Here is a 121,896-nt window from a genome sequence, read left to right as displayed (position 1 = left end):
AGAGTGTAGTGAAACACCGCCTCAACAGAAGAAGAACAACGCCTGATTCTGTAGCCCCGCCCACCGACTCGTGCCACTAACATGACTTAGGCTTACAGAGAGAGCTAAACCGCATCGAATTTCTAAACATACCACATAAGCTCCACTCAGATTCAAATATTATGAATGCATGGATGAACTTTATTTTTAATGAATATCCAGCTCGCGTGGGGAAGACTTTGCGCGTTTGTTCCTTCATTTCTGATCACGGATTCGTTTGTAAACAAGAGAATGGATTTGCAGACAGGATGAGATTACATGAATGAATGAAGCAACACACTAATGTGAGTAAAACATGTTTTTTAAATGTGATAGTATTGCATTGCTACAGATCGTTTGATATCTATTGATTATGTGTACGTGTCTAACTTAACATACCTTAGCATGCTATCACAGGCTGTAGAATCCTTTATTTGTGGTTCTTGATGTGCGTTGTTCACTCTCTTGACTTGATATTTGAAGGAAAAATACAATCGCGGAAGTTTTGATCAAGCAGTCGGCAACATACTTTTTCCCGCGGGCTGTTTTTCTGTGTCCGCGGGTTGAAGCGACCCCAATTATGTGATATTTAGACCCAGGAATGCAAATTTTAGCAGACAACCCTGCCAAAAAAACACATTTTACCCCCCAAACGCTTTTTTTTTCCAGAGAACCCAGGAAGCTATTGGGCTTGTTTTGGGCGGGTTTTGTTGTGAAAAATTGCCAACCTTGTCTACACGCACGCTGGAAGTAGAAGAATCTTTCCGGTGTTGTAAAAAAGAATTTAAGGATACACAGAGTACTTAGCAACACGATCATAATTTCTGAGAGAAATAGTGAAGGTGAATGTATACGAACAAGTACTCTGTTTAGGATTAGAACAAATTCAACCCAAGCGCTCTTTGGTGACATGGATGATTACGTTACTGTTTATCATCTGTCCATCATCGTCTAAAGCCTGCCCTGACAATTTCATTGGTCCGAACAGCTCTGGTTCGAGCATAGTTGCTCCACAACGGATCAAGTCCAGACCGAACTTCCAGACGTCAAATGTTGTGGGCGGGGCTAAGTTCAGCTGACATCCAGGCTACGTTTTCCTACATGCTTCAAAACAATCCCTCACGGTGTACTCGCGGGGAGCCGAAGCTCATTAAAAATGCAAATCTTATCCAATCCTAGCCGTGGGCGTTTACTTCCAAGTCTTCAGTGCGGCACGCCCATAAAATCCGAGCGTGCAGGAGAGAGCCTCAAAACCAGGGTAGAAAATAGCCTATTACTTATTCATTATGATGTTTTTTAATGTAAAAACCACGCAAACGTCATAAGTTGACCTCAGACAACAGTATAAACATAAAAAAAAGCCAGTTTATGACTCCTTTAATATAAGCAATCTTAAAGGGTTAGTTCACCCAAAAAAGAAAATTCTGTCATTAATTACTCACCCTCATGTCGTTCGACACCCGTAAGACCTCCGTTCATATTCGGAACACAAATGAAGATATTTTTGTTGAAAACTGATGGCTGGGAAAGGCTTCAGATAGGCCTCCATTGGCATTCAGTACATTTACACTCCCAAGACCCATAAAAGGCACTTAAAACGTCGTTACAAAGTCCATCTCACCACAGTGACTCTACAATAATTTTACGATGCGACGACAATAGTTTTTGTGTGCAAAAAAAAATCAAAATAACGACTTTATTCAACCTCTTCTTGTCTTCCGTGTGTGCCTCCACGACGCATGCGAGAGAATATGACGTAGCGCCGGGGTTCGGGAATCCATGAAATGCACACTTTAACCCCATTTTGAGAACTACGTCGAGACCTAAAGCACAATCAATGTAGAATTCAACAGCTTAGATACGCGCGTCTTCCTCTGCTTGTAAACAAATCGCTTCTGGGTCATGTGTCCGAACGCCGGAGTCTGCGTAATATTCTCGCGCATGCGTCGTGGAGGCACACACGGAAGACAAGTACAAGTTAAGTACAAGTTGGATAAAGGTGTTATTTCGACTTTTTTTTTTGCACACAAAAACTATTGTCGTCGCATCCTAAAATTATTGTAGAGCCACTGTGGTGAGATGGACTTTGTAACAACGTTTTAAGTGCCTTTTATGGGTCTTGGGAGTGTAAATGGAGTGAATGCCAATGGAGCCTATCTGAAGCCTTTCTCAGCCATCAGTTTTCAACAAAAATATCTTAAATTTAGTTCCGAAGATGAACGGAGGTCTTACGGGTGTCGAACGACATGAGGGTGAGTAATAATTAATGACAGAATTTTCATTTTTGGGTGAACTAACCCTTTAATCTTAATAAGTAATCTTAATCAGCTTTATAACCACTGCGGTTATTCTAATCACTATAGTGTTGATGGCTATCAGGTATGTTATTCTGAAGTGGCTACCAAGCAGGAAAGAGGGAGACCAAGGACTGCTATGCCCCCAAACAATGGCTTAAGAGCAACAACAACAACAAGGCCTTAAAAGGCTTAAAGTTCAACCACATGATTGAGAGCCTCAATGATAGTCCTTGGATTTCCCTGCTGTTTGACTACCTCCCTGGGACCCCAGACCTGGGGCAACATTATCGGTGTAATTCTCCTCTGCCACCCATTCAGCTCCAACCTCAGTCGCTTTCTGTCTTTAAGATATACCAGACTGTGCTGGACCTGCCAACCACCAACACCTTTGTAAAAACTAGCGACAACAAATCAGACCAGCCCTCTAAAATGCAGCACCAAACAGGTAGGAGGCAACTTCCAAAGAATGGCAGGGTACCACAAAAATAGTGTGGACCAAGGTGATGTATTAGGGGCTGGAACTGAATAAATGTCAAACCAAAACTGCACTAATCACAAAGCAAACTTCTTTCATTCAAGTTTGTTTGTTTGTTTGTTTGTTTGTTTATTTAACAGGGACCATGCACAACACAAATGTTGTGCCAGAGTTAGCTAAATAGCTAATTTGCATCTGTGGTCCCTGGGCAGGATGATGTTGCATGCATGCAGTGACATATTAGTGCCTTATTTTCAGCCTTTTTCTATTCCCTTTTTTTGTTCAGTTCTACAGGAACCATTTGACTCATTATTATAATGATATCTCATGTAAATGAAGACAAGACAATATTACATTATTACAAATATAGAGCTACTTATGGAGTAACCGGAGAGATTTTTTAGAGTTGAATAGCAAACCAAAGCTGCACTGATCACAAAGGATTCACATCACTTGATTGAAATAAGTTTGTTTTATTTGTCAGTCATTTTTACAGTTTCATTTATGCTCTGAAGGAACAACATCACTTATTTAAATTATGTAAACGGAGACAATGTTACTGTTACATTGTCTTATTTGACATTTTATTTTCTTTAGAGGGCATTTTTCAGTATATTGTTAATTGCTGCCCCTCAAAATGCTACTTTCAATAGGAATATATTTTTAATGACATTGGCCTTGCTATACCACATTTTACCAATAGATATTAAAAAAATTAAAGCCTGAAATGGATATAATACACACTACGAAGCTAAGATTGTCATCATAATGTTTTACCTTTCTTTGTGTTTTCAGTTAGCCTTTAACAGCATTGTGCCAAATTGTTAATTAAAGCTCTTTTCCTTCGTATAACAATCACGATACGTTTTTGATCGGGCATTGAGGAAGGGATATTTTGCCTGACACCAGAACTGACTGCCCATGAGCAAGGACGGTTAGGCCTACCTCAGGTTGTGTAGACTAGCCTACTTCTGCGAGGTCCTGAGCCAGCTGAATGATTAAAGTCGGCATGGAACAGAAGTTGCGATAGTCTTTCTTTCCTGTTGTGATACATCCGAGTGAAACGGCTTCTCGAACAAGGAACAAATGTACGGCGGGACTTCGTCGGAAATTGATTGGATCGTGGTTTGGTGAGTGTGATCTCATATGAGTGACATGTTGTCCCGCCCTTGCGCCGGTAAACGAGGGCACATTAATTTATTATTGCCACCCGTCGCGTGAAATATGGAATCGTCCCGTATTTACAAGCAAAATGGCGCGATTTGTCCCGTATTTTACATAGGTCCACACATAGTTCATTTAAACACATTACATAGTTCAATAAACACGCCGCTCCTTTTTGCAGTGTGGAGAATACTAGCAAATATAAAGAAATTTCACACTAAGTAGAACAGAAGCTCATTTTCGCGTGATTGTGTTTAGCCTACTCGGCTTTGTTGCCAGCATAGCGCCGGAGTCTCGAGAATTTGCGCTGTACACTTGCGCGGTTTTTTAAAAACATGTGGAGCACGCGTCCACCGTTTGAGGTTGGTTTGAACGCAGGATCTCCAGATATAGGACTGAATAGAAAAAAGGTATCAATGGGTCTGTCCAACTCATGATGAACCTCAGGCGAACTGCATGCACTTTGCAGAAAAGCATTTCAGTTGCTCTGACGTGCTTCTAAAGGTATAACTGTTAGGCCTATTGTTTTTTTTAATGGATTATATATTAATATAATATTCCATACATTATCAGAGTTTGGCAGACAGAATTATCGTAATTTTAGACAGGTTAATTAATAGATTATAGCCTAATTAATGTTTTTATTCATATAATTTAGCTGGGCTATAGGCTATAATAGCCTAAATAATCCTGTCATATGTTTATGACATTTAAAAGAAAATATTTGGATACAAATGGGAAAAATAATTACACAATAATATAGTCATCATTTAAGTAAATTCATAAAATAATAAACATTTTTGAATTTCAGATTTTGTCAAAAAAGTGATTACTGGTTAAGAATGAAAAATGCTGTCATTTTATTTACTCACCCTCAAGTTGTATACATTTCTTTGTTATGTTGAACACATATGAAGATTCATTCCTACTGTGGAAGTCAATGGTGCCCCAAAATATCTTCTTTTGTGTTCAGCAGAACATAGAAACTCATACAGGTTTGGAACATCATGAGGGCGAGTAAATGATGACAGAATTTTCATTTTTGGGTGAACTGTCCCTTTAAAGTGCACCAAAAAGGCTACTAAAGAGTTCTTTAGAAATAAATAAAACAATCAAATGTAAAATAATATAAAATGTGTTCTGTTGCAAGTTCACATACTTGATCTCATGTTTTCTTACGGTTTATTGAGCTGTCAAGTTGTCATTATTGAAATAGTTCATGACTTTCTTTATTTGCGTCCTTGATGATTTTTTGTTGGGGGGGGGGGCTGAAGGTGGATAAAGTAGGTAAACGGCAATATTCCATTAAAAATATTACTACATGCACAAATAATCACCACATGGTGTTTAATCTACGCCATTAGTCTAGTAGTCTACATGGGAAAGTCTTACTCATCATAGCTCTATCATTTGATTTAATGAGGCATCTTTGTCCTTTTCCCACAGCAGATGAAGTCAGTGTCTGCTCGGTGTGACCGGTAGCAGAAAGCAGCGTGTGTCTGGGGGGATCAATCGCCGTTATTGTTGCAGTGTGTTCAGACGGTTTACTCACGCGCCAAGCCACAGAGAGTAATTAACGGAACGTCAGTCATGTAGCCTACGAGTTTTTGTCTCAACACGTCGCGCTGAATCAAGCGCCACTCTAATAAGATGAGAAAAATCAAATGATTAGTTGAATTCAGCCACATCTATTCTGCTTTGTTCTCCTCAGTAATATCAGGCTTATTAAAGTTAAAGGTATAGTTCACCCAAAAAAATGAAAATTACCCCATGATTTACTCGCCCTCAAGCCATCAAGTGTATATGGCATTCTTCTTTCAGACTAATACAATCAGAGTTATATAAAGAATGTCCTGGCTAATCCAAGCATTGAAGCCCAAAATAGTGTATTATAAAAGGAATTCACATGGCTCTGAGTTGTTGGGGGTAACCTAATAAAGGCCTTCTGAAGCGAAGCAATACGTTTGTGTAAAAATATATATACGTATTAAACATGTAATAAAGTAAAATATCTAGATTCCACCAGACTGCCTTCCGTATTCATCGGGGACACACTGAACGACTAGCTGAAAAATTCTAAGACTGAACTGAACACACTAAAAGACTGTTCCCTTCGACTGGAGCAGATTTGAATCTTTGCCAGTCAGAGAAGAGCACAAACGTGTATGACTGAGTCAGTCCACACAATACACTTAACGATAAGTGTGTCACAACGTGACATTCTGCTGAACTCAACTGTGTGAGATCGTGTACCGAAACAAACACGGATATCAACAGACAGCCGCCACTACTTATTTGCAGTGCAGTTTGTGCAAAAAAAGGGAAAAACCCTGCCAACAACCCCGGTTTTTATTATTATTATTAAATGAAACATAAAACCATAAAGGCCTGTTTTTTTGTCTTTCAAGTTTTCTTTTTGCCGTTATTAGGCAGACACATTTCATTATGCATTTCCTGATCCATTAATGAATATGAGAGGCGGTCTGGCGGAAGCTAGATATTTGACTTTATAAAGTTTTAAATAAGCCCTATGGATATTTTTATTACACAAACGCATCGCTTCGCTTCAGAAGACCTACCCCCCGGAATCATGTGGATTACTTTTATAGGATGGATGCACTTTTTTGGGCTGCCATTATAATGCTTGGATTAGCCAGGACATTTTTTTATATAACCCCGATTGCATTAATCTGAAAGAAGAAAGTCATATACACCTAGGATGGCTTGAGGGTGAGTATTTCATGGGGTAATTTTCATTTTTGGGTAAACTAACCCTTTAAGGCCCTTCACACCAAGATCGATAACAATATAGAGTGCTATGACGTCACTTTGTAGGCTAACCGGCAGTTAGCATCACACTGGTTCCCTCGATAAAAACCCAATGGGATTTTCCCAAAGTTTATGATACTTGCACATTTTGTCCATCAAGATAATTATTACAGATGAACACAACTTGTATGAATTTTGAAGCCTAAATGCAGTTGCCAGAAGTAAAAAGCTAAAGGTAGGCTATAAACGAACAACACCACAGTCCCGCGATTTCAACCCCATCACTATAAGCTTCCGAAAACTCTTCCAGTTTTTATCTAAAAACATTTCCCCAGAAAATTTGAGTTAGACTAGTTTATAAGAGCACAATTATGGGGATAACGAGGCTGTAAAAGCGGTCTGTGTTTACCTTTTCGCCGTGGTGACATTTTATCTCCTTGACAGCCTCTGTAGTTCCATTTAGCCACATGTTAGCAACCGCCTTTTTCAAGACACGCAAGTTAACAGCTTCAAAAAAATCACGAGTGGGGTAATACTGATATATTTTATGTTGTAGACTAAAACGTGAAAGTGTCTTGAGGTTGTGTGCACCACAGACCTTATTTCAGCCAATTAAACAAAACCCCATAAAAAAAAACATTGACTTCGGTAAGAGGGAAGCGGAAGATGCTAAAATGCTAACCATTGCTTCCACGTTTTGGCCTACAAAGTGATGTCATACCTGCACCACACTAGCGTCCACACATCAAGGGCCAATAATGTTGTTTTTTGAGCCGTAAGTTATATAGACAAAACACGCTGCAGCATGTCGTCCACCATTTTACATTATGCTCTTAATTACATTCTGGTGGATTTTGATTGGCTGATTTTATCGTTCACTAGAAGTGACTTCTGTCAGCATCAGTTCTTAATTTTTAATTAATTTGGGGTTGGGGGGGGGGGTTACATGTCAAAATATAGGCTACATATAACATATTAAGTAGATATTCTATTTAAAATGATTTTACAGACCCATATTGCAATTAGCTACACCACAGAGCACTATATTGTCCATGGACACTATTCAGAAACTCAACTCAGCAGATGTTCTCGGAATTCCAGGGGCCCAACTGTGCTATGGCTCCTTTAAAAACCTGAGAGAAAGGATTTTATTAAAAAAAAAAAAAAAAAAAAATTATTAAATAAAAATTATTGATACTATACGGTTACATTTTCATTCTGCTTTCAAAAGGCTGGTTGGAATTTATGAGATTAAATGCAATTACTTAATTTTTATTGTATTGTTCTAAAAATTTAAAAAGCAAAAATGCACATGATTTTGTATAAATAAAAAAAAGAATAAACAACAGGTATAGTAATCTTGCACACAGACAATTACATATTTATCTGTGTGAGTTGGCCCGAGAAAGATTGCTCAGAATGTAAAAATGGTTTGAATGTGTATTTTTAAAAAGTGGCATCCCAAGCTCGGCAATGTCGATTGATATGTAGAAATATCTCCATTGAGAAGTGATTAGATAAGAGGGTCCCAGCATCAGGTCGGCCTCTGATAGTAATCCTTTCATCTTCGGGCTGCTTGCTTCACACACACTGCGCAGAGATAACCAACACTATGATAATAGATTTGAAAGAGATGATGGAGTGAACAAAATACAAGAGATTGTGAGATTGGAAAAGTATGGCTTGTGTTTGATGACAGCAGTGGGAAACCCAAAACTACATTTTATGTGCAGATGGGAAGTCAGAGTGAGGGGGAGATGATGTTTGTGTACTCTTATTAGATTTAGTCCATTGGTTTCATCTGACAGTGATCAAATTCAAAAGGACATTTCAATACCCAAACATATGAGTTCATAAACTGTGTTGTGTCTGTAAGAAATGTGAATCAAAGGCTTGGTGTTTTTTTTTAGCATGATTATTATTATTATAAGCTTTGTTATGGTTTGTTCAGTTTACAGTTTCTTTTTTCAAGTTCTTTAAATTCATTCCAGTTGAAGGTAAACATGATTGTAATTGGTTGTTTCCAACACTAATAAATGCTTTTGCTGTTTCCTCCAAAACAGTTTCTTTGACTCGCACTCACTCACACACACAGAAAATGCCTAGACTAAACAATGGAAAACAACTTGCATAATCACACACGTTCACACCATCCTCTATCTTTATTACCTTTTGATCTGTCATTCTTTCATGCACACACACACACACACACACACACACACGCACATACACACGACTGAAAGGTTATTTAGGCTAGTTTTAAAACAAACATCAACTTCTAACAATTCCAGTCTAGCACACACACACACACACAATTCTCGTGTCCAAGTTTTTGTAAGTGCAACATTTGAAGAGTGATACTTTGACTGATCCACTCTTCTGAAATATTACATTATTCCATCAGAAAAAAAAAACAAATCCCCCAAAAACCCAAATGCACAAAAAACGACTTATCCTCAACCCAACGTCTTTGAAAGACAACATAGACAACAAATTAAATGTAGATTCAAGTCTGTAAAGTATCATTCCGAGCTTTCAAATTAGTGTTCAGTTTGTTCTGAAGTAGACGTAATATAAAGCAGACGTAATGTTCCACATGAATTGAAATGAGTTTTCAGAGCAAAAGCGGAATGATACGGCTTTATCAATTGGTTAAAGACAGCCTGTAGGTGTGAGAGAAGGTGTCCATTATGAATCGAAGTTAGAAAACCTCTACCACACATCATTTCTCCTAAACCACATGCCGTTGCTAGTTTAAGCAGTATTTGCATGTCTCTAGAGCGAGAAGCGGCGCTGGTTGCTATTATCATGAGCCATGATATGATGTCGTTACCATCGTGACAAGGTCCTAGTCTATGTAAAAAAGAGTTAGAACCTTAATTTTGAATCTTGTTGTAAAATGATTGATGCATACACTGCTGTTTGTCCCTTGAAAAGCTCATAAGAACGCAATAACTACCTGCCCCGAAGCATTTGTTTGCTTGTATTAGGCTACTCTTGGCAAAAGTGCCAGCAGAATCGTTGCCAGTAATTGCTGTTATTTCTTTTCATGTGTTGTTCTGATTTCCTGCTGGACTCTAGTGCCTTTAGGTGTGTGTATAGCTGAATAACTGTTGCCGTAGAAACGGATTATAACCACCAGACCCCTCAATTTCCATTTGGTCTTGCTGATCACCACCGAAAGAAGTCAAGTAGCAAGCAGCGACAACCAGTTCAATCTGGAACAAACCCGCTGAAGATGGTTTGGAGTTCTTCCGAATCCAGCGGGAATCGGTGTGGTCCGAACGAATGAGCGGAGATCGTCCACAATGTCCACACATAAATAAATGCATGTGTTTTATGTACAGTGTCCGTGTAGGTGTCTATCTCCATTCAAGTCCATAAAGTCTAGAGATTATTCCAGCATCACTGAGCTAATGCACACACGCGCACACACACACACACACACGCACTCACTCACTCACTCAAGCACCTTTTATCAAATAGAAAGAAGGAAAGAAAACAACAACAAAAAGCTATTTGGCTTCTGTTTGTCTCGATGTGTTTAATGCGTTTGTGCTGGCGCTCGTGCGAAATCACTTCTTTCTCAATTTTCTGCATCACAGAACAACCATATCGGCCCCTGCTTTCATGTGCGACCATGATACGTTCAAATAAGAATCAGATGTAATTGGATTTTTTAAAACGCTTTATAAATTGTCGCCTCGTCAATAGAAAAGTAAAAAACGAGCTGATTTCGAGTCTGTGAGATCGGTTTCTATTATAGACTTGTTTAAACTCATCAAATGAATATTGCTGTTCATCCCTGACGGCAATTACATGATCATCCAGCGGTTTGTACATCTCTCCGGCAACAGAAACACACAGAGAGAAACAAACACTTTTGGAATTGGATTAAACGGTGGTTCAGATATTTTGCCCAGTTTGTGCGAAGAGCAACCTGAGCTCCTCGACGGTTTCATTTCAGATCTCATCAAACAGAATCTGAGACGCTTTTAAACTCTTAACCTGCCAATTCACAGATAATGGAGCCATCAAACCTTCAGAGTGAAGGAAAGATCCGCTCCGCCCCCAAGGCGCCACACAAACGCATAAACACTCAAAACACACACACATACAATCTGCACTATTGAAACTGAAATGGCATAGTTCTCATTATAGTGTATATTAGTATCGTCTGCGCGACATGCAAAGTGTGTCGCTGTTTTAAGACATGAAAACAACTGTTGATTTGTGGGCTGGTGCTTGACACTTTCGGAAGCTGAAGTGTTCCATTTGTTTCCTGTTCCTTTCCGAGTTTTTTATCTGCAAATTTATGGGCCCTGGATCCTTCCTCTTCCCCCCCAAGGCCTCGTTGGTGTGGTGACGGATAGGAGGTGGATGCTAGGAGACAGAGAGTGCGATGAAGAAAAGTGATGCCACGGTTAGGAGAAGACGATCTCTGGACGGACTGCTACCGCTGATGCTCTTCTCCAATTTAGGGACCTCGGGATTATCATAGTCATCTAGAGAGAGACAGACAGATCAAAATTACCAGCTGAGGTCTAGACACCATTGTTGCGTGACTCACTAAGGTATAGAAAACTCTCTGACCAACTGAGGCCTAAGGGAAGGAGTTAAAAATAAAATGTGTTGACTCAGGTATGTACTGAAGATGCCTGCGTTTGTGTGGAGTGGTAGACAAGCTTCATTGTGAACACTAAAATGTAACCATTATCATTTACAAGAGGAGTGTCCCAAATAATCTATGGAATTCTGCTACATCATCACAGAAGACGACCGTCTAACATAACCGGTTTGTCGGTGTCTGCGACTGCGAGCGGGTGTCTTCCAGCTCAGGGACTCTGTGATAGACAAGTTTATAAACACGCGTCTTCACTTACAGGTCAAAAGGAACAGTGTATGACGCAAATTGGCTGTCAAAAAAAAACATCTCCAGACACGCACACATTACGCAAGTGTGTTTTTGACAGCATAATATAATACCACTCAGACAAAAGATGTGACATTTTTCCAGACACTTCTGGGGTGCTAATTTTCCTTTTATCACCTTTTTACGGGGATAGCATTAAAGGAACATTTTAATTACAACAGTCTTTAACAATGAGACTTAATATTACTATCATTTAATAAAGTTTTGTGCTAGATAATATCTGCCAGATTAAAAGTGTATAAGTCCCTGTGCGTTATAACCACTATTGCAGGACGATGTTTGATTGACAGGAGTCCTTGGGTGCCAGGCAGGATAAAGAAGAGCTGTGTGGGATTGTTCTGGAACATGTTTACCAGCTGGAATTCAACACTCTGTGTCTACATCCATAACTCAGGCCAGATACAATCACATGATCTGGTAGAACAGACGTCGACTTAATCGGCTGATCAGATGTAAGTCTGAAGTTGTTTTTCGTTTGGAGAATGGATTGCAGAGATATTTGATGAGCTTGTCCTATCAGTGACCTGACCGGGAAGTCGAATCTTACATTACGGAACACAAGGAAACTTTGCATCAGATATAATACTGTTGTAACGCTTTACAATGTCATTAAAGGTTCAACTGGTTAAAATAAGTAAGTGCATTAAGTATCAAGAAATCATGAACAGCATTTTTTATAACATTAATGTCAATAAATAAACTGTTGTTCATTGTTAATTCATGTTTGTTTATAATACATTACCCAATGTTTATTTCTGCAACATAGAATGTGAAAAACGTAGACACTACCATTAACCCTCTGGTGCTCTTCGGTCATTTTGAAATTTTCTGTTTTGAAATTTTAAAAATCACTGCTTCATCGGAATTATATGAAACTTGGTGACTTTTCTAGCATTAGGTATGTTAACACACCAAAAAATTGGGGTCATGATTCAAGCATGCTAAATGGTCCTAAAAAAAAAGTAGCGTTCATTGTCTTCGGTCATAAATGACCGACCATAGGAAATGAAGGGGAAATCGGCAAAAACACAAAAATTCTCTGAATATTTGTGTGTACAATCTACAAATTGGCCACAATGCTGAAAAAATGTACACAGCAGTAAAGGGGTGACACTCTAAAACATCAAGAGTGTGATATTGACACATCCACTCACACACACACGCACACCTATGAAAAACTGAACCTATGAACCACATTTTGAATTTTTAAAAATCACAGCTTCCTCAGAATGATATGAAACTTGGTGACTTTTCTAGCATTAGGTATGTAAACACACACAAAAAAAGAGGGCATGATTCGAGCTCTTCGGTCAAAAATGACCACCATAGGAAATTAATGGGAAATCTGCAAAAACACAAATTCACAGAAAAAAATCTATATTTAAAAAAAAATAAGATAAAAAAAAAAATAATAATTTATATATATATATATATATTTATATATATATATATATATATATATATATATATATATATATATATTTTATATATATTTTATATATATATATAAAACTTTATAATAAATAGCCTTTGAGATTTTTTTATATATATATTCAAATCCATCAAAAAAAAAAAAAATTCATTAAATGTGTTCAAAAGAGAACTAGGGAATTCTCAAGCCTCTCCATGGAGACCTCTAGTGATTACACCCATGGTTGCATGATTTCTTAAATAATTACAAAAGAGGGCACTAATCTGCCTTCAAAATTATTTTGAAGGCCTAGTCTGATTTTAACCTGAAATACTGCAAAAAACAAAAACAAATTGTGTATAATTTTCAATGGCAAAAATAGACCATAATTATTGCATAAATATGAAAAAATACCATCAAATCATCTCAAAATACAAAATTAAAAAGAAAAAATATTATTGAAGAAAAATAAATTGCATTGGTTTTACTGGGATGGAGGCAGTTTAATTTTTAGGTGTCCGGTCACTTATGACCGGGAAGACAACCAATGCAACCCCTAAACGAAGAGCACCAGAGGGTTAAAATGTTTGGGGTTAGTAAGATTTTATATATATTTTTTTAAATAAATGAATACTTTTATTCAGCAAAGACGCATTAAATTGATCAAAAGTGACAGTAAAGATTTTTATATCGTTACAAAAAAATTATATTTCACATAAAATGCTGTTCTTTTTAATGTTCTATTCATCAAAGAATCCTGACAAAAATGTTTCGTAGTTTCCACAAAAAAATATCAAGCAGAACAACTGTTTTCAAATTTTATAATTAATAAATAAACAAACAAACAAATAAAGAATAAACGTTTCTTGAGCACCAAATCAGCATATTTATTAGCTTTGCCAAAACATGATTAAAATCTATATTAAAATACATATTAAAGTAGTTTTTCAACAGCTATTTTAAATTGGAATTATTTCACGCCATTACTGTTTTTATTGTATTTTGGTAAGCATAGGATACTTAAAAACAAAAAAAAAACCTTAAATAAAAATGTTTTAACAGACACCAAACGTTTGAACTGTACTACTTAAGATTAATAAATGCTGTAAAAGTATTGTTAGTCACTGTTAGTGTAGGATGTCTAATGCATTAACCAATATTCCTTAATAAAAGCAGGAAATGGTTTGTTTTTATTGTTAAGAAAAGCATATAAAGAGAAGAGCATGAGCCCAATGACACACACACATCTTCTTCTTGTTCTGTATTATTCCCCAAAGGCCAAATAAAAGTTGCCTTTGTGTTTCTTGCATCTGTATTTGTGATTGCCTGCGTGTTTGTGCAAGTCGCTCTGTACTAATATGAATTCCTTTCGTACCGTGAAACGTACTGCCATTGCCATTAATGGGACTAACTGCTCCAGCAGATTTACAGAACTGACATTAAGAATCCTGCAAATGAGAATTTATGTTTCTAATGACTTCCGAACCCAATTTTATTTAAATTAGTAAGTGCGTATGTATTTTTTTCTTTTAATTTAAAAGCACTCGCAGCATTCTAGAGTTTCATATGGCAGTTTTGTGAGTAACTTTTGATTTGTTTCTAAAGTACACTTTAGAAATGTATAATTTAAGTTGGTCAATACTAATGGGACAGCAGTGAGCAAGGACGAGAGGGATTTGTCTATTGGACACAGATGTATGGAGCAGCACTGAGATGTGTGGCTTCCTGAGACCCGGCTGGCCTCTTGCGGTTGTTCTCTTCCCCTCTCTGGCCTGTTTGAAAACTGAACCCCCGAGCGGAGCAAGCGGGAGAGAGCCGGTACTCAGATTCCAGTTATTGGAAATCGTTGGGTGGCTCCGACCCAGAGACGACCCAAAACACATCCACATCCATCTGTCTCAAAACACACGCTCGGAGGGAAAAAAAAACAAAACACGAACAGATCGATGTCTCTTTATTCCTTAAAAACACTTGAAGTCAAATCAATTTCTTTTCTCTCATTTAAATTGTGCGGTCGTTGCTGTCCTTGAGTCAGGTTACCGCGATGGTGAGGAAGTGCAGGATGTGACTGTGAGGCTGGGAACCGGAGGGCTAGTTCTGCCAATGCTAATCAGCGCTAACACTAGCCTCTGCGCTAATCACACTAACTATAGCCAGGCAGCTCACGCTTCGTTTGTCTTTTAGCTTGTGGCTTCATTAGAGTCAGTCATTGCCCATAAGACATGTGCTAGCAGATACACTGTGTATGTTTGGTATACGCCGTGTGCACAGGAAAAGCAAATTAGAGTTGATCTCATATGCATTTTTATTACACATTCGAATGACATGAAGTGGATTTAGTTTCACACCTAATTTGATTTATAACAATAAATCTGCTCTCACATGCACACGCATGATTTATGAGCTTGCTGTGTAACTACGAAAGAGGCGTGCGGATGCCACAGATCTGGGCATAGAAACCTTGGGTGTAAATGTCAACCCAGTCAGTGATTTATATGCATATGTATAAGTGTCAGTGTGGTCCGTCTGGTGTGTGCGTAACTCACCGAGGTCATCGATTTTGATGTTAGGTCTTAGAGTGTAGTCTGGCTCTGTGGGCTGGGGCTCATCATCTGAATCAGATGCTGGGAAGACATGAAAGGAGAATCAGAACACACACTCTCCACTCTCTCTGAAGGATCTTATACATGCTCTCAAAGGACTTGGGAATTTATTTGTAAGCTCCTCCAGGTCATACAGCCCTGGATGGAGGGGGAGTTAGTGTCCCCAGTTCAGGCTACATACATCAAAGGGATGCGTTATGAATCACAAAACAATGGTCTACTAGTCGACAGCTTGTCTAACAGTTATGAACAGTCGAGGGATTTACTGGGTTCCCACCAGTGAGCACTATAGGGGACCAAAGGAAAATTTGATAGGGCTATCAAAATGAATGTCAATTCAATTTGTGTATTAATTTAATTTTCTTTTTATACTTTTATTGAATTTGACCCTTCTTTTTTTTTTTACACTTTTACAGAAAATTATGTTTGTGATTATTTTAGTCTTTTGACCGTTATTCATTTTAACAGTAAACAAATTGCATATAGTTTTGTGAAAAAATAGAACTCTGCTTTAAAACAATATTATTTTAATATTTATTTTAGGCATTTGTTGTATAATGATTAATGGGTAAACAAAAATACATCTGGTCAGCTTGGGGGGTTGGGTAATTTATTGTGGGGAAAAAAAATCATATATTTACCATTTAGTTACTTTACAGAAAGTGAAAAATTGTCATTTATTGTGAATATGAAATATGAAATAAAAATTTGTCAGATACTATTTTAATAATGTGTTTTTACCTTCAGAACAAATGTACTGTGAAAAAATCCAATTCATATTCTGAAATAATATATTATTATTGTTGTTTTAACTTTGGTATTTGGGTAAATGACAAATAAGAAAAATAATATTGTTTTTAAGATAAATAATAAAAAAATAATTTTAAGCAAAAGAGTTTTAAAATGCATTTTTATGTCAAAAAAAATGTATGGTGTTGATTCGTATTGGTTTTACAGCTTTTAAGACAGCATTAATTCATTATTAAACAAGATTTCTGATTTTACCACCCAGAAAATGTCAGGTGGTGCGACCATATATTCATTTAAAATAATATACATATACAATATACATATGAATCATTGTAAAAATGCATATCACATGGTAAATTCCATTTTAGTCCAATTCATATAAACGGACACTTTTCTATGTGTTCAGAACAATTTTCCATAAGGAGTTTTTATTTTTTTTAATTATTTGTATACATTATATAATGGTTTACATTTACATTTCTTACTTAATTTTGCAATTGCAGTGGGAATTGATACTTTTAAATGTAAATTTGCTGGTCGCACCACCTGACATTTTAGGTCTTTGAAACACCACAACTCAAAAAGTCAAAAATTTTTAAAGAGTATCTTATAAAGGAAATATTGTAGATCAATTTGATATGTGACATGTATTTTTTTTTAGGAAAATAATGAATTCTGACACAAAAAATACATGTCATTTCATTGACCCATTTAGCATTGCTTTAAAAATGAAAAACCCTTACAGAAAAGTTGCATGGCTAACTTTTTTGGCCCGGTTTCAAAGACAGGGCATAGATTAAACATTTCATAACTGTATAATACTATACAGTATTATTAAAAATCAATGGTGTAATACTGTGCTTCAACATGGTAAAAAGTTACAGTAAATAATGTTTTTCATTTTACAGTATGCTTAACACTAATATACGTAGTTAGTGTTACGGTAATTTTACTGTTGAATGAAATAAAGCAACTACTGGATAATTGTTGCCAGTAAGTTAATGTTCATGTGAAAATAAATGTTTTGCCTTAATTCAATTAGGGCATTTAATAGCTTTTATAAACATGCCTTAGGGGGGGGGAAAGGCATCTTGAGACAAAACAATGGCACCAACATATTTTAAGATGCCAGTGCAAGTTGCTTTCAGTTAAAACAGCTCAAACATGCATTTTAGTCTGGGACTAGGCCTAAGCCTCGTCTGTGAAACCAGGGGTTTATGAGTCCCATTACAAGTGTCATGTTTTTTTAAGACGGCGCATCGAGTTTGAGTCCAACTTTTAAAAATGCATTGGAAATCTACTGCATTTAGTTTAGTTCTTTTTTGGCTCAGTGGATCCAAATCTTGGTTTCAAAGGCCCCCCATCACTGCACAGTGTATCTCTTTATTCTAACACACCTGACTCAACTCATCAGCTCATTAGTAGTTTTCCACATCCTTATAAATACATCAGCCCTGCTCCAGCCCTTTTGAACTCAAGGCACTGGAGTTCAGACCTGACTGAGCAGGACTAACAGATTCATCTTGACACAAGAACTCAGAGACTCCAAGAGAGAGGGCAGAGGTTAAGACAGCACACAGTATGCTCTCTCTTTCTCTCTCTCTCTCTCTCACATACGTACACTGAGCTGAATATTATTAATGAACATGAGCACTGACAGAAAGAGAGGGTGAGGGTTAAAATAACACTCAGTGCCAGCAAACTGACTGTGAGAGAACATCCTGACAGCACCTGGAAACAAGAGAGAATAGGAAGAGAGAGGGAAGAAATGACAGAGGAGGAGTAATAGAATGGTTTATAGCAGTGTTTCCCAATCGTTTTATTTTGTCGTTTACCCTCCTGGGACCCAAACAAAAAAAGTGTTTTGAATTTAGTATTTTTTCATGTCATTACATTGTTAGTAGAGCATAAGAAACAAATTGAATTATTATTATTTTTTTGTGAAAAATTATATTTTATTCATATGTTATGATGTGTCCTCTGCAGTTGACACCAGGAATAAAATGACATGAAATTGCATGTATAGCCAAAAACAATGGGATTTATTTTTAATGCACCAATTTTTAGGTTTCAGGATTTTTTTTAAACAAACTTTGTTTAAAGATGATTCTGAACTATGTTATGAAAGATATAACGAAATGCATTGATATACCATTTTACTTTATGAAATGTGTGGGTAAAATGGCCATACTTGGATTTTCCCATTCAATGCAATGTATCTATACACTGCATCTAATTTGCAAATTAATGTGTTCTTGGTGCAACATGTAATGAAAAAATAAGTGTAATAGTGGGAGTCATAATTGGCAACATTTTCAAAATAATATCTAATATATCATAGGAATATTGATATGCAATTTCTTTCCCTATTCACTTATGTCTCCAAAATGCCTGATAAACATGATTTAAGTCCTGACGTCCACTAGAGTGGACATTTATGAAATCAATGCCCTGTTTTGTAACTTGAAGTTATATTTTGATTAGAAACCCCATAACATTTTCCTATTTATAATAAAGACCAAGAAGTTGTTGTTGTCCTGGTGAAACCTCCAAACATTTGGTATCTCTGGAAAGCCCCGAATGTGCTCGTTACAGGACATCCAGACTGTGACATGTATGATGTCAGAGAAATTCACTAAAATATAATGTCCACTACAGTGGACAAAAGTCTATTCATGGGTCCTAGGAGGTTAAACTCCAACAGCCTTATATGTATGTTTTTTAACTGCATTCAGCTTGATATTGTTTCAACTGGATAAGACATTTTAAATAAAAACATATATTATAATTTACATGCAAGAGAAAAATATATACCACAATATGCCACGAATTAAGAATTTAAAATCCCCTCATTTGATTTAAATCATGGCTACTATAACTGAATTAAAAGGGGGGATTAATTAGTACAACAAGGCCACGATTGACTAAAACAAGGGAACAAATGAATAACTGTGGAAAAAAAGAAATCTTAATTCATGGCCACGATTTAACTAAAACGATGGTACATTTTGCTGTATTTTATTTATTATATATTTTTCCCACATGTCATGTGCAGGGCTACATAATATTTTTTCTATTTGAATATTTTAATAAGTGGCAATTTCTGTTATATACACTACTGTTCATAAGTTTAGGGTTGGTACTATTTATTAATGCTTATGAAAGAAGTCTCTTATGCTCAGGCTGCATTTACTTACTCAAAAATAGAGTAATATTGCAAAATTATTTTATTATATTTTAAAATAATGTATTCCTGTGATGGCAAAGCTGAATTTTCGTCATCATTATTCCAGTCTTCGGTGTCACATGATCCTTCAGAGAAATCATTTGAATATGCTTAAGAAACATTTCTTATTATTATCAATGTTGAAAACAGTTTGTAGAAACAATAATAAATGTTTTCATAATTATTTGATGAAAAGATCATTAAAAATAACAGCATTTATTTAAAAATGAAATATTTTGTAACATTATAAATGTCATTACTGTCACTTTAATGTATTTAAAGCATACTTGCTGAATAAAAGTAGTTTCTTTAAAACAAATCATCTTACTGACCCAAAACTTTTGAATGGTAGTGTAAGTTTAATGAAGCAAAATCTAAAATCTTTTCAAGTACACCCTGAGGTACGCGTATTCTTGGTTGGGAATCACTGTAGTGCCAAACAACAACATTAAGACATGAAACCTAGTGGGGAAAGAGAGGGAGAGAGTGTGCTCTCTGTGTAAACAGATTGATTTAATCCTCAGAAAGACAGATCGTAGAGTTAAAGAAACCTGGACTGAGTGCACTTCATAAATGGGTGGACAGGTGGATCAATTGACTGAAAAATAGAATTGATGGATGGATGAAATGATGAGTTGATGGATGGATGTATGATGGAATAATGGATGGATAGAGGTCGATACCTGTTGAGCAGCAGACATACACTCTTAATCTCAGGCAGCTCCGCCCATGGTGATGAGTGGGTGTGGCTAAAAACAGGAAAATGTCAATCATTCTGTCAGTCATCAGAAATACTGTAATATTCTGTAATATTGCACACAGCAAAGCTTTAAATAAGTAATGTAAGAATCTAGTATCTAAAAAGAAGCTTGTACTGGTACCTTATATATACAAGGCAAGCATAAGGTCCTACAGATACAGTAGAGTGTATAGTGCTAGCATTGTGTACGTACAGATATAATAGTGTGCATATGTGGATTAATATGCACTTATACATACAGTAATATAAATAAGCACATTTATGAACTTTATAGTTATGAGTATAATACATATAAATACAATGATTTCTTGTATTATTTGAAATCAACATATATTAAAGGCAGGGCAACAAATGTAAATTGATATTCACTTAATATGTACTTAATTGTAAAAAATATAGAGATAATAATTTAGTATCTCTTTCTTTTTGATGGACATGTCCTGGACAGGTTGCCTGACATTCAATAATGTAAATAGCTGTGTTACAAAAGACATGGAATTGTGAACAGCTGAGATAAAGCACACTGGATACTCACAGATATAATAATACTCCTGCCCAACGTGGAACTCATAGCCGAGCGAGAAGGCGCTGTAGCGCTGAAACTTTTCAGAGAATTTGATTGGTGCGTGTGGGGCATGTGGACGGTTACACTCCCAGCGTTTGAAGCCCAGCTGCGGGTCACACGTACGGTAACCACGATAGCTGACCATGTAGAGCACGTACTGCTCGGCGATACCTCTCTGGCTGCTGTTGTAGTGAGGACAGTAGATATCCAGATAGTCATTGACATTCACCTGCACCGTGTAACCCTCCTTACGAAGTCTGATGACACAGAGAAACACACATATTCAATTATAGTCAATTATTGTTCAAAATGATGCTGGACATATTTGGCATCTTTATCCATATACATACACCAAGCTTGCAAAAAAAAAAAAACACTCAGCATACAGTATAAGCAGCTGCAACACAATTACCAACTTTCTATACTTATAGAAAACAAGCAGTTGAAAGTTAAATAAACAAATAATATAATTCAATTAATAAAGGAACGTGTATATGAGTGGTGCTGTGACCAGTCACTAATCTTTCAACAGGGTTCCTGGCTTCTTCCTGCACATTTTCCATTTAAAAATTCTATACTTTTCCAGACTCAAATTTTCAAACAGACCATATTTAACATAAATGGTTTATACATCATTATTTTCAGCATTTTATTTGGTATATAGTAGCCTACAGACATCTGTAAATATTTTTATTTTCTCTGTTTTTTGATGAGAAGAAGCCTTGCATTTTGCGTAATGAAAATGTGCTCCTTGAATTAATTCCGTCGTGTTCGACAATCTCTAAATGATCAAACTTTTGCCATAAAAATTTGGCAATGATAAATAGCCAAGCTGAATGTGAGAACAACTAGAAATGCCCTCGAATTTAGAATCAGTCAAGCACATCCGATTTAAAATAGCGAGAGGTCGGTGCAGCAAATTTCACGTTCCTCCAAAATGAAAAGCAAAAAAATCGTTTTTTCAGCCCCAGTGACCTCTCCTAGAGGAAATGATCCAGTAATCTGAGTGGAGCTCATTCACGTTTTATAGATTATACATCTAGCTACATTTACAATATATCATTACACATCAGGGAAAAGCAGGTAGTTATTTTATAAATCATCATTACACACAAACACACTCTTGAATATATGGTTTACAGGGACTTTTCATAGGCATAATGGTTTTTATACTGTTCAAACTGTATATTCCGTCCCCCTACGCTAACATACCCTAAACCTTCCCATTACACAAAACCTTATGCTAATTTCAAAAACCACTTATAGTATGTTTTTAAGCCGTGTTTACGTTGTAATACCCATTATACAGTTGTCCTCGTGCACATAAGACTATACCTGTACACACACACACACACACACACACACACAAGCGCACACAGAGAGGTCTTTCCTTTTCCTTCAAGGTTAAAGGAGGACAAATAAGTTTTCACATGATGATGGATGCATTTTCTTCGGGTGCAGTTGAGGCAGAATCAGTGCAAGCTTGTATCAGACATTTGCATTTCGGGGGAAGCTCCCTCGGGCCTGAGAGATCGAATGAAGGTGAGCATGAAGAAGGGAGAGACGAGTGATGGCTGTGTTGGGACCCGTAGTAATATATTTTCCTATCGCGCTCCAGTGCGCAGCTGTATTGACAATGAGTCTTACTATTCCAAGACAGAATCTGATGAAAGCGCGCGAAACGCAACGTATATAAACAACGAGTAGCGTGTGCGCTGAGAGAATGCAGCTCTCGCGGGACGAGTCTCGGCCTACTGCAGGTTGGAAAAGTTGCACCGCAAGTGTCAGAATTCAAAACACAAGCGCGGTCCCTTCTTCACGGCACTCGTTTGTCAATGTCACACCAGCAGACGCCGAGAGGACGGAGTGAAACTCAGCGGACTCTCGATGATGGGAGGTTGCCATAATAACGTCTGACCAGCAGGTGTCAGTATTTAGATGCTCAAATATCAATTTCTTTTCCTCGGTTCTAGGTCACTTCTCCTGGGAGATTATTATTCAATTATTAAATGAAGATCAAAAACGCTGCATTAACGCCTCCCCCTCCTTCACACTCGTCTCTGATCCTCACTCACTCACTCATTCCTCCGTCTCACTTTTGACTTTTAAGTGCAAATGATGGTGTGTAAGCGCAATGTTTGTTTTTTGTCTGAAGTAGGCCACACCCCTCTATACACATTTATTCATTCATACACCATGTGCAAAACGGAAAGGAAACCTAAAAGGGGAAAAGTCAAGATTTTATGGTAGTCTTTTCGATAAAATATAGGCACAAATGATTAACCATAATAACCTGTAGCCTACAAAACAACACTGTTTGCATGAGTTCCCATAAAGGCATTCCGGAGGAAATATCTTTTTTATCTTTTTATATTTCTATAGGTTTAATTTTGAAAGAAAATGTCTATATGTGGGCAAAAACTTCATCTTAATGGCCAAATGCAGGTAAGCTACAGTTCACTGAATACATGTTGACCAATAGTAGGCATGTTGTTCATTACAGCATATGCCTAGACCTAGACACCATTCATTTAACAAAGATGAAAACGTATAGCCTACATCAGATGTAGCCTATATGCTACATTCTTTATGGCACGCACTGTATGGCCCAAGATCACGTCATTTTCACAATTCTTAAAACTGTTTGAGTTTTTGTCTACTGAAAGTAAAAAAAGTGAAGAAAACAGTCCATTGAGCGCACTGTAGGCTTTATCTCACAGCCTCGTTTTCATTGCTGTCAAAAATGAAATAGGACTAAGGTCTATTGCATCACAACGAAATCTGCCGTTATTACGGAGCAAAATTCAATAATAAAGTAAAATAAAAATAATTATTAAACAAAACAATTAATTAAATAGCATAAATGTAAAACAGGCATATGATCATAACCATTGTTTTGCCAATAAATATTGTAATCAATTTAAAATATAATTAAATAAATGTAAAAAATAAATAAATAATAATAATAATAATTTTATTCAAAAGACAAGTCAGCTTGCCTTGTCCTCAATTTTTCAAAATAATTTTTTTTCAAAAGGAATATTTTTTTCGTTCAATTAAAATCTACTCTTATAGCATACCTTTGACATTTCTCAGATGTAATGCCAGTTTTTGATTTTAAGAAAAGAAAAGAAAAGAAAAGAAAAGAAAAGAAAAGAAAAGAAAAGAGAAAGAGTGACTGACAGGATGAGCCAAATTTGAATGTGTGTAGGCCTATGTCAGATGTATTATATCTACTTTTGTATTTCAAGGATAAAGCACACAAAAGAAGCCTTTCAAAAAGAGTGCTAAAACAAAAGGCTTTTTTTTTTGTCTTTCATTACAAACCTATTTGCAGTGCAGGAATGATGACAGTAAAGTCAGAGGTGGAAGACTGATGGAAGGCCATCTGCAGGTGTTATTATGTCCACGAGGGGGCGATGAAGAGAAGAAACGTTAACTCCACTGTGGGAGATTTCAAATCATTAAAAAAAATGATCCTGGAGTATTTAAAATAGGCTGGCACACATTTTTGTCCACAGCTCAGTAGAGAACCCCTATGTCTACAAGAGCATTATAGCTAACATTTGAAAGAACATACACACACACAAGATTTACATGGTTGTATATGTGTACACAGGCTGTACGGTTTGTGTGGGTCCAAGATGCAAGATGCTGAGCTGGGCAGCAGGTCAGAGCAAGATCAAGACTCAGTGGATCAATGTCACTATGAGAGAGAGACAAAGACAGAGGCCAAAGCTTCTACAAGAGAACAAAAGCCAAGAAAACCAATAATACCATCTGAAACAACTGCCTATATAAGCGTTTTAGTTCGCTTCATTAATCAAATGTAGCAAGTACACCAAGAAATCCCTTTATTACAGTCCATTTCTTGTTTTTGGACACATTAATTAAAATCCTCGTCCTTTCCATGTAGAACTTGAGTAAGATGCACATTTCTCATAGTTACATATGTGCAGAATGATTGTGCCTACAGAGCATATCTGTAATGAGAGAGAGAGAGAGAGAGAGAGAGAGAGAGAGAGAGAGATGGCAGAGCTGAATCAGCACCACAGGAGAAACAGCAGCTCTCTTCTCTTCCCTCTTGTTCTTTTCTGTTCTTCTAATTAACCCCCTCAAACCGTTTAATTAAAGGAGAGCATCTGTCCTGCGAACAGTTGACAAAACACATGTGAGGTGTGTTAATACACAAACACACAAACGCACATGCTGCGTTTTATAAAGGACACCTGCAGATCCACTGATGACTGTGGACTAAAAGTATGAGTGTTTAGTGAACATACTGACTGAAGCAATAGGGCCTATCACATGAACAAGAGGGCTGGTGTTCCGAATATCATGCGATTCGTCTGCGGGTAATCACAGCCGCGCTGATATTCAGACCAACAATTTGATATTAAACAACGGTTAAATAAACAAAATGTTCATATTAAGTAACATTTAAGACTAAGCCAGTAACCTTGTCTAATTTTGCTCTTTGAATGAAAAGCTCCAAACAAAGCCAAAACATTTTGCATCTCCGGGCAACACGCATGTGTTCATTTACTTGAGTAAATGATTCAATGACTCGCTCTCTTTAGAATCAATTGTTTGTGTAAACGATTCAATGACTCACTTGTTACAATCCTGAATGAATCAGCGTTTTTGAACGAATTGCTTAAAGTCACTGCATCCGAAAGCTTAGACAGCTGATTTGTTGCCTTGTTGCCCTATCAGGCAATAACTTTGAAGGCAGTGTTTGAGGCTCACAAAACTTATTTTTGAGACAGCATACCTGATGATAACTAAGCGAATTTTAGATACTACAAAGCTAATTTCTTGCTAATGACATCAAAAGTGGAAAACGTTGGTCAGAAACGTACATTTACACACAAACTGACCACCAACCACAACTTTCAGATGCCATCTTTAATTTTTAGCTCAACTGTCACGGAATGGAAAGCATAGTATTGTGGGATATCAGAGGCAGTGAAGGATACATCTATGCCGCCATCAAAAATCAATCAGATGAAGGTCTCTCAGGAGACAGGAAAGAGGAAGTGAAGCTAACATTGGATTCTGATGTGCCATGATGCCTTCCTACCTTGGAATGCATCCTCCGAAGGCAGCATTTGTAAGCTTTCGCATGCAGTCAACGGCTCATTCACTTGTTACGTTCCTGAATGAGTCAGTGTTTTTGAACAAATCTCTTGAGTAAATCATTCAATGAGCCCTATTTTAATGATCTGAGCGCATGGTCTGAAGCACAGGTGCACTTAGGGCATGTCCGAATCCACTTTTGCTAGTTTAACGAAGGCGCATATTTAAAACGCACCCTTTAAATAACACAACAAATACTGCGGCAATGGCCGGAACACACCTCGTTTTCAGACCAGCACGCCCATGCACGAATAGATGGGTGCGAGTGCATTTGCTATTTAAACAACTTGGTGCTGGACGTGAAAATGATAACTGAATCAGGCTGAAACTAGCAAAAAACACTGGCGTCACATTACGCCGGCTGTATGATAGGGCCCATAGACTCAATCACTTGTTTAATTTCTTGAAAGAATCAGTGTTTCGAAATGAATCTTGAGTAATTAGGTGTGTTCGACTTGAAGTGGCGTTGCACAGATCGATCGGCGTATGTATGACATCAAAGCACCGTGAAAAAGCATTTGAAAGCATATGGAGCCGTCTGCTCTCTAATCTCTCTTGTTGCACTTTGATGTCATACACTGATTGGTCAGTGCAGCGCCACTTCAAGTCGAACACACCTAATGATTCAGCAACCTAAATGAATCAGGGTTTTTGAACAAATCCCCTAAGAAAATTATTTAATGATTCACTCAAAGACTTTTCACCTTTTGTCACTAGTACCTACTGGTGTAACAAAGAGACTCTTTCACTGAAAAAAGGCTCTCTGACAGTGCATGGATTTTGAGTGCATTTTTACAGGAGTTTTAAATTATTATTTAAATGGTTTTAATTGAAGAGTTCAGATGCAAAAGCCACCAAACGCCTCCTCCATCAAAAACGAGATAATGATATTGAGCAAATGCTCTCCGCACACAGTATACGTTCATCAAATACTTTCGCTTCAAATCCACTAAATCCCAGTGTCAGGCCATTCTAAAATACCGGTTTGTCGGCAGAAACCGCTAAACAGCATTTGCCTTTGTCAGCAAAATCCTCTAAGACCTCAGAAACCAATCAGAAGATACGAATCGAATCATATGATTTCAAGATGAATGACGGTGTGCGTACACTGTAAAAAAATGACTGATTTTATTGTGTTGGTTCAGCAAAAATCCACACTGTAAAAATCTCGTACAACAAAAAAAATCTTAGTACTAATCTCCCCAAGCTTTTTCTAATTGACTTAACTTTTGTAAATAACATTACACGAACTGAAAACAAGTTGTCTGTGACACAAAAAAAAAGTTCAGTTGAATCAACTTGACATTATTTGTTTTCTGGAGAGATGCAACTATTCTGTAACAAATCTTTTGTAGTTGAGCCAATTCAACATTTTGTGTCTATTGGAAACATAAGTTCTTATTAAGAATTAACAGGTTCAGATGTAGATTTTTTTATTAAAAATGTTTGGTCACCATTTTGGTGATGAGCATTTCCTTGAGTTGGGCAGTTTGACTCTTGGCATTTAATGTGAGTTTGTAGTTTTTGTAACAGTGTTTAACAAAACACATAAATTGTTGCAAAGAAAGCTGTAACCAATGATCAGGTGGATCTAGCTAACAGCATTATAAAGGTGGAGTAGTTTACTACTTTATGTGAGTGATACGAAAGTGATTATTTATGAATAATCTATTATATTTACCAACAAAAGTTTTATGCAGCAGATTAGTCATTCTGAATTTTGATTATTAAATGCATTGTGGGAACTTTTTTTAGATACACACACACACACAGACATCAAGAATCAGCATTTGAATCTCATAAAATGTGACATTTTTCATGCCACAATGCATGCTGGGAGCCATCATTTTAATACTTTGTTGGCTCCCAGCATGCATTGCGGCATGAAGCAAGGGGGGGGGGGGACACTCAGTTTCAGTCAGTCTCATGTCAATCTTGAGTACCTATAGAGTAGCATTGCATCCTGCATATCTCTGAAAAGTCTTTATTTTTATTATAATTATAAAAGGAAGATGCGCTGTTCCGAGTCTTTCCGAAAAAAGCCGTGCGGCTGGGGGCGTATCGTGTGGGCGGAGCTAAAGAATGTCGAGCGCGCACCGCTGTTACTGTGTTGAGTCCGTCTGAAAGCTGCGTCATCCCTAAAAGCGGGAAAAAACTTTATTCAACATAAAAAATGGCTTTTAATCAGATACAGCCATACATCTATGATCCGGAATCAGACCCAGAGGGTGAAGTTGAACAGGAGCAGCAGCAAAAACGACTAGAGCAGGACATCTCTATGTGGTATAAGTTACACTAACTATATAATATGCTTAGCGGCTTGTGTTATTTACACATTTATACTTTAATTATATCGTGTGTGTGTGTGTGTGTGTTTACGCGTGGTTTGTGTAGACATGATTTGTAGTAAGCGGACTGGTTTTGCGCGTCAGGCTAGTGTTTACATAGAAAGACATGGAATAGTAGCGCATTTGAATGAAGAAGCGCGCTTATTTAGTTCAACATATTTCCCCACTCTTTGTGTATTGTTGTTTGGAGTGCTTTTACAATACACAAACATACACATATAGTGGCCAGCTAAACAAATGTACACACACTATACATCTCATGCTCCATTGATCAATACGTACAAAAACAGACATTTGAAGTAGTCTTACTCACTGCCTGCGGTTCCAACGTTGGGACCTTTATCGTTGGGACCGCTCCATCCTTCAGTATTAGGCGATCTGAAAATCCGGCGTCGAACTGGGCCTTGTTTTATAAAACAATCGGCACCGAAATGCAGGGAACAGACATAAATATTTGCGCAACTCAGTTGCTGATCCGGAAAAGCAAATTCCATCCACTTTTGCCTTAACGCGGGGTTATTTGGCAATCTGTACAGGACTGTCTTGGCCTGGCAACCAAAAACACACTTTTTTGGTGACATTGTTAATTACTTGAAGTCACATCACCTGTGCAGCGCAGCCTACGAGCCAGCGCTTTGATGGGCGCAGCCTATTGCTTTCACCCGCTCTCTCTCTCTCTCTCGCGCGCGCTCTTCCGGTAGAATTGTCCGTACGGCCCATACAAGGAAATTCCGCCCTGTTGACGTCAAGCGGACCCATGATCGAAAAAAACTTTCCGAAACTTATGACTAACAGGAAGTACTAATTTTGGCAAAGAAATACTCCCATCAAACGTCCACCTTAGCTTTTGAAACTGTGTCCATGTTTAGCATGGGAATCCAAGTCTTTAACAGTGCAAAAAGATCAGTATGCATGAAACAGCATTTCACCCCCCCTTTAAAAGAAAACATCTTGGACTTCAATTGTTCTTTATTCCATTTACCAACCAAAAAAGCTGTGCATATTAGGCCTGCATTAAACCTGCATGTTTTTTTGTCATGTCTTCTGTCTTCTGTCATCTATGAAGAGGAGCCAAGAGCTTCAAAAAACAGGTGCATGACTCCCCTGATAGTATTTAGTCCTCCATCTCCATTTTGTGTTTCCTATCAAATTATTTGGTCAATCCCTCTACTCATTTTGTTCCTCTCTCTCTTTCTTTTTTTTTTTTACTCGTCCTTTATTTCCTCCTCTACAGCAGTAAATTATTGAAAGGTTATTAAACTCAGAGGCATCATTGAGCCACTGCTGCCTGCTCACACACACACATGCATGCGGTTGCAAACGTGCCAAATGCCACCCCGATAAAATTAATACGCCATCCACTCTCTGCAGCCAAACAGACGTTTACTATTCACTGAGATCAGAGCCGGTTTTTAATCAATCAAACTTTCTCGTAATCAGTGTTTCAGCCAGAAGAGAAGGAAGAGTGTGTGTTTGGTTTTAAATCTGCTAAGGAATTGATATGTGTCGGTGGGGGAGAGTTCAGCCGCTGTTACCTGCTCTCAAGGCCGACCTCATCACCGTTCCCCTCACATCAGCAGAGTGTGTGTGTGTGAGCGTAAATCACACACACACACCTCCACTCACTTCCCCTCGTTTCAAAGCCCATTTGCCACAGGCAATTAGAAACCAACCAATCTCTTCCTCTCTCTCACTTTAACTCCTCTCTGTGGCTCATTCTCGATGTCTCACTCCTTTCTGCCGTTCTCCCTTCCTCTTCTCTGACTCTTTATCGATGCAGTCGCTCACTGTCACAGCACTGATGGCTAGTTTTAGCCTTCTGAACTGTACTAATCCAGCAGATAAATTCACTCTCACTCACACGCACACAAAGTGCCACTTTCTGACGTTGGTCGATAGTATGTGAAGTTTTAAGTCAACCCAGGAGAGTCTTTTTATTAAATAGAGGGTGCAGATATGGTTTTCAATACACACAATAATTCATCCCTTTCAATATATCAGTTCAGCCTAGCTATTTTCGATTTTCTTCTCAGTCACCTCTACACATACACAGATGAACCGGCCTCACACACACACACACACACACACACACTCACTGGTCCTCACTTTACGGTTTATTACCCCCTTTCTTCTGAACAATGAGGATATGGCTCTCTCACTCTCCTCTGCATCTTTCCTTCACCCCCTCGCTCTCTTTATTGCAAGTTCAAGTAAGTTTACAGAACACAGCTCCCCTCTGAGCAATGAAAAGGAGAATATATACGTCTGTTGGGCCTTGTTTCTTTGTGTGTGTGGGCAAGTCTCTGTTTATTCTTGTATGTTATTATATGTTATTATATAAGCTGTGGGCAGTTGATCTCCCATCATGCACCTGGAAAGAAAAGCTCTTAATGTAAATGATTGCTCAATTGTTTTGCATTGTTTAATTTTAGGATTTAATTCTTGGGATCGCATAGATCCGTAGATGCCACATTCGACCGCTCCAAAGCAGTTGACGCATCTGCCATCTTTGAATGGTTAACATTATGCTGTTCATCACTCACACTAACAAATCGACAAATTTTCATTGAAAATTTCACAGCATTGTGCAGCCTATGGCGGTAGAAACCACAAGCCATACATTTCAGACAAAATGGGCTAACCTTTCAAAGGTAAGAATGTGCTGGTTTGTGTTTTTATCCAATATGTAATATCCATATGCAGAATTATCACGGTAATGATGAACTAAATGTTGTGAAAATCATCTGCTAATGCTATGCAGATATAGATATTCATGCATGCGAATAACTAGGTTGCAGATGCACAGTCAACTTGCTCTCAAGTGGCCACGGCCTGGATTTGACCAATCCAATATGGCAGCTTACGTATAGCAGTCGGTAGAAACAGACACTAATTAGGCATCTATGTATATATATATATATATATATATATATATATATATATATATATATATATATAGATATATATATATATATATATGGTGTCTATTTACAACATATGTGTTGTAATTGCCTAGCTGCTGTCTGTCCTGCTGTATGAGGCTGTCTTAAATGTGTTGATTTTGATTAAGCTTAGTTGGGCACATCGAGCGCAACATTAACCGCCCATTTTGTCTTGGTTCCAGAAGTGTTTTCCTATCGATTTTTTTCCCATAGGGATTTTATAAAACTGCAATAAAGATGAATAAAACCACCCCTCATCTCCAAGATGAAACACAACCTTTAATTCAAAGATAAAAAAGATTATGAAAGTATAAAAAAAAAAAAAAAGGTATATTAAATAATGTGTTTATAAGGGAATGAGTGAAATGTACACTATAAACTCTAACGCTCAAAATAATGAATTGGTTAAAGTAGAGCCAACTAAAATTTGTTCAAACAAATTAACTTTTATGAGTATTTAGAACTTTCTTTTTCTTTTGAGTTCTCAGCTGACGCATTTTATGTAATCTGAATGGTTTCATTGTTTTGAGTTTTATGAACTTGTTTCTTTTAACTTAGACTAACTTAAATTTAACCGAAACTGGGCTGGGATTTCGATTTCCCAGCATACTTTGCCATGGCAATCAAAAGGAACAGTAAATGCAAAAATTAAGTGTTATATTATGTTTGTTTTTTTGTGCAAGATTAACGTTAAATGGGAGATTTAGTAGTGTTTAATGTTTTGATATGCTAGTTTCTGTTATGTTGGGCTTTTTTGTATAAAGTTTCCACTACTAAAAATGTGAGATTACATGCTAAGTTAAATGTATGAATTAACTTACTCAAATATTTCAAGTTAAGAGCCATTAAAATGTATGATTACAAAATAAAACTCTGCAAGTTCTGCTTACTTAAACTTAAAATTTCTTAACGTATATAAAATATAAGGGCAACTTTTGAGTTTTGCCAACTTATTCGGGTTTACTAAGGATGGTACAATATAGCACTATTGATTTTAAATTCATTGGATCTGTGTATAAATACTATATTTAAATAAAATTCGTAAAACATAGAAAATGTATTATTACATTTATTCAGTAAGGATGTATTAAAGTGATCAAAAGTGACAATAAATACATAACATATTTTGATTTCAAATAAGTGCTGCTCTTTTTTAACTTTCTATTAATCAAAGAATCGTGAAGAAAAAAATAAAGGCTTCATAAAAATATTAAGCAGCACAACTGTCAGCATATTCAATAGAGCCCCTAAAGGGACATGGTGATGGAAGAAAGAAAAAAAAAAGATAGGAGGAAAAATTATATGTCAATGTTTTTGCGTTCTCTTGCAAAGTTTCTCGGGGGAAATGCAAAAATGTTGAGAGAGAACGCAAAAGCATTGCAATATTTTTTCCCCTCCCATCTCATAGTTTTTCCATCACCATGTCCCTTTAGGGGCTCCGTAAATTCCGAATGATTTCTAAATGTCACATCGTTTAGAAGACTGAAGTAATGACTGCTGAAAATTCAGCTCAGCTTTAAATATGATTTTCTTTAGAAATTAAAATAAAATCATGCTGTCTGATCACTTCAACAGAAGCATACACCTCTAAAATAATAACCCTGGAGCTTATAACATCTGAAAGTTTTGAAAGGTTTCGAAATATTTCTACAGAACCATTGAAAATAAATTTCTTTATGGCAAATTAATTACATTTTTACTTACTGAATTTGACTGGTGCACTCACTCTATTCCTGACATTCAAATATTATAGACCCACAATATTGTTATAGAATGTCATGGCCAGGACGGCAAGATAAAGAAAGATATTTGCAAATACTATACTGATCACAGACTGCATACCAAACTTCATTAAATATCAAATTCTACCGCTTTGCATGTATCTTTGTTCAATCCCCAAAGATATAAATCAAATGTTTCTTCTAGACAACAGAGAGCGAATGGGAACTTTTTCTTAAGTCTCCTGCTTCTCAGATCTTTCTCCAGAGAAAACGAATTGCAACCTCAGATGTGACTCCTCAAGCGTTTCAGAAGAGATCTTAATGTTCCAAACTGTGCTAAAATTTGCCAATATCCTCAAGGAAAAAATCTGAGATTTCAAATTTCTTATCAAATTCTTCCAAGGCCAAATCATCTACACTCTTTCTATTATAGCTCTATACTCTGTCGACATTTTCATTTTTCTCTTTTGATGCTCCATTAAAATTGTAGGAGAATCACCTGAGATTTGATACTTAAAGAGATATTTGACCTAAAAATGAATATTCTGTCATCATTCACTCACCCTCAAGTAGTTTCAAACCTGTATGACTTTCTTCTGTGGAACACAGAAAAAGAACATTTGGGAAATGTATCATTTTGTGTTCCATCATACAGATCATACAGGTTTGGAATGACATGAAGTTGAGGAAATTATGATTTTTTTATATTTAGGTGATATATCCCTTTAAATGAAACATACAGTATTTATGTCTCCTGAGCTATGAAAGAGCAACCTTAAAATATTTTTGCTCTGTTCCTTTGTTTTTTTTTTTTTTGTTTTTTTTTTTGCCCTAATAGCCTGGAGCTTTAAATGGATCTCTAAAACAATCTGTTAGACAGACAGAAAGGAAAGAGGGACACAAAGAGAGAGAGAGAGAGAGAGAGAGAGAGAGAGAGAGAGAGAGAGAGAGAGAGAGAGAGAGAGAGAGAGAGAGAGAGAGAGAAGTGAAGCAGTGGTCTAAGCTCGGAGTTCCTTTCTAAAAGCATTTGAGTACAGGCCATGTGTCATGAATTAAAATTGAATTAGCATTGACTGTGTGTGTGTGTGCGCGCATGTCTAAAAGAGATGGATGATGAACGACAGAGATGGATGGACACATTCAGGCGAGTGAAGGGGAGGAATGAAGGGATGAGGAAGAAGAGAAATGCAAATGAAAAAATGAACGACAGGAACAGAAGTGAGAAACTGGGACGGACAGACTAAGAGAAGGTGAAACAGGACGTTGGACTAAAGAGGAGAAAGAGGACGTGTCCATCAGGCTTAAGTTCTAAACATACTGTGGGCCAGTGAGACTCAACTGGTTTCGCTTTAGAACCCACATTCCACCCAATACATTTGTTTACTTTTGTGTGATCATTAAAGAATAATATTAACTTGATTTAACTGAATTTAATTAATTAATCTTGTCAGCCAATAATTCACAGAACAAAACATTGTGGTCAACTCAAACCCTGTTTATTCTCATTGCAAGTGAACAAGTATTCAATTTAGTGTGGATTGTGTTTTCTTTTCTTGCAAGGGCCAATACTCCTGAACTATAAATACATTAACATATTTTCCATGACTTATTTTTAAAATGTGGGGGAAAAAAGCATAATAATATGCTAAATGAATAAGTGGATTTTTATATTGTTAAAGTACTAACCACTTTTAGAGGGATGTTAAATGAACCTTTAAAAAAAAAAACACTTTCAATTAAACTCAAATATATTATTAGTTAACTTTGAGATTCCTGAATTTTTTTAAACAGATTTTCTGCTTTAATTTTAATTTTAGTTAAAGTTGTAATTGTATTGAGTGCTTTTTTATTATATATCAATTATTAACAAATATTAACATTATACATTAACAATTAATAAATCATTATTATTATTATTACAATTAGAGTTTATTTTATAATAAAATTATTGATAAATATTAACACTATACAACAACAATTCATATTTAATAATAATACATTATTTTATTATTATTATTTCAGTTAATTTTTTTAACTTGTTACCAGCATTAAAAACAACCAAACAACTAAAGTGTTGAATTGAAATAATAATAATAAAAATTATATATTTGTATTATTATTATTATTATTAATATGAAACAACCAAAACCAAGAGTTGCAAGGGCCAATATTCCTGAAATATAAATGTATTAACATATTTTCCACGCTTTGTTTTAAAAATGTGAAAAAAGAAGAATAATATGCCAAATTAAATACAAAAAAACGAACCACTTTTACATTTTTTGTAGTCAAAGATGTAGTAATTGTTTGTGCTTTTGTCATTTTATTATTAATATTATTTTTTACGTCTATAATTTTTTATTATTATTATTGTTTTAGTTTATTAAGCTTTATTTAGAGAAAGTGCCTTGGCAATTATCTGAAATAAAAAATAAGTTTCAGTTTATTTTATTTTATTTCAACAAATGAAAATGCTTTTGTTTAGTTTTAGTTTATTGAACAATAATAACACTAGGGTCCCGGACCACAGTTGAAGACTGTAAATTCTCATGTTCTTTTTGGGTTTCATCTTGCTGATCAAGTTAGTTCAATTGTTTAAGGGTAACTTTCCTAAACACAACAGGTTTAACAGCATTTGAAGGCAACTCTATCACCACACATTTTGCACACTTGAGTCAAGCATATTTCTGGCCTTGGAGAGAAATAATCATGTGATGTATTGGGGACAATAGACAAAAGTTTGACTTAAAGGATATTACGTAAAATTAAATTAGTGTATATAATCCAGGTGCTGAGGACAAAAGCAAATTAAAAGGCAGAGTAAATAAACACACTCTTGAACTTGACATTTTCAGCTAATCTCCAACGCTCTCAGTCCACTAAAAACGACAAACCTGCACACCTTTATCGAGCTGTAGTTTCAAGACATTAACCTCTGACCCTCAGATTGATCCAAACCGAACCCCGCTAGCTCATCACATGTACGCACAGACGCACTCCCACCGTGTGGCATGTTTACAGCCCTGGATATTGGTAGTTGGGAGGCTCTTATGGAGAATCAATACAGCGGTTAAGAAAAGAGCAGATTGGAGCAGTGTAATGGTCTCAAGTACTCACTCTAAAAGCGCTTTCTCCGAACCCGAGCCCACCCACTTACCCACACACACAGATGCAGGGCTGTCATTAAACTACATTTACACTCTCACTAACACTGTTTACACAGTTGGGACTCTGTCCACGAGTGGCTTTGAGTCCAACAGGATGTGGGGAGGAACATGTGAGCTGTGGCTGGTTCAGTATATGTTACAGTCCATTCCATGATCTCTTTCTGCCAGTCAGTCGGAGTAAATGGCACATAGGACTCTGCTGTAAGTGTGTTTGTGTTTCCATTAACCTCGCTGCACTCTCTCCTCTCCCACACGTCTAATGTCTCCTCTCGCCAAAGATGTGAAAGTGTGCTGAGTGTGAGGAGGGATAGAGAGTGTGTGCCTGTTTGTGTATGTCTTAATGATAAATATTTGAACGTGTCTTTTGCCCACCAAACAAAAGCTAAACAAGAAACAGACAAAACAGACTCAAACAAGACAGATGAACACTCTCATTTGTTTCTTGAGCTCACTTTCCTTCTTTTTCGTTCTTTCCCGACACTGCTGGTCATATCTGGTGTGTAGGTCTCCCATGCTAAACCCCCTCTAAACTGACAAGCAAGAGCAATAGGCTGGTTTAAGCTATTTTTTCATTAGGGTCTTGCTTGCTTTTTTCCCTAGTTTTCTTTGACTCCGTTTTCTTGCTCTCACTTCCGCGTCTGTCTTTCTGTATCTCTGTCCTCCATCTGTCTTGGTTTTGCTTCTTTTTTTTTCTCTCTTTGAGACATCTCTCTCTGCTGTCTGTCGTTCTCATTCTCTATCCTTTACTCTCACTCACTTCTATTTACTTTTTCCTCTTAATCTTATGATTACTGTTGCCATATCATGTCAATACTCCACTACAGATGTTGGTGACATCTGTCAATCATTCTCTGTTTGTGTGTACTTTTATTTATATAGTGATTCTTCAATTGACGGAACGTTTCTGTACTTTAGAACAAATTTTTTTTCAGGATGTAACAAAAAAACAAAAAAAAAATCGTTTCGATCACTCCAGAGTGAAATGCTATTTTGAATTGCTGGTAATTATTATTATTTTATAAAAAAAATAACAACCAAAGTTTATTTTATAATACAATTATAAGTAAATAATCATTATACAATAACCACTAATAATAAATTATTATTATTATTATTATTATTATTATTATTATTACAATTATAGTTTATTTTATAATACAATTATTGATACATACTAATATACAATAACTATTAATATTTAATAATAATTTATATTATTTTTTCAGTTTTTTTTTAACCTGTTACCAGCATTAAAAAACAACCAAAGATCAAGTGTTGAATTTAAAATAATACTATTAAATATAATACAAATTATTATATTATTATTTTTATTTGTTTCTTTATTTTTTATATTAAACAGTAACAACCAAAACCTATAGTTGAATTTAACACAATAATACTAATAATTATAATTTATTTTTATTTTATAATACAATTATTAATAAATATTAAGATACAAAATAACTAATAATAAATTATTATTTTTTATTTCTAAACCTGTTACCAGCAGAGTTTACAGAGAGCAGAATGACGGTTTGAATTTTAGAAATGTCATTAATGTCAATTTTCAGATCATGATCTGAGAATAGATGTATTTTTTTTTGTAAATTTAGACATTTTCCTTTTACAAATGAAAAGCTGACTGTTATCTAACTTCTTGTGTTAGCAAGTCTAATACTTTTACAAGTTTTCTCCCCAAAAAATGAAAAATGTAATTACCATCACACACAATATCAAAAATCCACTTCATCATACTAATATCCTCTTCAAGGTTGATGAAGGCAATAATCTAATCCTTAGTGGAGGACATACATAATGTTGAGGCAAAAGATTTTCTTTTGTATTTATTAGCAGAGGTTTATTACATCTGTAACTCAAGTATGATTTATGACTTGTGTAGATAATGAGGTCTAAAATACAGAGAAAGAGCTTATTCATACAAAATACTGAAACTGTACGCATACGCACAAACATTTCCCTCTCTATTTATTTTCCTCACTTTCCATTGTCAGCGGGCAGCCTTCCTCTTTCTCTGCTACAGGGGATGAAAATTTAATATCACAGAACAAGAGAGAGTGAGGAGGAGAGAGAGAGACACTTTTCACAGTCCCTTTATAGTCCGTTCCATTCAACCACAACAAAAAACCCCATCCTCTCCATGTACAACTCGAACAAGTTCACATTCCTAATGTTAACGTGCAAACAAAGCCAACTGAGCGCATCTGTAGTAACACAGAGGAGAAAGAACGAGAGAAGGAAATAGATGTGCTAGAGATAAAGAAGCGATTCAGGAAAACTAATGAAGAGCTGATTTTGGCACAAAGGGTAAAAATAAAGACAAAACAGAGAAAGCGAGGAATACTGAGAGATAATGGGGAACACTGAATAAAAATGAGACGCTTTACCTTATTACAAGAGATGCGATAAAGAGACTGCAAAAGAGTCAGAGAAACAGTCCTTCACTCACGCTGGCCGTGGGATACCGCCATATGGTTGAGTTCACAGCACTTACAGCACATGAATAAACACACAGATGTTATACTTTTCTTTTCTTTTTTCTGTGCGCCTACAAACATGTTGTTTTGTTTTCACTCCTCCGGTATAAATCATTCTTATCTCTCCCATCATGACACTTTTTTTCACACAAAGTTTTCATACAGTATGATGTACTTAAGGGATGCACAATATAGGAATACCATAATGGTTATTGTTTAATTTATCTGTATATGTTTTTTTTTTTTTATCTTTTTTTTTTTTACATTTTCTGTCTAACCGTCACTTTAAAATGTGTGTTATTTTTGAACAGATATCAAAATGAACATCCATTTTTCTACTGAACATTATAATGTACTTGTAGCATTTTAGTGTTTTGCTATTTTGGTTATTTAAACACAATTGTATGATTTTTGTACTAATATTTTATTTTGTCAAACATTATGAAGACGATAAATGACAGTAATTGGGATTTTTCCATTCTACCAAATAAAAAAAAATTATAAAAGAGTACAAAACCCCTACACATCAACGTACAAATAGCCTCTTTAATAATAGTATGACATTTTTATATCTGCCATTTATTACATAAAAAAATATTTATCTGCTTATCTGACAGAATTTTAATATTGGTGCAACCCTTGTACTTTAATGTAATTACCATGGTGCACGAATATAGTGAACATTCAGTAAAATAATAAATCAAAGTAATATAGTATTACCACGCTGTGCAAAGTGAAACAGTGCAGTTGCTACCTTTACACACTATTTTTATACTTGATAAAATGACCTCAACCCTTTTAAATAATATAAAACAAGTTCTTTTAGATGCGACCACATGAAGTACATTTTCTAGGTTATCTAATAACACATTCTTTACAGTGTGTCTGTAGCACGGAGCTCTTTGTAAGGGTCATGCAATTCCTTTACCTTTTCTTTTACACAATCTGTCCCTTTTCTGTATTCTTGCTCGCTCAACTCTTTTTTCTATGTTTCACTATCTTTGCCGTTATTTTTTTCATTTTGTCCTTACTTTCTCTCCCTCCCTCTGAGTTGTCACTGGGCCATATGTAAAATATCTGTTTTTCTCTGTGCATTTCTCATTTAACTCCCTCCTTATCTCCTTGGACTGACCCCTTCATCTCTCCCAGCCTCCCTTTCTCGTTTTCTCTCAATCTGTTTCTCTCTCATCAGCTCCCTCCCTCTCTTGGCTGCTGTCTGTCCCTCTGTCTGTCGCAAAGCCTGATTTGTAGCAAAACCGATAGGACCAATTTTCAGTTATTTATCAAATTTGAAAAACATACTTAAGTTATTTTGACAAATACAAAATCTGGTATTTCTACTGCCATTCCCAAACATTCCCACAAGTTAAAATACAGATTAAAGGTGAAGAAGTTTTAAAGTGTTGTCGCTGCAAAAATTGGCCTGGAGAGAAACAAGAGATCGTTCCAACTCAGGCTCACTGGAAAAACGTGTTTGTGTTATAGTACATAGCTTATTGCAAGTGTTGCAATACGTATCAGAAGTGAGTGGCACTAAAATCATGTTCAGTTTCATCCAAAGCAGTTGAACATGAATCTACCACTGATTTATTATGTTGGTTGTTGAAGGTATCGCAGGAGTTCTGAGATGAAATGTCGAGTGAGTGGCGCTAAATGGTAAATGCTCTATCACATTTTAAAATGATGTACCACCTACCCTAAACCCTAAACTAACAGTGTTAAAGGGTTGGAACGCAGGCTCATTATTGGCCGACGCTGTTCATGTGAGCGCCTTGACCCATGTGTGTGATGCTGGCGCAGGAGCTGACCAATAATGAGCCAGTGTTCTGACATAGAAGCTGGAAGCGCTGCACTGTTTTTTTTTACTTGAATAGCGTGAGAAAAATGTTGTTGAATAAAGGTGTTTTTTGCACTCAAAAATTATTTTCGTCGCTTCATAATATTAAAGAGTTAGTTCACCTAAAAATGAAAATTCTGTCATTAATTACTTACCCTCATGTCGTTCGACACCCATAAGACCTCCATTCATCTTCGGAACACAAATGAAGATATTTTAGTTGAAATCCGATGGCTCAGAAAGGCCTCCATTGGCACAATGCACTGTACACTCTCAAGACCCATAAAAGGTACTAAAGACGTCGTTACAAAGTCCATCTCACTACAGTGGTTCTACAATAACTTTATGAAGCGACGAGAATAGTTTTTGTGCGCAAAAAAACCCTAAATAACGACTTAAATAGTGATGACCGATTTCAAAACACTGCATCATGAAGCTTCGAAGCGTTATGAATCAGTGAGTCGAATCATGATTCGGATTGCGTTTCAAACTGCCAAACTACTGAAATCATGTGACTTTGGCAATCCAAACCGCTGAATCGACTCACTGATTCATAACGCTTCGAAGCTTCATGATGCTGTGTTTTGAAATCGGTCATCATATATAAGTCGTTATTTAGGTTTTTTTTTCGCACAAAAACTATTCTCGTCGCTTCATAAAGTTATTGTAGAACCACTGTAGTGAGATGGACTTTGTAACGACGTCTTTAGTACCTTTTATGGGTCTTGAGAGTGTAAAGTGCATTGTGCCAATGGAGGCCTTTCTGAGTCATCGGATTTCAACTAAAATATCTTATCTAAAAGGTCTTACGGGTGTCGAACGACATGAGGGTAAGTAATTAATGACAGAATGATCATTCAAATATACTACCGGGTTTCTACTGATACAAAGCTTGATGCTAATCCTTTAAGGTTGAACCACTGTAGTCACTTTTATCGATGTCTTTATACCTTTTTGGTCCTTGAAAGTTGCAATGACGTTGCTGCCTATGGCTGGTTCAGAAACCTCTTGGATTTCGTCAAAAATATCTTAATTTGTGTTCTGAAGATGAACAGAGGTCTTACAGGTTTGGAATGACATGCGGGTGAGTAATTAATAACAGACTTTTCCTTTTTGTGTGAACTAACCCTTTAACCAAAGCAAACCTGAGACCAGCATTTGCAGAAGAAACTATGGCATTTTAGCTGCTTCTACAAGTCCATGAGCTCTTTTATCATGACTCGTGTTTTATGGGACTCTAAGGGCAAAGCTGTACCAGATGAGCCACCAAGCAAGTTTGCTAGGTCAGAAAAGCTATACATATGGAGCTGGTTATGTGATGCAAACGTGACAATCAAATCATGCACTACGGTAAAAGTTGTTTTTGAAGTCATCAGTCATAACATAGTGTTGTGCAAGGAACAAATAGGAAAGGAATTGTGAATAGAAATAAAAGTGTTTTACTAGTGTTCAAGTAATTGGAGTTTTGTAAAAATGCCTGTTTTATTTTCCAGTGAAACAGATCATATTAAATTAGGTAGGGCTAATATTAACTAATCATTATTTGACTAGAGCAAAATTGTTATTAGTCGGTTAGTCGCAGAAAAAAAAAAACCCTCTTGTGGCTAAGTCACACAAGTCCGTAACGGCGGGTTCTTGTGGTTATTACAGTATGTCGGACAGGAAGTGTTCGCCTTTCATCCATTGACCTCAAATATGGCTTATCATTTGAAACTTGTAAGTAACTTGGTCACTTGCTCTAATGTTAACCTAAATAAATATGAGCTATTATTGGGCACATAATCAAGTGTTTGTGTGAAGCTGAAGTATAGCGCTAACTGCATAACATGGAGCCGCTGACACAATCACTTGCATTTTTTCATGATAACAGCGGAAACAACTTAAAATACTCAATTTTCAACTTCTTCTTTTTTTTTAACCCTCTACAAAGGTCTACTTTAATTTGTGTACGCTCACAATAACAAGAAAACCTTGTGCCTTTGTAAGATAAAGAAAACAAGGCTTTCAGCCGTCTCGGTCTCTGTGAACTTGAGCATGTTACAAAAATGAACCAAAACTCAGTGTATACTTGACTCACAGACATGAGAAATATATCTATAGAAAGCTTGAAATGTCAAGTGATTGTCAACCGATTCAAGTAAAAAGCGAATACTCTCAGATTATGTAATCCTTATGAAATCTGCATAAAGGCACGTCCACTACTGCGGCGATGACAAGTCAGTAAATTAAAGGCTCATTATTACTATGATTTATATGGCTTATTAATATACGTGCCATTAGTCGACTAATCGCTTAAATGAACAACTACTAGTCGACTAGAAAAATCTTTATTCGAGGCCAGCCCTAAAATCAGATGACCAGATCACAAGACCACAGCGTGACAGGTCTTTTTTCACATTGCTGGAGGAAATAAAAAGAAAATAACAAGAATTTTGAAATGTTGTGCTGGAACAACAGCACTTGAAAAGAGAATATGAGCTCTTCATATCAAATGTCACATTAAAAATGTCCAGCATTACAACGTTTTACTGATGCATAAAAATAGAGCATGATTGAAAATGTACAACCTAGTCAGTCAAAGTGACAGATAATGATTCTACCAATCTTGATACACAACATCACAGGAACTCAAACAGAAACTCTTGCTAAATCTCCTTCAAACATTCTGTCTCCCAGTATCCCGTTTCTATTTCCGTCTCTATTACAGTCGTGTGACAGAATGCTCACTTTACCACAGAGAGGAGAGAGTCTGCGGTAATTAACTCTAATTAGAATAGCTCCCCTAACAATACAGTTCCCTTTCAGAGTGAGAGTGAGTGTGTACATGGGCAGGAAAAGCGGGAAAGCTGTTGATGCGTGTCCGGGGGTCATTTCAAACTTCCATCTCCTGAGGTGGAAAACTGCCCTTTGTGTTAAAGTGAGGCTGAGTATGTGGGTGTCTGGAGGACGGATTTTCTCCAAATGTCCAGACTTCCTTTGTCGTAAATAATTCCAGACTGCAATCTATCATAAATAGATTTGGTGCAGCAGAGGACGACTCTCACTTATAGTGGGTAAAGGGAAGGAGACATTGAGCTGAGGTCAGGTTCTCTTCCTATTTCCTTTCTCAGCCATCTTTTATGGCCCATGGGTGAGTCACCTCTGTGGCACAATTTGGTTTGGCCTTTAATGTTATCCCGTAGTTCTCTTAGAGAGATAGTTGACGCAAAATGGACAATTCTGTGATCATTTACTCACCCTCATGTCGTTTCAAACATGTATGACTTTCTTTTTTCGGCAGAAAAATAAAAGAAGATATTTTGAAGAATGTTGGGAACATCACTTACTAATTCTTTGGAAGAATGTCTTCTTTTCTTTTTTGACCCCATTGACTTTAATTGAATGGACAAAAACAGTTTTTCTAAAAATCCACAGAAGTTTATGTTCCACAGAAGAAAGTCATGCAGGACGGAAAGAGTAAAGGCCATTACATACTCCGCAAGAACAGATAATTTTTTTTTTGTTTTGTTCTTGCAGCCCTGGTTTAGGAGTTCTCGCAGCTTGTTCTCGACACATCATCTGAGCATAACTTTTTTCTTGTGGGTGTCCGAGAACTATTGTGTGATTGGTCAGAAACTTAAAGTGGGCGAGGTACGTCGTAGTCTGTGTTTTGCATGCGTAGCCTGCGACGTACCCTGACGTGCACCTCTCCAAAAACGCGTCAATTGACCTATCGGTAAGCCCCTCCCATCGAACGCAGATGAGCCAATAGCAGTTGAGTCTCAGTTGCGCTGGGACCGGAACTCTGACATCTTTAGGTTTCAGCGCCATAGAGAAACATTGGAAAATCCGAAGCTGTCATCAGTTTGATGGTGTTTATGCTACAAAAATGCTAAACGTCGTGCCTGAGGTACTGCAACACTGATTCCAGGGATCCTGAGAGGATTTTCTGGTTGTCACACTCTCATTAAGTTACTATTAAAGTCAGTAATTCCCTGATAACGTACAAACTGACTAACTATAACTAACGTTAACTGTTCTATTGCAACGGTGTAATGTTAGGTCAGAAACACGAAGGTCTACATTTCAGTGCATCTCTCCATATTAAACTGATTAAATGTAAATTTATGTAATCTTACCCTGCGGTACATGAACAGTGTCGATCCTAGATGTTATCATCTGCGATCGTAACAAGAGGCTTCTCCCGTTTGCAATGAGATCTGTAAACCATCGCTTCCAAATTAATCTCTCACCATATTTATTTTATTTCTGTGAGTTTAGATATGTTTAAAGGTCTGCATTATCTGTCTTATAAGGAGGACTCCTATTTTGATGGGTATTATAGTCTTGCCTACTTGCAGTCTGCATGTGTAATTGCACATTGACACGGACAACAACGCAGAAGTATAAATGAAAACCAACGCGTAACTTGCGGCGTAGAGGATACAGCGTTGGTCTGACGCAGAAGTATAAATCAGCCTTAAGGCAGCAAAAACTAACTCATAATGGCTTTATTTGTGCACACTTTGTTAATGTCAAGCCCTGATAGTAACCTAATACAACAAACAAGACACCATTGTCATTTACCAAATCGTTCACTTGTTCACTCTGCCCTACAGCAGTGCTTCATTTATAAATGAATAACTGCAGAATCCAAAACAACAATTAAAAGGCAATTACAATAATTTATCAGGTAGTCCAAACACCCGAACATACAATGACGTCACTAAATGGTGATAGCACAACTACATAAGAGCATCATTCACAAGTTTCTGCATGGCCTGTATAATTCTGTCACTACATTGAGATCAAATATCAGAAAATCCCTCTCCAGAACATTCACATTCACCGTTCCCTGCTGGTGGAAGTATCAAGATGCATGTTGACTATATTCAAGCATTAAAGAGAAAACAGCGTCTTCACTTTTATCTTTTTACACATTCATTTCCCACATATAATTGAATGAGGAAAGGAAAAACAAAAGAAAACAGCAACAACAGACTAGCATGTTGACTACTTGAACATAAATTGTGCTCTCCTTTCTTTCTGGCCAGCAAATTTCTCAATGACTCTCTGATTAAAGTCAGTCATCTCAGTAGTGTCATGACGTTTGCATAGTTCAGTTAGATATTTGAGGTCTCTTATCCCCGTTGTTGTCCACAAAACTTCAGTACCGACACTTTGAAATAAAAGACAGGGAAAGCAATAAAGGGCATTGCTAACAACACATCCAGCCAGCCACCTACGTTTCTCATAACAAGTGCGTGAAGCTCCGAGTGCAGCTTCATCCTCTGTCACTGGCCTGCTGCTGGATTTGTAAATCGCGTTGGTCCGGGATCCTTTATCCTTTTTTTCTTCCAACGAACGCCTTGTGAAAGAATTTCGTTTAACTGCTGCCATCTCTACGAAAGTGATCATCCTAACAAGGTTTTGGCGGAGTCGGAGTGACTTTCGCTTTAGTGGCCAAGAGCGGAAAGTTGAATGACAGGTGACGAGAACCAATCAGATTGGATAAAATAGCCTCCAATTCTGATTTGCCAGGGACGCAGCGACCTGTGTCCGGAGGAGGATCTTTAAATACCAATTAGAGACCAGCTTCAGGTCACATGCTGCCCGTAGATTTTTGAACTCAGATAGACATCCATTTGTCCGGCGTCCCTCGCCCATGAAACCGCATGAAACATATTGAAGAACATATAAAATAGTTAACCGATCAAAGCCAGTTTTTATTAAATGCTGAGGCTCTTACTAACAGCCGGCACGTCGTATCAGTAAACTATTTTATTTTTATGTCATTTTTATATCATTTTTGTATATACATATACATGTATATTTCTGGAATTTTGATGGGCCCCAGCGCCCTCTATTGACCAGCCCCCACTGCTCTATATTACAATGATTTATTACAGGGGTGCAGTTCCATCTTCTCGGGATCTCTTTTGATCAGAAACACCATCAGCTTTATGACAAATGAAAATATACTTGCCTGTCTTTTTGACATTTCGACGATATTAACGAAATTTTAATAGAATAATTTGTACACTATATGTATACTGTACATTCTCTCTAAACTTTCTGCTTCTCATTGCGCACAACACAATACGCGATAAGTACCGACCAATGAGAATTATTTTGAATTTAAGAACGATGATTGGTAAAAATATCTCTGTTTTCAAGGGCCAATAACAAAACATAACCTCCAAATACATTTGCATAAACCCACGCTCGCTCTGTCACCATGTAAAGCGCGCGTTAATGCTGGAACTATGGATAACTTAAAGGGGTAGCAATAATTTGTCAAATATAACGTTTTAAGAGAATCATCTCTTGAAGAGTAATGTCTTGCTGTGTCCATCTATCCATAAAAATGTACGTTATTATTTATTTTTACATTCTTAGCTTTATAAAATATAATTAAATGCAATATATTTTAATCTGCCAAAAAAATAAAAACAATTGCCAGTATCGGTTTTGGCAAGAATATTAAAATCAGTGCATTCCTGAAATTCATGTTTGTAAAATGTTTGTATTTGTTGTATCTGTACAACTGGCTCCCAGCTCATTTGCAAGCCCCATGCTACAGTGTTTTGAAATTACATCACAATTCAAAAGAACAGTGGCGAGATGGTGAATAATTAACCAGCGGACACATAAACACACAGACGTCTTCCGACTGTAAGCAAATGCACACACTATCTTCTCTTTTTTCAAATCTTCAGCGTATGAGTCTCCACTCCATCAGGCACAAAATCTCCGGCGAAACATTAGAAGGATCATAATGATGATCTGTGTTCATTGCAAGGATTATGACTCCAGGTTTTCATCCATTCCTCAGGGCTCTCACAGTAATGTGCTGGATGAGATCTTCAGCAATGAATGACGAAGAAAGGCATGTCATCGCTGCTGAGCCATCACTGAGAAATGAACAAGAAACACTGAAGCCTGAAACCTACAGTCGGAGTCATATGCAGACGAGGCCATTCCGGCTCCAATGCGCCGCAGTCACCTGAATTCACACTCGTAAGAGTGAAACTAGGTGCTCTAGGATCTAATCAAATATTCATAAGGGTGACATATTTAAATGAGAACTTTCTCCTGTGTGTTTATGCTAATTTTGATAGTACATCTTTCCGCAACGTAATACATGCACATATGCAATTCACAAGATGATGCTGGCAGACTGCTTTCAGCATGAAAATGTCACACGTTATTGTAACTAACTCAAAGGGAAAGATCAAACTAATACCCCGGTTATTATTGTACACAGATCCTAAAACTAAAAGGAAAACGTATTTTCAAAACATTTTTCTAAATAAATCTATTTAAAAAGTTGTCTTTTTTTTAATAAGCATCACTGAAAAAATTTGCGTTTTACACGACAAAATTGTGTTTCTCTTCTAAACTTGATTTCTTTGCTTTTGATTAATGTAATTCTCTGAAATGTGCAAATCTACTATATAAAATTATTTAAGGTGAATGTGAACCAATTGAGTACATGAACATTATTTTTGCTGAAACTGTAAATCCCAGCATGCTTTGCTTGGGATTTAACAAGGAGATTAGAAATTTTGAAATTAAGTGTTATTTTAATTGAGCATTTTTTGAGCAAGATGAGCAAAGGGGGAGACTTGATTGTGTTTAATAGTGTTTAATGTTCAATTATGTTGGAATTATTGGAACAATTTTAAATTACACTGGGTTACCATTGTGGAGAAAAGTGGAGCAATTGCTTAGGCTGTGGACTGATACAGCACATGTAATTATTAATGCTTTGCTGTCAGCATTTCATGCTTACCATGTAACATACTAATATGTGTCATAGCTACTAGTTTGGAAGCTAGTTAGTACAGTCTTTTAATTTATTCATGGGGCACAGAAATATATATATTAGGGAAACATATTAAAATAACTTATAGACTATTTAATTGGGATACTTAAATATGACTTAATTCCGTGATTTTTTAAATTACGTGAACAAATTATGTTTGTTTAACTTAATTGATTTATGTGGAATCGGTGTACAAGATTAAATCATGCAAATACAACATACTTTTTCCAGTGTTGTTTTAGTAAAACAATTCCTCAACAGATTCTTTAAGTAGCCTATAAAATATCTTTAAGTAGCCAATTACTAAAATAAAAAACAAAATGAATAAAAACAAATTGCATTTATAGATTTTAATAGAACACCTAAAAATAAATAAATAATAATATTAATAATAATAATAATACGTTTTAATAAATAATAATATACCTTATACATATAATATAAAATATACTTATAATATATACCTTATACATATATATTATATTATATAATATATACCTTGATACAGATGGAGCATTTGAACTTTATGTATTGGTGTGTGAGAGAGAATCTATAAAAAAAGAGAGGAAGGAAGAACCTAATGAGGTCAAAGGTTAGATTGAAAAAATATGAAAAGCTAATTCCATAAAAATACTCAGCACAGTACAGCTGGAAGTGGAGGAAAAGAAACCGAGAGAAAACAAAAGCGAGACAGATGGAATAAGAGGCCGAAGGCGAGAAGGAAAAAAATACAGCATGTCACTATATTTATATATCAGAACTGCAATTATCTATCTATCTATCTATCTATCTATCTATCTATCTATCTATCTATCTATCTATCTATCTATCTATCTATCTATCTATCTATCTATCCATCCATCCATCCATCCATCCATCCATCCATCCATCCATCCATCCATCCATCCATCCATCCATCCATCCATCCATCCATCCATCCATCCATCCATCCATCCATCCATCCATCCATCCATCCATCCATCCATCCATCCATCCATCCATCTATCTATCTATCTATCTATCTATCTATCTATCTATCTATCTATCTATCTATCTATCACAGTGCCAGAGGATGTGGGTAAATTCATGCCTGCATTAATTCAATTTCATTCCAATTATGAGCAGCACTGATGGACAGAGAGGGCGGGAGCGAAATAGAGAAAAAGAGGGAGAGATAGAGAATAATCACACTTTGAGCATGACATCCAATCTCTTTTTCCATCATTCTCTTTCCTTCCCTCCCTTTTTCTCTCTCTGTCTCTCTCTCTCTTTCCAGGTCTTGGCCTTCCTCTCTTGTTAGAGTTTGTCTGCTGAGAGCTTCAGTAAACAGGCTCAGTCTCATATTCTGTAATGCTTCAGTCCAGGGAGCAGAAAAGAGATTGTCAGTGAAAAAGGTTTCGATTTCACGTCAGACACATAGGTCGAGTTTACGTACATAAGCTCTGTAAATAGGTTTCGATTTCTAATTCTCAACAGATGTGCACAGTCGGACCCCTCCGACCCACAAATCCAGCTTTAAACACTCGGACACGAATTCCTCTTATAATACACACACACACACACAAGGGAAATCATCGCTCTGCATAGTTGTACACCTGAACCATTTGCTGTTTATGGGTGTGTGCTCCACCAACGAGACTCCACTAACTACTGATGGCACTGATCCCATCCTGCTCTCCCAGGAGCTTATCCCTCCATCCCACTGTGTGCTTGTGTGTGTGTGTGGCTCAGATAGGGAGTCTCACTTAGCGGACCAGAAAAGCAAATTACTCTGAACTTCACATTGATGACTTGTTAATTTGATTGGTCAAGCATACGGTGTGAGCGTGCGCAAGCGATTAGTCCGTAATATGATTATTTTCGTAAGACTAGCGGCGACGACGTGGAATAGAGTCACTCTCCCAGTCTGGCGAAGCATGAAAAACCTGTTTAAAAAGCAATTCCTGTGCGCGTACACACACTTTAATTGTTTCATTGTTTTATTATTACGACGACGAGCCTTAATGGTCAGAGCACTCTGAAATAGTTACCCGCCAGCGGCGCTGATGTGAGCGATCGAACGGACACGGTTTGATGCCGTCGGGCCAAAAAAGAGGAGTGATAGAGTCGTTCCTCTTATGCAGTTTCTCTCTTATCTTGAGGGCTAAACTAAGCGAGGCCGTCGTAATCAGCTGTGTCGTATGGAGTGAGAATGGCACTTTATAACGCACACTGCACAGTTTACAGATAAACACATTAGAGTCATATTTCACCCTCCAGCACAATGACTGCCAATCAGCACTGCAGAGAGCCAGAAAGTGTGTGAGAACTAGAAGCAAGGATATGGCTCATTTATTGAACATTAAACCCAAACTCAGCCTCGGCATGGTAAAAAAATAATGCCCAGAATGTTATGCGCCGGAGTGTGGCATAAGTCGCGAGTGACCACATTTGAACAAAGAGTGAAAAACAGCCCAAGGTGCTAAAAGTCAGATTTTATTATTTATATTTCTACAGTAGCTACATGCTGAAAAGTCTCAGCTATTCTGTGAGCACACAAACAACCCGGTTTCAGGCGCACAGTAAGAGCAAGGATAAAGATTGCTATTGACTGTGGCTGGGTCTCATTCGGTGCACACCTCAAGGTAATCTTTCTAAATATTTGATTACCTAATACAATTTTTCTGGCCCCATTCTTTTTTCCATCATGCATAGAAATAGTGGTCAAAATTCGCATTGGAGGGCATTGAAACACAGCGTTGCTCTCTCGCTCACTCGCTCTAAAAGAGATGTATAATTTAAATGGAAAGATTAGCTGTGTGAACACGCCGTCCGCCCCAGCAGCAATGATTCCACTCTGCTGAATCAATACTCATCAGATCACTCACTAAACGGCCAAATATAAACTAAAGAAGTGAATCCAAGTTTAATAGAATCTAGTGCCTTTATCTTAACCTCAAGTACCTTTCTCACTCTCTCTCTCTCTCTCTCTCTCTCTCTCTCTCTCTTTCAGACTTTATTCAATCACAGCAATCACTGAGGAAATTGCTAATGTTAACAATGCTAGGTCAAATAAAGCTCTGATATTCCTTCAAAACAAACCGGGGTGAACAGGAAAATTAACCATTTGAACAAAACCAAGTACAAAAGACCAAAAATTCTTACAGTAAATCGAATTCCTCCTTGGCACAAAGATTCCGTCACAGTGGGCTATATTCCCCCTCTGTGAAGCTCGCTGTGGGAGTGATTTGTGATTAATTTCAGACTAAAAGTTGCAATCCAAACCCAGGCTGAGGGAACCCGCCAAATTGACATGCTAATGGGCTAGCGTGTGCGGCTAAAGTAGCGATGCCAGACTCAAACGCACACATACATATGAAAAAAGTCTGCGCTTCACAAAACAGCGCTTCAAACACACACATATCCATATGAATGCGTAGTCAGAGGGTCCTTTTAGCCCAGGGGCCGCGTCTGTTCTTTAGACAGATCGGAAAGTATCAAACGCACTGCTTTAGCAATTTAGCATTAAAATACAACAAAATCTCTGGAATAAATTGTTTGAGATTCCAGCATCAACCTTAAACCTTTCACCACACACACACACACAAACTCCTGTCACGCTGTTCCTAAAGAAACTCATGAGTTGAGCTTTGAGTGCAGCTCAACCAAATTGCTGTCCATGCAGCTCAATGGACCGTGACTGCTCTTCTTATGGGGCATCAGAGGAGACACAGCATGGCCCCAGAGAGAAAGGGAGAGAGGGAGGAAAGAGCGCAACTGAGAGAGAAGGAGAGAAAGGGATGGATGAAAGCAGGAATGTGATGTCCCGAAGTCCCCCAGTGTGAGTGTAAGCTGTTCTATTTCACACTGCGGCTCCTCTGAGCCCAGGATTTACTCGAGCCCTCTACATGCTGTCAACTAGTCTCTCAAAGATCCAACACTCATCTCTCCTCTGGCTTCCACTGCCTTCCCTCCTGTCTTCTTGGCTAAAGATGATATTTATCTGTCCACCCCAATAATGTGGATTTATTTACATTGTGTATTTGGTGTGGGTGTTTGCTTCTGCTGATTCACAGGCTGTGATGCGACTTGTAGAAGTTCTTCGATTAGCTCAGACACCACAATGCAGACTCATCTCGCTGTTACACTAAACGATCACTTGAAAACTCGCATGCAGTGTTGGCAAAATATGAAACTGTACATGCCTTGGTCAGCGTAAGACAATATCAAAGTCCTTGCTCCTGTATACATACAAAAACATACACAAACACTACGACATCAGAGCAGAGGGGGTTCCTTGCCTTCAATCTTAAATTTTATGCGCACCATGACTGTCTAAAAATTTCACAAACAACAAAAATATATCCTAATAACAAATAAATCCAAAAAGAGGCGCAAATTTGCTTAACAACTTGGTAAGTGAGGTAGACAGCAATGTGATTGGACGGCAATTAACACGTTTTGTGTTGGATACCCTGTGTAGTTGTTCTTCTTTTTGTTTTTGTTTTTGTTTACACATATTCAACATAAAATGTAAAAAAATAACTTACATTCAACATAAAAGGACACAAAATGTGTTAAAATAGCCCCAACACAATTTTTTTTTTTAAATAACATCTTTCTATGCAGTAATATTTTTAACTCATGTGCTTGATTTTACAGAATCAATGTAAAATCTGTGCCCTGAAGCAAAAGCACTTGAGAAACACTGTGGAATCTTTTTTCCAGAAATGTTATTTCTGATAGTATTGGACAATGTTAAAATGTCAAGCAATTCAAGGTCTGCAAAATTCATGGAAATACGTGAAAAATATATTTAAAATAAAACTTGCCTGCAAACCAGCATGATAACCTAAGTATGTCTGTTTAATGGTATATTTGGAGAAATGTGTACACTTCAGAAAGTGAAGTGAAGTGACGTGTGGCCAAGTATGGTGACCCATACTTGGAATTTGTGCTCTGCATTTAACCCATCCAAGTGCACACACACAGTAGTGAACACACACCCAGAGCCGTGGGCAGCCATATTGCTGCGGCGCCCGGGGAGCAGTTGGGGGTTCGGTGCCTTGCTCAAGGGTCTCACCTCAGTCGTGGTATTGAGGGTGGAGGAGAGCGCTGGTTATTCACTCCCCCCACGACAATTCCTGCCGGACCTGAGACTCTCTAACCATTGGGCCACGACTGCCCCCTTTTTTCTTTTTTTTTTGGAAGTGTGGGAACACTAGAGAATCTGGTTTGTTTGAATTCTCAAGAAACCATTGGTACTTCCCAGATAAACTGGCTGGAGATCAATAGCACTGAACCTTTTCCTTTAGTCATCCAAAATGAGAGCACAGATCAAAACCAACACACAACCAAGAGTTAAACCCTGACCGACAAAACTAAACACATCTGATCATGAGGATATAGCATATCCATAGCTCCATATAGCTAATCTGACAACCATCTGAAGAGCAAGCTAATCCTTCAGGAGATAGCAAAGGCTGCACATAGTGTAAAGCACTATAGTGTGACAAGAATGTAATACAGGGTTTGGCAGTGTGGTAAAGCCCTGTATAACACAGTTCTGTGATTAACAGGTGAGGCACGCTACGCTGTACTGCAAATATCTGCTAGCTGAGGCTTCGCTAAGAAAGGCAGCGAGGAAGGCAGGTGGGCCAGTAGAGATAACCATTTGGCGGGAAACTGCGCCGGTGTGAACAGTAGTTAATGGTTGATAAACCCTGCCCCCCACACAGCAGGTGAATCCCCTTTACGCTAGCAAGCTAGCAGGTGGCGAAATCTCATTTGAAATTCCAGCACTACAAGGTTAGAGTGTGAGAAATCCCATTTGAAAATCTTTCTTTGCACGGTTAGTTGGTGATTTCTGCTTCACAAATGAGGGATCTGCCGAACATGGCATTTCAATATGCTCTGAGGGCTTTAAGCCTGTCTCCTACCCAAAGGGACGTGGCACTACTTTTGCCTCAGGCTAGCTCTTGCTGGGCTCAGATACTGGATTTATTGCGGAGGTGTGTGTTGACAAGCCATTACCAATCAATCTTCACATAGCTATTATGGGTAAAAAAGAAAAGAAAAAAAGATTTGGGACTTTGTTTTTTTCTGAACAGAGAGTAATACCGTCTCAGTTACCGTCTCGGTTAAAGGGTTAGTTCACCCAAAAATGAAAATTCTGTCATTAATTACTTACACTCATGTCGTTCGACACCCATAAGACCTCCATTCATCTTCGGAACACAAATGAAGATATTTTAGTTGAAATCCGATGGCTCAGAAAGGCCTCCATTGGCACAATGCACTGTACACTCTTAAGACCCATAAAAGGTACTAAAGACGTTGTTACAAAGTCCATCTCACTACAGTGGTTCTACAATAACTTTATGAAGCGACGAGAATAGTTTTTGTGCGTAAAAAAACCTAAATAACGACTTATATAGTGATGACCGATTTCAAAACACTGCATCATGAAGCTTCGAAGCGTTATGAATCAGTGAGTCGAATCATGATTCGGATTGCGTGTCAAACCACCAAACTGCTGAAATCACGTGACATTGGCGATCCAAACCGCTGAATCGACTCACTGATCCATAACGCTTCGAAGCTTCATGATGCTGTGTTTTGAAATCGGTCATCACTATATAAGTCGTTATTTAGGTTTTTTTTGCGCACAAAAACGATTCTCGTCACTTCATAAAGTTATTGTAGAACCACTGTAGTGAGATGGACTTTGTAACAACGTCTTTAGTACCTTTTATGGGTCTTGAGAGTGTAAAGTGCATTGTGCCAATGGAGGCCTTTCTGAGCCATCGAATTTCAACTAAAATATCTTCATTTGTTTTCCGAAGATGAACGGAGGTCTTAAGGGTGACGAACGACATGAGGGTAAGTAATTAATGACAGAATTTTCATTTTTGGGTGAACTAACCCTTTAACTCGGTTAATGAGTAACCCACTTCTAGCCAAAATAACCTTGAATTTGCTGCATGTCGTTCTTGCCAAAATAACTTGCGATATGCATGATATTCCATCATGTAAGCAAAGTCAACAGTGATTACAAGGTGTTTGGTTTCATTTCTTTGACATGTTGTAGATTACTCTTCAATTCTTGGGCATATGGTTAGACGTCTATTAAATTTTCACTGACAGGCCAGATTTTGCCTTGTTTTAGCCTAGACGTCAGGGCTGTTTGGACAGCTATTAGACGTCTTTTAAACACAGAATTGCTTACTGGGTTGTTCTCGACCTTTATATGACTTTTTCAGTGGAGAAGTATCAGAGCTTATCGCTCTTTTCAATGCAATTGAAATGAAGCAACAAAACAGGCCAGAAAACATATTAAAATGAGTCGCCATAATGTATAATGTTTGTCAAACAAAAAAATCTAATTTAAATCTTTATTTCACAAAATATCCTGACAATTGCCCTAGCTCTTCTTGAAGCATTCATAATAAGAGAAGTTTTATTTTTATTTTTTTATTGGATCACAGCAAGAAATGATTGATCTGGTTCATTGAAGAATTAGACTGACTGATTCAACACACTGATTTGCAATGGTTTTTAAAGAGCACCTATTATGGCATTTAAAATGTTCCAAATATTGTTTTAGAAGTCCCCAACAACAGTTTTGCATGCATGCAATGACAAAAAAGACTTTAGTTTTCTTATAATATGCATTTATTTTTACCTGTTTTGACAGCGATTCTCAAATGATTCCTTTAGTGATTCACTTTTCAAAACCCCGCCTTTACGTGACGCTAATCTGCGGTGATTGGTCCGATTACCCAGTCAGTTGTGATTGGTATAGTCTGTGCAGATATTTTCGGAAACGGAACGCCCATCAAAGTCTTATAGTGACAGTAATTTGTTAATATGTGTCAGGGAGTTATGAATATGAAAATCGCGTCGGTACCGTTTGATTGTAATATGAGCCTCAGCTGATCTCATTCATCAAAAAACTCCTCTATTCTCCTCACGAAGACTTGTGACAAATCAACATCCCTCAGGGCTTTTAGTTCAAAAGTGTGCAGATGAGGAGACATATTGATAGATTCTCATATGTCTGTGTCAAATTTCTAAACAGAGGAGTATTTTTTATTCAATACTTCCTCAAAATGCGCAGATGTAGCCTAATCATGAGCGATTGAGTCTCTTATGTGTTGTTTTCAATTCATACTGGCAGCCGGAGGGCGCTCTGTGCACATGTAGTCCATATATGGTACAGACAGACGAAGAAGATACCATGTGCCATAATAGAAGTCCATAATAAAAGCTTCCTGAGATCGCGAAACATGCAAATAGAGACATTTGAAGACTAATAAACACACAATCGCATGTATGGTTTGTCTTCAAGCCACTTAGTCTTCAAATGCTCATCCTTGGGCAGATGAAAAAAGTTTGCTTTTGAGTGGCACTTCAGAACACAGCGTCTCGTGGCCATGATGTTTTCTAGTTTTCACTGGCATCTTGGAGCGCAATAAGTGGGCGTATCGTATTCAAATAACTTGACAAGTTGACGTCATCTAGTCAGAGAAAAAGCTTCGGTCTTCTAACGATTCTTAAAAATGACTCAGAGTCGACTCTTACTTTTGAAAGAAAATAACTATATATACGGTGCACTGTCATATTTCAAACTTTGCAGGATGTTTTTGTTCACTTAGATCTATGTTACACACTACATGAAAGGTAAATTTCAAAATTCCATGATAGGTGCTCTTTAAACTAAGAGCTTACTGGTAAATACTTACATTTTAGTCACGTAGGACCATTTAAAAATATATATATTTTACTTAATGTATGAAGCTTGAAAGCTTTAGTGTAACTTCCTCCAAAAGAGCGAGCAACATTATTCAAAATATCTCATTTAAATACCGTATACCAAACGCATAAATGTAAAAAATATCTTCTTTTGCATTTCATGGAAGAAAGTAAGTCATACAGATTTGAGATGACAGGAATTTCATTTTTGAGTGAACTAATCTTTTAATTTTGCTGCAGGAAATCAGGCATGCAAAATCAATCAAATCTGGTAGAATGTTGAGTCTAAATGAACGCATTGAGGTTGATTTCAGTAGTCCTTTGCTACTAGTGGTTAGATCCAATGTTGCTTTCAGCAGCCTGGCAGACAGTATGCACTGGGAAATGCTACGAGTCACAGCTTGCAGCTGGTATTCTTTGACCTTGGACTCGCTATAAATAGCAAACAGGTGAAAAATCCCGTGTGAGACTCTTCTGTTATGTGGTTAGCCGATGACAGAAAGCACAAAAACCACTTAAGGATCTTCTCCCAGGCTAACAAGCTTGCTTCACATCAGCTAGAGACGTGTGGTCCAAGGTCCAAGTCCAAGGCCACTAGCTCCCATCTGTAGTTAGGTCCTTGTGTGACACTGCGATGAAACCGGACCCTACTAAATTTGTTAACAGCATTAAAGGGTAACTAAACCCCTGCTCAGAGCTTAACTCCACCCACTGGCAATTTTCAAAAAATGCTGGAAAAGTGGGCAGAGCCCGGCGGACACAGAGGGGACAAACCGAGGGCGGGGCTGAGCGGAGGGCGTGCACCTGAGACCCGCAGGGACGGGTTGATTGACAGCTGTCAGACTCGCGAGTCGCAAAGATGGAGAATGACTGGAGTGACGCCAGCTTTGCAACAGAGCGGTCATTCTCCTACTTTCACCTGAAGTGGAGGAGGGTGGATTGTCTGTAACAGACATAAACCCGGAGCCTTATCAATGCGAGCCGCTGCTCAAACTGCGTTAACTCCCGATGCCGACGATGCTAGTGAAGCAGCCGCGCAAGAGAACTGACCTAATCTATCTGCGTCCGCGGCAACCACTTGCGTGTCAGGGTTTGAAAGCGCGTCTCATGTATGAAAATTATCTGTACACATGACGGGCGGCAATAATATCGCAAGAAAAGCCTGACGTGTACTGACAACTGCATTATTTAACCGTATTTTCTTCAATACAATGTTAAAGCAAGTGTCAAGTGAGTTTCATTCATAATGTTTACTTCATGTTATATGACAGTTCATACTGGAGTGAAGCCGTTCTCATCATGTGATTGGGGGAAACATTTCTGAGGGCGTGGTGAGCTCGCGCCAGGGGCGCGGATAGTGAGCCGTTGGAGGTACCATCCTACGTCACGATGTACCACAACGTCATAGGAAAATTCAACTGCAGTAGCCACCGTTCAACCTTAAGAGGGCAGCACTTTGGCGGTTTTACACCATATTTTATAGAATTAAAACACTTTATACTCAAATGTCAAAACATTTACTCGAATCAATGAACAGCATTAATAAAGCCCCAGTATTACAGATCATTAACTAAAAAAAGTTGGTTAAGGGTTTAGTTACCCTTTAAGGTGTGTAGGGGCTCAAAAACGTCTGCTCTGCTATATGTATTCTTAATTGTCCCAATGGGGGGACAGCTATAATGCTGACTAGGACAGATATAAATCAAAGAACTGTGCAGTGCTAAGTGACCAGCACTTTCTGTGTTGATTTAAGCGATGTTCTTGCTCAGCTCATCCAGTTCCCCTCTGTTCAACATTCACCCCCAATCACCCTGCAAAAATTTCATCAAACAGAGACCTTGACAGGCTTCCCCCTTCTTATATTGATAATCCAAGACGTGTCTGATGGGTGTAAACAGGCGGAGGAAGGAATCGGCAACAGACGCCCAATAACAAATTAGAAATTCACTTCTAATTATCAATGACAAAGTTGCTGGCGGGAAACTTGCATCCCTGATGGGGCGTCGCTACACTGTCGATTGATTCCAACTTCAAAACAAGACGCCAATGCCCAGTCAGGCTCTGAGAAAAGTTTATCACTAATTACGAGTGACAAAGCTGGGTTTTGGGCCCACCTCCAACCTTTCATTCCTACATTAGTGCTGTCTTTGACTGGAGGCTGGTGTATAATTATGTCAAAGTGGCGTGTCAAAACCAGAAAATATAAGCCGATTCCGATACGCTCCATTCAGTTACCCAGTGATGCCGGGGTCTCTGTTAGTGACAGCTCTTGCAGCTTTACACTCCGTTAACTTGTCTAAAAAACACACACGCACTCTCACACACGCATACAGCCATCATATAGGCAGCCAAGTGGAACTGGTAATGGTTGAGGGAGGCTTTTATTATGATGTGTATCTGCGGCTGTGAAATGGACTGGGTAATTAATACTGAAACAATCAGACTGCAACAAACATATTCCACTGGCCACTTTTGTTAGATATTTAGCAATTAATACTGTTAATCATTCAGGTGAGCTATCAAGTGTACAAGTGTGTGATAGAGTCAGTAGTTGTGTCCCAAAACAATGTAGTACGCATTTAACTAGGCACTATGTATACTCTACTATGTACTCTACTGAAAGCTACGACAGTTGAGTGCATGAAGTGTTAATTAAATGCATCCTCCAGGTATTTGAATTGCACTTCTTTTTGGAATTTTCAGTGGGAACACACTACTCACATTATTTATACAACAAAATGACATAAAATAGTTTGCGACCCATCTAGTGACACATGACTATATTACAATAAGTAAAATTTTAGCTGGTTAACACAGCTCTGTTAGTCCCATAGTTGGTCGTCAGTTAAGCCATTCTAAAGGGGAAAAACATCTTTCCATTAAATGCCGTTCAAAAGTAGCTGCTAGCAACATAGCATATAAATATTGCTAGCAACATATGCTAACAGCAAACATTGCAATTGCAAGTAGCCTAAGATGTTGTCACAGTCACTGATTATTTATGGAAGCTTCTTGTGAGATTTAATTTGACATTTTTGATTTTGTTAATATAATGATATACATAATTAACTTTAAGATTTGCCTGTCATTTCTAATCAGGCACAGAATAAAATACCCATTAAAAAGTTATCTCAGCCATAGTCCGAGTAACTTTGCGAGCATTAAAAAGTATGTTCTGTAAATTCGGACGTACTACGAACTACGCATTCTGTCACTGTCACTGTCACCATTCACAGCTGCTGTCCTGTGGCCTCATAGGATAGTACAGTATTTCAATACGCACTTTAGAATGTTGTCGGAAGTAGTAGGTCATCCGGGTACTTTTTGCCTACTGTTTTATGAATACTTTGAATTCTACGTATCTCACATACTATATGTGACCCTGGACCACAAAACCAGTCATAAGGGTACATTTTTGAAATTGAGATTTATACATCATCTGAAAGCTGAATAAATAAGCCTTCCATTGATGTATGGTTTGTTAGGACAATAGGACAATATTTGACCGAGATACAGCTATATATATATATACTGATATACTGATATATATACACACACACAACTATGAAAATTTAAATCTAAGGGTGCAAAAAAATCTAAATATTGAGAAAATCGCCTTTAAATTTGTCTAAATTAAGTCCTTATCAATGCATTTTACTAAAAATAATTTTTTATATATATTTACGGTAGGAAATTTACAAAATATCTTCATGGAATATGATCTTTACGTAATATCCTAACAATTTTTGGCATAAAAGAAAAATCGATAATTTTGACCCATACAATGGCTATTGCAACAAATATACCTGTGCGACTTTTTGCTGGTTTTGTGGTCCAGGCAGGGTCACATATAGTAGGGAAGTAGGCATATTCAGATGCTGGGATACATTCACTGGGTCCTGCACTAGCCGAGCAGCTGCCATTGAGATGAATGGGAATGCTTACATAAAGCAAACAGAAATGGTAAATTCAAATGCAGCACTGAAGGTCCAAACCAGTGTTTGACATGGTAATGTATTTAAATTTGCCGACCCCAAAACCGGACAAAGTCAAATCTCTGTGGCATTCACATCCACTTTGTCTCCGACCTCCTTCGTATGACTGACTGAGCGCGACAGAAACACAAACAGCATATGGTCCGCAATGCTGACTGTATATCACAGTGGCAGAGTCACATGAGAGTTCAATCTAATTACAATTGACCCACATTATAATTACAATTGATTGGCAGTCTGGCCTCTCTTTCGCTCTCATCTCGCCCCGTCCTGACTCCAGACTCCCCCCACCCCCCCGTCTCCTTCCTTTCCCTCTTTTTTCCTGCCTTCTCCACTCTCGTTTCAACTAGTCCACAACTAGTTTGATTCAAATTCAAATAGACCAGAGAGTCTGAACACACAACATAGGTTACAATAATGACGATATGCTACACAACACAAAACCACACACACACACGCAGCTAAAAAGCTGAAAAGGTAGCAGAAGGATATTATGTAGATTAAATAGATGAAAACACTGAAATATTATGATCAAGTAATGTATTCAGAGCTAGTGCACCGTGCATATCATAAATTGCCACACACACACACACAAAGCTTTTCGCTGGTCTGCTGCAGTCCCAGTGGAAGAATATAAGACCCCTGCGTGTTCCAGCTGCTGTACATCACATCAAAAATAATGACCCCGGGCTCCAGAAGTCGTGTGTGTGAGCCTGGCCATGCACATGTGTGTGTCTGCATAATTATGCATATGAGCAGTACTGAGCGCAAATGTTCCTGTGTGAGTGTAAGAATACACACTTGCGCACAAAATTACATGTATAACCATGATGTGCTATAGGTCACGTGCATGTGATTGAGAGTAAGTATATGTGTGCACATGAATAATGATGTATGTCAACCGTATTGTGCATGCAAGCGCTTGTTGCTCAGTGTGTGTGTGTGTGTGTGTGTGTGTGTGTGTGTGTGTGTGTGTGTGTGTGTGTGTGTGTGTGTGTGTGTGTGTGTGTGTGTGTGTGTGTGTGTGTGTGTGTGTGTGTGTGTGTGTGTGTGTGTGTGTGTGTGTGAAAAGTCTGTTCGTGTCATAGCACTGCAGAGTGTTGTCAGCTTGCTGTCATTTTGAGCCTCAGATAAGACCCAATCTCATAGCAACAACATGCCATCCCTCTATCCATTTCTCTTTCTACCCATCTCTGTTTTCCCTCCTCTCCCATCTCTCCTTTATCTCCTCATCCTCTCTCTTTCTCCACTCCCCCTCCTCTAATGAACCCTCACTCCTGAGCCTCTTCTCTCCTCTCCCTCTCTCAATTATATTTAACTCATGACAGCTGTTAGAAATATCTCCTCAGACCTGTGACAACTGCAATACTGAGGAAACTGTATATTCAACTTTTAAATGAGTTTACCTTCACAGAAGTGTCTGTGCGTATGTGTCCATAGCTTTACTGTTTATATGTAAATGTTATTTTCCACTGTACATGACAGGCTGAGATTTATGCAGATACGGAATGTGCTATTGTGTTGCGTATGAGTTCACATACATTCGTGTTAGCGAAACGCGGGTGTAATTTACTAGTATTTTTAGAAAAATGTGTACTGTTAAAGGGTTAGTTCACCCAAAAATTACAATTAGCCATGATTTACTCACCCTCAAGTCATCCTAGGTGTGTATGACATTCTTCTTTCAGACAAATAAAATCGGAGTTATATTAAAAATGTCCTGGCTCTTCCAAGTCATTTTTGAAGTCCATAAAAGTGCATCTATCCATCATATAACTGCTCCACCTGGCTCCAGGGAGTTAATACAGGCCTCCTGAAGCGGAGTGGCACGTTTGTGTAAGAAAAATATCCGATCTAATATCAGATTTAAAACTTTATAGACTAAAATAACCGCCGGAAGCTAGTTATTTTAGTCTATAAAGTTTTAAATGTGGATATTTTTCTCACACAAACGTGCCACCTTCCATAGTAGGGACATTTTTTTGTTGGTTTTCGGTGGTGGGACCTAGGTTCAGGAACAGCCTGCCAGCACAACTTAGGGCTGCTCACTCCCTATCACTTTTTAAATCTCTCTTGAAAACCCATTTGTTTTCTTTAGCTTTTAAATGATGTTGATGGTCTTATTTATTATGTGTCCCTTCGTTTTCTGTTGTGTTTATCCGATATGTACAGCACTTCGGTCAGTCCTCAGACTGTTTTTAAATGTGCTTTATAAATAAAAGAACTAGAACCATACAGGTTTGGAACAACTTGAGGGTTAGTAAATGATGACAGAATTTACATTTTTTTGAGTGAACTATCCCTTTCACATCTGGTGAATCCTAGAGCCTTTCAAAGACAGAACGTTGAAACTTTTAATTAAACAGATTGCTTGCACAGTTTGGGCATTAAAGTTACTTAAATGAGAGAAAAAAGCAGTTTCTTGGTCCATTTCAACAGCTAAAAGGCAATATCTATAACGATATAGTTCTAAAAATATTTCTAAATATAAAATAATAGCCACACCACAACTATACCGATAACGAAACAGAGAAACTATGCTGTTGGAATCACTTTCAGAATTGTTCTTTTTTTTTTTTTAGCTGATGAATGATAAATACATTCAGTCAATCAAGAATCAAGAATCCATCCTGCTTTAAAGAGCTCAAGCATTTAAAGCAGCAGATGACAAAACTGCAGCGCGTGCTTATAAACAACAATATCGTGGACACTAATATTACCGTTATAGTTATCGTTCTTGGTGTGAACAGGCCTTAAGAAACGGGTTCCGTTTCTACTAATTAAAAGCATTCAGTAGATTTGACTTTTAATTGAGTCATTTTGACACACTACCCACACTTTATGACTTCAAGTATTACAGTAAAAATACAAATTCCTCACAAAAATACTTACAGTGTATAGTAAGTCATATAGTTATAGAAATGAAGTACAATTACTACACGCGTGTTGCAGACAAAAATGTGATCTCATACATCAGCACAGAATTAAAACTAATTTAAACTCGTGTTTTTGGCTAAATAATGTAACTTTCTTTTACCCGTACTTAAATTTAGAATCATCTTATCAGTAGGCTATGTTTTACACCCCTGACAACCCACACTCAAATCGTTTTTGCATTCTCTTACTTCCGTTTATTGCAACAACAAAAAAAATGAGTCTGTACGAGTATGAATGTGTGTGCGCACGTGCGAGTAAACCCAGAGTGGAAGAAGAAAAGAGCTCTCTGCTTTCTCTCTCGACTCACCCCCACCCCCCATCTTTCTCTTTATAAATACCTACCTGTGTTCTACTCAATCCTTCTTTTCTAGACATCTCCTTTCCTTTCTCTGTCTTTCTCCCGGGATGTGACACAGAATTCTGTTAACTGCTGTGAAAATGCATTTATTACCATAAGCCTGCAATGCTAACAACTGCACTTCCCCTCACACACTCAGATAGTGGGACCTGCAGTAGGGCATTGATATTCTGTGCAACCACATACAGGCAAGAGAGGATTTGGAAGTAAAGACTTATGTACACACACACAGACACACATTTCTGATAGCACTCACAGAAACTGGTTTATTTCACAGAATCTGTTGTACATTCTCTATTATTTGGATTACATGTGAATGGAGTATGTGTCACGGAGTGTTACAGAAAAGAAGGGCTGTCAGACAGAGAATGCTTCAAGATGTAAATTGATTTAAATGCAATGAGATGGATTTTGAAGAAAAAAAATCTACGCCTGTCAATTTACGCTGTTAATTTTGTGTGATTAATTACCATCTTCATGTTTTTGTGAATCTGCAGTCAGATGCTTCTAGAGGCAAACGTTGATATATTTGAAAAGTATTCTTAAAATAATCCAACATCTGATGTCTTTCAGCAAATATTGGTATATAAACTTAAATGCAACTAATTTACTTTATTAACTGACGTATGTAAATAATTAGATTACAACTTTCAAACCATTGACTGCCTTAAAAAAACTTGCCATACACAGACAAAACCTTGAATTACACAAAATAACATGCACACACACAGACACAAACACGTACACTCATCATCAGTGTGACATAGAAACCCATTCCTCAAGCACAGTCTGACATTGGCTGATAAAAAAAGGCCATTATACAAGGTCATAATTTAGCTTGTCCATTTAAAATCTCTCCATTAAAATCCATGATGTGCACACACACACACACAAGCAGACACACACATACACGCAAACATTCAAACACACACTTACTCCCCAACTCTCGCTAATTCTCTAATTATGTTCATGATTATGGTGAACAGGGCGCACTCGTGGCCCAGCTAATGATGGCTTTAATGGCCAAAAATCCCCATTAAAAACCCCATTCTACACACACACACACACACAGATGTACATGCACATAAACACACACACACACACACACACACACACACACACTCACATAAAGGGTAAGCGCTCACTATTCTCCATTAAAAATGATGTTATATGCCAAGGGGAATATGGAAAAACTGTGTCATGGGAAGCAGCTGTTTTTTTCTTTCATTTTCTTAAAAAAGAATGAGTGTTGCACACTCATTCTTAGCAGTAAATAATCATAAGGAGCTATTTCTACATTAACTGACACTGAAAAAAAATATATTGTAGTTTCTTCTGTTATTGTAGTTTGCTTCAAGCATATTAAATAACCATTTAATTTTGCCTCACCAAACCATTTTGAGCGTAGCTGAATCCTGTTCTTAATATTTCTGTAGAAATAGACATTTCTAATTCAGTCAATGACTGTTTTCAAACTGGTTTCCCAAACACTCGTTCCATCTGGCATTGGTCAGCTAAACATAGCCACGCCCCTAAACTCAGTTGAGCCAGGGTTGCTATGCCAGCCTAGTCAGGATTCTCAAACAAACAGAGCAATGTTTTGAAAGACCCAGAGTGTTTACACTTTTTTTGTGATAAAATCAACCAACAAATGGCTTACTTACTGTGAGAAAGCATTAAAAAAATACACACTTCACTTTAAGGCACTGTAAATGCAGGTCTAAACCTCTGTACACTGCCACGCTTTAACCTGATGCACTGGCAATAAATAACATGAAAGTGTGATTTAACCACTGCTAAAAACCCTGATCACGTGGCAGTCACACTAAACTAACATGAAGCAGCAGTAACTGTGATTATAACCTGCTTGAAAGCCTCTGCTTTTCACCCTCTTCACGTTTACATTTGCATATACGATACTTTCCGAATTAGCTTGTCTGTCTAGATTAGTGCTACTCGATCTCCTACTTGTGCACTTGCGTGTGTGTGGATCACATGAGCCAGTTGTCTTTTGTTGATGTGAAAACAGGGCAGAAAGCCTCCAAACCACCCAATTTTACAGAACACACACAGGCGGGGATATATCCTGCTGTCATGTGTCTGTATATCACCAGCATGTACACGAGTCCCAGGCAGCATTTCACTATATGTGTGTGTGTTCGAAGGCTTTGAAGCCTGTCTGTGTGCAAGATAGCTGTTGTTCTGTGTGCCAGAGCTCGAAAGAGCAGAGTAACAGGAGAAGCAGAGAGAGAGAGATACAGACAGAATGAAAGAGTCCAAATGCTCTTTTTCTCCTCTATTCATTAAGATGAGATGACTCTTCCATTGACAGATTCACCTCCATCAGCCTGCTGGATGTAAATGAGCGGGAGTCACGGCTCTTCCTGTTCAAATCACAGACATTTACACTGCTCACTTCCCCTTCTTCAAAGGACAAACACAGATAAAGAGACCACACACATACACTCAGACGGACCACACACACAACCATACAAACTCATTCATTAGTGCGTATATGCACGTTTATGTCTGTGTGTGTGATCTGAAGCACACTTAATGCCTTTCTCAGCTGGACAAAAATAGCTTAAACCAGCCTAAAATAATTGTTTGCTGGTTTTAAAGGGGTTTTGGACATCTGCCAGCTGGCTGCTCTTATACACTTAAAGCGAAATCGAAGAACGAACTGGTGTGATGTCATTTCGAACACAATCAGGGCAAAACAAAGTTCGCTTGGCATTTGGAGTTTCTGGAAAAGTTTGCTCCGGCTGGTAAACACCTTCGAACTGTTGGTTCATGGCGATTACTTAAAAGGTGGGGTAAGTGCTTTCTGGTAACCGATGTTGATTTCAAAATCACCAAAACAAACACACCCCTATTTTGATAGCTCCGCCCCACACATACGTAACCCAGGCAACGACTATGGCGGAATCTGCTGTGCCAGCCGGCCGAGGGTATGATGCTATCAATAAGTGAAAGCAATGTGTGTTACTATGGTAATCCAGGTCGAATGTTCAGTGAAAAAGTCACCCCTTCCATCCCAAAAACACAAAGTTCTCATGAACAACTCGATAGCACGAGCACGACAGTCCAACTAACGAACATATTACAATTATGACAGGATTAGAGGGATGTATCGATCACGAAAAGAGGAACCAAATGAAACATATATGGGAGTATATTATCTTACTTTTCGGATACATTTTGGGAGCTGACACTTGAAACAGACAGTGAGGAGGTTTAGACGCTCCAGGTTTATACGGTGTGGAAATGAATGGGTAATTATCATCGCTGAAGTGAACGACAATACGATCGCAAATGGACAAGCAAGCAAACATGACACATGAGCATATTCAAGCAAAAGCCAGCATATATTAGTTCTGTGAAGCAAAACAAAATCAATGTTACTCGCCTATCGAGAAGAAATAAAGCAACCTCGGCCTTCGCTCCTTGAGAAAGCTGATCCGATATTTACACAGGTCCTCCTTGCCTGATCGTAAGCCTTCTTTTGTTCCTCAGACATCTTCCATATTTGTTTTTTTTTATCTGCCATCTCTCTCTTTCTGTCGTCGCTCGGCTAATGTCCGTCCTGTGTCGTGTCTTTTGAATAATGACGAGCACTGAGCGCTATCTTCTCCACGTCATTTGTAGACACACCCCTTACTGCTGATTGGCTATACGTTTGTTTTGGTCCTCGGCCATTTCTAAAGCATTTTTGAAATACCACTTACCCCACCTTTAATAGGCAGGTGCAATCTGGGCCGCCGCCTTCTGATATGGAAACCTTGTCCGGTTCATTTCCTTCTGTTTAGTCTGTAGAGGTCAGACAAGTAAAAACACTGGAGAGATGCTTTATAGTAGAAATTGACATTTCAGTTGCACTTTATTTTACGGTACATGCACTTATGTGTACTCATAGTGTACTTAAGGTTAGCTTTTGGGGTAGGTATAGGGTTAGTACCTAGTTATTATTATAGTAATTACATAGTATGTACATGGGGAACAGGACTGTAAAATAAAGTGCTACCGGAATTTCAATTCTAATTGAAAGTGACACTGTTTTTTCCATGTTTAATACTGTAAAACTGCTTGCTTTAAAGCTATATATTGTATAAAGTGACGTGATTGGACGTTTTCTCACCACTGTCATTTTTGTGGACAGCGACGGGATGTTTGTTAACAGTATGCCACTTAAAAGGTATTTCAAACTTCTTTTTACCACTAAGCAAAGAACAAAAAAGAACTTTGCCTCGAGTATATCAGGGCCTTAAAGGGATAGTTCACCCCAAAATAAAAAAAATCTGTCATCATTTACTCACTCTCAAAATGTTCCAAACCTGTATAAATGACTTTGTTCTGCTGTACACAAAGAAAGATATTTGTGACCCTGGACCACAAAACCAGTCATATGGGTAATTTTTCATCTTCTGAAAGCTGGATAAATAAGCTTTACATTGATGTATGGCTTGTAATGACAATATTTGGTCGAGATACAACTATTTGAAAATCTGGAATCTGAGGATCCAAAAAAAATCTGAATATTGAGAAAATCGCCTTTAAAGTTGTCCAAATTAAGTCCAATGCATATTACTACTAATAATACATTTTTGATATATTTACGGTAGGACATTTACAAAATATCTTCAAATCGATAATTTTGACTCATACAATGTATTGTTGGCTATTGCCACAAATATACCCGTGCGACTTATGACTGGTTTTGTGGTCCAGGGTCACATTTGGAAGAATGTTTGTAACCAAGTAGATCTCGGGCCCCATTGACTACCATAGTATTTTTTTTCCCTACTATGGTAGTCAACGGGGTCCGAGATCTGTTTGGTTACCAACATTCTTCCAAATTTCTTCTTTTGTGTACAGCAAAACAAAGAAATTCATACAGGTTTGGAATAACTTGAGTGCGGGTAAATTTTTGGGTGGACTATCTGTGGCAAGCAGGATGAGGCCAAGATCCGTAAGAACCGGGCGAGGGTCTCGAGTCTCACGAAAGGAGATCTGGATGAATAAAAGGAGGAGCGATGACGAGAGAGGACGATGCCTGGATGATGATTTATGTTACGTTTTGGTTATGTGTGTGCGGCAGTCATCCTTGAGGGACTGCCGCTTTTACTTTCGTTTTGTGTTTATTTTTATATTAAAGTGTTAAACGTTCGCCTCTTTGTTCCCTGAACTACAAACATCATTACGCTATCCCTTTAAACCATCTTAACATCTTTTTTTGTGGATAGCGTCGGGCTGGAAGACCAGTTTAGACCTGGTTTAAGCTGTTATTTCTCAAGCTGTTCTGAGGGAAATTTGCCTTGCAAAGGGGCGACATGAGCACTGTTCTATATGTTACACATTAAACTCAAAATGAAGAAAACCAACTTTCAGATAAGGACTGAATCATGGCCATTTCACAAAAAGAGGGATGACGAGACCACAGAGATGGTGTTTCTATGTAAATCATTTGTTTATAATAAAACACAGTGGTGTGAGGCGAGAGCCGGTGTTGTTCGTTTCATCATCATGAGTTGTAGTAATGAAAGGTGTGTCAAATCTGGCCTGCTTTTTGAAGTGAATAATTGGAGACTGGAAGAGGCTAGAAATACACATCATTTCCATCCGCATTAACATCCTCCCTGAAGTACGAAACAGACGCCCTCCTACCGTTGCACTGTCAAAAATGAAAAGTTGAGAAAACTAAAAATGTCATGGCGACATGATGAGACTTTCACTTTTATCAGCTTTCTCATCGCACACAACTATTTTTGTTTAGCTTTGCAGCCCTTAAAAAAAAAAGCGAAATTGTGCAATATTGAAAATCTTAGAATTTCCAGTTAGGCTAGCTGGGCAAACGTTCCAGGGGAATATGTTTGGAACATTTATATATTTGTATGTAGATTTGTGTGTATATTCAGAGCTTAGTAGCTGTAAATAAACTCAGATCAAGCCTTGAACCTCGCTGAGCGTGTGCATGGAAGTCAAATGCTCTTAAATGGTCACAATAAGGCTTGTTTCATAAATATTCTAATATTTGTTAGTTTAAATAAATGTGTAAACTTGCATGATGAATTAGCATTTAATCAAATTAGCATACCTTTATATATGATACGACCTGGAACCTGGAAAATATTAATTGGTTATCAGCTGAGAGATATTTTAATATGTATCATTATCAGGCAATATAGTATATATACATATTGGCTGATATTGAATTAAATAATAGTGCATTACCGGCTGTTTTTGCTTAATTTAATGCTTAAAGTTAGTCTTTAAAAACAATGTATAATTTATTAATATAAATTTGCTTATAATCTTGAGCAAATCTCAAATTGTTGAATATTTTTTATACTGTACATTGTAATGTAAATTCACTAAATTCACTAAATTCAGATTTTAGTATTTTATTTTAATTTTAGACAAAATAGTATATCATTTTAATACTGATCATTTATTGGTTATGACCATAACACAAAAAATAATTATCATTAATCATGTCTGCCATAATTAAAAAATATATATCAGTGCATCCAAACATGATGGAACAAATCCAAAATGCTCATAAGCACAACAATTATTTATTGGATTATTACAGTGTGCCAAGACTGCTGGGATCACTGCTCCCATCATGCTCTTGGAGAGTATCACACAGTTTGGAGATGGGTAATAAATAAAGAAATGATATTCATAATAAGAATAAAAAAAAAAGGAGATGAATGAAATGAAGGGAGGCTGAGCCACAGACGGCGAGGCGGGTATTAAAAAACATTAAATGAATAAATAGTGTGATTATGAATGACTAAGTAAAGGCGCCGTTATAGAAAAGAAAGAGCATGCAACATCTTACATGGCATCCCCTGCATTCATTGCAACCCCTCACCATGACGAAGAATAAATAAACAGAAGTGATTGGTGTGATAAGTGGATGTGGTTATGCACAACTGCCTCATTCATCAACCTCAGTTGAACTGGCATTATTAATTAAGACTGCTGCTCTTCACATAGATACAAACATCATAAAGCACATCAGGCGCGCGCACACACACACACAGACCAGCTTCAACTCAATGATAACGCAAAGTTGATGAACGAGAACCAGGTCTTCTCTGTCACTTAGATAGATCTCTCCGTTTACTCATGAATATGCACCGAGCAATTTGCATATGCAAACTCAGACTGTTATCTGATTTATGAGCGTTGCTGTTTAGTCTTTCCATCCACCTGCCAATCAAATCCCTTGTTTATGCATGGCTAATGACAATACAGGAAATAAGCAAGTTGGCTGCTTATCCCAAAGATTTTAACCTGCGCACAGCGTGAAATCAGCTCACCTCACCTGAACCAACCTGTAAGTGTGAGAGCCATCTGCATAACACCTGGACACACCTGTGCTCTCTCTTGCACACACACACAGCTGCGCAATGACCTGCACATCCAATAATCTGCTATACAGTAACGCAGTCTAACATACACTACCTTTCAAAAGTTGGGGGTCAGTAGATTGTTTCTTTTTTGGAAAGAAATTAATTCTACTTCTATCGAATTTTATCAAAAGTGACAGTAAATACATTTATAATGTTACAAACCACTTCTATTTCAAATAAATGTGGTCTTTTGAGAAAAGAAAAACAACTGTATAATGGTTTCAACAAAAATAATATGTAGTCACAGTGACGTTGGACACTCTCAACATTGATGATAATAATAAGAAATGTTTCTTGAGCACCAAATCATCATATTAGAATGATTTCTGAAGGATCATGTGACACTGAAGACTTGAGTAATGATGGTGAAAATATTCTTTGCCATCACAGGAATAAATTCCATTTTAAAATAAAATAGAAACGTTTTTTAAATATTAATAATATAAAATATACCGTTTTTTTCTGTATTTTTTTAATCAAATAATAGCATTCTTTAAAACATCTTACTAACCCCTTGTCAAAAATCGTATCATTATATTAAATATTAAAATATTACATATAAAACAAAGGCTACAACTACAAATATTTTGTGGTTAATTAAACCTCAAGTCGTCAAGTTGGAGGGTGAGCGCACATGTTCGTAAACTTACACGTATACATCTTCATAAGTTCAAAAAGTACTATTGCAGATTTACTATTGCAGCTTTAAAATGTACTATTATTATACAGTCTAACAAAAAAAAAGAGGGCAACACTTCTACAATTATTCAACTAATGCATGTATTTAACACAGGGCCCTTTTTCTAGTTCTAGCGTCTGGACAGCGATCTAACACCACTTCACTGCAGGAAGCTGAATAACAGGACACTTAAATCTTCTTTCATATGTGCCATTCGTAGCATCTTATACAGTATGTAATTTCTGAAAGGAGGGGGTATGACCAAAGGAAGCCAAAACAAAATGTTAAATGTATATATTACTTGTATACACTGATTAGCCAAAACATTATGCCTAATATTCTGTTGGTGCTCTGCGTACTGTCAAAACAGCGATGACCCGCCAAGGCATGGACTCTACAAGAAGGTGTCCTGTGGTATCTGACACCCACACGGCACACACAGGACTCATTGGACCAGGCGATCCTCTTCCACTGCTCCAAGGTCCAGTTCCGACGCCCATATTCCCGTTGTAGATGCTTTTGACGGTAGACAGGAGTCATCATAAGCTCTCAGATTTTTCTGTGGCTACACAGTCCCATCTACAGCAGAGTGCAATGCACTGTGTTCTGACACATTCCTCTCATTACCACCATTACATTTTTGTGTGACTTGTGCCACAGTATACCTTCTGTTGGCTCGGACCAGATGGGATAGTCATCGTTGCCCTTGTGCATCGATGAGCCTTGGGCGCCCAACACCCTGTGTGTGTGTCCCTCCTCATACTACTGTTACTGTAAATTCTCACCACTGCTGACTGGGAGCAACCCAGCCTTGCCGTTTCAGAGATACTCTGACCCAGCCGCCTTGCCATAACAATTTGGCCCTTGTCAAAGTCGCTCAGATCTTTCTTCCTGCCCATTTCTTCTGCATCCAACGCATTGATTACGAGAACTGATTGCTTGCTTACCATCTATACTCAGACTGTTAGGAGAAAATCAACGATATTCACTTCACCCGTGACTGGTCATGATGTTTTGGCTCATCAGTGTATATACAAGTATATTCAAACAAGATTTTCAAATATTTCACTTTGAAAAAATGTACACAATAGTCAGACCATGCATTTTCACCTAGCTGTAAATAGAAGCAGTAACCATAGAAACAAATGGTTGCTTGAGCACTTTACATTAGGATCATTATCAGATGGAACATTGACAAAACATAAATACTGTCACTGTGGGTCAATGTATTTCAACATGTTGAAATTATGTGACCCGCGGTGTTTTACTATTCAGAGAATCCTCACACACATTGGCTGACACTTCTGCAGATACGCTAGTAGCGTAGTTCGGTGTAGTTTGGTGAAGCGAAGAACGGAAATTAGACAACGGAGACAACGGAAGAATCAGTACCTGAATGGCTGAAGAAGCAGAAAAGATCTGAAGGCAAAAGACAGAAAGAGCAAAAAAGACCAAAACGAGCGTAAACATCTGTACGGTTTACTCAAGGTGGAAAGATTCTTTTTTGTTGGACAGTTAAAGCTGCTGTCCGTAACTTTTTTTGTGTTCAAGATTTACAAAAACTATAAAATGAGAATGTACAACATGAATCCATTTTCCAAACTGTGTTTTTGTCTTACCCTGAATCATTATGGTACACTTATAATAAGTGTTTATATTGGGACTATTTCAGACCGGTCTGGTAGGAACCGCTGCGGAGGAGCACAGTCCCTGCGTGACTCGCCATAGACATAAACAGAGAGAAGTAGCTCCGGCTGCAATGTTCTTCCACAAGACGCATGCAGTTCTGTTTATTAAAGGGTTAGTTCACCCAAAAATGAAAATTATGTCATTTATTACTCACCCTCATGTCGTTCGACACCCGTAAGACCTCCGTTCATCTTCGGAACACAAATTAAGATATTTTTGTTGAAAGCCGATGGCTGAGAAAGGCTTCAGATAGGCCTCCATTGGCATTCAGTACATTTACACTCCCAAGATCCATGAAAGGCACTTAAAACGTCGTTACAAAGTCCATCTCACCACAGTGGCTCTACAATAATTTTACAATGCGACGACAATAGTTTTTGTGCGCAAAAAAAAATCCAAATAACGCCTTTATCCAACTTGTTCTTGTCTTCCGTGTAGGGATGAAACGATTACCGGTTTCACGATAAACCACGATAAAATTTAGTGACGGTTAGTAATATCGTATAAAATTTTATTATCATTAAAACCGCGTGTGATTATCACGGTTGTGAAAAGCGTCAGTCAGGCGCAGCACCGCTGTTTTTTGAATGATAAGAAATGGCAGAAGGCAGTGACAGCACTTCTGGGGATTGTTCAGCCTCTAAAAGGACCAAATCTGAGGTGTGGTCATATTTTGGCTTTTACAAAAGTCCTGAGGGAAACTTAATCTAAGATGGTCACCCTGTCTGCAGAACATGCCAGAAGAAAGTCACTGTAATAGGGGAAACACTTCAAAACTACGAACGGCAAGTGGACTTTGACCTCAATACCAAAACTACATCTGGGAAATAATAACGTGAAGCGAACGAACAAATTTAGTCAAGACTAACATTTAAGGGATAATAATCAGGGCTTGACATTAACAACCGCCATTTGCGGGTGTAAGTTAACGTTATTTCGGCTGCACACTAGTCACTCTGGCTGTTGAACTTATAATAGTCTTCTCAAAAGCCATCTGTTATAATCGCGTTGCGCATTATAACCACTCACATGTGTTTCTATTGAGTTTATGAATGCAATGTCTCATAATCAGAGGCGTTCAGATTAGCCGGAGTTTCATTCAGAGCGCGCGCCGCGCTCACTCGCTGAAATCTACACTAAAAGCAGAGATAAACGTGCGATGTATGCAGGAGATTCATTCATCATATAGTGGTTGTACTGTTTTTGTTCTATTTCAGCAGCGAAAATGGTTTTAAAAACACAGCAGAAGCACAGCGCATCTGAAATGACTGGCATAACGCTGGTGAATTTAGGGACCGTCTCTAAAGTTACACACAACATTGGTAACGTTACACGTTTCAAACTTCAGCATTTGAAGAGAATGACAGTCATAAAACTGACTGTAAAGTGATCATTTAGGTGTCAGGTATGATGCACACATTTTGATATTTAATAAAATAAACTGTCAAATCATATGGAAATATGGATATGCATTATTTCACTTGGATACTGTTTGGGCTCTAACACAAAATATGCTAGATTTAAATGCATCATTGCTGAACACTGTAAATATATTCTCAAGCAATATTCTCATCAGAGATAATATTAGAGATTATATTTACGACAAATTATTATTATTTATGCGTTATGCGTTGCTATTGACGACGGCCATTAAGGAAGGAAATCCCACAGAATCTAGCTTAAAAAAGTGCATAGAGCTGCTTGATTTATTTGTTGTTTGTTGATTTTCAAATATAAAACTTGTTGAAATGTTTTAAGTGTGTGCATCAGTTCTTTTTGAACACTTTCATCTCGTTTGAACAAAACCGTGATAATATTGATAACCGTGATAATTTGGGTCACTATAATCGTGATGTTAAATTTCCATACCGTTTCATCCCTACTTCCGTGTGTGCCTCCACGACGCATGCGCGAGAATATGACGCAGATTCCGGCGTTCGGACATATGACCCAGAAGCAATTTGTTTACAAGCAGAGGAAGATGCACGTATCTAAGAATTCGTTGAATTCTACATTGATTGTGCTTTAGGTCTCGGCGTAGTGCTCAAATGGGGCTAAAGTGTGCATTTCATGGGTTCCCGAACCCCGGCGCTACGTCATATTCTCGCGCATGCGTCGTGGAGGCACACACGGAAGACAAGAAGAGGTTGAATAAAGTCGTTATTTTGATTTTTTTTTCGCACAAAAACTATTGTCGTCGCATCGTAAAATTATTGTAGAGTCACTGTGGTGAGATGGACTTTGTAACGACGTTTTAAGTGCCTTTTATGGGTCTTGGGAGTGTAAATGTACTGAATGCCAATGGAGGCCTATCTGAAGCCTTTCGCAGCCATCAGCTTTCAACAAAAATATCTTCATTTGTGTTCCGAAGAGGAACGGAGGTCTTACGGGTGTCGAACGACATGAGGGTGAGTAATTAATGACAGAATTTTCATTTTTGTGTGAACTAACCCTGTACCGCTAGAGCGCAAAAAGTTACGGACTGCAGCTTTAAGTGAATTAATTTTTGTGTAAACGCTCTGTAAAACTCATGATTATCAGTCTAATTTACATAAAACTCCACGTTGATACGATGAGAGCAGCAAAGATAACACTAGCTAAAGAACTAATGAATGAGTCTTTAAAAAAATCTTTAAGTAACCTTAGCTATTCGACCCCATTTAACCCTTAAAATGTGATTTATATAGCCTAATGTGCCATGGTTGATTCAATAATTAGAATTTTTCAATCATATTTTTGACTGGAAGACAGTTGAGTTAGGAATTAGCACAAAAACAAACTTTGATAGGCCCCACAGTTTCACCCAACACTGATTTGTAGACTTTCTGTTCAGTCCAGGCTGGTGCTTTCCACTCGTTTTCTGTAATTGTGCTCTAACAGAGCGGAGCTGGTCTCCCCTGAAGTCCACACACACACACACACACACACACACACACACACACACACACACACACACTTCACCTGTGTACACATGTGTTTAAAGTGCGCTTTTCTCCATTACATACCACAGCGTTCCCTCATGTGACTGTAATGAAGCGTTCACTGAGAATGTGTGAACATAATCTATCCTTTCGTCAGCAGATGTGTGTTTGCCAAGGAAAACCAGCAGTTCATATGTATTTATTCAACCCTGTTTTCTCAATTATGCATCTGAGAGGGTTCGGTATTTTTTCTGGGACACGCATCACTGGAGCGAGAGTGTAGGGCCGTTAGGATCACTGCCCACTCCGTGCTCAGTAATTGTCAGTGTGTGTATGTGTGCGAGCTCAAGGTACACTCTCAGCTATAACTCTCTTAGAAGATGAATGAGGAGGCAGTGGTCTGGTTGCTTTGTTTTCGTTTTTTACCTCATAGCCGACGGCGCCTCTCTTACTGTTTACACCAAATGTGCTCTGCTCGAAACAAAGACGTTTAGTTGTAGAACACACACACACGCGCGCGCTCTGTATCACACCCCTGAGTCCAAACACTATCCAGAGAATACTAGCTTGTTCTGTCTAGTCCACAGCGAGGAGAGACAGAGTGACTGTGCAGCTCTGGCTGTAGACCCAAATTCAGCACACTGACCACAGTTATTAGCATGCTATGCTACATTTAGGCTCTGACTAATGAGAATAAGCGGACATACAGCGCGAGAAAATAGTGCGACATTCAGCAATACAATGTTTAAATATCACAGCTTTAAATCACTCTCTCTCTCTCTTTCTCTGTGCTGTATAACTAGGCCAAGCTGAGGTAACAGGGTGTCATCAGTGTTGCAGAGTGAGAGCAGTTATGAAGAGAGAGGGAAGTCATATATAATGCTAGCTTACAGGCTAATTTCCCCACATGCTTTTTTTTTAAACCAAAACAAAGTACGCACTTCGTGGAACACAAAAATAATGAGGAACACTGTAGCTAGTTGTAAAATGGGGTTCATGTCCACACTTTCTACTGTGCAGTGGGCCGAAAGTGTGTAATAGCATTTGCTGTAGAAGTCTTATTAAAATTAATCCTTGAAAATAAGCCAGTTTAATTTGGTTTTATCACGTAGCATATCCGCCCCGTGCTGCTACCGATGCTAATGCAGTTAGACAGCTCTCTCTGCATGCTGGAACTGGATGGAAGAGGCACTTTTCATTTCTCAGCACAGTGAGAACTCTAGTGTAAAGCTAAAAGCACATGGAGGCGCAGATATAATCCTGTGGCGCTAAACACCTAAGGCATAAGCTGGCCCACGCGAAATCGGTGTGTGTGAAATGGCTCTTGCGTGTTGTTTTATTAAATATTTTGACTATCGCTTCCAGTTACCGATAAGACTGTACTTAGACATTTCATGAATATTCTTCAAAATCAGAAGATTGAAAACGTTCTTAAAAAAAACGTCTGTAAATTTTGCCTTGCTGCAAGTATGTGTGATTAACATCAAATACTATACGTTCACTCAGTATGATTTTAGGGATCATAAAAGATTTATCTTGCCGTAGAGCAATACTTTTCAATCTATTTGACTCAAGGCTTCAAGATCATTTTCAAGGTATACATTTTATTAACAAACTTCGGGAGGAACACGTTCAAACGATCTATCCAAGCAGCACAAGAGGATATAGCCTATATATATAGCCGACTCACCTATGTTCCTTGACAGTTTTCTGCATCCCTCCTTACTTTTGGCTGGTTACTATCCCATAAGGGGGGAGGACTCTAGCCTGGCTCCGCCCTCCTACGTACTTCCGCTCAATTTTCATTTTCTTTCAGTACTCCATCTGGGACTGCGGTATATTCTTTCTCCGAACAAATTTTTACCAGTCCAATCAGCGAACAGAGGGAGTGACTGAGAACGATGACGTTGATGTTGTGTGCTAGTTTGAGTTGTAGTTCAGTAATGGTGGCGGAGAAAGATGCGAGTGAAGCCATTCATTCCGTTGTGGCGCCGCTGCCGAATATCCAGAAGTTAAAGCCTTTCCAGCTCGCTCCGTTAGTGGGGAAGGAGTTGGCTGAAGCCCTATTCGGACGGTAATTGTTTCTCGTGGGGTCGGAAGGTAATGTCATCATTTACAGTCAGTGTGATTTTATTGCCGTCCATCTCCCACCACCCGCGTAAAAATTACAGACAGTTTGAGACAAACACCAAGGTTGTGTGGTCATTTAATTGCTGTCCGAATACACATCTCTGAGTTTTCAAGAATATATCACTACAAAATTCACTGTATATATCTTTTTTGGCCACTGCAGAACACCGTGCGCTGTAATTTGGATGCATTTCTAGACTTGTATTACTTTAAATGCTGTAAAGTATTTACAAGAGCAATATATTTCATTCATTTGTAAACATTTGAATTGGGACGTTATTTACGGCAGCATTTATCATACCAAGCATATGATATTTTATTTACAGCAATCATGTTACGGACCACGTGAGCAGCCAGCGCGTTCCCGATGACAAAACTCTCCCCTCCACTGTGAATAAATCACAATCCGAATGCACAAGTTTTTTTTCACTGAGGTGGTGTGCACAATCTGCAGTTATTTTTACGGATTTCCATGTGAGAAACAGAGGCGAACGGCGCATGATATGCGTCACGACCAAACGTTAGCGATTGGTTATGGCAGATACAGAGTGGCTCTGGGCAGATCCAATAGTTTTAAACTTCAACAGACTACCCGCCTTTAAGGAGGCAAACACTTGTCAATGGAGAGTGGCAGGGGCGCCGCTAGCAGGGCCCTATGAAAGAATATAAGGTTGGCCCCCTACCGTACCAAACATACAAGCCAACCTATAGCGATCCAAAAACGTTGTCAGCAATTTAATTAGGTATATTTGTGTTAAATAGCACAATACCTGCTTCTCATCTCCATCACCTTCTCCTTCCTGACCTACATATTTCCATTCCCACAGCTGAGCATTGGCTGATACAGTCTTTGCAAACTGATTGTTTCTGTCGCTCGTTTAAAGCTTCTATCGTAACACAGCCGTTTAGTTTAGCTATACATCTCATCTTGCACTTCATGGCCGTTAACTGAAGCGTCGCGCTGGAATTCGCGCTCAGCAGCTGTGAACATAAAACCCACAGAACTTTGTATATGTTCGATTGATCGTATTTTATTTTGATAATGAACAGGCTGCGATGTCAAATTGGCAGTGCTAGAACTGACATATGATGTGCGTGCGAGAGGCGCGATCACTTGGATTTTTCCCTCAGTTAGTGGAAACAACTTAATATTCTGTTATTTATAGTCCTTTTATTTGTGTACATTAAAATGTACTCAGTTTTGATGACCGGACTTAGGCTATACTTCTTTGTCGAATGCGAAGACATCTCTCATTTGACAATTTACCATCTGATCTCACTCAGTGATTCTAGGCTAGGACAGGACGGAACCATGCAGTGAATGGGGGGAAATGCAGAAATAAGACATCATTTTGTTTTATTTGTTACTCTGGTAGATTATACATTTATAATTTTTATAATTTAGAATCAGAGTCCTGCACGGGTGCGGGTACCCGCGAATATTGCTGAAACGGGTGAAAAACATCCTACTGTGTCGGATACGGGTGTGGGTCGGGTCGGACAAGGGAGAAACACGGGTCTAAACACAGGTTTTAAACAGTCAAGTGCAAACGAATAAAGGCCTATATATAAAAATATATGCATGTATATTGTAGATGTGTTCCTAAAAAAATGCACTTACAAAAATATGCCTTGCCTGTATTTCAAGTTGATCAAATAATTTCAAATCCATATCAGTTTATTGGTGGCCGCGCGGCGCGCGCCCTCCCAGGAGAAACACAACCGCGCGCGCGCGATCTGCCGGCACTGCAGTCGTAGAGATGGATCATGAGGACTTGAAGAAAAGATAGCCACAAATGTGGAACTTCATCGCTGAGGAAGCATGCTGATGACTGTGGTAACAAACCAAGCACAAGTAGTTCTATCGAACAGTATTTTTGTTATGTTTCCTGAGTTTGGTCTCTTAATAACACTGTCTAAGCCACGTTAAGCGTTTTTCACATTAAGCGTTTTAGAATGTCCTGGCTGAAGTTGTCCTCGTGTTAATGGTCGTGTAATAACTTCTGTATGCTGGCAATAAACATTTTTGTAAGTGTGTCTATAATGTGATACGCTAAACTGATTTTATTGCGGGTCGGGTGTCGGTTCTATTTTAAGCGGCTCGGGTCGGTGCGGATTTTATTTAATGCTGTTGTCGGAAAACGGGTCGGATGCGGTTTTAAGCACTGCGGGAGCGGGTGTACAAAATCGGACCCATGCAGGACTCTGCTCTGTACAAATGAAATGTAGGAAAGTCTGGTAAGACCAGGCTAGGAGAACTCTGGGTTTGGGCCAAATTCAGAGCTCGGAGCTTGCAGCCCTCCACTATATATATAGGATATATATACAGGGTTTTTCCTACATTGAAATTTTTTTGGCGGCCGCCAAAACAAATTTTTGTCCCGCCAAAGCTTTATTTGATGAGTTATTGTGATTTATGAATGATGTAGAATAGATGCTGCGCTTGTAACTGAGTGTCAGAGAGAACGATCAAAGCTCCTCCCCCGCTCGCACGCTCTCTGTCTTCAAAATAAGCATTCTTAGCTTTCTAATATTTCACATATTACGTTAATCAAAATCAAAAGGTCGGAAGACCGAATCCATGTTGCACGTGGCGCTATCAGACGATGCTTTCCTTTCATTACCGCTGGGTGTGAAATGCGCTCAAAAAACATTGACTGATTCTCTGACCAGCTGACATAAACCATACTTTCAATAAACGGGAAACAAATCCTATTCGATTATGAACGGTTATTAAGTGTTTTCTGTGTGTTGACAAATCTTTTGCGATGTTCTAACAGACGGGATTCGCACACAACGCGTCTGCTGATGTCCGATTCGCCACCTAATGACTCCTTTGAACCGAATAATTTTAACGACTGGTTAGAACCATAGGTTAGAACAACTGATCTGTCCAACACTGAACTAATGAATCAGTTTAATCATTTACTCTGAATACGTCTGAAATGAGAACACAAGTGTGCTTACACAATTTAGCAAGAGTGGGTGTAAGAGTTAGTTTTAATTATCCACAGTCTTTCAGCTTATTTATGTTCATAATGTGTAGTAAAATAAATAGCCTATACATCACTTAGTTTAGACTGGAGTGAGGTGAACCCAGAACAAAGTTGTTGTTAGCTAGCTGATCATTTTATGAAATTGTATATGGCAGAAAATTAGGCTATTTGTTCATTTTTTTCTTACTACTTTTTAATATTGATATTATTATATACCAAAACAATTATCAGTAAATAGTGTAAAAATTAGGAACAAAAACAAACATCAAGGTATCCCACATGAAAAAATACTATAGTATATTATAGTATTTACAACACTTTGTTAATTTACTGTAGTAAGTATAGTACGGTTCAAAAACACTATAGTATTTACTAGAGTAATTTTACTATAATATACTACAGTATTTTTTCATGTGGGATCAAAATAAGATAAGCAAAAGTTACAAACTTTCTTTGAATTTATTTAAAATGTATTGTCAGTATTGCGCTTGCAGATCACGCGGGTAGGGTACTTTTCTACTGTGCGTGCGTGTGTGTGTGTGTATGGATGACCATGTCTGTCAGCCACCACCGAAGACCATTTTTGACCCAGGAAAAACCCTGATATATATATATATATATATATATATATATATATATATATATATATATATATATATATATATATATATATATATATATATATATATAGTGGATATATATATATACCTTGAAAATATATTTAATTGATTAATAATATTAATTGTAATAATAATATATTCATTTGAATAATTTTAAGTCTTCCTGCAGCCCTCTTAGAAGTTTGTTGAGGCCCCCTAGTGGGTCCCAGCCTCCTGGTTGAAAACCACAGTCTTTATTCAAGATTCAGACTATAAATGTTTGCATTTGCATGGCTCTACAGAGATAGAATCCATTAATTCAGAGAGGATGTGTGAGTTCTGTCATCCTATGAACACAGAAGATAAGGATCATATAGTCCCATGAGTAAAATATGAATGATAAAATGTGTATATACAAAGGCCCAAACTGCAAAGGGGTGAAATTCGAAGAGGGGCAAAATTATAATATATAGGGGGTGTCCAATATCGATTTTAGGACCATAAAAATCATACAGAGTGTGCCCAGCTTAAAAAAGGCTCCAGACTGTCATATAATCACTGTAAAATGTGTGAAGGGTGAGTAAGTGATTGAGATTTAGATAGGAGTACCTGTAAATAAGAGGCTCTCAGGAAGGTGGGCTGCTGCAGGCCCATGTGTGTAATTTGATTTTGATTAGGCCAAATTTGTATTCTGCCCCAAGCTACTTATTAGTGTGAACAGTACCTGTAAAACTAGGTCAATTCCTGCAGTGTTTCATAGGTTTTAAAACTGGTAGTGCCAGATGACAAACCAATACACCTCTAATACACCACATCTGTATCCGCTCCGTTGCTCTAATTCACCGTTCAGTCAGACCGTGACCTAAACACCTCAGTCATTCTAATATGAAGTCAAATAATGAAGTGTGAGAGAAAGAGAGACTGAGAGAGAGTGTGTGTGTGTGTGTGACAGTGAGAGATGCTGAGATTGAATGGTGTCACAAGGCAGGCATATTGAGGTCATTTTGAAAAAGTGCTGCTAATTACAGCAGATGGAATGAAAAGAAACTGGGGACTATACACTGGGCTCCGTGTATGATGCTGAAAGAACAGGGGGGGGGACAAACGGAGACTCCCTGTGAGAAACATAGGAGTGTGAGAGAGCGGAGAAGTGATGGAAAGAAACACAACGAGGAGAGAGAGAAAGAGGTTCTGTGAGGACAAAAGAGCAAACCTAACTATAATGTACAGCAGATACTTAACTGTACAAGACTCATATTCGGGGAAGAAGTCACTTCTTGTCATGTCAGTACATACATCTAGAGTCTCAAGTGATAATTTCCATGTTTTCTGGTCGACTTTGACACTACACTTGAGCCTTGAGGCATAAAACTGTAACGCTGCTTTGTGTCAATTACTTTAGCTAAAAGCAAATGAAACAAAGACCTCAGAAGAGCTACAATTTGAACCAATGAGGGACTACAAAACACTACTATTCAACAAACATCTGCCTAACCTACATGTGGTTGTTTTCAAAATCAAGAAGTTTAGAAAATCTATCACTCCTTTAAAAAAAAAAAGCATTATCAAAACAAATACCTGCATTGATTATGGTAATACAGAGAGATGCGCAAACACTCACAATACACACAAACATGACACATCCCTAAAAGCTCCTGTCCTGGTCTACTGACGCACCTGCCCCATGAGGGAATCCCATTGAATTCTAGATATCTCTAAACTGGTTTCAATATAGATAAAATGTCATTTGGTTTATATCGTAGCTACTCTCCCGGCTGAAAAACATTTTAAAGCGGGGGTTAGCGATTCTTTTTAAACCAGTTTAAATTAAATTAGGCCTTATTAGTGGGAAAATGACGATAAAAGCTACTTACAATATGTTTGAACTGTTCCAGTGTACCGCGTGCCTGGCTGCAGTCACCAGGTCAAAGTTCGTGCAGGTGAGCGTCAGAATAAAAAGACAGAGCGCGAAGAGTGCCATAATCCCTCGATTTCTCTCGCTTTTCTTCCCAGTCTTGCAAGATCTTCTCACCCCACGCGACTCTGCGCTGGAACCATCCCGTTCGGTAAAGAAGGACAGGAAGAGATGCGACCTGAAGCGCAGCTCGCTCAACTACTTAGATACGGCTTTTCTCGATCTGTATGTTATATAAGTGTTTAAAAAGTCAGAATCCATGGCGAAGACCCCCTCCCTCTGTCCCCATGGCGTCAACCCAAATCCAATGGTCCAATTGGAGACCACCGCTGTTCGCGCGCTGATGGATCTCCACGGACGGAGCAGGGAGATGCAGGCAACCGGGTGGTGGGACTTTAAATGCGGGAAAGAGAGATGTACTCCCTGCAGCGCTGGAGAAACTCGGGAGATAACGAGGCTCCGTGATTGTAAAACTAAATTCTCTCTTGTTTGTGCTGCTCTTGAGATCGTATCTGGTTGGATGCGCGTGGAGAATCCTGCGCGCGGCTGCGGGATGTTTCACACTTACAATTGTGTGACGAACAAGTGCTCGAGCGAGTTTTATTCGCTCTCTTTGGCCATATCCACTGCTCTCTCTCTCTCTCTCTCTCTCTCTCTCTCTCTCTCTCTCTCTCTCTCTCTCTCTCTCTCTCTCTCTCTCTCTCTCTCTCTCTCACACACACACACACACACGCGCTGTTTGGTAGGCTGTGCTCGTTCAGTCACCAGCTCCGCCTCCTGTCCAGGACAAAAGCGCGCGTCCGTGACTCCTTTGGCTCCAGCTCTCGTCTTTCAGAGACGCTTTCAGATAACATGCTCTCGCGACGGAGGAGAAAAACTTTAATCTATATAGGCTAACTAAACAATTACGACGGGGACCGTTCCTAGTGCAGTTTTAATTACCTACCACCACAATCCTCTTCCTGTCTGCCAGAGTGCAGTGCTTTATATCCTATTATCCGCAAACCTCCATCCTTCTATACACACCTGCGCGCTCTCTCTCTCTCTCTCTCTCTCTCTCTCTCTCTCTCTCTCTCTCTCTCTCTCTCTCTCTCTCTCTCTCTCTCTCTCTCTCTCCAGACAGTGTAAGTCGTTTCTAATATGGAATAATTGTGGAAAATCCTCTTAGGAGGGTGAATGGATTGATGGATTGGTTCATCTCTATCTCTGTCCTTCACTCATGGGATCTACTCATCCACACATAAAGGATGTTGAGCTGATGCTAATGTTCGTATGATAGTAATCAGTCTCGTGCTCCTGTGCGCGCGCGCGTGCCATTCGTTTTATGTTAAGATTGCATCAGTTAGAAAGATGTGTCCCATAATTATACACACACCTGTACACACATCCAACACTATCTATCTATCTATCTATCTATCTATCTATCTATCTATCTATCTATCTATCTATCTATCTATCTATCTATCTATCTATCTATCTATCTATCTATCTATCTATCTATCTATCTATCTATCTATCTATCTATCTATCTATCTATCTATCTATCTATCTATCTATCTATCTATCTATCTATGTTACAGGAAAGTGCTATGTAATATTTATTACATGAAGGTCGATGTCATGATGCCTTAAGACACGTTGCCTTGGTGATAGTCATTATAACTTTGGGTTTTTTAGTTTTTTTTTTTTTTTTCAAAGAATGAGAAAAAGCGAGTGAGCGAGAGGATGGAGAGAGTTGCAGAGGAGGGATAGTTGCAGTTTGCCTCCCGTCTGCAGGGAATGAGTTGGTTAAGCAGAAGTCAAAATGATTTATTGGGAGAAAAGGAGGGAATAGAGGGAGAGAGGACAGTGAGAAAGAGAGGAAGAGATTAGGTGTCATTGGGGAATCCCTCTGTCTTTTTGTCTGTTCCCTCTTTTTGTTTTTTACTATTTCTCACCTGTCTTTCCTCCCTGCCCATTTGTAAAGCATACCCCCCCCCCCAACACACACACACACACATACACATTTGCCAGCTCCTCCTGTCTTCGCCCTACACCCATTGTGTCAAGCTACATTGACTCTTTCGAAGTCTATTTCTGTCCTTCTTTTGTTCGTTCACTCTCTCGTGATCTACCTCTGTCACCTCTTTGTGTGCCTCACTCTCATCGGCCTGCCATCCTTCTCTCCGCTAGAGTTTCTATGGCAGCGACGAAATATTTCACTCCTCTTTTCGACAGTCGTTCCATTGCCCTGTCAGCACACAAGTTTTTGGACTCAAGCTAAAAATTTAAATTGGTAGGCAAGTCTAGAGGAAAATATTCCCTCTTCAACATCCCCTTCACGCACACACCAAGATTCCATGTATTTTAAGTATTTTGCAAATTGAGTTGGAAATTTGCAATCATAAATAGCTCCTAAATTGTAATATTCACGCAAGTCAGTTGTGCGCTCCCCCTAGAGTGAGAGATTTACATATCCTTTCTATTCCATCCTTTTTTTCCATTTCTTTATTTACGACGATTCAAACCATTTTATATAACCGTGACAGGCCATTGTCAGTTTTCATAAAACATCTTTCATTTGCAATACTGCCTCCCAATTCAATTGTGTTTCTCTGTCTCAGGAGCAGATGATGAAAAATGGTAGTGTATCATTTTCAGGCCCCGTGACACCGTGGCCCTTATGACATTTAGCTCGGGGAGTTCCTGCTCGGCTCTATCTGTCACATGGCCGGTTCTCGTTCTCAAATCCAATCTCCACACACTCATAGCCTTCAATCTAATAGAACATTCAGCGCTCGCCCAACTTTGATTTGCTTTCAGATATTAACTATCCAACTAAAACAAAAACACATCGGTCTGTACGGCTGACCTTATGACACGGGAAGTTCTCTCCCTGTGACTGGGAGGTGACGCGGCGTCACCGTCACGCTGAAGACATCGGGGCGGAATGGAATAAGCTCTGTAGACTGTTGCATAACAATGTAGATTTTGTTTGCCTGCATTTGCCCACATTCCCAAATCTCATTTCAAATATCACACCATGGGAATCTAGCATATGTGAAATGGCCATTCAAAAATATTCCACATGAACTACAGGTCAGTTGCAACAGAAAATAATAAGATTGAAAAAAACCTAATTTGCAGTAATTAGTACAATTCGCAATTTGATATTAAAAGCAAGTGGGCAGCACTGTGAATACATTAAAGGCCCCCTACGGTGAAATGTAGCAAATTTTTGATGTTGTTTATATGTCTATGTGGCGTTTTTAATATGCTTTAAGCAGGGCTCGACGTTAAGCCTGTTCACGTGTCATTCACTTGTCCGAGCAATCCGGAGTCCGGAATGTTTTTTTGTTTGTTGTTGTTGTTGTAAATATCATTATTCTGAAGCAATATTCTCACCAGTGTTCAATGAGCTTTGACATATTTAAATCTGCATATTTGTAATATTTTTACCTTTTATTTCCATAATCTTATTAAATATAGGTTATGCTTCAGCTTTCATTTTATATTCTTAAATTTGATCTATAAATTAATTTAGAATAAGACACTATAGGGCTGTTACCAATCAAATTAAATCATTTACACTGATTTTTTTTTAGATTGTTTTAAATATTTTTCAATATACAAATGTTTAAATACATTTAAACATGAAACTAAACCACCAGTAGGGGGAGCAGGTGATGGTCTTAATGAGTGAGTCATTGAGTCGATTCATTGAAATGATTCATTCAAACGGCAGATTCATTCAAGAATGAGGCAGGCCCTGTCCCAAATGGCACACTTCATGAGCACTTTCGGTCTTGTGGACTTACAATGGCCGCTGCGTGTGTGTGTCCGTTAAGTCCACGAGACCCCAGGGTGTCCCATTTGTCATTTCAGGTCTCAGAAGGGTTGAGGTCGATATGCGCCCTCGATGTGCACTTCTGCCGAGCCCGCACTGGTGCGAGCTACGCAGCGGACTTCTTCCCGGCAGTCAAAGCGGCATTAAGTCATGAAAGTGTGTCCGTGAGGGTTTAGGGTGCCATTTGGGACAGGGCTACAGTCGTTAATGAGTGCATCATTGAATCTTTGATTCAACCGATTCATTCAAAACGCAGAATCATTCAGTTGCTGTGAGGTACGTAATGGTTCTGCTGTGATCATTGTTTGGAACTATTTTCGCTGCTGAAATAGAACAAAAACGGTTAATATTGCATCTAAAATGTAAGTGGCTTAATGTTAATTGTTTATTGAAATGTCATATGAATCAGTCACATTTTCAGTGATGGTTTTCAGGAAAACAGCACTCTTGCTCGAGTGATGTTGCTTAACTTAATCATATGTTATAAATATAAAAACTCCAGAATTTGTCATTCTAACCGTGTATGTTAACTGAGTTACTTTGAGTGAGAGGCGCTCATTTGTTGTGATTTCTCCTCGAGAGGCTGCGCGAGCGTCAACAGCGCAAAATTGTTACTGCCAGTTCATTACATTATATATTATTATCCACTATCGATCGCCACTTACACTAAATGAATGCAGAATCATTCTTGCAGTTATGTTTGTTATTGACGTTTTAATCAGCTTGTAAAATTGTCTTTTACTTGCCCCTTCAAAAAATCTACTTGTCCCGGACAAGCGTTAATGTCGAGCCCTGCTTTAAGACAAACCATGCTTGTGCAAATTCATCAGTCAACACCATTGCTGAGTATTTTCTCCCTAAAACTGTAGTGTACCAAAGTCTCAAAAACAGTTTGAAATCGCCCGTTTCCTACTCTCACAAACATGTCACCAATCCCGCCAACGTTTTTCTCCACTGGCTTTCTATGATGTTCTGAGCATTTCTATGGACACTGATTTTTTGAAGGCAGCTGTCTGGCTCTGAGATGGCAAACATCGGGAACATAGGGAACGGGAACATGGTTTGGGCAGTCAAGCCAAAGGCTAATTCATATCATTTACCGTTATGTATTCAACGTTCTAGAGCGCATTACCATTCTAAAACACTGATTTGTAGATTACCCTGTACAATTCGTTCTTCCTCTTCTTCTTTTGAATCAGTTTCTGGTTCAAACATATAGGAATTAATGCTGAATTAAACCACCAATATTTCCACATGCCATTTTGCAGTGTTTGCTACAGTTGACCGAGTGGATCAGGTAGTCCGAGTTGCTGAGATTGAGTGGAGGCTGGGAATAATTTGCATTTTAACATTAATTTAGTCTAATCATTCAACTCATCATGATCATCTAAAAAGTAAACCTGGTTAAAAAAACAAAACAAAAAAAAAACTGACAGTTTAGTTTTTAGCTGCATTTTATGTATGAAGGTGCTATAAATGTCTTATATATATTCAACACATATATATAATTATTTAAAAAAATGATTTGTGTGTGTGAGACCTGTGATGGACTGGCCATTTGTTCATGGTGTTTCCTCTGCCTGTGGCTCAAGAGTATAACGGTATAATGGATTGGTGAATGGATGGATATATCATTTATATTATTTGTGTTATAATATAATATATAGCATTTTGTTGTCATTCTAAGTAAAATAAAGCTTTTTAACGGAAGTATTCCTGTAAGTGCTTTCAAAAATGTCAAGCTTCAAATTTCTGCTTTTAACCTCTCTGGAACACTTGGCTGTTAGCTTACATTGTGCATAAGTGCATTACAATCATGTGTTTTCCTTTTATATATATATATGTGTATATTATCAATTTTTAACCATGTTTCAAGGAATTTGAATATCTTTTTTTTTTTTAACAAACTAAAGGAACAACTAGAATTTGGAACAAGTAGAATCAGGTTCTCTATAGCAGTATTTCCACACCCTGCAGGGTGTGCCGCCCGAGTGCAAGGGTACTGTGTAAAAAAACCCTTCAAACATTTTAAAATTCCTAAGAAAAAACATACAAAAGTTTTTATTATAAACCATCAATCTCTGTTGTCTCAAATAACAAACACACACATTCATAATAAAAAATAATAAGAATGGTCTGAATTTCGGTGCGGGATTGTGCATCATTTTCATTCCGCACTCGCATACAAAGTACACGCAACGCTGCCTCTCAAACAGCTTGCAAGTGCCAAATTGATTTCTTTTTCGCAGCTTGTTGCTCTTAAAGCAGCACTAGGTAGGTTTTGCTCTCGGGGTCCCCCTACAGTTGGGAAACAGTATTGTCCTCTACTACTGTCGTAAACTCTGTCATTCTACATCAGTGGATGAATCGCACGTGCATTTGTTGACATGACAACTATGATAGCCCTGAACACTGCAGGAGGAGTTCACATGTCTATGGAGTTCACATTCAGGTGTTCTGCTTGCGTTGCGTGTGAAATGCCTTCATCCCAGGTACAGTGGCATATGTTTCAGCATGTCATGAATATCATTTCATGGGTTTTATTTTTTTTCAAAGCCAAATGATCGCAATGCTCACGTTTACAAGCCAGCGTCATTATAGTAGCCTAGTCTATTGGTTCCCGTTTTACAGAATCTATATGATACTTCAATTCAATGTTTGAGTGGTTGGTAATAACCATATATCGTCAATATTATAATATCAAGCTACCATAGATGAATCTGCAAATTTGAAAAATCGATTTGCATTATAGCTTGAGGCAAGACAAATAAACAAATATCACAGACATGTTAGGTATCCTAAAATATGATTTTGTATGTCTTATGTATTTACTTGCAAGAATGTAGCCCCTCCTCCTTCAGCTCACGCCAACGAGCAAACGCTGGCCCAATGTTGATCCTCGTCCTGCCTTTAATCCGATCACTTTCTCGTTTCCTCTTTTTGCTTTCCTCTGACAAAACCTTTGCTTTCTTATTTTTCTGTGCTGCTTCGGCCATGAATATAACATTCGGCAAACAAATGATAGTTGGGCTCGCACGTCCGAATTTAAGGAAGTGGGGGTGGTGGTGGAAGTGACGTATATGCCATAAAGCGGTCGAATTTTGTAGTTCTTTTTGTTCTCGGGTTACTACCCGAAACCCAAAGTTTAAAAGTACGATTAAAAACGATACAGACCCCGTCAGGCTATGGCAGACGTGTCATTCAACTTATTGTAAGTCGATGTATCATCACAAGAGTCCCTAGTGCTGCTTTAAACGGTCAAATACACACACAAATATTGTTACAATGTCCGTCTTGCTGAGTATTCACATAAACAGTTCAGAAATGCATGTGTAACAGTATATTGGATATGACAGCAGCTTAATAAACATGCTCTCTGTGTTGTTCATCAAACAACAAAAGACAAAGACAAAGTCACTCACTGCTCTTGACTGAATAACTTTTGTAACTTTATTTGATTAATCTGTATTTAATTTGTACAATGAAAACGTTCTCCAAGATAATTGTACATTTACTTCAGTTTCTGTAGTATTTCTTACCTGAATAGCCTTAAAGCAATTTATTTCATTTGTATCTTTATTCCATTTAATATTTATTTATGCTATCATTAGGCATTTTTTAATTTGTTCTTATTATATTTCTGTTTATTTGTCTTTTTTAAATTAAATTAATTAAAAGTTTAAAATCAAGCTATATTGTGCTACTACAACAAAATTACCCCCATTGTAAAAATCTGTAATCATATAAAGTGATCTCTTCAGAAGAAATTATATTTTTGCCTAGTCTTTCAATGGATGGACAAAAAATGAGATACGTATATGACAGTAGTTATATATGGCGGTTCTTTCATTTAATCCCTGTGTTATCGAAAATGGTATTGAATATTGATACTTTTCGAGCTATCTTATCAAAGTTAAATTCCAGTATCGTGACAACACTACATTTTTGAAAAATTAAATAAGGTGTATGACTGAAAAAAGGTTAGGAAACACTGCTCTATAGAACTCAAGGTAATATTTAACCCACAATATTCGTTAAAGTGCACTTTCACAATTTTGGGTTTTGCAGGACTGGTTCTATCTGAGAACAACTCTGTTTCAAAATTAAGAAGCAAAAGTGGCCCTTCACACATATTCTCTCTCTCTCTCCCTCTCTCTGTCATTCTCTTTCCCTCCCTCGCTCTTACATTCTCCCTTCCTCTCACTCATCTGTCTGACATGAATTTTCAATCTCACTGTTTACCTTCCACTGCTGTGCCTAAAACAACACTGACATAGATAGAGCGCACATGAGAGAGAGTGAGAGAGAGAGATGGTAAGAAGATCGAGAAGGTGGAGAGATATTAGCAACACCGGCAAAGAGATGAAGAAAATAACAATGAAAGAGGTGCAAAAACAGAAAAGCCTGTGTGTGTGTTATTCCAAATAATGGCAAAGAGAGAAGGCACGCTGGCCAAGAACCTCTTTGTATAAATGAAGTGGACAATGTCCAGTCATGAAAAGAAAGAGAGGGAGTGCAAAAAATGGGACACAGAGCATCAGGGATGAAACGGGAGGGCGAGATTTATAGAAATGGAGGGAAAGCAGGCAGACAGAAAGAGTGATGTGGAGAGAAAAGGATTTTTTTTTAAACGACTGGGGAGGAAGGGGAGGCGGTGGAGAGCAAGCTTAGAATAGATACGCTCTCATCCACATGAAATATTGAACGAGGGAGCAAGAAAACAAGAGAGAGGAAAGGAAAATGGAGAGAATGATAGAGATAAATACAATCGTTATTTGTTTAGTGCGCGCTGAGGGAGAGTGCGAGATGGAGGGAGGGAGAGGACGAGAAGAAGGGAAGAAGAGCACTTTGGAAAAGATGGATGAACGAGAGAGCCCTGCCGGCAGCTGTGGAATGAAGGCCGTGCGGTGAGGGCAGGCTTTCCGAGAACGAAAGAGAGAGAAACATTTGTTTGGATTCTGATGACTGATATATGTGGATGAATGGTACGGGTTTGTTGAAAATATTACTCGGCAAAAAGTGTTTCATCATCTTTCTTCTCTCCCAACAGTCCTCCCCCTCCAATTTCACTCTCTCTCTCTCCCTTCTCTCTTTCACACTCTTCCTGCTTTGATCTCTCTCTTCTCACTGATCTTTTCCTCTCTCCCCCATCAAATTTGAAATGTTTGGCAGGTTTTGTTCAGATTATCGTGCAGATGTGCTTGTGTTTTTCAAGCTTCTGCTCAAATTCGGCATGTTACCAACAGAGAGCCAAAGGCTAAAATATCAGAGACACATCATTTAAAACATTATTCATTTATAATCTTTGGCTTCCTCTCAGAAATCCGAAGCATGAATGTTAGGTCTGCATCTCGTGATCATCTGGTTGTTCACTGCTGCCTAGTCTCATACCTTCAAATTGTGTTTTAATTCCCTTGGCTTGAAAGCCAGAGGCTCGTATTGACTTTTACCAAGCTTCTAGAAACTTACATCCACATGGCTAACATTGAAAAAAGCCTTTTTTAATGTAAGTGTTTGCACATTTATCTATAGGCCCATCTATTAATATTATTATATTTGACTGTGAAATATCAGTCTTTGACATTAACAAGAGAAAAAAAAAGCAAGACAAACTTACACTATGCACGTGAACTAAACCAAATGCGAATTTCAAACTGTTTTTGCACCCTTGAATGGCACTTTGGGAAGGGGACGCCATTTGTAGGGTCGTTCCTAATCCCTTCATGAAGGGCCCTTCCACAAGTCCGTTAGTGATGCAATGGTCACTTCAAGGAAGTAGCCTAATTTAATCGTTTATGGTCATGTGACGGTGGGAAATCCTCACGATTCATTTTAAAATGAAATATTGTTGTGATGTATAACACACACTTTCGTCATGCATTTCATATTAAGTATAAAAAGTTTCATAGGTAAGAAATGTTTAATGCTCACTTCCGATTTGAATTTGCCCCAAACATGCCCACGAACGAAGCCAACCGGTTGGTTCCCTTGACAAAAACCCAATAGGATTTTTCCACATTGTCGGATTATCACAACAACAACAACAAAACAAGCTCTGTGATCAACAAAATGTTTTATCTAAAAACTATTTCCTAGAACGTTTTAGTTAGAATAGTGTATAGGAGCACAATTATAAGCATAAGGATTAATGTAAGTGAGTGTGTTTTGCCATTTTAAAAACCTTTATAAATTATCTTGATCTATAACGTGAGATGGGCGCCGCCATGTTTGTTCGCGCCTCAGTTCAGAGTCGGATTTACATCACGTGAATTCATCAGTTTCTCCGGAAATACATGAAAGTTAAGGTGCGTTCACGCCACCTCATAATTCCTGTAATTACGTGATTCTAGCTTGTACAACGTGTTCACGTTCTCGTAGAGCTCGTAATTACTGTGCAGCGTGTAGGGAATTTTCTGAGCGTTACGGCTTTGTTCCACGTGACCGCTGCACCTCACGCGGATGCAGAGAAATGGCAGTGCTTCCAGCAGTAAAATGTAGGTAAGCAGTAAAAAAGCCCAGGACGCTAAGGGGCCCCAAATCAGACTTTGGATTTTTTGAGTGTACATGATTTTTTTCTTACATAAACGAACACATAAACTAATAATATTGCAGTAAAATAAAATAAAATAAAAATCTGTGAATTATAGAAAGTAAGATGTGAACATGAGCACGCTCTCTCGTCACTTTAAAATACAGCGCATGAAGTGTTAACGCGCGCAAAAAAATCGATGATCACTGGAAAGCAGCACCTGTCAGGAGCACATATGCAAAACGGAAAAAAGTAGGGAGGAAGACTTTAAAAGGATGGAAGTTGCCCTTACGAATTGGGTCCTTGCAAATCAGAATAGGCTAAACAAAATGTTAGAGATGATTGTTGATCGCGGATGTGTCAAAAAACTTAATTCAAGAAGTCTGTGTAGTTTTCTGTGATTGATTGGTTAAAACCAATCTCGTTTTGGTGATGGAGGAGGGACAAACTGAAATGTTCGTTATTGGAATATAAATGTTAACTAATAAATTAGCTATTTCAATTTCTTATTAAACTTCAAAAGAAAAAAACACATTAATCTCCTGGAAGAAGGGGCCCCAAAATTCTGTCTTACATAATAGCCCCCCCCCCCCCCCCCCCTTAAAACTCTTCATGGCACCGCCCCATAATCTGATATGATTAAAACGGTAAATTATATTTTAATTTATTGTTATTGCTGCTTCCATAGACATCAGTGTGTATTTTACAAACTCTGAATGTATTGTTTTACTAGTAGGCCTACTTTTTATTTTATTTTAGATTTCAAACATTGAATTTCATGCATGAATTATTGAATTACAAAGTAATATTTTTACTTTGTTTGTTTTTACTTGTGAAAAATCATGCGAATAATAGTTTTTTTCCCAATATATTTTATTTTGAGGGAGTATATCTGTACACTGCATCAACGGTATAAAAAGTGATTCAATAGAACTCATTGTTTGGTCTGAAAAAAACATGTTTTTAAAACATTTACTAAGAGCAAATGGTATGAATACACATAAGAGAACCTTTGAAAAACATATAATTCTAGCTTTGTCTCGAACGAACGTGACTGACTGAATGGGAACTCATTTTATTTGAACAATTTATTTATAAAAATGGCCAACAATTAAAACAATTAAAACCAGTATCATACTTAGTATCATTTGATTTACCTTCTTCCACCAATTAAAACTATTAAAAAAATAATTATGAAATATCTCAAATAAGTATATGCCTACACTTTTATATGCCCTAATAATTAAATATAGACTGTAATAATATTGCTGTGTAATAAAACTATATTGAAGTGTAAATTATATCATAATTTTAACTAAAACATACAAAATAAGGTGGAATGTAAATATAGGCCCAATAGGCACAATATACGCTTTGGCGCATGACGTCCACTGGAGTGGACAGATGTATTTTCTGTCACAGAAAAAAATTTACAAGAAAAAAAAAATTAAAATCTGGATAAAAGTATTTGTAACATCTTATTTAGCTGAAAAATATTTTTGTTCCTGTCTGGTTATCTGAGAATAAAAGGATTTAACACTTATTCCTGAGGTACTTGGTGCATCTCCTGTTTCCTCCGCCATTTTGAATGTATGATGCAATATCTCAAAACAACAAAGAGATACAAATACAATAATTAAATGGAATTGTAGACATTGCTTTGGGGGGTTGCCACTTCGTTTTTGGGACATGGTACTAAAACTTAAATGGTTAAAAATGGCTTCCAAATATCTGTGGACTGTGGACACCATGCATGAAAGGGTTAAATACACGTGGTTGAAAACACTGCATAGTTGCTCGGCTCCAGCCAAAGCACCAAAAAGAGATTCTAAATCCCATATGTGGTACCGGAAGTGCTAAAATGCTAACTCGTTTCCACATTTTGGCCTAATTTATGTCATACCTACACCACTCTAGTTCTCTGCTTGCAAAAATCCCAGAGATTTTTCCTTCATTTTAGAGGCACTGTGTATCTGCATTTATATACTTATGTTCATAGTTAAAAGAAACACTAGACTCACATAATTGTGACATCCAATTATAATTCACAAAACATCATAACACTAAACTTAACTGTAAACACAACTATGTCCTATATTACCAACGTCAACTACAGTCTTATGTCACCTTACTTTGGCTCAGGTGCAAGAGATTATGAATGATTAAATTTCAGATTAGAAATGAACGTTAATTCATTGACATTAAATTGTTAAAAATGCAGATAATACATATTTGTACTTAATTATGCACTTTAATAAAACATTATTGTAAATCAAAAGGCTAAATTTGACAAATAATGTAATGAAAAAAATTAAATAAAAATAAAATAAATGTTCCAAGCACCGCCAGCAGTTAACCCCTGTGCGCACAATTTCAAAAAGTTACTCTGAGGTCCATAGAGGACAAAATTTTTAGTGTAAATAAAAATGTCATAAAAAGGTGAAACTTGAGAGCACATACTTAAGTTTGGTCTTATTTTAAAGAGGACCCATGGCAGATTATTGTGGAAGTAAAAAAAGTTTAAAAAGTGAAACAAAAAAAGGTTACTGAGGTTTTCCTCTCTCAGATATTACACACACACACACACACACATATTTTTTTTATTAAACACATACAAACCACACTTTGACATCCATAGTAACACACCCACGCAATTACAGCTGCATAATGTCTCCAATTTGCTCTAATATTCAGAAGCAGAAAGAGAAATAAAGTGAGTAGTTGCTATAGGCCAAACTTGAGAAAATGGCACCATCTGGTAAAAAATGGTTAAAAAAATATTTAATTTTGAAGCCGTTCCTGAAATGAAAATTGCGCTTGCTTTGTTAATGAAAGCCTATTAACAGACATGGCATCATTTCATAGTTAAAGGGCCCTGAGATTAAAAATTGCAGTTTCAAATGGGGATTTTTTTGTCCTTAAAGTTAGTTAGTAGTTCACTTTAAAATGAAAATTAGCCCATGATTTACTCACCCTCAAGCCATCCTAGGTGTATATAACTTTCTTCTTTCAGATGAACACATTTGGAGTGCTCCACACGGCTCCGGGGGGTTAATAAAAGCCTTCTGAAGCGAACTGATGGGTTTTAGTAAGAAAAATATCCATATTTAAAACTTTATAAAGTAAAATATCTAGCTTCCTCCAGACCGCCTTCTGTATTCAACTTAAGAAAAAAGCGTAACTGGCACAACGTATCACTAGAACCTTTTGAATTTTGAACGGCGAGAGGCGTTACACTTTCTGCGCAAGTTGAATAAGTTGAAGTTTATTACATATGGATATTTCTCTTACAAAACCCCCTCGCTTCGCTTCAGAAGGCCTTTATTAACCCTCCGGTGCTGTGTGGAGTGTGTTTATTGTGGATTGATGTGCTTTTTTGAGCTTCAAACTCAATGGACCCAGTCACTGCTATTATAAAGCTTGGAAGCGTTCATCAGAAAGAAGAAAGTCATATGACTTGAGGGTGAGTAATCATGGGGTAATTTTCATTTTAAAGTGAACTACTCCTTTAAGGTCCTGAGAGTAACTATTTTGTATTACTACTAGTGTTAAATAGATTATTAAAGTAAATGGGGGTAAAATAGTACAATTCCCATATTAGTCCATATAGGAGGGTTAAGAAAGTGTATTTTTTGTGACCAGTGTTCATCAAGCTGTAGGACTGAGGGTGTTTACAGGGGAGAGCAGTTGATCTGGACTCCTGCTGATGTGGTGCTGATCAGTGATCAGATGATGAGGACTGGGCGCTGCTGGGTTTCTTACAGAGCACTTCCCCGAACAGCGCTGACATAAATCAGGCCCACAGAGCTGCACTGCCCCACAGGAATATCCTCTCCCCTCTGAGCACTTACTGTATGTTTGTGTTTGTGTGTGTTTATGAAGGAGAGACAGAGGGGAGAGTCAATGAGGCAACACATTTGCACTTGTTTTATGGAAACAATTTGTTTAGAAATAAAAAACCCTAATCCAATTTCATCTAAAAGGACTTTTATTAAAGTAAGCAATTATAGAGGACATGAAGAAGCTGTACAATCCTTTTGAAACTTGCTCTTTGTTTCCGTCAAGATAGTAATAAAATGGGAACAAATACAATAATACAATTCATAAATGTTTTGGAAGTAGATTGCTTTAGCTTGATTGTTTTTAATTTGATCAAGTTTTGACCATGTGCACTCTGCATCTCTTAGGATATATTGTACAATTCAAGCAGAAATAGATCCTTAAAATAACCTTACATTTTCACTTTTTTACTGTAATGTAAGAAACCTGGACAGTTGATCTCATTGTTCTTTAAAGCTCAGTGCACAGCCGTCTCTGCCAACCAGAAGAACCCTCAGCATGCTTGGCAGTTGGGATAATATTTGTTTGGATTGGGCTGTGCTGGTTTTGCAAATATTTCTTTTGGATTTTCTGCCATGGTTTTGGGTGTTGTGTCTGCCTGCAAAATTCATGTGAGCTGTATGGATGTTATTTGTCAAAAGAAATAGTTTCTGCCTTGGATTCCTACCCTAAAACTCAGACTCGTAATATGTAGGGAGTGTCCAGTCACTGCCATACATTTTTACAGCTCCTTTCAGCTTCTTTAAGGTTCCCGTTGGCCTTGGTAACAAGCTTTCTCCTTACCAAGTCATCAATTTTGTAAGAGCTTCCTGATCTCTGCAATGTCATGGTTTTCCATGTTGCCTCCATTTTTATGGTCTTCACAATATCCTGCATAAAAGTTATACACTCAATTTTTTTTTATCTATTTATAACACATTTATGACATCTGATTTATAATATGCTTGGTTAAATTTGAAAACTGTTAATCCCTTTAAAAAAAATCCCAATTAAAAAGATTGTGAACAATTTTGTTCATTCATCATCATCCATTATCCTTTAAAATTTCTTCTAAATGTTATTAATTTTAAAGTGAATAAATGCAATTGTAAATTAATTATATTTAGTTTAGTAGTGTATTGCACAAAATCTCAGTACAAAGAATGTGAACATTTTTATCACCATAATTTCAAATTTCTTCTAAATGTTAATCATTTTAAAGTTAATAAAATAACAAAAATAAAAGAAAATTGTCAAAAACAATAAAAACATTTGAATTATATTTAATTATTGTATAATTTTTTTTATTACACAAGTAAATCTACATCATAAATCAGTATTATAAATTCATATAAAATAAGATGAACAGATCTTTAACAGAATTATCTTTGAGAGAAAATCATTTATTTAGCAGTCGGTCTTGAACACCCTCACAGAGATCTGAATACAATTTCTTTATTTCACCCTCAAATCACCAACAACAATTTTCAAAATTAATGAACCTGATCTTTTCTTATGCATCTCCAATCTCAAATGTGTGTGTGTTTGTCTCTCTGTGTGTGTGTGTTAAGTTAGGGTGCTAAAAGTACTACAGTCAGGACTGATACATTACTGAGAGGAGTCATGCCCTTCACTGCAATAGCATCCTTTCCTTACTCTCTAAAAGCCTGGGTCAGCGGTTCACACCATAATAACACATGTGAATCAATCATGTCTGCATACATGAGTGTGTGTGTGTGCGTGTGTGTCTTTGTGTGTTAGGAGAAGGGAGAGTGAGCAGCAGAGTATTTCAAGTTCACGTGCCCTTAAGAGACCGGATAGCTGTAGGCACCAGCGAGGTTGTCACGCAAGATTGTGTGTGTGTTAAAGACAGTGTAAGAGCGTGTACAAGAGAATACTGTCTACTAACCATATTTCATTACGCTTAGCTGCTATGAAAGTAAAATTGATGAGTAATTATTACTGCAATTATTTAATGCATGTGATTATATGAATACAATTTGAACCTCGAACAAAAAAAATATTTTATTTCCTTAAAGATCCCTTGAAATCCTGTAACATTATCTTTCTTGTTTACTTCTAAAAATCTCAGATCATCTCATATTAACTCAATTTGTTTTAGATCAGTTGCTATATATATATATATATATATAATATATCAGCATCAGCATTACTCCCTTCTTCAGTGTTACATGATCCTTTAGAAATCATTCTCATATACTGATTTAGAGCTCATTAAAAATGTCTTATTATTTTTAATGTTGAATCAGTTGTCCTGCTTATTATGTTTTATTAAAACCGTGATCAGGAGCCGTTTTCAGGATTCTTTGATAAATTCAAAAGATCACATTTATTTGAAATAGAAATAATTTGTAACATTATAAAGGTCTTTACTTTTTTTAACCATTTAATGCATCCTTGCTGAAGTATTAATTAATACAAAAAGTATGATTTTACTTTATACAGAAAGTAGTGTATATATTTATTAATATATTCACTGATAAAAATGATTCTGTGGTGAAGTAAACACTACGGAAAAAAACTAATGTAACTCCTACCTGAATACGTTTTAAAAAAACAAAGTAAATTCTATATTAGTATTCAATTTAAGCTTTTAGAAATTAAAGCGTAAATATAAACGTTATAAAATTAAGTAAAACCTACTCAACATCTTATACTGGTGTTCCCATCATGTACTGGGGCATGTACTGGACTGTTTTTAGACTGGGTACCATAATGCTCTATTGTATGTTGTCTACACAATATTTACTGTATTATTTACTACTATTAGAAGTTATAAGTAAAGCATACACTTTAAAAGAATGGCTAAATTCAGTGTTATATTGTTTGAGTAAAAATGTAGAAATTATACTCAAGAAAATGTAATTGGCCAAGATACAGTAACTTATTTTATTTGTTAAAACCTAGTATCTTAGATAAGTAAATTTGACTTAATTCCATATGTGAAATTTACTTTAAAAATATTAGGGCTGTCAAAAGATTAATCGCATCCAAAATAAAAGTTTGTGTTTACATAATATATGTGTGTGTACTCTGTTAATTATTATTTATATATAAATACACACACATTCATGTATATATTTAAGAAATATTTGCATGTATATACTGTATATACATTTATATAATCTATAATATATATAAATATAAATGTTTATATATAAAAAATAATATTTTTTTCTTAATACACATGCTTGTGTGTGTATTTATATATAAATAATAATTAACAGAGTACACACTCATATATTATGTAAACACAAACTTTTGGAAAATTTTGGATGCGATTAATCGCGATTAATCTTTTGACAGCCCTAAAAAATATGCATGCAAATCTTATTTACTTTTTTTTCCCAGTGTTGAAATAAAGGATAACAAAGTTTTCTTTTCTGTGTTGACATTTCCCATTGAAACAAGAAGTTCGGATGGGGCACATCCCTTTAAAAAAAAGACCATAGTCTTTAGTTATGCCATGAACCATTTGCTGCACGCTGTCGATTACAGGATGTTTTGGGCAAGCATTTGATTGGACAGAAATCTATAGTAAGAGTACCAATCATTTTGAGATATAGGGAAAAATGTACAATTTTAAATCTGCTAAATGTGGCCTCAAAACAAAACAAACAAACAAAAAACGTTGGCGGTAAAGGTGTTAAAACAAAGCTGAATCCAAAGAGTAGGCAGTATCATTTGCTTCATTCAGTTTTATCCACAATCATTTGTTCCAGGTCTGCACTTCTCACCACCTGTGTCAGTATGCCATGTCCTACTTCCACAAGTGATCACATCATTTCCTGTTTATTCAGCCTCAAGGCAAAGAGGCTGAGCAATCTGATTGGCTGCTTAATGTTATAACTGTCAGACAGGTTGACTGATTGGCCAATATGAGGTGGTGACTCTGCTCATATTCACCGGACCGCTTCGACTCTCCTGCTTTCTCGTCATCCCTCTGAATGGCCGTTGAGTGCTTCCTTTCAGGGTTTATCAGCTTGAGACGTTTATAGTGTTTTCAATTAAAAGAATGCAGTGGATGTGTCATAATGACCCTGATGATAATTGCACACTGCAGTGCAGCTTGAGATTTGTATGGCAGTTTATAGCATCGTCTCCCAGCTGTTGTGTTGAGTGTGTTGGTCTCATTGGGCCGTGGCATCACAGGGCAGATGGGCTATGGTGAGATCTGCATCATATGCACAGCTGTAAAACCAAAAACATCACCCATCACAAGAGTTACTCATATGCTCTTAGTTGGGAAATAATGTGTGTGTGTTTCCTTACCTGAGACTATTCACTTATTATTCAAACATAAACATACTGACTGATTTACAGAGACATTTCTTAAGCAAGAAATGGATTAGGAGTCATAGTTTTTCCACTTAAAACAGGGTGATGTGATTGCATACTTCCTGTAATGCCAATCAGATGTGTTATACTATTTAGAACTTACCATGGAACTGTCCTCTCAATTTCTTGCATAATCAGTATGGTCCAAATGCAGTTTATTCTCTCAAAGAATTCAATTATGGCGTGATGTTTAATGGGTAAATGGAAAATCAGAATAATACCGGTACCTTGTAATTTGTAAACACATAGTTTATCAACTAACTGATAAACATCTGTGCATCCTGACTCCTGGAAATTGCGCAGAACCCAGCCATCAGATTGGAAGTGTTTATTTTTGTTTATTGTTGTTAAAAAATATTCCAGTTCTTGTCATTTTTACATTCAACATGCTTCAGATGGTCTGTGAAGTGTGAACTGTTCCTGCACTGTATAAAAAAAATAAAATTAAAATAAAAACTGATTGTTGGTTTAACCTAAAAAAGTAAGTAACCTGGTTGCCATACAATTTTGAGTTCATTGAAATTAAAAAGTTAACACAATGTGGGAGATTGGTTTAATCAACAGAAACTCAAAATATTATGTTATCTGAACCACATAAATTATCAAAGTTGATTTGACAAAAAAAATGTTGTGATAAATCATGAAAATATTTTTTTTACAGTGTGGTTGTGATCTGTTCCTGGTTGTTTTTACACTGTGGTAGGTGTATATTTGCCAGAGTTAGCCTACTTCCTGTGTTTTGATGAACACCGAAACGTCTTGTCAACTTGTTTTTATGTAGTCATGTGATTTTTAATTAAGAGTTTGTTCAAAGATTTGGGGACAATACGATTTTTATTTAGTTTTATTCAGTAAGGACACAATAAATTGATACAAAAGTTACAATAAAGACATATGTAATGTTACAAAAGATTTCTAATAAATACTATTTCTGTTCTATTTTCCATTCTTTTAATACCATTACATTTTCGTCAAAGAATCGTGAAGAACTGTATCACTGTTTCCTCAAAAATATTACGCAGAACAACAACCTTGATAAGAAATGTTTACTGACCAGCAAATCATCATATTTGAAGGATTTCTAAAGGATCATGCGACACTGAAGACCGGAGTAATGATAATGAAAATTCTAAATATACTTCAAGATATTGTCTGAAAACATAACATATTTAATCATTTAACATATTGTCTGAAATCAAGTCTTTTTTGTTGTTGTTGCTTCAAGTAAATCTCTCAAAATATCAAAAAATATAATTGAATGTTGTGATTTTTCTTTCTTTTTTTTTTACCATAAAACAACAAAAACTGCTGATTTTTTATATAAAATTATTAAATATACAATATTACAGTGGAAAGAAATGTGTCCATGAATGTACAAAAACAACACTGCTGCAATAGATGCCATTTTACTGAATAATGGCAATCAGATTTTGAATACGAGTTTGAAGTGATGCGTTTAAAATGAATTCTGACACTGTTGTTTTTAGGCTGACGTCATACAATGTGTCAAGTCAACTGGAATAAGTGAATCAATTAAGAAACAGAAAAAGAGGGGGGAGGCGGGCCCCAGATTTCACGAAGTGACACAACCTTAGATCACTCAACACCTACCTTCCTTCTCATTATCACAGTGAGACTGCATGCGCACTTAATAAAAAGCAATTGCACCTCTGTATGAATTCAAATGTGTCATGTATGTTAAAAAACTTTCTTCTTTCTGTTTGTTTGTCCAATCAATGGAGAATTAGTAGCAGGAAGGAAGGAGACAGACAAAAGCTTTTAAATGCAATCAAATGTACTCTTTTTTTTTAACTTGCACTTAAAAATATTTCTGGTTAAATACACTGACTTAATTGAGTAATACGTTTTTTACACAGTAATATTGTACTAAATTCAAAATATAACTGATTTTACACCACGAGACAACCGGGACCCTCATAAATGCCTACAGATCTAACATTAACAACACACACACACAAATTAGTTCTTCACCATTTTTTTTTGCAGTTCTTTAGGGTGGTTTAAGTCCTACTGTTGCCATACCTGTTATGCCCAGTGTGGTTCTTCAGCGTTTTTCTGGGGTGGTTGAAGTGCTATATAGCACCACTCCCATACAAAGAACTTGTTTAGCCCCTGTACACTGTCAGAAAAAAAGGTACATTGCTGTCACTGGGGCGGTACCCTAAGGTACATAACAAAAAAGGTACTAATATGTACCTTTAAGGTATTAATATGTACCTTTAAGGTACTAATATGCACTCTTAAAGTACTGATATGTACCTTTTGAGGTACTAAAATGTACCTTTCAGGGGTGAGTAAGGTACAAAGATGTACCTTTTCACTTTTGTACCTTAGGGTACCGCCCCAGTGACAGCCCTGTACCTTTTTTTCTGAGAGTGTATAGTTCTTTAAAGTTTCTCTAACTCTCTCTTAGTCTCTTAGTTTAGTTAGGGAACTTATTAAAACAACATTAAAACACACTGTATTTCCTGAAGATAATGTGGTTCTCAACCTTTTTTCCCCCCTATAAGGAAATATTCCACATATAGCCCCCACACGAGACATTTTCTGTCCTCAGAAAAGTATAAAAGTGATTCAAAACAGATTTTTTCCATTGTAGCAAATTCCTATTCATAGAAAACATATGAGAGTGGAGTAATATCTAAAATTCAAGGAGGAGAATGGGGTGGTGGTGGTGGAATGCAATCCAGACTGGATACTGTCCGTTGCAGTTTAAATAATGTGGAAGGAGGAATACAATTGGAGGATGAGACATGGTGATTGGCTGTGGTCTTTGAATGAATGTAAACTGATAAGAGGCTCAACAGGAGGTTTTTGTGAAGTCAGTTATATACAGAAATTGTCACAAACTTCAATAAAAAGGCTATATGTTAACCACTTCGTGTTATTTATGTAGTCAAATTGCTTCAATTTATGTGATTGAAGCATTCTGTAAAGCTTTCAATCATTTACTATCATCTCAAGGCCCTCCTGTGAGTGCTATATAATGGCACCTCTTATGGTTCTACATAGCTCCATTTGACAAATGTGCTGTATAGCACCTGTAAAGATGGAAGATATATCACTTAAACTGGTTCCCCTATGATTTCAAGTCAATGAACCACTTTTAGTGCTATTTTAGCACAATTTTTGTTTAGAGTGCAGATCAACATACAACACCTACAACATGTGGAACATACCCTGCCTCATGGAAACATATGGAAAATAAACCCCCAAACACAAAGCAAATTAAACAGCTTCCAGACCCTAAAAAGAGTGCACAAATTGGCAGCGTGTCTCATTACTGTTAGGACTCTTGCCAGAGACAAATCTGAGCAACTAGAGTCAGCAATCACAGCTTAATAATGATAAAAGCAGGCATAAAATCCGGGAAAAACAAGGGAATAAATGATCAATGGACTCTAAACGACAGGCAGAACTGAAACAGACAAATAAGTTAAAAAAAATAAAAAATAATTTAAAACAAAATGCAACTGAATCTTGCAGTGATGTATATTACAATCATACTCTTTTCCACCATTTACTCTTATTATTCCTCATACGCCTATAAGCAAATACTTAAATGCTTTGGCAATATTGCAGTCCCTTAATATTATAATAATACCAATTAAACTTTATTGACACTGAGAGAGAGAGAGAGAGAGAGAGAGAGAGAGAGAGAGAGAGAGAGGGAGAGAGAGAGAGAGAGAGAGAGAGAGAGAGGGAGAGAAGTTTCTACAGTAAAAGCAGATCTACTCCAGGTGGGACGCAGTCAGTCGGCGTTATTTTTAAGAGAGCAACGGGAGAGACGTACAGAGCGAGGGATAGAATGAGAGAGACGAGGGAGGTGAAGATGAATGTAGTTAATTAAGATGAGCAGGCAGTGAAGACAGTGCAGAATTACACAAACACTAATTAGAGTCTTCGTTAGGGGGCACAAAATGAGAGCAGCGCATCCATCATCTCCCCTCTCCTCTCTCTTTCCTCCCTCATTCCAACCTTTCTCTCCTCTGTCTTTCCCTCTGCTCCCTTTATTCTCTTTCTTTTTTCCATTCTAACATATTGGTGTCTTAGTTTGTGCTTCCTGCTTGTGACGGTACCTCAGTCACACGGGCCCCTTCCCCCCGTCACCATGCTTATTTTAACCTCTCCACCCTCTGACCCCTCCCCTCTCCCTTTTATTATAGACATGAAATTCAGCGTCAGCACAATTTTTATTGTTTCCCTCATTCTCTTTAGTCTGTCAAATGTACCATGTCTCTCTTTCTGCTCTCCTTCGCTCCATTTAACCTCAATTTCTATATCTATCATCTATCCATCCATCTGTCTATCTGTCTGTCTATGGAAGCATATGGGTATAGCAATATTCAATTTGCAATGGAATATGCAAAATGGCAATGCACTTCAGTATTTAAATTTACATTTTCCATACCATGTGTAAAATTAAAATGTATTACAGAAATGATTAGATCTGTTGCTCTAGTTCAAGCAAAAATGTACCATTTAAATGTTATTTTTATTGATTGCATATTGATTTTGTTAAGATACTTGCGATTGCACTTTCATTAAATGTCCTGCAATGAATGTGGCAAAATTCTATCTATCTATCTATCTATCTATCTATCTATCTATCTATCTATCTATCTATCTATCTATCTATCTATCTATCTATCTATCTATCTATCTATCTATCTATCTATCTATCTATCTATCTATCTATCTATCTATCTATCTATCTATCTATCTATCTATCTATCTATCTATCTATCTATCTATCGATCTATCGATCTATCCATCTATCGTTCTATCATCTGTCTGTCGTTAAAGAGTTGAAATTACTCTATATTATATTTCTCTAATGTAATAAAATTGTGGATAAAAAAGCTTAGATATAAGAAATAAACAGGAAATAAATATACAGGGAATAAACTTATTTACTTCCAGGTTTAAATTCCAATTTAAAATTTGAATGGCGGAGTGATTTAACCCATAACGATATATCAATTTAACAAATAAATGAATGCAAATGTAAAAAATGCAATACATGTGCAATTTCTGGGATCTGTTGATGTATCTCCCCATGTGAGACAAATGGATATAAACAATCAAAGTACAGCCAAAGGGGGAAGTTATGATGTAAGTCAGTGAGCTAGATCTGAAAATATAGATCTCATTTATGACTGATGTCAGAAATATGGAACAAATGAGAGATATTATAGTTTCATAACCTCCAGCATTCACTGGCTGATCAGCACCAGCTGGGTGACAGAAATTACGAATCAAATCTGACTTTTTGAACAGGCTGTCTGAGGGAAAAAATCAGGACTAATAACATGAGAGTATAAGTGCAGGATAACTTTTTGCTGTAAAGAAAAAAAATATTTCACACTAAATGGGTCAACGGCAAAAGAGCGTCCATGATGATAAAGGAAAAATATCCTTACAAAAAGGGAAAGTATTAAAAAAAATACTTAAATTATTCATCCATAAATTTGTTTAAAATTGAAATAATTTAGGGTATTTATTGATATGACACAGTCCTGACTTGGGTTTGTATATGATATTTCCTGTTTTTTTTTTCTGCACCACATGACTTAACAGACAAATGTTTTTCAAATGTTTATAATATTTGAACAAAACTACTCTCAGGAAATATTAACAGCATACCAAACTACTGTACTAAATGAGGTTTTGTTTTCAAGGATTATATTCTTTTAACTAAATAAACTATTTTAAAAATCAGTTTAAATTTCATTTTTATGCCCCCAAAAATATAAAATAGAAGTTTAACTCGGAAATGTAAAATGTGTAGTCAAGTAATATCAATGAACTGCATTTCTAAACTACTAAATTAATAGATCTGGGCCAAAAAAGAGCATCATGTCATTGACCCAAATAGTGCATAAATTAGGCCTATCATAAAAATTAAATATGTTTATGTTCTATGTATCTGACTTGGCCAGATGATGCCAATAAGAAAAATGAAAAGAAAAAAAAAAGACAGAAATTCGGACATGTTGTATGTTTTAACTGCTTCACAGATAACTAAACCACACAAATTATTTGCCATTAACTCAGTTGCCATTCTAGATCTGTTTAATCTCCATATTTAATTTTCTTTAATTACAGTATCCGATTTTCCTAATATGTAATTAGAGAAGTGGCAGTTGTTGCCATGGTTTTGGATTTCTGTTCTGCTGGGTCATTAGCTGGTTTAATAGTATTCTTCCTGAAATAGATAAAAACTTCTCTCCTCTGAGACATTACATACGCTCATAGAAATAATGTCTCATCTCTCTTACGACACTGCACTAATGTTATGTCTAGACAATTTCTTTTTCTCTCCAGGCATTTACCAAGAAATGATGGGAAGCTTGATTAAGTCACATGGCTGCTTATAGCATTGATGTGCCTGTGGTGCCATGGTTTAGTCTATTTTTTTTTCTTTACTCTTTTCTCAAACCAACAGGAGGTTTAGTGATTCACAGGTTAGAACAGCGGTGACATTTGCAAACGCGGTAGTGCTCCCTGTCGTTCAATTGTGCGCCGCGTTTATACACACCCAATTGCATTTAGAGTCCCGATACACAGTCATGAGGTTAAAGCACGCTTTTCAGAGCATCTCAACTCCTCATTCTCTACTGCTGGTCACAGAGCTTTAATCTCATAAACTGTATGTGAGATCCAACCTGTTTCTCATTTAGCCTACCAACAAAAAAAAAGACCCTTTCTCTCATGTAGCACTGAAAAAGTATGATTCATTGTTGTGAGTCTAAGAGTCATATCTTAAACAGCCCCCTGTCTTTCATGGCTGCGTCCGAAAGCTTAAAAATGCTGCCTTCAGAGGATGTATTCCAAGGTATGAAGGCATCAATGCACGTCCAAATCCAATGTTAGCTTTACTTCCGGTCTCATGTGATACTTTCATCAGCTTATTTTTTTTAAGGCTACGTAGATGTATCCTTTACTTCCTCCTTCCTCCCACAATACTGTGCTCTCCATTCTGTGACAATTAAGCTAAAAATAAAGAGGGAATCTAAAAGTTATGATTGGTGGTCAGTTTGTGTGTAAATGTACATTTCCAACATTAAACCAACATTAAGCCGTTTTCCAAAGTTTTATGAGAAATTAGCCTACTAGTAATTATATGTGACCTGTGCTGGCAAAATGAGTCGCAATGAGCCAATTTTCAAAAACGAGTTATTATTTTCACGTTGTCTGTTAAAAACCCTACAAAATGATGTATAATTTGTTGGAATCGGACAAAAACTGAGCTACACCTGTTTGTTGATAGAGTCAGCAAAGTCAATTTTGAGAAAAATTTTGTTTAAGTTTTCTGAGGGCCACAAAACAAAATCCCCTAGCAACCATACCTTAAAATCTCTGGTGATAACACAAAATTTGACACACGCCAAGTCAAGACCAAATATTTATAGGAGAAATATATATTCAACTTTTTTTGTTCCATGATACCACATGAAACAGACAGCCTAAGACCTACTGTACCGCACGGATCTAAAATGTTACACATCTCATGTTTTTCCCCAACAGTTAACCAAACGTTCACATAACAGATAATGTTTGCGTGAATACTTGCCATGACAGATATTTTGAAATACTATAATACTGTGTATATCGGGATCACACTGTAGTGGACAGCACAATCCAGGGCCCAGTTTATGGCAGGGCCCCTCTCTGCCCATAACAGTGGACAAAGGTTTGTTATATTTTGATTGGCTCTTGGTGGACTAACACAAACAAATGTCCAAGATGTCCATCGCCATCAGATAAAGATGCTAGGACAACAGCCAGACACCTCTTGGAGGGCAAGAAGAAGACCTCTGGTACCAAGTCCAGGAAGGACAGGACTTCTCATTGGTCCACATACATTTTACTACCCTTCACCCATCTAGAGACTAATCCCTAATGTCCTGGTCTGTGACTGCCATAAAAATTCCTCAGGACCTCAGCAGTAGTGGGTGAAACAAAGAAAGACCACAATGATCCATCCAAATCCATTCATAACTATGTTTGGAAACCTTAAGACTGATGTAAACTACACACATCCATTTCAGAATTATTCAGAGAAATTAGTATTCTTAGTGACAGCTATTTGTAATGCAACATCTTACACAGATTCAGCTGTTAATGAACAAATGAATGAACGCATGACAGTTCTATCTTTTTCCATCATGTTTGGTTTCTATTTGTTTAGAATATTGCCAAGGGTATTCTGATGGTTTGGAAAGTGAGAAATGCATTGGTAAACTTTAAAGACACTTTAAAGAATTCTAACTGTGTACAGTTATGCAAATGGGTTCCACAGGGGAAAGAAGGGTGGACCACACTGTGTGCCCCCTCTGATGCTAGCAGCCAATCACAACCCTGGAATGGAGAAGCGCCAAATTGCAATCTCCTCCTCGTCGGAAAGGGATAAAGGTACCCTTTCAACAGACACTCCTTGTTCTGAGACGGTCCTGCGAGGATGAGACTGTGACAGAGCAACCAAGTTCTGAGTCTGTCCTGGAAGGATGAGACTAAAACAGAACAACAAGTTCTGAGTCGGTCCACTGAGGATGAGACTGTGACAGAGCAACCAAGTTCTGAGTCTGTCCACCAAGGATGAGACATAACAGATACATCGTACCATTCTGAGCCTCTGGTTAATCCAGAGAGACAACAAAAGATCTGAGTATCTGAGTCTACAGCTTGTGAGGCAGCAACAGATACAGCCATGTTCTGAGCCTTCAACCTGTAAGGAAAGAGACATTAACAAACACTACATTCAGAGTTTTAGTCCAGCGAGACAGTGACGACTACATCACGTCCCGAGTCTCCATGCGAGAGAGACAAAAACGGATTGACCAAGTCCTGAGTGTCTGGCCCAGGGAGGCAGAAGACACACAGAGACATTTGCAACAAGGTTAAGCTCAGGAGAGCAAACCTTCACTTCAAGGTTCCTTCGTCTGCGTGTTCCAGATTAAGGACCTTCTGCACCTACTTCAGGGCCTCATCTGTGTGTTCCAGATTTTAGGACCCTTTGGTGTAGGGCTGTGCGATATTGAAGAAAAATGCGATATGCGATATCCTTGTTAAATAATGCAATATTCGATATGCGATACGACATTGCTTTAAGTGCGTAAAATCTATTTCTTTCCCCAACTGATATCTTTCACTTAAAGCATAATCGACTGTGTTTACATGAATACTCATCAAGTCAGCCATTTTGACATAACTGTGTGTGTATTTGACAGTTCGAGTGAGTAACAAGACACGAAAAAAAGAACGGCTTGTGCGCACGTTTCGGTGTGTGTGTCAGACAGCAGACAGTTGTTTTTCGCAAGTTATTGCGTTTATTAACTCTTTTTAACGTCAAGCAAGTACCATAAGTAACAGTCGTGTGCCCAGTCTATTCTCTGCTATATGCGTCGACCTAAAGCATACACTTTTCACAATGTTGAAGTAGCCAATTAAAATCATTCAGATATTGCGTGCCCTTGCGATATGCATATTGCGATATGAACATTTGCGATATTTCGATAATTTCAATATATTGCGCAGCCCTACTTTGGTGCTCCAGGAGATCAGCATCCCAAAGATCTTCAAGGTCCCGTTTTTCCGAAGCTTTGATTGTGTTTACAGTGTGCAATATAACATGTGTTCATGTTTGGCGTGTAAAAAAACACAGTATTTTTCACACAATTTACTTATCTGTATACCGCTGTTTTCACTGTCCTAAAAACGTCTTGAGGATTTCCTTGTTCTATGAAGTCCCTCCTTCAGAAATACGTAACGCGTTCTTATTGTGCCAGCGGTTCCCGTGTTGTGATTCGACAGCAGCTTAGCGCACGTTGCCCGGAAAGGTCACGCCTCTTACCATAACGGGGAGATGCATGCGCCCAAAGTACAGCGTCCCTGAAGGCCAAACAAAGGTGATTTGACTCCGGGATGAAAATAACAGCGTCTCGACGACATGGCGACAAATGCAACACTTCCTCTTCTCCAGGTGGGAGAGCAACAAGACCACGCCCCTTTTTTTGCGTATTCTTGTGGGCGGAGGTTAGTCAACAAACTGTTCTACTGACGTCATTAAAGCAGGGAGTACAGGGATGTAGTCCAAACCGGCCGTTCGCTGTAGGCTTTGAAAGGGAACTTCTGTTAAAGAGCACCTATCATGGAATTTTGAAATTTACCTTTCATGTAGTGTGTAACATAGATCTAAGTGAACAAAAACATCCTGCATAGTTTGAAATATGACAGTGCACCGTATTTATAGTTATTTTCTTTCAAAAGTAAGAGTCGACTCTGAGTCATTTTTAAGAATCGTTAGAAGACCGAAGCTTTTTCTCTGACTAGATGACGTCAACTTGTCAAGTTATTTGAATACGATACGCCCACTTATTGCGCTCCAAGACGCCAGTGAAAACTAGAAAACATCATGACGACGAGACCCTGTGTTCTGAAGTGCGACTCAAAAGCAAACTTTTTTCATCTGCCCAAGGATGAGCATTTGAAGACTAAGTGGCTTGAAGACAAACCATACATCGTCGCGATTAAGTGTTTATTAGTCGTCAAATGTATGTTTCGCGATCTCAGGAAGCTTGTATTATGGACTTCTATTATGGCACATGGTATCTTCTTCGTCTGTACATGGTCTACACAAGCGCCCTCCGGCTGCCAGTATGAATTGAAAACAACACATAAGAGACTCAATCGCTCATGATTAGGCTATATCTGCGCATTTTGAGGAAGTATTGAATAAAAAATACTCCTCTGTTTAGAAATTTGACACAGACATATGAGAATCTATCAATATGTCTCCTCATCTGCACACTTTTGGGGCCCTATTTTAACGATCTGAAACGCAAGTGTCAAAGCGTGAAGCGCAAGTAACTTTGTGGGCGGGTCTCGGCGCTGTTGCTATTTTCCCGGCGGGATAAATGGCTCTTGCGCCCGGCGCAAATCTAAAATGGGTTGGTCTGAAGTAGCTTCATTATTCATAGGTGTGGTTTGGGCGTAACGTGAATAAACCAATCAGAGCGTCATCCAACATTCCCTGTAAAAGCAGGTGCGCAAGTTCCATTATGGATTGCTATCATTATGGCGTATTTACCAGGCGCACGCCAGGAGCGGTTCACAGCCGAGGAGACTGATGTGCTTGTAAGAGCAGTGAAAGACAGAGAAGTTGTGTTGTATGGGGATGGGAGAAACCCACCCAAAATAGCGTCGGTTAAACAGGCGTGGGAGGAAATAGCCACAATTGTTTCATCAGCTGGCATCCCCAGGACGTCGCACCAGTGCCGCAAGCGCTACAATGACATCAGAAGACGGGGAAAGTCCAAGCTTGCCAGCATCAATCGGGCACGCCGTGTAACGGGAGGTGGATCTGCCTCTACTCAGGACCTGACGCCAGCAGAGGACATTGCTGCGTCCACCCTCACCGATTTTTTTTCCTGGTTCTTGACGGACAAACCAATTTGTTAGATGTCCTTATATACATATATGTCTTGCCAGAAGTTGCCACTATTGGGCAAACAGGTCTCCTTAATTATTAGACTACAATTAGCCTGAATCATTTGTAAGTTAGATTTATGCCTATTTTTTCACATCTTCGTGGCACACCACAATGATTTCCGTCATCTCATGTGTTAATATTTTTTTAGTGTAACAATTTATGATTTACAAAAATAACTGTTGCATCTGTGTAGGTTACATGAGCAAAGTGTATGCGCGTTGTGCACGCTATACATTATGGTCAAGCATGCGCCCTTAAAATAGCATAATGAACAACGCGCAACGCGCCACTGACTTTAGACTAGGTTTTTTCTGGTCAGTGGCGCAATTGTTTAATGGAACAGCAAAATAGCACCAGGGATTGTTTGCGCCGGAACACGCCTCCTTTTTTGCGCTGAACCGCCCAGGTAGCGCAAGTTCATTCACTAGTTTAGCGACGTGCTTCTGTGGAGGGAAAAGCGCGCTTTGCGCGGGTGCAAAATAGGAATGACACATGCGTCGGTGTACAAAGTCAATTGCGCTGGGTGCAAGATAGGGCCCTTGAACTAAAAGCCCTGAGGGAAGTTGATTTGTCGCGAGTCTTCGTGAGGAGAATAGAGGAGTTTTTTTATGAATGAGATCAGCTGAGGCTCATATTACAATCAAACGGTACAGACGCGGTTTTCATATTCATTACTCCTGACACATATTAACAAATTACTGTCACTATAAGACTTTGATGGGCGTTCCGTTTCCGAAAATATCTGCACAGACTATACCAATCACAACTGACTGGGTCATCGGACCAATCACCGCAGATTAGCGTCACGTAAAGGCGGGGTTTTGAAAAGTGAATCACTAAAGGAATCATTTGAGAATCGCTGTCAAAACAGGTTAAAATAAATGCATATTATAAGAAAACTAAAGTCTTTTTTGTCATTGCATGCATGCAAAACTGTTGTTGGGGACTTCTAAAACAATATTTGGAACATTTTAAATGCCATGATAGGTGCTCTTTAAATAAAATATCTCGCTTGGCATTGAACTTTGAGCTTTATAATTTTAAAGGTATTATTTATGCTCTAACAGCAACATTACATACTAACTAAAGTTTGAAAAATGGGATCACGAAGAACAGGACCTTTCATGTTCAAAGCTGTTGAAACGGATTCCAGCTCCTTTCCCCACTGTATTGTCACCCAGCACAACCAGTGGAAGACTTTTTCTAGCAGTCGTTACTTATTCAGTTATTGAAAATAAGTACTAGTGAACAGGTACATCAAAAACGACCCTTCTGAGCTTAAACCAGCTTATAGACGATTTACTGCCACCTACTGGACTGGAGTGTGGATCAGAAGATTTGGCATTAACAAAATAAACCACAACCTTTTATATTACACTCCATCAGGTCTGTTTCTTTCAAAATTTAATTAGCTGCATATATTTTCCTCAATGCTTCTCCAAAGATTTATAAACTGCCTTCTCTCTCTTCACGCTATTTCTAACGTAAGAGCAGGTGCGGCCATTTGTAAATACAAAGTCTTTTAGCACCACAAATAGTTTTACGGTTTGTTGCATTTTGTTACTCTTTTTTTACTACAGCGGCTAATGAATCAATTCTCACACATTTATAAAATAGATTACTTCCACATCGAAAAATAAGGTGAATGTGTAGCACTGGAAAGACTGATTTATTCAGGTGAATCGGTTCGTCCTAATCATTCCTCTCTCTATGTAACGCTGGAAAGTCTATATGCCCTGATGAATGTCTTTTTCTTTGTATCTGGCGGTGAATAAAGATGGGAGAGAGAGAGGAAAGGAGAAGAATACAATGAGAGATATCAAGACAGACAGCCACTTAAGCAGAGACTAAACTATTTAACCATTTCACCCAGCTTTGCTCTACCTGTCAGGACTGGCTGACTCTGATTGAGTGTATGTGCACTTTGCTTTACAGTACCAGAGACACAGCATAGCATAAAATAATGCATTCTGTACAAATATTATAAAACAAAATAGAGTTGGACTAAACCGATTTCAGGATGCCAGGATTGGAGAGCAACACCTATGGGCTTTTTTTAGTTTTAGTTTTGGTTTCATTCTTTAACAGTGTTGCTTCTCTCAACTCTGTCCTCTCTCACCAATCCATCCATTCTCCAAGGCCTTCCGCTCTCAGATCTGCTTCTCCTCATTCTGCCTTTTTCTCTCTCTCTCTCTCTCTCTCTCTCAGGATCTTTAGGTTGATTTATTGCTTCTTGTTGGAAAGGTTGGCGTTTTAATAACTCAAGTCCTCCACACCAGAACGAGATAAAAAAAAAAAAAAAACTTCTGTAAGCACAAAATAAACATGTGGAAAACTGGCTCCGTTTTCACTTTTCTCTGTTTTTCTTGGATTCTTTTTATCTCGGCCTTTTTGATGTGAGGGTAATTTTAGGAAACATACCTTTCCCAGTTTGATAAAGAGATTTTATACTTGAAAAAAACTTTTAAAAACTTGTTTTCTATGTTACACATTCTTGTTAAATAATAAAAGATAAATGATTAAAGATAGTGTATTTAAGGTGTTGACTGTAACCAAACAAGGTGCTCAAGGTGTTTCTATTTCTCAAGAAAAATTATTTAATGCTGCTTATATTATGATATTAGTTTTGATCTTTATGGTATTTGAAAGGCAGTGATAACAGGGTTGTTGGATAACTTTTTTAAATTTTCTATAAAAAACATTGTCAACTAAAATCATTTTTATTTGCACATATGTAGCTAGAAGAGGTTGACAAATAGCACACATATTGTAGAAAGACCTGTATATTTTCTCCTTTCCTTTAATAACTGTAAAAAAAAATGGTATTATGACTACATCAACCTGACTAAATTAGAGAAACCAAACAATTTCAAAGTGGCAGTTAGAAATAGTTACTTATACAAAAGCACATTTTCACTTTGAGAAATTTGATGGGTTAAAGTAGATCATGAAGGCCTATATACAGCCAAACCAAAATTTATTCAGATACCTTCAACATTTTCTCACATTATCACTGTTTATTCGCTATAGTTTAGAAAATGGTAATAAAATATGACAAGTAAAACTACAAATTCATCTTGATAATGTCAGATAACTTTGATAGAAAGGTATGTAATGGATAACAATCAACCAATTAGCTGTCAGCTGTTAAAATGCTTAATTTTGTTCAGTCTGTGGTGTAAAAGGTCGCATTAGCAATTAAAGAAAAAACACTTAAGCAAAACATGGTCAGGTCAAAGTCTCTGAATAATTTTCATGGTCACAAATTTTTATCAATTTTACTGGTAGTCCACTGTATGAAGAATTTTTGGGTATAACATGTCACAGACACAGTTTACTTTATTTTGCTATCCTCGCTTACATAAATGAACTATAGTGTCCTGCACCCACTAGTAAAAGATTATATCTGGAGTCTGAATAATATTTGGTTCGACTAAGACATTTCAGAGCTTTTTAAGTTGAAATCACAGCCAAAATACCAAACGTGTGGTTTCACGGCAGTGTACCTGCGAACGTATGGGTGCATGCGATCTTGCGTGTTTGTATTTAATTATTCCTCTAAATCCTCAATCGCTAATAAACAGCATGAAAGCCTATGAAAGGAAAACCATCCTCATAAAAGGCTAATGGATAAAAAGAGGAAATAATGAAAGGACAGAGTGGGAGAAAAGCGAGAGTGATTTCCAACACTAAAGGAAGACTTTATATAGAGGCCGATTATTCACACTGATCATTAGAGAGAGATATCACTTTCACTCATTTACTGAAAAGAGCGAGAGAGTGGGGGAGAGGAGAAAAGGGTAATCATTAGAATGATATCACTTTCCCTCTGTCTCTAATGAGCGACGGAGCGAAAGAGAGAGAGATTGAGAAAGCAGACAGACAAATAGAATGAAAAGCAGCCTGGGTGAATGGATGGATGGATGGATGAACAAATGGACAGACAGACAGACAGAGTACATACTCAAACTCCTGCCTTCGTTTTAATCTGTTTGAGTTGATGGATGTAGGCTATATATTATCTACATCATGACATGTAAACAAATAAGTTGAGTCGTATTATTATGTATCATCCCATTATACCAATCAACCGCCTTTATGACAGCATAATAATATTCTCTCTGCCCACACACCTCTGTGTCAACCAAAATGCAAATGGTTTTTACAGACACACACGCAAATACAGACACAATCAAACACAGTGATTATGCATATAAGCCTAAATCAATCTGACTGCCTCGCATATTTACATATGCGTGAGCAATTAACAAAGCTTGAGGAGACAGACTTAATTACAATACATAAATTGGGATTAACAGAAACACAGTGTATTAGAGTTTTAATTAAACATATTTTTTATTTATTTCACAAACACTGGAACAGGAATAAGCAGAGGAGACTGGGGTGAAGGGAACGAAATGAAGGAGGAAGAAATCTGCACCATCATCTCGAGCCTATCCCGTCCTCTAACTCTGCATGTGCCTTTGGGGAACAATTAACTTTTACTTCCCATCAGCACGAGCCGCCCATGCTCCCTAAACCCACTTTAATACATACAGCCACACCTACAAAAGATGTCTATCGCACTTTAACCATCCAAAATTATGTCTTCTATAAACATGTGCCTTATTCAAATCTCAAAAGACCCCAAATTCTAGTCGTTATGCAGTCTAATATACGTCCACCATTAAAACCCTGGCCCTGATAAAACCCCCCGCGGACCACTCATTTTCAGGGAAGACAGAGCAAGATGAAAGAAGAGTCTGAATTAATTGCCTGAACACAACACTGGACTATGTGCTGACAATGCTTCCCAGCACTGCGTGAACAGGATAGGGCTGAGAAAGACATTGAGTAGTTACTCTGTAGGAATCAGAGACTCCTGGATAATAAACACTATGCCAGGCCACCATATATACACATAGAGTCTGGATGCTAACAACTGGTTCTCAACTGGTGGGTGGATCTGTTCTGGGAAATAAGGACGAAAGGGAAAACAATGCTAAATGCAACATAAAGTATATAATCATATAGGAATGTAAATAGTAATAGGCTTGTCAACATTTGGTAAATACACTCCTATTTTTTGTTGTTGGTGTCAAGGCAGTGTATCCAACCAAATCCCGGTCATTTGGTAATATGGGCTGGCGTATTTACACGTGTTCCCACAGGTTCACACAGAATACGTTTTTGCGTTTGCCATTAGTAAATTGTTTTCTATGTAAACATGCTAGACGGACATTACCCACTGCCATGCCTTCTAACGGTCTTGTGCATGTGTCCACATTTTTAAAGGTGTGTTTATGCCATGTCGTAATTACGAGATTTTCTCGTAGAGTTCGTAATCACAGCTTGTAAGATTTTCTGATTTTCTACTTGTACCACCTAACTGCTGCCATTATAACATTGATAATGTTGCCATAAAAACACTTAATTACCAGTCCGATGACATGAACAGCTCCGAGAATGCAAGCCCAATGACCCCATCCAATCCAAATATCAAAACTCAACATATGCCACTCCCATACTTAAGATAAATGTTTTACGGTCACTGTTATGCTTAATACACAATGACAGCTTGAAAAATCACTAGAAGTAATCATAAACAGTCTGAACGCAAAGGCCAATCCCTCACATAACTCATAATATAGCACAGATTTATCATTGGTGGAATGTATTCAACAGGAAAACCGTGAACTTGGCAACACTGGTCATGTGTCGTCATCATCCAAAAATGAAAATTCTCTCTCACATAAAAAAGCTCTCACATTTTATAAAAAAGATCTTCATTTGTGTTCCGAAGATGAACGATAGTCTTACGGTTTGGAATGACATGAGGGTGAGTAAATAATGAAAGAATTTTCATTTTGGGTGAACTATCCCATTCAAAAAAAAATTCTATTTGACAAAGTGTCTTTAATAATAATAATAATAATTTGTTACATTTATATAGCGCTTTTCTAGGTACTCAAAGAGCTTTACATATAGAGGGGGGGGGGGGGGTCTCCTCAACCACCATCAATGTGCAGCGACGGCAGCCATCTTGCGCCAGAACGCCCACCACACACCAGCTGATTGGTGGAGAGGAGATCAACTTCATCTTTGATTTCGTATTTTGCAGGTTTTCCTACTTACAAAGCATGTAGAGGTCTGTCATTTTTATCATAGGTACACTTCAACCGTGAGAGACGGGATCTAAAAAATCCCAAAATCCAAAAAATCACATTGTATGATTTTTAAATAATTAATTAGCATTTTATTGCATGACATAAGTATTTGATCACCTACCAACCAGTAAGAATTCCGGCTCTCACAGACCTGTTAATTTTTCTTTAAGAAGCTCTCCTGTTCTCCACTCATTACCTGTATTAACTGCACCTGTTTGAACTCGTTACCTGTATAAAAGACACTTCTCCACACACTCAATCAAACAGACTCCAACCTCTCCACAATGGCCAAGACCAGAGAGCTGTGTAAGGACATCAGGGATAAAATTGTAGACCCTGCACAAGGCTGGGAAGGGCTACTGGACAATAGGCAAGCAGCTTGGCGAGAAGGCAACAACTGTTGGCGCAATTATTAGAAAATGGAAGAAGTTCAAGATGACGGTCAATCTCCCTCGGTCTGGGGCACCATGCAAGATCTCACCTCGTGGGGCATCAATGATCATTAGGAAGGTGAGGGATCAGCCCAGAACTACAAGGCAGGACCTGGTCAATGACCTGAAGAGAGCTGGGACCACAGTCTCAAAGAAAACCATTAGTAACACACTACGCAGTCATGGATTAAAATCCTGCAGTGCACGCAAGGTCCCCCTGCTCAAGCCAGCGCATGTCCAGGCCCGTCTAAAGTTTGCCAATGACCATCTGGATGATCCAGAGGAGGAATGGGAGAAGGTCATGTGGTCTGATGAGACAAAAATAGAGCTTTTTGGTCTTAACTCCACTCGCCGTGTTTGGAGGAAGAAGAAGGATGAGTACAACCCCAAGAACACCATCCCAACCGTAAAGCATGGAGGTGGAAACATTCTTTGGGGATGCTTTTCTGC

At 37.7% G+C, this 121,896-nt stretch overlaps 1 protein-coding gene across 1 annotated transcript; it reads right to left on the bottom strand.

The window, feature by feature from the left end:
• Positions 1–8,631: 8,631 nt before the first annotated feature.
• On the bottom strand, positions 8,632–85,376 carry efna3b (ephrin-A3b). The gene is made up of 5 exons (XM_079837913.1): positions 84,760–85,376; positions 20,942–21,228; positions 20,330–20,395; positions 15,614–15,691; positions 8,632–11,228 (listed from the first exon to the last, which is right to left on the bottom strand). Exons 1-5 carry the CDS (start codon positions 84,864–84,866, stop codon positions 11,107–11,109), a joined length of 660 nt encoding a protein of 219 aa, XP_079694039.1. The 5' UTR covers positions 84,867–85,376; the 3' UTR covers positions 8,632–11,106.
• Positions 85,377–121,896: the final 36,520 nt, after the last annotated feature.

The sequence above is a fragment of the Gobio gobio genome (assembly GCF_949357685.1).
Source record: "Gobio gobio genome assembly, chromosome: 15".
In the NCBI taxonomy this organism is placed as follows: domain Eukaryota; kingdom Metazoa; phylum Chordata; class Actinopteri; order Cypriniformes; family Gobionidae; genus Gobio; species Gobio gobio.
Note: the sequence above shows the minus strand (reverse complement) of the source record. Positions and strands in the feature narration are given on the sequence as shown.

Bases quoted from the DNA above. Each gene is read 5' to 3' on its own strand.
- efna3b (XM_079837913.1), bottom strand. From the start codon at position 84,866: ATGGCACTCTTCGCGCTCTGTCTTTTTATTCTGACGCTCACCTGCACG. The intron at 20,396-20,941 runs GTGAGTATCCAG...TCCTGTTTTTAG, and splicing joins GCAGGAGTATTATTATATCT to CCACACCCACTCATCACCAT. The intron at 11,229-15,613 runs GTGAGTTACGCA...GTCTCTCTCTAG, and splicing joins CATCAAAATCGATGACCTCG to ATGACTATGATAATCCCGAG.